Source organism: Micromys minutus (genome assembly GCF_963924665.1).
Source record: "Micromys minutus genome assembly, chromosome: 3".
Taxonomy (NCBI): Eukaryota; Metazoa; Chordata; class Mammalia; order Rodentia; family Muridae; genus Micromys; species Micromys minutus.
The window spans coordinates 22,068,122-22,210,787 of record NC_137972.1 but is presented as its reverse complement, the minus strand read 5'-3'; the positions used below and the strand labels follow the sequence as shown (position 1 = coordinate 22,210,787).

General features: G+C 47.6%; 5 protein-coding genes and 2 pseudogenes across 8 annotated transcripts in view; 3 read left to right on the top strand and 4 right to left on the bottom strand.

Annotated features, from left to right (window-relative positions):
* The window catches only part of PEX5 (peroxisomal biogenesis factor 5), a 17,635-nt gene extending 12,457 nt beyond the window's left edge, over positions 1-5,178 (bottom strand). For both annotated transcript variants that reach the window (XM_080914754.1, XM_080914755.1), the window contains exons 1-5: positions 5,087-5,178; positions 4,418-4,584; positions 4,117-4,152; positions 3,675-3,807; positions 3,402-3,533 (exon numbers count right to left, since the gene is read on the bottom strand). In XM_080914754.1, coding sequence (XP_080770880.1) covers positions 3,402-3,533; positions 3,675-3,807; positions 4,117-4,152; positions 4,418-4,564 — 448 coding nt within the window. In that variant the 5' untranslated portion in view covers positions 4,565-4,584; positions 5,087-5,178. The remainder of the gene's footprint in view (positions 1-3,401; positions 3,534-3,674; positions 3,808-4,116; positions 4,153-4,417; positions 4,585-5,086) is intronic.
* A 19,234-nt stretch (positions 5,179-24,412) lies between these two features.
* On the bottom strand, positions 24,413-54,065 carry CLSTN3 (calsyntenin 3; the record flags this gene model as incomplete). Its single annotated transcript, XM_080913945.1, has 18 exons — positions 24,413-25,220; positions 25,444-25,646; positions 31,068-31,203; positions 31,612-31,757; positions 32,540-32,710; positions 33,027-33,253; positions 40,234-40,382; positions 40,517-40,674; positions 41,411-41,467; positions 41,983-42,145; positions 46,821-46,933; positions 47,640-47,921; positions 48,311-48,496; positions 48,737-48,886; positions 49,381-49,589; positions 51,135-51,330; positions 51,726-51,848; positions 54,002-54,065. The coding sequence occupies 18 exons, from the start codon at positions 54,063-54,065 to the stop codon at positions 25,080-25,082; spliced, it is 2,874 nt and encodes a 957-aa protein (XP_080770071.1). The 3' UTR covers positions 24,413-25,079.
* A 25,876-nt stretch (positions 54,066-79,941) lies between these two features.
* Positions 79,942-98,559, top strand: C1RL (complement C1r subcomponent like). The gene is made up of 6 exons (XM_080914882.1): positions 79,942-80,043; positions 80,597-80,825; positions 93,564-93,753; positions 95,265-95,372; positions 95,468-95,530; positions 96,561-98,559. Exons 1-6 carry the CDS (start codon positions 80,033-80,035, stop codon positions 97,331-97,333), a joined length of 1,374 nt encoding a protein of 457 aa, XP_080771008.1. The 5' UTR covers positions 79,942-80,032; the 3' UTR covers positions 97,334-98,559.
* Positions 98,560-99,185: 626 nt separating this feature from the next.
* On the bottom strand, positions 99,186-99,719 carry LOC308418844 (U1 small nuclear ribonucleoprotein C-like; annotated as a pseudogene). The gene has a single exon. The product of its transcript is annotated as a U1 small nuclear ribonucleoprotein C-like (transcript).
* Positions 99,720-101,346: 1,627 nt separating this feature from the next.
* On the top strand, positions 101,347-111,466 carry C1R (complement C1r). The gene is made up of 11 exons (XM_080915055.1): positions 101,347-101,483; positions 102,092-102,320; positions 103,847-104,039; positions 104,711-104,857; positions 104,969-105,165; positions 105,480-105,627; positions 105,816-105,937; positions 107,763-107,841; positions 108,129-108,284; positions 110,022-110,096; positions 110,515-111,466. Coding segments are annotated over exons 1-11 (2,127 nt in total). The 5' UTR covers positions 101,347-101,481; the 3' UTR covers positions 111,294-111,466.
* Positions 111,467-117,348: 5,882 nt separating this feature from the next.
* C1S (complement C1s) lies at positions 117,349-129,502 on the bottom strand. The gene is made up of 12 exons (XM_080914287.1): positions 129,352-129,502; positions 128,477-128,589; positions 127,932-128,139; positions 127,458-127,635; positions 124,283-124,408; positions 123,435-123,634; positions 122,550-122,703; positions 121,608-121,723; positions 121,164-121,242; positions 120,506-120,634; positions 119,573-119,647; positions 117,349-118,683 (listed from the first exon to the last, which is right to left on the bottom strand). Exons 2-12 carry the CDS (start codon positions 128,497-128,499, stop codon positions 117,887-117,889), a joined length of 2,085 nt encoding a protein of 694 aa, XP_080770413.1. The 5' UTR covers positions 128,500-128,589; positions 129,352-129,502; the 3' UTR covers positions 117,349-117,886.
* Positions 129,503-132,191: 2,689 nt separating this feature from the next.
* Positions 132,192-132,879, top strand: LOC308418843 (peroxiredoxin-6-like; annotated as a pseudogene). The gene has a single exon. The product of its transcript is annotated as a peroxiredoxin-6-like (transcript).
* The last annotated feature ends 9,787 nt before the right edge of the window (positions 132,880-142,666 follow it).

Below are 142,666 nucleotides of genomic sequence, written 5' to 3'. Positions count from 1 at the left end.
CTCATCACCACTGGGAGAATCCGGGAGACACTAGCACAGAACTTCCCTGTATGTTTTCTTTTTATTTTTTTTTCACACTTACCATTAAGACTAAATTTTTCCATATAAAAAAATAACTAAAATAAAAAGATGAGCTTCAAGGCTCCTTTTGAATAATTCTAGAATATTAAACATGGGAATTTAAAAACTAAAGTCAGAAGAATCTACAAAGCATGCCTATAATCCCAGCAGTTGGGATACAGAGGCAGGACTGTGAGTTCAAAGCCAGTCCAGGCTACATCATAGTTAAGACCTTGTCCAAAAAAACAAAAACAAAAACAAAAAATAGGCATAAGGATTCATACCAGTAATCACGACATTCAGCAGAAACAGCCACAAACTCAAGTCAGCGTCATATACAAACAGAGGTGGAAATACACCAGGGCCACAGTGAGATTTTGTCTCACAAACACCAAAACTTAATTAATTAATAAGACCTTTAGAAGTGTATTTCGTCTCAAATCTATTTATCCATTTAAAAAGTTAACTTATATCACTGACATATCAGCCACAAACACTAAGAAAAAGCTATTTTAAAAACATGAATTCTGGGGCTCAGAGATGGTTCAGTGTTTAGGGACACTGGCTTATCTAAGAGTTCTTCCAGGAGTACTGGGTTCAGTTCCAAGACCCCATTTGGCAGCTATGGGGTCTCAACCTTGAGACCCTTTTCTTCTGCAAGTAATGCATACATATGATACACAGACACACATGCAAACAAAAGACCAATATAAATAAATCTTTTAAATAAATAAAACACAAATTCCTGGAAGATCTATTTCTTTTAGCTTTTTTTCTCAAAGTTCAATGCATTCTTTCATTCACTACCAAAGGCCTATTACAACAGAATAATTTTACAGAGCCTAGTTTCACACAACTCAGCCCTGGGTACCCACATCTAGGCCTTTGTGAAGCAGGCACAGCTGCAAACGCATGTACTTTCCAAAGACAACTCAACAGGTGAGGCAGGTCCAACATGTTTTTCTAAGGCTATATTTATTCATTTGTGAATTAGAGAAGGTTTCACCAGCTGGAAACAATTAATTATAATAAAATCTGGCTCTCACATTGTGCTTAGCTGCATAAATGACTTGGGGTTTTGTCTATTAGATTTAAATTATGGAAAATGACTAAAGCTCACCCATTCCAAAGCACCCAGAAGTATGTCTGTGCTTAGATGTGTCGCTTAAGCTTAAGGGTTGTGTGGAAACCTGGAAGGTTCTATCCAGCAGAGCGTCTTTGGATAACTCAGATCTGGGCATAAGGCAACTCCACTGAGAGAACTTGAGAGTTTAGAATAATAGTTTGAAAGCACCTGGGTACAAACAGGCGTTCTGGATAACACAGCTCCTACTGACACTCTGTAGAAGGCAGATAACCTTGAACAAAGCACAGCCTAGCAGAAAACTTGGCACTAATAGCAAACCCTAAAACATTGTCTGCCCATCTTACTTAAAGAAAGGGCATCTTTGTGAAATCACCTGTAAGGACTTGGATGGAGCTACTGGGTTCTAGGAGTTCCTCATTCAGGAGATTAAGAAATGTTGAGAGAAGAAACCAACAAAGTCATTATCTCAAAAGCTGGCCAGTGACAGCCTCGTGACAGCCTCGCTTAGAATTTTTGTAACTTTCTCCACTTATGTCTCCTCTCATACTTGGAGTTCTTACCACAGAAAAGGGCAAACAATGCTTCTCTCTGTGAGTAATCAGGAAGAGAAAGGCTGGCTTGGTCCTTGCCTTTTGCCCTAATCAGATAGGTGCACATGGAGGCAGTAGCCGAGGATGACCCCAAAGACACATGTTGGGCTAAGACTCTTGTGGCTAAGAGCGAGCATAAAGCACAGGCCTGGAGGAACAGAATAACCTCTCGGTCCAGAGTCAAATCCCAGCAGCACCTAGGGAGAGAGCTGGATAATACGCTGTCAGACTGTGCACTGTGCTGGTACCACAGATCAGCACTGCCCTCATCCCTGGCCAGAGAAGCTTCTCAGCACTGGTCAGCAGGTCAGGCCGAGACTCACACCTGGTCAGAGTGCTGAGATTAAGTAACTGTGGAGCAGTCAGCACTAAATGGGGTGTCTATTTCCCCCCTTACCAGGGGACTGTCTCAGGAGAGGAGGTGGAATGAATGTAGGAGCCAGAGGTTGGGATGAAGTGCTGTGAGATTTACTGTTAACATGTATGAAAATGCCTAAAAAAAATAAAAGATAGTCTACCTTTAAAAAGAAAAAAGGACTAAGTCACTCCCAATGCTACTTTATCTTAAGCAAGTCACTTTGCCTCAGTATTCTTAGCTATAAAATGGTCCTAAAAATAACAGCCAGAACTTGGGATCGCACAGAGACACAATACATTGAATGCACTTAACCCAGTTAGTACAGAGAAGCTGGTATTATTTCTATTGTCCCAGATGATCTTCACCCTCAAATATTTAGTCATTCCTCAATACCCATAAGGAAATTAGTTCCTAAAACGCAAACAGACACAAAGTTCTGAAGACTGTAATCTCTTACATGAAATGACACATTTGCATATAACCCACATACATCCTCCCATTATTTTGACATCTCTAGATGACTTATAAAACCAAATATAATGTAAATGTTATGTGTATAGTAATCATATCAATTAGGAAATAATAAACACACACACACATATACATACATATACACATATGCATACGCACACACGCACATGGCCAGGCACAGTGGCTCATACCTGCAGTCCCAGCACTCAGGAGGCTAAGGCAGGAAGTTACATGGGGATCTGGAGGACAGCCTAGACTACAGAGCCTCTGTCTAAAAACTCAGAAAGTATGGATACTTTTAGTACAGACAAAATTTTTCCGAACATTTTTCCAGCCACCGTTTGTTCGATCTACAGATGAGAAGCCCACACTTACACAGGTGGCCTAGCCAGAATTCAGGGTTCTGAACTCCAGACCCCAATTCTACTCCAAGATAGCTGAATGCCAGTCCTGGGTGCTGTGGTTAATATTTCTCTCTTCCTGGGCCAGCCATCCAATCTCTAGCTCCTCTCCACTAGACTTAAGCAGTCAAGTTACTGATAAACAGGCAGCACTAAGCTCTCATTCATTTTCTCTCTCTCCCTCTTTCTCTCTCTCTCTCCCCCTCTTCCCCTCTCTCTTTTTCTCCACCCAAACCCACTTTTCTCTTTATTATGTTTTAATTACCTACAACTGCTACAAGAAGTCACATCTAACATCCTACAGAAACAAATCAAGAAACTACAAAAGTCATTAGCAGCAAGAATCACCTTACATCCTTATGAGGAATTAGGACATCGGCACAGAACACTTAAACATTCGTAACAACTACGACAGATTTTCCCACAAGCCTCACCTGTAACTTCGGCGATGAATTCTTGGGACCAGTCAGTCTCGTTATAATCCTGAGCAACATCCACAGCATCTCCAGCTCCAAGAAACTCCTGGGCCCAATTCTCAGACAAGGCCAAGTCTGCCACACCAGGAGCTTGAATGAAAGAGACAAGAGAAGACTAAGGAAAAAAGAAAACAGGCGGCTATCGTTCCTTCACACTCACTCCCGGACAACACCTCTTTTGTCTCCGCTGCTTCAACGGATGGAAGCCCTCTGGCCAGGCCCTGAACCCACCTCTCTGAGGAGCCTGGCGGAAGTTTGACTGTTCAATCTCCTGCATCTCCGCCAGGAGGTCATCCATCTTGAAGGTCTGCGGGGCTCGGGATACAAGAGTTGCATTCTGGTCCTGCAGGAATTCTGCCACCAACTATTACAGAGAGATGGTCAGATAAACTATTAGGATCAGAGGGCCTCAGCCAGGGGCAGGGCCCACTAATGTGGGACAGACGGAAAAACAAAAACTGGAGGTAAATAAAAAAAAAAAAAATTCTATTTGTAAATTGGAAAACAGAAAAATACCCCAAAAAAGTAGACGAAAACATTGGCACATAGATCTCATTTGGTAAAGACAGTTCAAAGACGTTAAGTATGAGTGGACAGTTTAAAAGTTTAAAAAAAAAAAATCACCATGAACAAAAAAGAAGAAAAAGACAGAAAAGAAACTTGTTCTATTTACCTCATCTTCAGTGCCTACTCCCAAAGGCTTGGAAACCTAAAAGAGGCCGGAAAGAGGTGATAGACAGTGCGGAAGGCCGCAGGCTACAGCCCAACTTTAACTCTACTGCTCAGGTGACCCGAGGCAAGTCAAGAGTCTTCACAAAGCCTCAGCTTCTTTGTCTATAAAATAATAGCCCTCGTCTGTGTAAAGAGGCACAATGCTCAATGCAGTGTTGCTAAGTGGTGACTGCTCTTTTCTTCTAACAGAGAAAGCAGTTATCGGACTGAAGAAATGGGCTCTCCTGCTCCACAACACTCACCGTCTCTGCCGCCGAGGCTCCTGGAGGCCAGGGGCCAGGCCTCAGTCCCTCCTGCCGAAGGGCCTTGTCCTGGGTGAAGTGGGTGGCCAGCTTCATGAGCGGGTTGGCACCCCCACATTCGCCCTCCACCAGCTCCCGCATTGCCATGGTGACCACCAGCTAGCTCCCTGATGGACAAGAAGATTAGAACTGTGCTCCCAGAGCCAGACTTTCCCAAAGCACACCTCAGCCCCTCCCTATCTAGAGCAGGTGGGCCCACGACGGTTCCACGAACCAGGCCTCCAGAGCCACCCCCTAGCTGAGCCCAAGAGGGGGCTGCGTCCTCCTCCTGCCTTCCCCTCTCCAAGCCACGGTTGTGGGATCGGGCTTCCCCGGCAGCTGTCAGGACTGCAGCTCAGGCACCACCCGCCAACGGCAGCTCTCCAAATGGGCCCGGACCCCTGCGGAGCACGGGTATCGCATCCTAAACACAAGACTGGGACTCTAACCGGACAAGGGAGAGCGGGAACGCCTCCGACCGTACACCCGGAACCCGCACCCCCGGTCCGGCTGGCGCTGTGGGTCCTGATCCCGGCTCCTGTCACCTGAGCCCGGTCCCCCGCTGCGCCGGTCCCCGCCCAGAGCCCCCGACCCCGACCCCATGAGGCTACCGCAGCGGCGGGGACTTACGGGCCCGGACCTCCGCGCTTCTAGGCTCCAATGCTCACCGCCGCGGGCCGCACCGTCTGACGGCCCGGGACACACGGGATGGGCTGGAGGAGGGGAGGGGGCGGGAGCAAGGGGGAGGGACTCGGCCTTAAAGGGGCCTGGACAGCGGCGCCGCGGCCCAGCTCAACGGAAACGGGTGAAGGGGCGGAGCCTCAAGCTGCGCGGCGTGATGGGCGGAGCCGAGAGCCTTAAAGGGGAAGTCCTGGACAGTTGGTTTTGGGGAGCCCTCCCGTAGTCCCTAGAACGCCAGGATTTATTTAGTGGAAAACTCAAAGGAATGAAACTAGGAGAAACTTCTCTCTGGCTTTGTAAGAAAACCAAGGTCGCACGTTCCACGGTTCAGCTTTCTTTCCTGGGTCTCCTCCTCCTCTAAATAGCTCAAACTGAGCTCGGGAGATTTCGGAGGTCAAATCTATGACCTGCTTCGGCCTCCTAGACCCGACCTGATGCTCCTTCAGGACAGTGTCACAGCCTCCAAGGAGACAGGGGCCTGCCTCTACCATCTTTGTGTAATGAAGAAAATAGCGCCGGATGATGACAAATTCTAGTGACTAAAATAGGGTCCAACGTATTTTGAGACCTCGAGCCGGTAATGGATGGGGAGAGTGCAGTGAGTCACTCCTCTCTCCTCTTTTCTACTGGTCAAGGTCACGATGGCCTGATTACATGCAGCTCCAAGTTGGGGGAAAAAAACATGGCAAAAAAATACCTTTGATCAGGGAATATGAACCTAAGCCTCAGGCTCTACCATCTGCTAGAGAACTGGCTCTGGGGCCAAACCTGAAGGTCACTGGAAAACAAACCTTGATATATCACCTAGGTCCAAGATCAACCGACTCCTTGACATCCTGGGAAGGGAAGGGGTTCAGAGTGCTGGTAGGTGGGCTAGGAGGAAACTGGTTCTACTTTTCTAGAACCTTCCCCGCCTGGGATGCAGGAGAAGCAGGTAGTCTGTAGGTGGCGCCCTGGGGAGAGTTTGGTTCTTTGCTGCCCTAAAGATTTCAAAGGGAACACGGGCTGTGTAAATTCATCCCTGGGAAGATAGAAATTGCCCCCATATCTAATGGCAATTGAACGAGGCAGAATATTGTGCAACGTTTCTGTCTTTAGTAAGTACACTGTCAGTCTTTCAGACGCCCTAACACACACCCCCATTCTCTTTGACCACAAATTCCAGCCCTGGCCACTGTTTCCAGGCTGCCACTGTAAAAGAAAACACCTAGCAATGAATAAACGAAACCACACCCAGGAGGAAAGGATGCCTTCATGGAAGATGAACACTTTAAAGAGGAGAGTCTCTGGAGAAAGCAGTGTTTAAGAAAAGCATATGATGGTTTGGATTTCTGAACATCGGGGAAACAAGAGAGCATCTCTCAGAAGCACTCGAAGTCCGTTTAGTAACTGATTAGCCAGGATCTTGGGAGAATAATTGTGAGAATAACCGATGCTTATGAAATGCATGCTAGCCCCCAGGTGTTGCATTAAGCACTTGGTGAGCACTGGCACTTTTAATCATCATAATCTTCATAACACTCCTATGGGAAAGATACTGCTAACCTCCTTTTACAAATAAGACTTGCACAAAAATCAAATATCTAGGAAGTCAGAATCAATTCAAGCAGTTGGCAACATGGCTCAGCCAATAGAGGCCTAAAGGTTTTATCTCCCTGAGCCCACAAAGTAGCAGAGAAAATTGTTTCCCCTGAGAGTTGTGTACATTCTTGTGTACACACACATACACACCGCATACCATACACATACACTGTATACTGCACACACATTTTAATCAGTGCAAGCATAATTTCAGACATCTAACAGTCCTGTATCCCAGACTTGGAGAAGTCTTTCTTGTAGTGAAAGTCCCCCACAAAGGGGAGACCCTCACTCAAGTCTCAGGATAACACGACCCCCCAAGAACTCACAGGAGACCATTCTTGCTGCAATCACACAAGGTTTTTTAATGAACCAATGCACTGGGGTCAAAACTCATATCCCACGCAGCGGTAGAGGAGTCTGACCTGGAGTGGCTGGGAGAAGGGGTTTTTTAATGAAAAAACCACAACCAAGGGGGGAGGGAGTATGTCATTGGAGAATACCAAAAATACCAGTGAAGAATCATAAGGGAAATACCTGGTTTCTCAAGATTGCCTATAAGGTGAAAATTACCAGTGAAGAATCAGGAGGGGAACATCTGGCTTCTCAAGATTGTTTATGATGTGTTGTTTAACTTTTATGTTTTTATGGTCAGTCAGTTTCTGAAAAAGTCACCCTGACCTTAAGGCCATAAATTCTTTATGGTCATCCAGTTCCTGGAGTAGAAGGATAGTATTGCAGAACTGGCTAGCCTACATTTTTGACTCTACTTTACCTGCTAGGGGGTCAGGCTTTATCCTGGTCTTTCAGTAGACCCTAAAGACCTTTGATATAAGCCAAAGACTTCTTCACAGAGCCTGGCCCACAGGCTTGATTTAAACATTTTTCAAATACTGATTTATATAATCCACTTCTTAACTATTAGTGTCCAGCCACTCCTGTTTAACACATGAGGGAACTGAGACTCACATCATTAGATCTTGCCGGGGACTGTGACATGGGTTTTAAAAGCTGGGACTTGCACCTTGGCCAGTAGCATCAAGCTTTGTAAAGAGCCAAACAATGAACACATTTGCATCTACACAGTCTGTCCCTGCTTCTCTGTCATTTCACAACAGGACCAGGGAACAAGCGTGGCTGTGTTCCAGGCAAAGTTCTTGGGAGCGATGAAGATACTGTTTCACATCATTTCCATGGTGTACCATTCTTTTCACTTTACTTCAATCACTTTAAAAGAAAAAGAAAAAAACATGCTTAGCTTTTAGACTGTACAAAAACAGGGCATGCTTTGCTGACCTCCAACCTAGATAATCCAGGCTAGGATATACCTTACTTTCCTTTTTGGTTAGTTTTATTTTTGTTTATGTAACAGACTGTCACTGTGTAGCCCAAGCCGGTCTCAAACTTGCTGAAACCCTGTAGCCTCAGCATCCTGTGTGCTGGGATCATGGGCATGAGTTGCTATGTGTGGCTTTAGTGGAGAGGGGCATTAGAATGGTTCTCATGTAGTCTGGGCTAGCCTTGAATTCCCTGTCCTATTTCTCCCTTATGGGTGCTGAGATTACACACATGCTACACTGTGCCCCCTTGCCTTGATGAGCTCTGTCCCTGCCAGGATCCCTAGGCCAATTTCCTAACCAATAATGAGGTCCAGCTCATAGCTTACAATTTAACCAATTTTGTGTTGTTTTTAAGTGCCAATCGTTTACACAATTTCTCTTGAACATGTTTCTTTCTATGTTTTCAAGTCCACATTCTTTTCTCTTGGGGTGAGGGGGGGTGCTTTAGCTTTGTTGTTGTTGCTGCTGCTGCTGCTGCTGCTGTTAAGACCAGGATCCAGGAAGGCATAGTAAAGCACAACTTTAATCCCAGCACTTGGGAGGCAGAGCCAGGCAGATCTCTGAGTTCAAAGCCAGCCTGGTCTACAGAGTGAGTACCAGGACATCCAGGGCTACGTAGAGAGACCCTGTCCTAAAATAAATAAATAATAAATAAATAAATAATAAATAAATAAATAATAGGAGGATTGATCAACCCCCCTCCCTGTGGTTGCTATATAAGTACTATACTATACAGAAACTGCAAACCAAGGTCTAGTCTTCATACTGGCACAATTGGAAGGGTCTGTTGTTCACCACCCCATCAATCCTTCCAGCCTTAGTCGTCATCACTGACAGATGCAATGAACCATGGGAGAAGAATGCATGCATAGAGAGATGCAGCCATTACCAAGGCCGGGCCCCTCTGAACATACCTGGGCAAATCTCAGTCTGCTTTAATCGTTCAAAGTCGCAATGTGTAGAAATTCCCAGACATAACTAGCACTACACACTTAGATTTGGCCTCCACCCCCGTCAGTCCATCGGGGAATCCCCGCAGGAGAAGAGGGTAGTGCACACACCCTTTATCCCCGTGTCTTAGCCCGTCCCACCTGCTGTAACAAAGCGTCTAGACTGCGTGACTTGTGGAAAAAATCAAAGCTCCAGAAGATTCCGTGTCTGATGAGGTTCTTGCCCCTCATCTCACCTTGTCTCTGCATCCTACAAAAATAAGGGTCCAGCTGCCTGTGTGGGCTCTCTCAGAGGGTCCTAAGCCCACTCATGATGGAGAATCCTCAACCTCCCCACTTCTCAGACTGTCTTCTCGGTTGGTTGTTTGACTAGAGAAGACAGCTTTTAACTTGTGCTCTCCCCACTCCCCCTTTTAAAAATATTGCCCCTGTATGTTGGTTTTTCTGGGTTGGTAACTATTTTTGGCATCCATTTTGGGAAATATTAGGCAAAAAGAAATCACTATGCTGTTTACTGGGGTCCTATAGTCCTTGGTTTGCCTATTCACTTACACACACACACACACACACACACACACACACACACCTTGTCTATGCATGCTAAAGATATTTGGTGAAAACAATCTTGGAAAGGGTGTAAAACTACTTATTCTGGGGGAAACAGTCTCAAGCAAGAAACTCTCATTTCCTTTTTCCTTTCTCCTTTCTATTCACAGATCCATCCAGTTGGCTCCATTCTTAAAGCTTCTTTCTGTCAAAACTGCCATGCTGGGGACAAGCTGCCAACCCACGATCCATTGGGGGACACATTCAGCCACATCCAAGACATAGACTTTTGTGTCCTCCATAGTTTAGAAGCCAAAACCCAGCCCCAAGGCTGGTGTGTGTGTGTGTGTGTGTGTGTGTGTGTGTGTGTGTGTGTGTGTGTGTGTATCTGGAAATGAATGTTTGGAGGCTTCTGCTCCCGTGAAGAATGGAGTAAACATATTCTGCTCTGTTCCTTCCATTACATACAGCTGAAATCTTTGTACAAGTATAAAACAAATGTAAGAACCCTCTGGAAGGTGGCTAAGTGAATAGGCAAACCAAGGACCACAGGACCCAGCATAGTGATTTCTTTTTGCCTAATATTTCCCAAACTTGATGCTAAAGAAGTCACTAACACAGGAAAACCAACATACACGGGCAAAATTTTTAAAGGGGGGGTGGGGCACAAGTTAAAAGCTGTCTTCTCTACTCAAACAACAAACCTACAAGACGTATACTTCCAGATGGCCACTCTGGCAGGCCAAACATCAAATAAAAACTGTTGATTCTCGGGCGTTCAGAAGACATTCTAAAATTCCAACTGACCCTAGACTAGCACTAGAGAAAACAGAGCAGAGACCCAGGGCTTTCGTTGCCACCAGCCAGTAATGAGGCCCCCAGGCACCTCTTGGGCCTACCTGGCCCAAGAACAGTGAGAAGTCCCCATCCCTGTGGGTATCCTTGAAGAGCAAATTGGAAACTTATGCTTCTTTGCCATCTGGCATCAGTAGGACAAATATCTCTTTCCCTGTCCAAATGCTATCTTTTTTTAATTCAATTAAGGTCATAGTCTTACATAATATTCAGAGTTTCATATCACACTGCAAAAAAACATGTTCAATCAATCAAAATTCTCTCACCTACCAAGAACCCAGAGCATCTGAGACCGGACCCTATCAATATAAACACCTAGTTCCAGAAACAGAGGCATTAGTGTTATTTTAGGATACTTATCATTTAAGGGAAAGCTTCATGACCACAAAGTGGAGTTAGCTGAGTGGGGGAAAGAAATCAGCAGGAAGGGCAGAGTGGAGATGGGGAGACTGAAGCCAAATAAAAACAAAATATAGTCATATTTATACTAAATATCGCAATGACACCCATTTCTTTATATTCTAATCAAATAAGTTTAAAATGTCCCCTTGAGTAACTATAAACCCTCCTAAATCAAACAAACCACATGGAGCCAGCCTGGAAATACAGCTCAGTGGTAGGGCCCTTGCCGAGTGTATGGGAGGCCTGAAGTTCATTTCAAACACTAAAACTTACAGAGCCCCATCGAAGACATAGAAAATACATTTTTAAAATATTGCTACCAAACCATTTGTTACCTCACCACTCAAAATGGCCAACGACTCAAGTACAGGTTGTTGGACCAAGGAAAAAGATGTACTTGAATGCCATCAAAAGGAAAGATGGGCAGTACTACCAACAAAGACTGTCTGGGGAACTAGGGTGTCTTACCCCATCTTACAGGGGCAGGGTGGGAAGAAGGAGTTGGCACAATAGTCAAGAAAGAGCAGGTAACAGAGGCTTTGAGGCCAAGCTCTACTGGCCTGAAATAGGATGGTCTTAATTGCCTTTATATTGGTGGCATCAGCCCTGGAGGGGAACAGAGAGCTTAGGGGAGGTTTGAGTCAAATTAGTCTTATAGTTCCAGAGAAGGCATTTCTGAAGTGGCTGATAGGGCTATGAGCAGAGTCGAACAGAGATCCGATCCAGAGGTTAAGGTAGCCAAGGGGTACGCCGATCCAGTACAGAGGCAGCAATAACAAGCTTGATTCATCCCGTCTTTGTCAGCCCCTGGCCATTCGTATTCCCACGGGAAAAGGCAGTGCTTTCAGCAGAACTACTTCGGGTCCCCGAAGAGTCACCTAACAACTGCCATCATTACACCCAATGTGTCAGAGGTTGTGTACCACAAACCCAGTAAAAGGATGATATATCAGCCAGGCGTATAACCTTCAAATTTAGCTGACTAACTAAAAACAAGCAAGCTAAAGAGCCAACCACTTAGGTTTTCCCATGATTATGAAACCAAATAAATGGCTCCAGGTGCATATGCAGCAGAGGATATCATTCTCTGGCATCAGTGGGAGGAGAGGCCTTTGGTCCATCGAAGGCTTGTTTCCCCAGTGTAGGGGAACACCAAGGTGCTGAGAGGAGAGAGGGTGGTTGGGAGAGGGAGCACCTTCATGGAGGCGATGGAAGAAGAAGGGGGGATAGGATTGAAGGAACGTGGATAACATCTGAAATGTAAATACAGCGAATATCCAATAAAAAAAGAAACCAAATAAAAAAATTAGGACAGACATATACAATAATCAACATTAAAAGTTTCACCAGTAGAATTAATAGAACAGAGGAAAAAACCAAGCACCTGGCTGGGTGATGGGACATTAGAAATTATTCAAGTTAAATGACACAGGAGAAATAGACAGGGGAAAAAATCAAATAAGCAGACCCAGGGCCTGCAGAGCCCATAACAAAAGATCCAGCACCTGCATCTTCAGAGCGCTGAGGGAGGGAGAGAGGGGGCTGAGAGGTCTCCCTAAGTAGCAACCAAAATTGCCCTGAATTTGGCAAGAGCTCTAGATTACAGATGAAGGATGTTGATCAGACTCCAAACAGAATAAACCCGAAGAAATGCATACGAAGGCATATGTTATCCAAGTTTCAAAAACTAGAAACAAGAGACAAATTGAAAGCAGCCAGAGCAATAAGAGAGAACGTGAGGACATTCTCAATGAAAGAAAATAAAGATAATTTGTGCCCAGCAGATTTGTGCAGAGGAAGAGCTAAATAAAGCTCTATAAATGGAATGAAAACAAAGAGGGGACCTCAGAATAGAATGAGAAAAGAAAGAATGATGCAAGCAAAATATCACTAACGACAACAGCCTGACTGCTGAAGCAAAATCATGTCATTGGGTTTTTTTTTTTTTTTTTTTTTGGACTGAGCTTTAGTAAAAAGAATTTGATTCACAACCCTCCAACACGGTCATTATATTCACCACACATAAGTTGCAATAACTATTCTGACTCTCATCTAGTTTTCTCGTCTATAGCACAGGAGTAGGACCCTCACCTGATAATCAAGGGACAAATGCAGGAATATAAAGATGTTGGTCACCATATGCTTATGTAATTGTAAGCCAAGACAATGCTGAGAGGCCATTATACACCTATTAGGACTCCCAGCATCCTAAATCTGACTCTACCAAATGCTGGCACAGATGTGGGTCAAAAGGGACTATCAGTCAGTACTGGTAAGAATGCAAGATGGCATTGCCACTTTTGAGGAGTTTGGCTACCCTACAAAAAGCTAAACATATTCTTACGATACATAAGCATGCTCTTTTGTAGTTAACCAGATGAGCTGAAAAGTTATATACATTCAGAACACTACCTATCTCTAAAAAAGCATCCATGAGGCCAAAGATCAATAGACAGGGTCTGTTTCATTCATCGACTCGGTGGGAAAATATTCTACATGAAAAAGAAATGAGTTAACTTTGACACTAATCTACATGGTTCTAAATCTATGCCGTTCTGAAAAGGAAAAACTGGATATTGGAAAAGACCAGGAGTTGTCTGGGGTGGAGTCCAAAAGGAGGGATAAATACATGGTGAGGCACCCAAGACTGAGATAGCTCAACTGCACAGCACTGTAATAGAAGTGTGCGGCACTGTCTGCCCCTCAAGCCCCATAGAGTGGAGAAAACAAAGAGGAAAGCCTAGGGAAGTCTGTGGTCTTACTTGTGGGTGTTATCAATGGCAATGCGGTTCCATCATTTTAAACAAAGGTGCTCCTCTAATGAGTGAAGTAGAAAGCAGATGGGGCTGGGGTTGAGGCAGAAGGTCTGACTGAACTCTCTTCTTTAGCTCAGTTTTTCTGTGACCCTAAATTTCTCTAAAAATCATCTATGTTCAGAAGGACTATCAGATACCACCACCACCTCAGAAAAAAAAAATGGATTTCCTATTGTTCATGACAACATCTTTGACCAGCTCAGTCAGTACCCTTTCTCCAGTTGCAGGAGAAGGCACAACATTTCTGGCCATATACAGACTCTGGATGGTGAGAGTGATGGGCAAAATATGTCATGTATCTCAGGAGCAGCAACTGTTGACCTATAATACTAAAATAGGGTCTCGGCTCGAGCCCCATGTTGGGCGCCACTTGTAGGTGTAGATTTTTTTTTCCCAAAGCCTACTTTTAATAAGGGTTCTTAAATTCGTTAATGTCTTTTCCAGCTCACCACCCACCAGAGGTAGTGAAAAGGAGAGGATGATAGAGCAAAGTAGGATATGCACCCATTTAAATATCTCTTTGGAGCAAATCTAACCTGCATTGTCAGGATATTAGCAGTTGAGTTTACATGGAGCAGCAGCAGCAGCTCAATCCACTCACAAACACCATTTGCAAATCAGCAACAGCAGGACTTGCAAACACGGTTCATGAATTAACAAGACCTAAAAACTACAAGGCTCTGCCAGTTGGCCTGACGTCCATGGAAGCAAGAAACTGCAGGAACACCACCAGAAGTTTGTTGGTGCTTTTCTCTCTGTGAAGTCACAACAAATAATGACCAGCAAAGAGTGGTAAAGTAAACCAATACCACCCAGCATCAGCAAAGCCCAATAAAACCAGCAAAGAATGGCAAGGCATACCAATACCGTCCAGCATCATCCACCGTCTGTTGAGCTATATGTATATTTTTTCCAAACATCACGTGTTCTCTCCAGCATCCACTCTAGCAAAAACATCACATGCCCTTTTTCCAGGCTGCCTCCAGAAAAACATCACAGGCCTGTTCTTAGCAAAACATTCTCCTATGTGTTTGCTTCAGCAAAAACATCCTCTCATAAGACAGTTTCCAGAAAAACACCACATGACTCGACTGAGTCTCCAAAGAAACCAGAAATTCCCTCTTTACCTATAATACTAAAACATTCCTACAAAGATTACAGGAGGAGCACATTAGTAAATGGTACATCACAATGTATTTATATAACATCATAATTCCAGGTGTGAGTTTAGAAACATGAGGCTTCCTCCTAACTTCGTCTGCAGAGCAGGCACCCTGTTCTGCTGCAGTACTGAAGAAGGACAACAACTGTCATGACAGCAGCAAGAGCCTCTCATGTGGTGCTCCCTAAAGCCCTTTACACGGATTCTCAAATAGTCTTCATATGTAAGGGAGCCAGCAGGATTGTTTGGTGAGGGAGGTGGGACTCTTTCCAAGTAGCCTGGCAACAAGCTAGCTTGAAGGGCAGGACAACCACCCAAACACACCTTCTTCAACTGGACAGGCCACTCCAGGATTCAACTTCAAGCAACCACTTGGTTTTCACTCTTTCCTCAAATAAGGAAAGTTGTCCCTGGTCTCAAAATACCTCCCAATTCTCTGGATGCTTCTTTTTTTCCCTAAATATTGTTATAAACTATTAGAACCTAAATTACCTGTCAAGGACCTAAACCACAGGGCCACTCATACCTAACTCATAAAAGTCAAAGCTGTGGGAAGAGGGAATCCCTCTGCAACACACACACACACACACACACACACACACACACCACATACACACACATATACACATACATATATGCACACTCACACAGCATATACACACACAGACACCACATACATACACATATGCACACATACACAAATACCACATACACACATACATACACTACATGCATGCACACATATACACATGCCACATACACATACATGTACACACACATACACACATACCACATACATACACACATATATGTACACATAGATACACACACCACATACACACACACAAACACACACCACATACACACACACATACACATACCACATACACACACATACATATACACACACACCATATACACACACATATACACACACATACATACCACATACACACACATCACATACACACACGAGATACACATACACACACACACATACACACATGCACATGAATGATGTAGTCAGTTAATATCTGTAGGATAACAATAAAGGAATGGCTTTATTACTATTGTATTTTGAATGGAAATAACTATGTTTTGAGCTTAGAGGTAAAAAGCACAAAAGATGAGTTCAAGTTTCATTTTAAAGTTGTTAAAACCTAAGTCAGTGAACTTTTAGTTTTAGTCTGTGGGACAAGTTGCTGATACAATTTCACCTGTAAGGCCAGAGCTTAGCACAGCTCCCTGGGGGGAAACACTGAGGTCTCTGGAGCCAACACAGTCAGCCAGAACACGGCACCTGCTCTGCAAGGTGGGGGTGTAAGAAAGTTCTTCTCAAAGACTGATTTCACCTGATGTAACAGCCATGGCTTGCCGGATGTCAGCCTCAGCAGGTAGGTATCTGATGGCTTTCAGTCCGTGGGACGCAGAGGCCAGTCATGCCACACCTCCTAATAGAAAAAACAAGAGCAACCAGTCACCATCTTTTCCCGTTTATGCATTGATCCTGGACATCCATCAATTCTGTTGTCAACCAAGGGGATAGCCTCTTCCGTCCCTGGAACCCACATATGGAAGTAAAAAACACCAACTCCTGAAAGTCGTCCTCCAACCTCCATTTGAGTGACTGTGGAGGGCACATATATATGTGCACACACCAAAAACTAAAAATGTTCAAGCATATAATAATCTCAAAAGTAGAATCCAGCTTTATATCTATCTTATCAATCACTCCTCTGTTTTTTAATTTAGAATATTGATTGTACAAACAATGTATAACTACATTATTTTCATGTATATGATGTACTTTACATTCTCATACATGTGTATAATGTACTTCGATCATTCATCCCATCTGCTTCTCCTCCTTCTGGTCTCCTCCTCCCCTTCTCCCAGATTGTTTTCCTTTTCACTTCCAAATTAAATTAATTTAGATCAAAAATCAAAACCACTCTTTGCATTACGTACAAAATACACTTAAAAGAAACTCATTCTGAAATGCTGAAAGTAAGAATAGATAAAAAGAAAAGTGCAACCAAGGAGAGAAATTACAAGATAAACATCAAACAAAATGCATTCAGGTCTAAAAACACCACGAGGGAAAAAAACACCTCATAACACTAACATGTACAGTGAAGACAATAATTTTTACAAGTAGCCAAATACTCAAGCTGGGGCTCTCATACAGGAACAGTACTCAAGATATTCATTTTCTAGTGCAGTCTGAGTTAGGCAGATAAAGACTGAAGCTACAGCTAAAGTGTGGAACAACCTAGCTGTTCAACAGCAGGGAGAGACAGAGAAAATTCGGCAGAGGCACCATCAAACATTTTCAGCCACTAAGTAGTGCGAAGTTAGGCTGTGAGGCTGTTTGTAGGAGAATGGCTGCAACTGGAGACAGTCGTGGAAACTAAAGCAAATGAAGCCAGTCTCAGAAAGACTGCATGCTTTCTCCCATTTTATATAGTCACATAAAATCTTGTATGTGCATGTTTGTGTGCTTGTGTGTATGCTCGAATACATGAGTGAGTGTGTGAATGCATGGGTGTGTGAGTGTGTGCATGCATGGAAGACTGGAGGATGGAAGGAATATGGTAGACCGTCCTTAGTATATGTGAATTTTTCTTATTTCATATTGTATTTATTCGAGCTTACGAGTATAGGTGTTTCACCTACATATGTTTGTGTATGTCTGGTACCTGGAGATGCTAGAAGAGAACATTAGATCCCCTAGAAGGGGAGTTACAGATGGCTTTGAGCCTCCATATAGACACTAGGAATTGAACCTGGGTCTTCCAAGTGAACAACCAGTGCTCTTAAGCCCCAAGCTGTCTCTTCAGCCCCGGACTTCTTAAATGAATAAATACTCACCTGCAATCAGTTTGTAAGTGTTTGCCACGCAAGCATAAGTACTTGACTTTAGGTCAGCATCTCCCAGGCAGAAGAGCTGGGCCTGTCCCTGTCTACCTAGAGCCTCAGTACTGGGCAGGCAGAGACAGGAAGATTCCTAGTATTTATCGGTCAGCCAGAAGCCAGACTGGTGAGCTCTGGGTTCAGTGAGAGATTCTATCTTAAAAGATAAAATGGAAAGCCTAACACTATGGCCTCCACTCTGGCACACACATAGACATGCACCTAAATGTAATTGTACACATATACACAAAAATGTAAGCAAGCATACAACAACATTCCAACATAAATAAAGAAATTAGACCCTCATTTACAGAGGAAAAAGTAATAGATAAGGCTCATGGGTCATTCTGTAGTGCTAGAACTCAGAGGCTGAGGCAGGAGAATTTTTGAACCTCATAGCAAGGTTGGACTACATAGCAAGACCTTCTTTTGACTTTTTTAAAAGACCAAACCAAAAAAAAAAAAAAGTTAAGTGTGCTTGGTTTTGAAATTGGTGTCTAGAGAAACTACATAGATGCATCAAAAGCATTGTCCTTCGAAAAAAATAAGAAAATAATAAGCCATTAAGAAAAACTTAGAACAAAGAAATAATCATGGCATGACCATAGAAAAATGTTAAAGCCTTTTTTCTTAAATATGAGAGTATATACTTAGCACAACTCTATCGTCCCAACCTAGGAAATGTACTCTGACACTATTGGCAACTGTGTCAGGACCGACATCTGCCAGGAAGACAAGAAAAGGGCTGGGTAAAGAGAAGCTCAGCTACGAGGAAATAACAGCAAAGGTTACAGTGAGAGACAGCATCCGGATAACCTGTCTTTGGGCCATAGGTCACCAAACCATGCAGAGTCATAAGTTAGAACACCACACGCAGAAACACTGAAGGTTGAGCTGGGCACCATGCCTTCTTGAGGGCTGTGTCTATCCCTACAGCATGCAGACAGGGATGGATAAGTGCTGACTAAAGGGACTGGCTGTTATCACGACAGCTGGCTGATTGCTAAACACCCATGCTCCTCACCATGGTCAAGCAGCTGAACTACAGTTCCCAGCCTCCTTTGCTGTTAAAATGTCCATGGTATTAGTATTAGCTAGTGGACTTTAGGAATCGTAAATGCTATTCCCAGGCTTTCCTTTTGAAAGCCTCCTAGATGCCATCCTCTTACTCTGGTTCTTCCCAATGTGATGCGAGCATTCTTGCACATCTGGGCCTGTCACTGTCCAGATATCCACCGGTAACCCCAGCACCTGGCCGGCAGATACAGGAAGGTTCCTTGTACTTACTGGTCAGCCAAGAAACCAAACGGGTGATCTCTGAGTTCGGTGAGAGATCCTGCATCAAAAAGCCTTTGGAAGTCTTGTGTTGAGAACAGCAGAGGCGCCGGATGGAGATAACCTGGGTCTCTTAATTCAAAAATGATCGCCCCACACACAATAGTGTTACCAGAAGCTTGCCACTACCTTAACCTCCATTTCTTCGCATCCACAAGCCCTTACCTGAGACTCTTGGGACCAAGTATAATTTAGTATTCAGAAACAGGGGGGCTCCAACACAGTAGATGTAACATGTATGAGTGCGTATTAGTTACACACCATTCCCAGAGGGCTTTGGAGCAGCACCCTAAAACCAAACATGCTAGTAGTCCTTCAGCAACATTACTCTAGAGTCTCGCCAGGACAAACAACCTCAGCAGCGGATGAGGGAACACATTGCCACAGATGAATTTTGGAATCAAAATCAATCGCATGTTTAAGAAAGCATACATAGCTCTGGTTTCCAGAGCGGTGTTGGGACGTGCTGGTCACTGTGAAACTAAACTCTTCCAAGAGCATTCTCAGAGTCTGGTGTGGCTGGATGTTTAAAGCCCACTAGCTTATGAATGGCAGCAGAAGTGGGAAGAACTATCTCTGCTCTGTGCCAACATACACTGCAACTCTCCAGCAGTCTACCCTTCTGGTTCCTAGTGTCAGGCTCTACCACTTAGCATTTCCTCTTGAGTTGAAATGGTCCCTCCTGAAAGGAGGAGAGAATCCAGGGCCTCTTGACAGCATCTGGAAGCTCAGGCAGTTACAACATTCACAAGGCCAGGCCCCAGGTCTTATAAGCAGTACAACAGAGGGGAGTAGAGACTCTCATGCTGGCTGAAATGCCACCAAGTTCACAGGGTGTTTCAGGGGCAAAGTCTTCATGCTGGGGTGGGCCTTGGTAACAAAGCTGCCTTTGAATCACCCATCCTAATTGGGGTTCCTATTGGAGCCCCAGAAGTAACTCCAGTAAACTCACTGGTTCAAAGGTAGAGTCCGGTGGAGCTGTTTCTTCTGTCTGTGGCCAGTGCTCTGTCTGGGTGTGAGTGGACATTTGTTCACGTCTCCTCGGGAAAAGTCCAGTAATAGACAGGGATTATAGATTTAAACTCTAGTGAAAGGATTATCCCACCAAGAGCTTGGTGTAACTTTACAGTCTTCTGCCTTCTAAATTGCTATTTCTGGGGAGACGTAAAGGAAATGTCTATTTCACTCCAAATAAGGAGAAAATGAACACGTCAAAGAAAGATTGCCCCGAGCCCTGCCTGAGAACTAAATGACTTAAGTCACAGGAATATGAGTCACAAGGTCAGCTGTACTATTGAGAAGGTTCATCACGTCAATTTTGTACCTCTTGACACAGTTTGGAACATTACGTCTGGAAATGGCGATGGGATTTTACGGGAGCGCCTTCTGGCGCTCTCCCCTTTCCAATCGAAAACCTTAACAGCCGCATCAGCTAGGTAGGCGGTGCATGCCTGTGGTCCCAGGATTTAGGAGGTAAAAGCCAAAGGATCAAGAGTTCGTGGTCACTGAGGTGAGTTTATGAACCAGCCTGTGCTACATGAGAACCTATCTCAAGGCTAGGCTTTGCACACTGCTGGCATTCTGCTTGTCTACACTGGAGTCTATTGACATGTCAGCAGCCATTTTGTCAGCTCTCAATTGCCTTAGCAAATGCCTGAGATAATCTACTGAGGGAGAAAAGCCAGGAGCAAGGAGGCTTAGTCTGAAGTGTCACTGGGACAGGCAGTTTATGAAGGAACCAGCTCCGTGGGGACAGATGGCCTGAACAGCCCAGGTCTTCCTTGGTCCTGGTACTCTGTCTGGCCATGTAGTCCTGCCGTGGTCTGAAAGTTGTCACTGCTGTGCCTACACTTATTTCCCCTCCCCACAGTGGTATGGGAGGAGAGAAGATGCTTCAGGGTAACTTACCAACAAACAAAAGGTATCCTCTGACTGGCTATTGTCCCTATGAACAGCCTCTTCCTCCAGAGCCAGCCACATTGCAATTCTCAGAAAAAGGAGGAAAATACCAACTAATGATGGAGGTGGAAGAAGTCTCTCAGTCTCTCTCCCTCCTCCCCCGTCTCTGTCTCTGTCTCTCCCCCCCCCACCCCCCATGGAGCCAGCTCCAGTGTATCCCAGAGTCTTCATTCCCCCTCCTTCTACCCGCTGTGTCTAAATTTAGAACTTCGTCTGTCCTTTTCTTGTAGCGTGAGGGTATTTTAAGTGCTCTCGGGGTGATGCTGCAAGAGAGGCACCAGCACCAGAAGAGGCAGATAAAACAGCTCCCCCTGCTGATGCTAGGGGCTTACCGATCACCCTCGTGCCTGCCTCCCTTTCCATGCCTTCTTTGCTCTCAGGAAGCAACTGGGGAGACTTGGGAGCCTCTACAAGCTGCTGGGGGGGTGGATTCAGGAAATTGGTAACCACAGTGGAACGGCATGGGCATCTGTCCATCCTCAGGTGGTTTACTTACAGACATCCCCAGGAAACACCCAAGGGTTTGGAGAATCTAAGGGATCCTCACACAGCCTAAAAGAGCCCCATGTTGTGACCGGTCTTGAACTTTCAGTGAATCCACTTAGTGGAGAAAAGCTGAAATCTGAAAGAAACCTGAGATCTTCTATAGCTCCCCCAAAGAATAGGAGCAGACATGTTCTTGACCCTTGCCCAACAAAGCCCCTGAGGTGAGGACTGATGGGTTGATAATTCTGTTACAGAGAAGCCCAAAAGCTGCAAGGTGGATCTACACACACCTCACTGACCTTGCATCCAACCTCCCTGATGACACCAAGGCAGGGTTCCAGGGCTCTTGTTTGGTAACATGGAGAAAGACGCAGTGTGTTCTTGAACCAGCAGTTGACACATTTGCCTCCACAAGTGTGGCTTCCCAGGAACTCAGCACCCTCCCAGCCAAGAGTGGACTTAAGAGGGACAGAGCCCCCCCCCCCCACTGCTCTGTGTGAGGGAAAATGTGTTTGCTATGTCTAATTAAATTGAGACGAGTTGAACTTGAAACCCAGCCAAACCTGAGATCCTGGGGCTTTGCCAGATTCTCTAAGGGAGGTTAAGGAATGTTCTAGGAGATCTTGAGCAAGAAAATCATTTGGACTCTTGCCTGCTGCCCTTTCTCTAGATCACTGAAGTTGACACCCTGCCTAATTCTATCACCACCTCTCTCTCCCTCCTCCTCCTCCTCCTCCTCCTCCTCCTTCTTCTTCTTCTTCTCTCTCTCTCTCTCTCTCTGTGTGTGTGTGTGTGTGTGTGTGTGTGTGCATGCACAAGCATGTATACATGATGCTAGGGCAGAGACAGACAAGACATGGAAACAGAAACAGAGACTGAGAGAGGCCAGGCAAGAGGTCAGGAGCAGGAATGCAAGTCATGTGATGGTGCAGAAATTGCAAAGAATGAACTGAACAGTGAATGAAGGCTCCAAGGCCTCAGTCACAGCATAATAAAAGTAAAAATAATGGTAGGGCGTGGCTTCTGCTCTTATACATAAGAAGCCTCAGTCTCCGAGTTCCAGGGTGAGGACCAGAAGGTTGAAAAGAGGGAGGAGAGGAACTTTGGATGTACTGGAAGTCAGATCCACAAACTTCAAACTCTCTTATATTCTCTTGGGAGTTAAAGGTTTCCATTGTCCCAAGCCTCTGACCTCCACCTTGGGATTCTGGGGACTACAGGAACAGCTGGAAGGCTGTCACCTTTTTGGTGTTGTCACAGACAGGCAACAGCAGGAGATCCAAGTGGACAGCTACAGGAAGACACACTGCTGGGCACCTTCTGGAACACGCCTTCCACCCCCTGGCCTCCCAGGCCAATGGGTCACCAAGGCAGTTCTCCCGTATCTCACCAGTAAGTCTTCTCTGAGTCTGAGGATTACCCACAGCTTCATGCATCTGAGCCCCTGATATGTGTGTGCCTGTCCCTCCACGACTTGCAATGGATACAGAGAATCTATCTGATAGAGATAGGTACATGTGCTAGAGCTGTCATGGAGGTGTGACCATGGGGTACGTGAACACTGAAGTCTTCAATAATGAGGCATCCAAGAGGGAGAAAGCGTGAGAAACAGAAGGGACACAGTTCATGCAAAGACACAGAAGCAAAAAGAGCAGGGTGACACTGGAAAGTGCCAGTAGCTTTTGTTCCCTGCATTCAGGTATTCGAGGATAGTGGTGGCAAAGAAGCCACCTAAGGAAACTGAAGAAGCGGTGACAAGGTTTGGTCCCCACTCGAACATGGGGCTGGGTGAGAGAAAAGAATCCAGACCAACTGCCTGCTTCCTGGGTTAGGACAAGGCACAGGAAGCATGACCGCAGAGTTTGGGCAAAGGCTAAGTGTGAGGCATAGGTTGTCCAGGCATTTGCACCAGCAGACAGGTGGAAGGACCAGAAAGGAAGGGCCTGGGTGCAAGACAGACATGTGGAGCCATCAGCATACAGCTGAGAGCTGGTCCAGAACAGCTGATGGAGGATGGACAGAGGAGAATGGAGCATCGGCAGACTAGAAAGCCCCAGCTCCACCCCACGGTGCTATAAAGGACCACAGGGAACTAGGAAAAGCTGATGTTTTAATTCTCCTGAAGCGTGGTTCTCTGATGTGGCCTGGGACAGGGACAGTACAGGAAGAACAGGGTCTACAGCAGCAGCCCCCTCTCCACTAGCTCCATCTTGTTCTATCCTTTATTGCCTGGGGCCTAGAGACACAAAGGCCAGTGAACAAATGGCCCAAAGGTTGTGGACAGACCAAAAACCAAAACTCAGCCACGTCTGTCCGTGTGAGGAGAGCTAAGGCCGCTCAGAACTACCGTCAGGGTGTGTTGCAAAGCAGAGATCCCTTGGGCCTGAGCTACAGCAAAAAGAGCTCTTGATCTCTTAGTTGCAAAGACCAGGATTGCCAGTGTCCTCCCTTACCCTTTCCGACTAGAGATGCGCTCTGGTCGGGATTTTGACAGTGAGGGGGAGGGGCTGACAATGTCCGCTAGAGAGCGGTGGGCATCTGCGCATGCGTCTATGTCATTCTTTTCCAGGATGCAAGGGGAAGGCTATGTATTTACGTTCCCAGAGACCTGCCAACCTAGAGATTTGCACAGCCAGGGCCAGCCCTGCCCTGTCACCTCGACCTGCTCAGAGGCCTAAATGGCCCCTAAGATCAGAAAGCCCACAACCACACATTATCAGCCAGGTAGACAGCAAGCAAGAACTTTTTTTTCTGGTTGTTTTATTTGAAAACCCTAGGGTGCGGCCCTCCTTTACCACACCCATCCCCTACCCTCACCCCAGGACATGACAGTGCCACACACACACACACACACACACACACATACACACGCACACATACAAGGCTGTGAGCTGCACACAGAAACACAGGAGCTGCGCTCACGACAACATTGAAAAAATATACACTATATATAATACACCCCCAGGGTCCCGCTCCTCCTCCTTCCCCACAACCTAGGCAAAGCAGGCCGTGGAGAAAGGAGCAGAGACTGTAAGACCTTGGTACTGCTCAGGCAGGAGAGGAAAAGAGGACAAGAGAGGGAGGAGGCTGAGAAGAGGGAGGAGCGGGGATCCCCAGAGTAAAAAGGAAATAGAGGCAAGGGGATCCTAAGGGAAGCAGGAGGGGGCGGGGCAACAGAAGGACGGCCCCAAGGACTTAACAGAGTAGAGAAGGACACGGCAGCAGGTTTCCATCCATTCCATTCCCACCTCAACCACGGCTGTTGCTAACCCCATCCCTAATTCAGTGCATGGCTGGCGGGGCGTGCTGCCACAGGTGGGCTACAGGGCAGCCAAAGCCATCCAGCAATTATCCTAATGCCGCCAGCAGTGGCAGATGCCACAGGAGCACATCAGGGGAAGGGCAGCCCGAGGCAGGGGCAGGCTGAAGGAGGAGGGCAACCCCTGTGGGGCCTCCTGGGGTTCTGAGACTGAAAGAGGCTCCGAATGAAGAGCTTTCTCCCTCTTGGTCTCTCTTCTCTGAAAATGCCTTTCTTCCTTTTTTTCCTGGGTGCCTGTCTCCCCAGGGGCAGGCCTCTCTCTTGGCAGGGTTGGAGCCTCAGTAGCGGTGTGGGGGGTTCTCGATGATGCGTCTCTCGTCGCTGCTGGGGGAGTCGGCTGCTTCCGAGTCACTGCTGTCCTCTTCCTCTTGCTGGCCACCAGCAACCCCTGCCACACAGGTCTGCTGGTTCTGGTAGGTCTGGAGAAGACGAAAGCAGAGAACCAGAGCTCAACAGCCTAGCCACAACCAGAACCTCTCCTTGAGGACGTGCAAGCACGTACGGCATGCGCCATTGCAGTGTCCCTCCCCAGTCTCACCCTTCCCCCTCCGTGCTCTCGGCAGCTGCACTAAGTTTCCGCCTAGGGGCCTAGGGCGTGGGCCGGCATCACAGGTTTTTGCTTCATCCCTCCTGGCCACTCACCTCCATGGGATTCACGATAATGGTGAGAGCTGAGTCATCCCAGAAGAGGTCAGGGTCTTTCGGGTCAGCGGAAGCCCCTGAGGGTCCGCCAGTTCCTGAGACGCGGCGATGAAGGGAGTGGATCCGAACGAGGCCCAGGATGACCATAAGCACCAGAAAGCCCACACATACCACAATGATGAGAGTCGCAGCACTGGGGACCACTGCAGGGAGAGCAAGAAGTCAGGGACTCGGACCTGGGAAATTCTAGCTCAGGGGTTGTAGGGTGCTGATGGAAGGAACTGCTCAGTGGAGAAAGTCCAAGAGTAAGTAAATAAACCACAGCCCTCAAAGGTGATCTTGAGGAGGAGAATAACCTGAAGAATTGGAGGAGAAACAGACCCCACCAGGAAGTGTAAACAGGAAAGGAAGCAGTGGGAAGCTGCTCCAAGGGCCAAGGCACACAGATAAGGAGGCTGTAAAGAGAGGCTGGTGGTGTGGAGAAGGCCCCAGCCTAGTGCTACCTTGAGCAGCCATATTGCCTTTGGATAAATAGCAAACACTAGAAGCTGCCTGTGTCTTTCTGCCTGGATCTCCCCCAGGGACCACCAGCTCCCCAGAGGGGAAGACAGGGGAAGCTCCAGGAACTGACAGGGCTGAGAAGCAAAACAGCTCTAAGCCTAGCCTGCTGACCAGAGAGAGGAGCAGCTGTCCTCAAGGCTGAGGAGAGGTCCCTTCACTTACCCACCTGGTCTGGGCTCATTCCTGTTCCGTGACAGTGACACCTCCCTTCTCCTTGTAGGCCTGAGGTTCCTGGTCCTGCCGGGCTTCTGTTCCTTCCAAGTCTCCCCCTGAGGTGTTCCTACCTCCACGTCTGCACTCCCAGGCCTCCCGCCCTGTAGCCTCATTCTGATGCCCAGGTTCAGGGGTGCATGAACTCTTACAGGCAGTGAGAGACAGAAGGGCATATGCACTCTCACATGGACCTTGGAGCTGATAGAAGAAAGGCAGATGTGCAGCCACAGGCACATGCCAATGAAGAAAGAGTGGGCACACAGCTGGACAAACAGCGCCATGCCCCATACCCGAGCCAGGCCTCTAGTTACCCACACTCCTGCCTGTACCAACCACCTAGCAACCTGCTCACACAGTAGGATTAATGGAGTATATGTCAGCTCTAGCATGGCACCAAAGAGCCGTATGGGCAGGGTCACCCAGCTCCCTACCAGCTGGGCAAACCAAGAACCCCCCTGAAGGAAGACATACACACTGTAGACCTGGGCCCGAAGAGCCACAGAACGCGCGGCTGTAAACACAACCCAGGCCCCATTCTGTGCACACAGAATGAGCACTCGGAGAAGCATGAGGAGGCAAAGCAGAGGAGCCCCAACCCCCAGAGATAGCAAATGGAGAAAGAGACCCCACAGATACACTCCCAAGCAAAAAGCCCTCCTGGGCAGCTGGATCGCTACCTGCCACATGGGTTCGAGATGCCCCTCACACTCCAGGCAGTCCTATTCCTGAGAAATAGTCCGTGGGTGTGTGGCTCGGAAATGCACTAGCAGTTGCACACAAGCAAGCCCTACATAAAGGTCACATCGCAACCCAGCTTCAAATTTACCTCCATCCTAAAATTCACACCATCCAAAATCAACTGAGAATAGTGGGGATGACATCAAAACCCCCTCCCTGTACTCCCAGCTGGGTCCCCTCTCACCAGCAGCCAAGCACACACACACTGCCACCACTCCAGGAACAAGCAGGTAAGTGTCCCAACAGCCACACAGGGCCCCAAGGCCACACTGATGGCTCCCCAAGCTAGTTCACATGCTGCCGTGACCGATGGCCCATTTGGACTACTTGCCAAATAGAGCTAACCCTGTAGGGGCGGGGCCGGCAGGTTCTCTCTCTAGCTTCTGGCTCCAAGGCAAAGATCAGCCTGGATGGATCAGCGATTCTCAGCTGCCTGGTCATGGGGGAGGAAGGAGAAAGGGGACAGCGCATCTCCTTCTGTGTACTGTCCAAACAGCCCCTCTCAGATGCCCGAGTCAACGGGCAAGTCCAAGGAGTAATGACCCCGCCAGAAGACGGCCCTGAGGCTAAGCCCAAGCAAACCCACCTTCAGAGTGCAAGCCACAGCAGATGACCTTGTGACTTCAAAAAGGACAAAATGCAGACACCCCAGCTGTAGGCCAACAACTCTGATTCATTAGCATACGCCAGAAGGTTCGGAGAATTTTTAAATTAGCTACAGACAAAAATTGAGACCTCAAAAAGCCCACTAGATCTTGCTATATTAGATCTAACTGGCGAACTATGGCCTTGGGGAACCACTGTAGCCAACATTAAAGGATGTTTTAGCAAATGGTTCATGTGACCATAGGGACACTGTTGAAAGTGCCATCCATGGCCCAGCATAACCCCGCCCGTGATGAAGAAAGCCTCTGAGATGTCCTTGGGTGCCCATTCCCTACCCTGTGATTCCACAGTTGTTAGGGCTTCTCTTTGGCTACCAGCTAGCAGGGCTTAGCAGCCCCACAGCAGTTCACAGTAGGTGCTTTATATGAACTGACATCAGTCCCTGGCTTCATCTCCTTCTCCTCCCACTGCTGCCCCTCCCTCCCTCCTTCTTAATTCTTTTCTCTTTTAAGTATTTTGGGTTGAGTTCATTTGTCTTGTTTTATTTAGGTTTCATTAGAAGGCCTGTCACTTGTTGCCCAGGCTGGACTTGAACTCCTGGACTCAAGTAATCCTCCTTCCTCAGCCTCCTAAGTAGCTGAAAATACATTGCCAGGCTTCCTTTCTTCCTCCTTTTCTTTCTTTCAATCATGGGCCGTGACAGAATCAGTCATCTTTTTAGAAGGAATTCGCTTTTTGTTTGTTATTTCATTACACAAGGTCACACAAGGCCATTTTCATGAAAGAGCATAATGTGTTTTGGGTATAGTCACCCCGGATGCTCATCCCAGCTTCCCTGGTCACTAGAGTGAGCCCTTCTGTTTCCCAGACAACTTCCATTCTCCTTCCTTGCCGTCACCATTTTTTAATACTGTTTCTTTGCACATCTTCCTAAGGTGCTTCAGGTACTTGTAGAAATCAGTGTAGAGAAATGGTTTCCAAACTTTGCTATGACAGAGTTACATGAGGATCTTCAAATTTAAACACAGGTAGAGCTGACCAATGGCTCCACAGCTAAAGGCGCTTGCCTTGAAAGTCTAGTGGCCTGAGTTCAACCCCTGGGAAACATGGAAGAACTTGCTGATTCCACAAAGTTGTCTTCTGACCTCTGGCACATATGCCCACATATATACTTCACATATACACAAACACATAATAAAATTAATTAATTAATTAAAAATTTAAAAAAGCATCAATCCCCATTTCTCCTCACTTTGAGGTGTCAACCACCAAGAGGTTTCAAAGTTCCCCATGTGACAGATGTGAATTAAAGTTTGGGGTAAGAACATCTTAATGGTCTCATGACTTGTCTCTCTCCTTAACTACCCTCTCACATCCTCACTGACTGTCATGCTTCTGCCTGAGACCTCCTGCTCTCGAGGACCCAGTACAAAGTCCACATATGTCACCGAATCGTCCTTGACCATTCTTAGTCACCAGCTCCTCTTTTGCCTGGTTCTCAAGAAGCTGCACTGAAATTCGCCTCTGTCACTGGAGGAGATGTCAGCAATGACTTCTCCTGCAGTTCTTAGGGTAGTTTAGCTTCATGAAACCCTAATTCTGCCAGGCAGTGCCTAGACTCGGGAGATGAAGAAGAGGGAATACCTTGGAGTCCGACGCAATGTCTGGAACAGGTTTGATAGGTATGGTTGAAGTGTGTCATCGGCTAAGCTCAAGCCCTATCATACATAAATGGCCTCAGAGAAATGTGAACTCTGTACCTACTAGGGACAAAATAAGGAATGAGGGGAAGAGAGGGGGACTGCTCTCCACGGAAAATCATCTGGTTGGCCTGGATGTAAGTCACAAAAGGGTTTCACTGGAGGGAGAATGGAGGAGATCCCGTGGCAGTGCTAAGACAAACAGTGCCGTAGAGCCAGGACAAGGCAGCGGGACACCCAGGGAGGAATCTCTGAACACAACAAACACACCCCTCCTGGGAGCTCAAACCAAAGAGAGAAAGAACAGAACCGGACCATAACACCAAGATCTAGCTCGAGCCTGCTCACAGGAGCAGAGCGAACTCATGGGAGTGGAGTTCAGCATCCAGCCCCCAAAAAAATGAAGTATGAGGTGACTCGGTGGCCATGAGCTCCTCAGGGAGTTACCTAAAGAGCCTGTGACCTTTTGCTGCCTTTTCGAAAGAGTCAATCTGTGGCCTTCGGGGGTGGGCTTAGTGCTTAAAGCATTTCAGTGCTCTCCAGTGCCAGCTCTGACAAAATTGGGTAGTGAAGTTGGGTAACTTCACCAGGCCAAAGGCAAGGTGTGTCTCAAAAGTGACAAGAATAACTGCACCTCCAGATGGGCTCGGGGGACAATTCCAAAAAGGGCTCCCAAAAGTCACTCTCGGCAATGTATCACCATTGTTTGGATTTTAACAATTCAAGAAAAGACTTATTTTACTCTTCAGTATAAATATTTGGGCTACAAGATGGTTTGATGTCAACTTTATAAAAAAGGGAAGGAAGGAAGGTGGATGGACAAACGGACAGACAGATGGATGGATGGATGGACAGACAGACAGATATGATAAATTCATGAACCACAGTGGAATCATAGCATGCCCCATCAAGACAGCAGCCTCAATCTGCCAGAAGCAAGGTTAATTTTTTTCTTCTTTGTGCTCACATTTGCACCTTTTGTTTTGGTTTTGGTTTTGGTTTATTTTGTAATTAAGCAATTCTTAGTATTAGAAAAAAATGAGCCACTAGTATAGGACCATAACCGGGAAGCAAGACGGCCCCATCCTCATATAGCATTTAGCATCTGTTGATTTAGAAATATTTAGATTTAGAGAGCAAGTGTGTGTGTGTGTGTGTGTGTATGTGTGTGAATGCATAACCCATGGTACATGTGTGGAGGTCCAACTTGTGGGAATCAGTCTCTCTCTCAGATTCAATGCAGGTAGGTCCCAGGGGTCAAACTCAGGTTGTCAGGCTTGACAGCTGAGCCATTTTGCCACCCACCTGATTGTTCTTCTTTTCTTTCTTTTTTTTTTCTATTTTAACTGACAGATCTCACCACGTGGCCGAGTCAGGCTCCCCCCAACCCACAGTCTGTCTCTGCCTCTTGCGTGCTGACGTCATAATCATGCACCACTGAACACAACTCCTAAAAGCCCTTTGTCCCTAGCACATCTTCAGGCTGTGCTGGTATGAAAAGGAACTACATAAATAACTTCACTGCAGAAGCTCTCTAGAACCCAGCTAACTTTGGGGGGACGGGCAGGGACAGCAGCAATAATAATAAAGATGCCCACAGCCCACATTCCTTGTGGCTCCAGGCTTGAGCACCCTGCACTGGCCCAGGATTCACCTTCACAGTTGACAGCCCAGAAGGATGAAGAGATTGTCCCACTGCTGTCACTTGGGCTGGCACCATAGGAAACAGAATCCACTCCCTCACCTCCTCCCCTCCCAAGGACATAGCGACAGGTGTTGTACCCCACCTCCCCTCAGCTTACGCACTGGAGTTCCGGTGAGAGCTGGCCAGGCTGTGTCCAGCCATCTCAGGAGGAGGCTGGTGACCTCGGTGCAGGAACTGCTGTGAACTGAGCACGTGGCTGGGATGGGCCACCCGGTTCATGCTATGTAGGACGTTGACCTGGGGAAAGGCAGGACCCTGTGAGTACAACTGCTTCTCCCCAAGGCCCTCCCCTCCGCACCCCACTCCAAGCTGGCTCATTATAGCCCTCTCTCACTTGGGGTGAGACTCATAACACACAATGTGGGGGGCGGGGGGAGTCAGAAGACAACTTGCAGGAGACACTTCTCTCTATTGGCCAGGCAGTTTCTGAGGATCAAATTCAAATGCAGAAACACTGGGCTCAGCTGTGAGCCATCTCTCCCACACCATAATCACCCCACCATCTCCTCCTCCGCCATCTGTCATGGGTCTAGGAATCTTCAATGCAACAAAGTCCCTATGCATCAGCCATCTATCCTAGGCCAGTACATCCTGGCTCCTTGCCCAGAGCAGGTGACCAAGAAAGGAAACGGATGCTCCAGGTACCTCCACAATGAATTCGTTGCTGGAGTATCGGCCGTTCATCTCCGAGCAGGAAAGCCGGAATTTCCTGGCATACAGGGCAGCTCCATGCCGTAGCTGATAACGAGCCTGCCTCAGGATCTCTTCATACACTGTGATGGTCTCCACCCCTGGGGAACAAGGAGACAAGCTCAGTGAGTCTCAGGCTCCAGTTGACAACACAGTGGGAGGGGCGCTTAGCCTCCATCCCTCAACAGAGTTGTAAGCTGACAGCTCAGAGAAGAAATGCTCCCACACACTCCCGTCTACAGGAGTAGAGTAAGCAAAGCCTTATTTGCTTCTCTGCCCTTCTCACCTAGCCCTGTGGCTTCCGGGACACCCCAGGGATGGAAGAGCCTGGATAGTTATGGAAAGGAAGATAAAGGCATCTTTTGAGGGAAGGTAATGGAGGGGACACAGCTCTGGTGAGGGCTGGAATGGAAAGGGCTTGTCATTGTCATCTCCCATTCTCCTGGGGGCAGCTTCCCCTGGGAACCGTCACCTCCCACCCACCATTTAGTGAGGTGAGCTCTTAAAGGGGTGTGGGGTGCAGGGAAAGACAGAGAGGGTCATCAAAGAGCTGGATGCAGGGAAAGACAGAGAGGGTAGCCTCATCAAAGAGCTAGGAGACATGGAAGCTGGTTGAGGAAGACAGAAGCTGAAGAGAGATGGCAGAGACCAAAGAGGCCATGGAAGTAAAACCAGGAGAGTTGGTAAGTTGGTCTATGGAGAACAGAGAGAAAAGAAATATTCAGAGCCTCTGCCCGGGCACACTGCCCTCAATCTGAGAGCCAGAGGCTCTTCCAGCTAAGAAGAAACAAAATGGCGTCTGACTAGCATCCCAAGAAAGGAGGAGCCATGTTGGAAAGAAAGTCCCACACAACAAAGAAGTCAGACACTTGGCCGCACTGACCAGCAATGGTGAGGTAGGCGGACGTGTTGGTGAGCTCCAGGCCTCGCTGCTGCAGGGAAGCCATGTCCAACAGCAGGCTCTCTCGTTCAGGGTCCAGGTCATCCCCCACCAGAGAAATCTCACAGCCGTCCAAGTTGTGTACGATTTCATCTGACATGCGTGTGTCTGTCACTGTGGGCAAGAGTCAGGGTCAAGGTAAGAGCTGCAACCATTGAGGTTCTGAGACCCAGACATTGTTATCACATATGGCCAGTCCCCCCTGCCCCACGCAGGGTCATTCCTTAAGGAAGGTAAACATCATGAAATCAGCATGCAACATTTCCTTCTACTTGCAGGATTCTTTCCCACAGACTCTGGGTTTTAAGGGTAAGTTGTTCTCAGTCACACAGACACGAGGAAAGCCCTTCCAGCACTATAGTTGCTCTCTCAGTTGGGTTACAGACATCACCCTTCCCTGGACCAGGTCACTCTTCGGGGTCATCCTCACCTGTACCCTGCCAACTCTCATCCACTTTGGCCTCCACCTGGTGAGAAATGGAGCAGGTGATCTGTAGATCAGGGAACAAGGGGACTCCCTCCGGTCCCTCAAAGTCCACAGCAGGGCGAGCAAAATGAGCTGTGCCACTTAGGAGGATCTGGGGGGCATCGGGCTGAAGGACCACCACATAGCCTTCCACTTCCGGGATGGAGACACATGACTCTTCACTAAAGCATCTATAGGAGAAAAGAGGTAGCTTGTCACGCCAACACCCTCTCCCCCCCAAAATCCTAGAGTCTGCCCAAGCATGATGGCACCTGCCTCTAGTCCCAGCACTTGGGAGGCAGAGCAAGGTGGATCTCTGCGAGTTCAAGGCCAACCTGGCCTAACCAAAAGTTCCAGGCCAAATAGAAATATACAGTGAGACCCCGTCTCAAACCTAAGTCTGATGTCTGGTTCATACTTCTGAGCCCCCACCTCTACAGGACCTACAGAGGACCATCCCAGAGTGAGGGCAGGAGTGCTGGCAACAGCGGCTTCTCTAGGCCCCACCCCGAGAGCAAATCTGAATAGGTCACTAGTTCAGGAAAAGCAGAAGATAAGACAGGCTCAGCCTGTGGGGTAATCACAGCATTGAGGCTGTAAACCATGGAATGTCTGTCACGTTCTATTTTAGCGAAACAATGAAGGAAGGGAATCCAGTGAAAATGGACATACATTGAGACAGAGTCTTGCTATTTCTCACCAACTTTCTGCCCTTCCACAAAACATGGTAACACATGCCCATAATCCCGGCATTCAAGAGGGTTGAGACAGGAGGATTGCAAGTTCCAGTCAAGCCTACACTAAGACTCTCTCTCTCAAAAATAAAATAAAATAAAATAAAATAAAAGCATATACACACAGTTCTTTATCCAGTGAAATTTACATGGGTTCAGTAAAATATCAGCCAACTTTAGGCCCCAAAATATCCAACACTAAAACCGGGCTAGGGTTAGGTATCTGTAGATAATGTCCTGTTTTTTGGTGTGTCTTCTATCCTCTTTACTGGACATCGGCCCAGAAGACTCAACCAACCAGCCTGTCATACCCTAACTGTCCCAGCCCAGCCCCTGTGGGTCACCTCGACCTCTCCCAGTCTCAAGCTCTTGTTAGCCTAGGAAGTATTTTGTCACATCATTCCCTTACAGCAGTGTTTCTGCACTACAGAATAAGGATAAGAGACCAAAGCTCTATAACCATGCATGGCTGAGGCAGGAGGATTACTGACAGTTCAAGGCTGTCTTAAACTACACATTGGAGTAGCTCGACACCCTTGGCTAGATAGCAAGTCCCTGCATCTCAGAGGGGAAAGGAAGGAATATGACACACACAGTTTAATTGTCCTAGACTCCAATTACCGAAGAGAAGGTTGCTATGGTGACGTGGTGCTGTGCGGTACATGTTTAGAACAACACTATTCATCAGGAATTTACCAACAGGAGTGTCTTTAGTGCTACTTAAAATAGCTTAATATTAAATAAATAATCAACATTTTGGTATCACTGTAATTAATGGGTTAATTACAATACGTGTAACTACAGTATGTTTATTCACTACGTCAAACATATGATTCAACCTGTTTTTGTTTTTTTTTTTTTAAATTCCTTGGCTCTTCCAAGGTATTGCAGTTCAGACTCAGTACATCATGTTCTGATGGTTGAGTGGTAGGCACTTTACCTACTAAGCCATCTCTCCAGCAGGGAACTTCTCCAAGATGACTGAAGATATCACAATCAGGATTTTGCTAGAAATGTCCCTAAATGTTAGACCATTCTGCTGAGGTCTAACGAGGGGGTGGAAGAGCAACTGGAGTAAGGACCATCCTTGTACATACTGGCAAAGGTCTGACCAAGTCCGAGCACTTTGAAAGCAAAACTTAAAGTCAATGAACAGGAATAGCTCGTAGGGGCTGGAGAGATGGCTGAGCATTGAAGAGTGCCCTCTCTCTGCTCTTCCAAAGGACCTCAATGCTGTTCCCAGCATCTACTACAGCAATCCATAACTGCCTGTAAGCCCAGCTGCAGTAGGTCAGATGCCCTCTTCTGAATTCCACAGGCACTCAAAAAAATCACATGCACAAACACATGTGGTACATACATGTAGATACAACTTTTCTTGTAAAAGATAATTAGTGAAAGAAACTTAAGAAAAATATTGAAGGCGTTGTAGGAATGCCTTTAGTCGTGGGATTAAAATGAATAGAAGTGATTTAAAGGTGAAGTTCATAACTCAAAAGCAAACAGCTAATGGATATGAATGATTCACAGCCTCCCCAGCAAAGAAAGAGGAAGCAAACATGGTCCTTTGATAAAGGAATCAGTGTGGACAAAAGGAAGGTGGTACTTATCAGGACAACAGGACAATAAAGGCATTTCCAAGATTTTCAGGACAGCCCCAGAGTGTGGAGAGAGATCAACATTCCAAGCCTGGGTCAGCTCAGGTCTCTGCTCCCTACATTCTGACACTGAGTCCCATTTCCTCCCAGAATCATGGTTCAGCTATCCCAGACGCAGCTTGGATCACCCACAAGAACACACGCAGGCACTAGAGAAGAGGCCATGGTTCATTTCACCTAGATTTCAAACTCTGTCACAGACAGCCCCTTCCAGAACAGGTATGTCTAGCCTACACATGCTCCTTTCATTGTATTAGGGAAGCACTTGTTCCACTGCACAGATGGAGAGGAATTTGCCTCAGGGTACATCAGCCCCTACCTCTCACCTGGATCTAACCTGATGGCGCACAAGACTGCGGGGGTTTTGCCTGGATGCTGCAATGAGATGAGGCAGTCAGGATGGAATGAATGTAGTTTGTGTGTCAGAAGAACATAAATGGAGTGGGCCAAGGACAGATCTTACGGTTTAGCTGCGTCCCAAAAACGTGTGTTAGAAACACAGTGTAGCAGTGTTAGGAGGTAGGACCTAGTGGGAACCACTTAGCTCCTGTCTGATTCATCCCCATGGATTAGCACTGGGCAGAAGAGACCTGAGCTCCTTCTCTCTCCTGCCCACAGTTTGTTTCCTTTCAAGCCCTTCCCCTCCTCCTTCCCTCCCTCCTCCTTTCTCTCCTCCTTTCTCTTCTTTCCTTTCTCCTTCCCTCCTCCTCTCCCTTCTTCTCTCCCTTATATTCCTCCTCTCCCTCCTCCTCCCTGCTCCTCTTTCCTTCCTCCCACTCCTCTTCCACCTCTTCTTTCCCCTCCCTCTTCTTCTATCTTTCTTCCCCCTCCCACTCTCTCAGCTGGGCCACTAGATGATACATCAAGAGTCCCTAGTCAGATGTTGGTCACCAATCACCAGCCTCTAGAACTATAAAACAAACAAACCCTAAATCTCTGTTCTTTCTAAACCACCAAGCCTCAGGTATTCTATTACAGTAGCACAAAACACCGAAAGCCAGGCATGGTGGCACGGTGCCTGTGATTCTCAGCATTAGGGAAACTCTGTGAGTTTAAGGACTGCTCAGGCTATAGAGCAAGGAAGGCCCTGTCTCAGAACAACAAATAAGAAAAAAGGCTGACTCAACCAGTCTTGGCAAAAGGGTTGTAGTTCTGAAGGACTGAGAACTCTGGTGTCTGTGACTGTGCTAACGGAAATGATTTGGGTGACAGGACTGGGATCATCAGTGTCACCGAGCACACCCAGGTGACCGGTGCAGATAATAAAAAGATCTGTGCCCTCTGCAGGTGTGAAGGGCTGGGAGCCCTAAAGAGCCCAACATGACCTACAAATGACGCCAGCGGCCTGGGAGTGGAGCGGAAGCAGTGGCAGACCCGGGCCACAACAGTGCTCTAGGGGATTCAAACAGGAAGAGAAGGCTATACCGGAGTCAAAAGCCAAAGAAATGATTCTGCATGGCACACAAACCCCCCCCCCCCAGGATTTGGGCAGATACTGTCACCCCAGATTGAGCAGGAAAAAAAAAGGAGAAAAATAAAAGTGAGGAGTGAGAAGGAGGAGGAATTATTTCTGGACTGTATAGTAATGGAATGTTTGTTGTTTGCCTGTTGAAGGAAGGTGAGAAGATTTAGAAAAAGTTGTAATTAAGGCAGCTTTGAGAGGGTGGAGGACATTCCAGTCAGAAGTTAGATCGTACTCTACAGAGCGAGTGCCAATAACCATGGGATTCAAGGTGGGGCCTTGAATCAGTGACTGGAGTTAAGTTTGCAGTTTTATGGCACAGAGCTCACAGTATCTTTTTCATTAGAAAATGGTCTGGTTTGAGCTAGGCATGGCAGTATACACCTCTAACTCTAGCACACTGGAGCTGAAACAGAAGGATCTCAAGTTCAAGGCCAGCCTGTGCTATCTGGTAAAACCATTACTAAAATAAATAAATAAATAAGTCTGATTGAGCATCACTTGGCCAGTCTTGGTCGGGGGGCAGGGGGGTGAAGTAGAAGTAAATTAACTGCTTAGGAAAGTAAGACAATAGGGCAGGCTAGAGTCATGAGGGATTGAGTCAAGAGTTAAGCTCAAACTCAGGGACAAGTCCTGTGTGGCTTGACAGTGGATAGAGCTTGAAGGACAAAGGCAGTGAGGAGCCAAAGATGACTCAGGCCTGAGTGACCTCAAGGTCAGAGATGCCATTAGAGAAGTTCGGAGCACTGACCCATCTGAGTATGGGTTATTTAAAGCCAATTATTTCAGCATTGACTCATCCGGGTTGCAACCCTGAAAGAACTAAGTAGCGGCTACAGCGCACAGGTATAAAGTCAAGAACCATGGTCCAGGCGAAGCTGGGGAGAAGGATGGCTTTCTGTCTCTCCAAGGGTCCATATTGATTAGGCAGCTTTCCAAAAAATGCATCTTTTTAAAGTTTAAATCATTTAATTTTTGCAACAGTGGCGGTACAGACCTTTAATTTCAGCCCCTAGAGGGCTGGTGTAGGAGGATCACAAGTTCAAGGCCTGCCTGAAATTCAGATGGTCATAAACATCTTTGTCAACTTATGAAGACCCTATGTCTCAAAAAAAAATGTAAAAATAGAGCCAGGGATACAGCTCAGTGATGGAGTGCACAAGGCCCTAGTACCAAGAGAAGGGGTGGGGCCAACCTGCATTTAAACATTGACCGGATAGTTGCATAAAGCTGGCTTTAAATGACCAGAAATCCGAACACTGGAAACTGGAAGCCATGAAAGCCACACAGGCTAAGAGAATAGATGTTAATAGGCTTCTGTTTCTTCTGTGAGTGAGACACACACACACACACACACACACACACACACACACACACCTACCTCACATCTCCAAATGTCTTTCTATGATTTCAGGAAACCAAGGCAGACCAACAACATAGTAGCCCATAGAAAAGTCAGAACTGGGGCTTATTGGCTTGAGTTGGAAAGATGTTTGCTAAGCATGTACAACAGCCTGGTTTGAGCCCCAACACCACACAGAACTGGTGTGTGTATGTATCTGTGCCTGGAATCTCAGCACCCAGAAAGTAAAAGCAACAGGATACACAGTCCAAGATCACCCTCAGTTAGACAGTGAATGTGAGGTCAGCATGGACTACGTGAGACCCTAAAAAGAGAGAAGAGACCTCATAAAAAAAAAATGTCAAGGTCCCTTCCCTCTTCTGGCAAGACCAAAGTCAGTTTCCAGCTTCTGTTAATACACCTCTAGTGTAGGCCTGAACAAGGTAGGAGAAATTCAGATGAACCAGTGAGCAAAGACATCGACACAGTCCTTTACTGGATGCCCCTGCCAGAGTTCCACCCTTGGCCAAAACACAGTTCTCCCCTCTAATGTAGTTCCTAAGGAAATGGAAGGGATAGAAGCACCTTAGGAATTCTGACTATAGGACTAGAGAGATGGCTCGGCAGTTAAAAGCACTGGCTGCTTTTCCATAGGCCCCAGGTTCAATTCCCAGCATCCACATGGTGCCTCAGTACAAGGTATAATTCCCAATCCTAGAGCTCCGATGGCTTTTGCCAGCACTGAACAAATATGGTTTGTAGAAATATACATAATACACCCATAGAGATATAAATAAATGTTTTACGGGAGACATTTTGGCTAGTAAATAGTGGGGTGCATCCAGCTCTGTTCAGTGTCCACAGTCTGTGACCTTTAATGCCACAGTGAAACCACGTGACTGCCCAGCAGCTCCATTCCACGGGTCTGACAGAAGCCTGGAAATTGTGCCCGGTTACAACAGGGCTCAGAGCGTTCCAAGACATCTGAAGTCACATGCTTCAGGGAATATATGGAGAAATTGAGGCAGAGAGGAGAGAACACAGGAACTCCTGATTCCTGATTTGTGTGGTTCACCCACTAGATGGCGGTATGTCCTAAAACTGCCCTCCAGACCATAACTAGGGGTGAAACTGCCTTCCCAGAGGACCCAGCAACACCTACAGAAAGAGCACTGTAACAAGCATTAGCCCTGAATTGTAGCATTTAACTCATAACAATTCCACCGGTCAGGTTCTATTATCCCTCTAATATCTAATAATCGAATCCAATAAATATCTAATAAAATGCCAATCTATATCTAATAAATACTTCTACCTTAAACTTACCCACAATTTTTCGGCTGAAGAACTCAAAACTCATCCCATTACAATACAAAGCTTAGCAAAGTTTTCCTCTAATCTACCAGCTAGGAAATAATCTCTCTCTTTTGGAAAGTCGCAATCTCTGTCTCAACTATTCTCCTGCCCAACCCCTATAAAAGCAGCCTTGAGCATTAGGGAAAACAAACCGGCAGGACACTGTTCCACTGAAACGTTCCAGAATAAACGGCAAGCCAGAGTTGGCCTGGGACCACTGGTGGCTTAGGTTTGTCATATTTATCTTGCAAGAACATGGTAAAGTCGGATAAGTAGGAAAAATGAACAGAGCTCGCCATTGGTCCAGGGTCATCCAAATAGAATTGAGTCAGGATTAATGTCAGGTGCCCCAGCTTCCAGTCGTCTCTGCCCACTCTATAGATCAGCATAAAAAAGGTCAACACCCCCAAATCCTGGCATCACATCTTCACAGAGTGTAACAGAATGGGAAACCTGAGCTTCTCTACCAGCATGACCTTCAACAGGTCGGCTGTCCTCCCTCACTTGGGACTCTGAGAGGACCGTGAAATGAGAAAGGTACGGCTAGCTCTAGTGATGTCTTAAGACAAAGAGCGACACTGACTCTGTTCTATGATGAGCCCGCCTACCCAACACTCACTTGACAGCGGTGGTGAGGCGCAGGGGCCTGACGCCGGGTGTGGCAAAGCGCAGAGTGTTCATGTAAGCCACATGCTGCAGGGCATGGTTGAAGGTCTCCACATCATCCCCCTCCAGGGTGAGCAGGGACTGCGAGGGGTTCACGTGGACCTGGGTCCCAGACACAGACATAGCTGAGAGCAAGACCAGGAGGCAGGAGAGGGAAGGAGCAGAAGTGTAGAGGGGTCGAGGGGGGTCGGGGCCAGGGGCATGCCGGGAAAGAGAGGGAGTGGAAAGGGCTATACCTTCATGCCTTTGCCCAGGCTCTCGAAATCCCTATAGTCCAGCCCCTCCCGACATGCATAGAGGCACTCGATGACCTCTCGGCTCTCCAGGCGACCTGAGCGAACGCTGAAACCAGCTAGGTAGCCATGGAAGTAGTGGTGGATCAGCAAGGGGTCTCCTAGGGCAGGAACACAGGAGCAGGGCAGGTAGTGAGAGGACAAAAGAGGAGCAGAGGAAAGGTGGGCCGAGGATGGGGCTGAGAGAAAAGAGAAAGGAAGACGGAGCTTGAAAAAGAAAAAGAAAATAAGAGATGAGAGGTGAGGGAGACGTGGGAATGAGGGGTGGGACGGAGGAGATGGAGGAGACAGAATTCTTGCCTACGCTCTGGGTTCTATCCCCTAGCACACACCAGAAGAAGAAAAGTGAGGGGGGGGGAACACAGTGAGGAGGGAGAGGAGGAGGAGAGAAAAGAGTGGACTTGTAAAAAAGCTTCTAAGAGGAGAAGGAGGAGGAGGAAACCACAGGAGGAGCATTAGAAACCAACAGGAAATGGGGGGACTGAAAGAGAGGGCATCTTTCCAGGGACATGCGGGGGACCAGGATGAATGTGTGTGAGCTTCATGGATGCCTAGACTGGCCCCTCCTGCTACCTGCTTTCTGCTATGTGGCAAGTCAGCAAGAGAAATGGTACCACATTCTATGGGCAGGGAGAAAAAACACGCAGAATCCGGCCAAGCTGTGTACCCAGCCTTCCTGCTCCAAGGAGAACCCTGCCTTGATCTGGCTTAGAGACCTGTGAAGGTGGCGTGTGAAGGAGAAACTAGAAAAGGCTGGATTGGGATAGGTAGAGAGAGAAGCACACATAAACCAGTTGAGATTAGAACTCTGGCCTCCAGATCTCACCCACGGTGTACCTGAGGTTGTGTCTGTACTGTTTTCTCCCCGCTTCTCCTTCTCTTTGTTCTTCTCTTCTGCAAATCAGGGGGGGGGGGGAGGCAGTAGTAAGCTGGGGACTGTGACAAGAAGTTCTATAATTCTAAGTCCTCTCATGCGATGCAGTGCTTGCAGGCTCTCAGCAGAGTCCTGACCCCTCTTGCAGGCATAAATGGGAGGACTCTGGTAAGCAGTCTGCAAACGGAAGACTAACAGTCCTCTGGAAGATATCCCTGTCCTCCTGCAAGGGAGAAGCTGTTGAAATCAACTCCTTGAGGGGACAAAGTGAGAACTGGCTGGAGTTACGCTGTCGATCTGTGGATGGAAATGCCACCCAGTTTCAGCTGCTGACCCACACAACGGGGACCCGGGTATCAGAAGCAGAGGTCTCCTCCAGCAGAGATCATTGAGAGTAGACTCAGCCTGCCTAGCTGTACAGAGAAGCAGGAGGCAGCCTCTGCAGAGGGGCAGGCCACCCTTGCTCCTCACCTGACCTCCTCCCCTTACAGCCCTAAGCCACCCGAGTCTTTACTGAGAGGGTCGGGGGACCCACCAGTCCAGCAGGCCCCAATCATGAGTGCAGGTTCCCTCCTGGGTGGGTGGATGAGACCGTTGTCGTGGATGAGAGCCGGGTCGAAGGAGATGCCATCAGTATAGAGCGTGACTGTGGGGAACTCGAGGTTTAGGGCATAGTGGTGCCACTCGTCGTCACAGACCTGGGGGTGCAAAGTGAGGGCAACAGCCCCCCAGTTACTTGCTCTCCGAGGAACTAGCCCCAGCCCTCCCTCCATGTCCTGGAAACAAGACAGTCCTACACATCCCCAGGCCTAGCAGCAGGGCTGCCTACCCAGTTCAAGGAATAGCACCTTTGTCCAAGATCTATAGGGCAGGCAACTTAGTATAGAAAACTCCTAGTATAGAAAACATGTAAAACTATAAACAGAACTAGCCGCAAGGAGTGCATCCCTAAAGTCCAGCAATTCTGGAGGATGAGACAGGGTGATCACTTGCATGGGGGGCATGAGGAGGTGCTTGAAGGTCAGCTTGGGCAACACAACAAACTCGTCTCCGAAGTAAAATAACAACAACAAAAAATATGTAGTAAATGAATTTTCCCAGCGACATTTATGAATGGAGAGATGAATGACATCGTGATTTCCAGGGTGGATTCCAACCCAACAGGACCCTCTAGGACACCAACTGTTTCCTTCTGCTGCTTCTGAAGTCACCAGAATGAGGGACAAATGGACAGAGGAAGGAGTGGAGCTCTCTATCTTACCAGCTTCCCAGTGGTGGGAGCCCTGAAGGCTCAGCACAGACCCTCTCCCTTTTCTCTCCTCTACACTCTCTTCCTAGGAGTATCCTGGTCTGCTCATAGGGGCTCAGACTCCACAATCACACTGGTGAAACCGCCATGACCATGATCAAACCAGAGTTCTCCCCGATTCTATGTTTTCTGTTCATATGTCTCAAGGCCACCTCACATTCAACACCCCTAAGATGGAAGCCAGGACGCTTCCCAGCTGCCCACACATTCCCACCCTCCACACCCAAACCAGCAGGTGTGTTCATCTCAGGGGCAAACAAACCTAACAGCTGTGGGTCTCTAGGACTCTCTAGCTCCATAGTGACATCCCTTTTGTGTGAACAGTCACCACAATTCCATCCGCTGACTTACACTCTTCTTTTTGTCTTCTTTCTCCTGGAGATAGAACCTAAAGCTTTGAGCTTCTGGCAAGCTCAAACCTCTAAGCACATCCCAGAATAGTCTTTTCCTGACTTTTTTTTATTTCTGCTTTGGTTGGGGTTGGGTTGTTTGTTTCTTTGTTTGTTTGAGGCTGTTCTAAAACTTGCTTCATAGACCTGGATAGCCTCAAACACAGAGATCCACCTGCTTCTGCTTCTGCCTCTCTACCCCTCTGCCTCTAAAGGTGGGTGCCATGAACTATCTTGCCTTATGGTTTGTTTGTTTGTTTGTTTGTTTGAGGGAAGTCTCTCATTGCCTGAGCCAGCCTCTATCTCACCATGACCTTGAACTTCTGATCCTCCTGCTTCAGGCATGCACCATGACACCTGGTTTTATGTGATGCTGGACACTGAACCTAGAACCTAGAACCCCCAGTTTCCCCTCACAGCCCCATCATTCATATCCAAACCACCAGCAGGTGCTTTCTTCTCAGGGTTTCCTTCTGGAACTCTCCATCTCTGGACCACCATCAGCAGGCAGGTAGTCTGCCAACTGAGCTATATCTCCAGACTGGTGATGATGACGGTGATGATGATGATGATGATAATGATGATGATGGTGATGATGATGGTGGTGCTGTTACGGTTGCTGTTTAGAAGCAAAAATAAGCCAGACAAGCAGTGGTGGTGCACACTTTAAATCCTAGTTCTCAGGAGGCAGAGGCGGGTGTATCTCTGATAGTTTGAGTCCAGCCTGGTCTACAGAATTCCAGGACAGCATGAGTTACACAAAGAAACCCTGTCTCAAAAAGAAACAACAACCCCAACAAAAAGCAGAGTCTCACTAAATTGCCAGGCTGGTCTTGAACTTTCAGTACTCCTGCCTCAGCCTCCAAGGTAGCTGGAATCACTGGACTATAGCACTAAGCTTGGCTTACTTCCACTCCTGTGCCTCTTCAGTAATGCCTCTTACAACTGCCCATGTGACAGATTATATATATATGTATGTATATATATACACACATATATATGACAGATGATAAATATAACATACATATATGACATATATACATATATATATATATATATATATATATATATGTATATATATGATCAAGTTGTATTCCTGTCTGCTGGCCCTGGCTCCACTGAACTCTTCCTTGCCTCAGAGATTATTTTTTTATCTGCTGATCCTACTTAGATATTTAGATTTTTTTTAAACTCCACCTCCACTAGAGGCTGGCTTAGGGTTCAAAGGTTGACTTGGCACATACAAGGTCCTGGGCTAAATCTCCAACACTGCTAAAAAGGGGACATGGAGAGAGAAGTGGAAGCATGGGAGGAGGGAAAAAAATAAGGAAGTTTATCTACCCAACTAAAATAAAAGCTAAAAGCTAAATGAAATTAAATATTTTGTTTCATATTATTAAACTCCTTCGTACCCCTAGAATCTATCTGTGGAAAGGGCAGACATTTCAATGGTGTCTAATAGATGTTTTAAATAAAAGAAGATAATGAAAATTTTAACGAGAAAGACTAGGGGTATGGCTCAGTGATAAAGCACTTACCTAACATATGTAAGACCCTGTAGTCAATCCCCAACACCTCCCTCTCTCTCCCTCTCTCTCTCTCTCTCTCTCTCTCTCTCTCTCTCTCTCTCTCTCTCTCTCTCTCCCTCTCAGCCTGGCATGGTGAACATTCTATAATCCTTAAGAGGCTAGGACAAGAGGATCACAAGTTCAAGGATAGCCTTGGCTATAGAGTGAGTTTAAGGCCAACCTGGACAACTTAGTGAAACCTTGTCTCAAAATAAAAAGTAGAAATCTGGTCAAATATTAGGCAGGGTTTGGGGCTTGGGAATTCCTGTGGAGGAGGTGGAGTAAGGATTGGAGGAGTCAGAGGGACCAAGAATCAACTAACTGGAACTCAAGTTGGCTCACAGAGATTGGGGAGCAGTATAGTCTGAGCTAGGTCCTCGGCATATGTTATAGTTGGGTGGCTTCATGTTCTTGGGGGATTCCTACCATTGGGAGCCAGGGCTGTCGCTAACTCTTTTGCTTGCCTGGGGGACCCATTTCCTCTTACTGGGTTGCCTCATCCAATCTGGATGTGAGAATATGTACCTCGTGGTATTGTAGCTTGTTCTGCTATATTTGGTTAATGTCCTTAGATGGCCTGCTCTTTTCTGAGAGGGGGTGAATGGGGAGTAGGTCAGGGGGGCAAAGAAGGGGTTACTGGGGGAGGGGAGGGAGAGGAACTGCAGTCAGAATGTAATACATGAAAGAATAAAGAAAAAGAAAAGAAAATCAATCAACAACAAAAAGAGGGCTGGGGACAAAGCTCAGTGGCAGAGCCAGGCCCTAAGCTCAATCTTCGGCATCTCAGGGAAAAGACAGAGAGGAAGAGACGAAGAGAGGGAAGAATCAGGGGAAAGACCCAGAAGCAGCAAATGGCAAATCTTCTCTCTTAAAATGTGCCACCAATAGCAATGATTTCATAAACAGGCCTCACTGGTCACCGAAAGTTGTCCAGGCCCTTCCCCTTCTCCTGTTTCCTGCACTTCCCTCCCCTTGTAAATCTCTCTACCAGGGTGTACATGAAAGGTAGAAGATGGAAACTCAAGTTGGCCCTCACTGGTCTTTGTAGTCAACTTGAAGAAGGAACAGGCAGGATGTGCTGGCCATGGTATCATGAACCCACAATCCCAGTACCCAGGAGGTAGAGGCAGGGGGACCTCAAGTGCAGTGTCAGCGTGCACTGTACTGTAAAGACAAACTCAATAAACAGACTACAGTGTGGAAGTGTGGGCGTAAGAGAGGATTTAATTCCTTTCTCTATCTTTACGTATCTTTCATAAGCAGAACAAAATAGGGGCGATTAACATGTGTAGAGTGGTTTTAAGTCTATAAAGCCCTATTATATAATCTCATCATACGACAACCTCAGGATGTAGAATTCCTTTTCTCCTTCTTAAAGGGCTGAAATTTAGCTAGGCATGGTGGTACACACCTGTGATCCAGGTACCTGAGAAATGGAGGCAGAAGGATCAGGAGTTCAAGGTCACCCTCTGTCATATAGCAAGTTCAAGGTCAGCTTGGGCTACCAAGAGGCCCTGTCTCAGAAATTATTAATAATCAAATACTATAAAGTGAAAACTTCCAAAGTTTAAAAATATTAGCAGGATGGTGTTGAGCATGCCTTTAATCCCAGCATATGGGAGGCAGAAGCAGATAAATCTCTGTGAGTTCCAAGACACCCAGGGCTAACTAGAAAGACCTTGTCTCAAAACAAAAACAAACAAACAAATTTAAAAAAAAAGAAAACTAACCTTATGGAAAACCATCAGGCTTCCCAATGAACACTGAACCCTAGCTGTGAGCCTTACCCTAGCATCATCTGGTTTCCAGGTTACAAAGTAAAAATCAAGGACACATACTGTTACATGGGTTATGTATAATGAAATAAAGATATCTGAGATGAAATAAAACAAGGGCCAAGATGGGTGGCCATGTTTAGTAGAGCGTTGCCCTTACAGCCTTTCAATCCACGAATGCTTCTCTGAGCAGCAAGCCCTGAGAACAACACAACCTGGAGTAGACTAACCAGGGACCGAGGTTAGAGAAGGGGCCATCAAAACAACAACCCCAGAGGCTTGGAATCCCCTAAAAGTTAGTCCCATCCATCTCAGCAGAGCCCCTGTCTCACCTGCTCCAGCTTCCAGAGGAACTTGACTGGACGGGCGCTCTCGAGCAACGGCCAGTAGAGAAAGGCGATTCTGCAGCCATGGACAGTCAGTGAGTAGTGGGAGTAGCCATCCTCTAAGGGGCAGGGAGAGGACAGAAGTCAAATCAGGCCTGAGGCAAGAAAGGGTTCGAAGGTTCCTGCTCTCAGGCCATTGAGAGGGGCAGGTGGAGACAGAGCCAATCAGCTCCCAGAGTGGGATAGAAGAGGGAGCGGAAGGATGGGCAAGCCATCGCTGTGTGCAATGGTGGGGCTCGTATGGGAGAAGAGATAAGACAGGGATGCAGGAAGACTAACTTGGCAACTGTCAATAAGAACAATGTCATTTGGGAGTCAGTCCTGCTGCATCCAACTCAGAAGCCTCTCAACAATCACAGAATTACGGGGTGGAGAAACCAGCCCGTGACCTGGGCATAATGGTGTCTGTCGTAGTTACGGCCACTAAGCAAAGTGAGGCATTAGGACCTCATGAGCACAGGAGTTCAGGGTCAGCCTACAAAACACGCAACACTCCATCTCTTCTTTGTTAAGATGTTGGGGGAATACAATGAGACATTCCTGTAATCTTAGCTTTCGGGATGCTGATACTCTTCAAGTTGAAGGTCAACCTGGGACAACCTGGGCTACACAGCAATTGTCTTTAAAAAAAAAAAAAACCTGCCAACTTGCAAATTAAAATTAAAAGAGGGGACGAGACGAGACCCATCAACAGTCCTTATTGGGTAATGACAAGTGGCAAATGCAGCATGAGGAGCCAGTGTCCCACCTCAGGTTAGGACTCACCATTCTGGACTGTGTTACACACGATGGTCTCCTCTTCCTTCTTCCCCTTGCTGGGAGTCACGCTATGCTTCATCCAGAAAGACAGGGTAAAGTGGTCACTGAAGCCATCCTGAGGCCCAGAGCCCAGCCCTGCTGGACCACCCAGGGGAACTTGCACGGCTTGTGTGCCATTGAACCAGTAGATGAGGCTGCTGTCCTGACTGTAGTGCACCGAGAGCCCAGCTGTCCAGTTGGCATTGGGGCCGGGCATGGGCAACAGGTCCACCTCCCCAGTAGCAGCACCTGCAGACGCCCCAAAAGGGACACGTGTCAGAGCTGAGAAGCAGCAGATGAGGAGATGGGAAGGAAACAGAAAAGGAAATAATTCACCTCCTCTTGGAGGCTTTCTAAAACCAGAGGGGGAGAGCTGTCTTTCTCTTCTAGAAATGACTCTCACTAACTGAGCCCATTCGCCATCTTCATTGCTCCCAGATGTTGTTCTGTGATGCGCTGGCAGGCCCAACAATGACACATCTTTACCAGAGCCTTATCTGCCTACCCTTTGGAACACAAAAGCTACCCACACACCTCAATACCTGCAGTGTCCAGAGGAGTCAAGTTTCAGAAAAGGGACAGAGAAGGTGAGAGATGGTTGGGAAGGGAGAGTCCTGGGGGAAGTGAGACACACGTACCACAGAGCTTCCTCAGAGCCCTCTCTGAGTAGTTGTCTCGGTCACAGCCCTTGGCCACATGGCTGGTCTGCAGCTCTATGGTGGCCTGAATGTTCCACAGTGGCTCGTCACAGGTCTCCAGGCGGATGCCAGGGAACAGAGCCAAGCTCCCGGCTCCTGGGGCATATTCGATCCTTTTGTTCCAGCCTGTACAGGTGAGACAGAGAGAAAGGCAGATGGCAAAGACAGTCCATCCTGCCGTGTGTGTGTTGACTGTCTGCGGCTCCTAGGAAAAATGGCCAGGGTAGAAGTCTATCTGGAAATGTGCTTCCGGCATCTGGTCTACCTTCCATGGTCATCAGAGAGGACAAGAGAAAAAATAAAGTAAATAAATAAACAATGTGACAGATGATTTACCAACAGGTCCCCACGGAATGCCTCTCTCACCTTGCCAGCTGGGTTTGCAGGTGGGCTTCACCTGGATTTCCACCTCGGCATCATCTGCCGCACGCTTCTTCCCACAGTCGTACGCTGTTACCGTGAACTTATAGAGCTTCTCACCACTGTACTGTAGCTTCTCTGTGTTCTCAATGTTGCCTAAGGTGGGGAACGGGAAGACAGACAGGTCAGGCACACTAGAGCAGTCAACCTCCTAATGCTGTGAACCTTTACTACAGTTCTTCATGTCATAGTGATCCCTCTCCCTCCTCTCCAAAAAAAACTATAAAATCATTATGTTGATACTTCTTAACTGTAATTTGCTACTCTTATAATGTAAGTATCTGATATTCAAGATTCTGATATGTGACCCCGGTGAAAGGGTCATTTGAGACCCCAAAGAGACCACAGCTCACAGGTTGAGAAGCTGCACTAAAGGAAGCCTAGGAAGGCCTGGGAATAGTAGGCAAGCCAAGTATCATCAACACATACAGTTACAGCCTAAAGTATCTGAGGGGGAAGGGACTTCACATAGAGGCAAAGAGGAGAAAGGGGGTCTGAAGGAAAGGACAGGAATAGAGGGGATGATGCCCTGGACCAGATATCCAGAGAGCAGAGGGTACTGAGCCACAAGGGACAAAGAAAAGACTCACCATCATTGTCAATGAGGAAAGGGGTGTTGGGTGTAAGGATCTCATAGTAGCAGATTTGGCTGTACTGAGGGGAGCAGTCACCATCAATGGCTTCCACACGTAGGATCCGATCATACAGTTTCCCCTCAGTCACGGCAGCACGGTACAGACGCTCCACAAAGACTGGGGCGAACTCATTCACATCGTTGACCCGAACGTGCACAGTTGCCCTGCACGCATAGGAGCAGAAACGAGATATGGAAGCCTTAGCCAGCTCCAAGTGCTGAGAAAACCCTGATCAGGAATCCGATTGGGAATGAGGACAGGACGGGGCCAGTGTGCCCTTGAGACTGCTCATCCCCACTCCACAGATCACTGGGCTGTACACAACAGATATAAAACCATACAAAGGAAAGGTCCAATGGTGTGGGGGAGAAGAAACAAGCCCTAGAGAACATCAGAAGCCATGTTAGTGATTTTTGTCCAGAAGGCTATATATAGAGCAAGGAAGAAGAGGAGGAAGATGTTCAGCGCACCTCTAATCCCTTTCAACTACCCTCTCTGTCTATCCACATGGTCTATAACATGCTCTCAGTGTATCTGGGAACCCTCATTAGGATGCCAAGGTAAGGGAAAAAGCAACAAGCTAAAACTTTTTTTTTTTAATTCCAAGGGTCCCTGACTTAACAAAAGTCTAATCTTACCAAAGAAATGAAAAGATACAGCCTTAAAAACCAACGAAAAACAGCCCTCAGGGAAGTGGCGTTTTACTGGAAGTCCTTTGTCTAAACTGAGTAGTTCACCTGCCTAAACTGTACACATCAGCCACGGCCCTTCCCAGGCCAACAGAGCTGGGTCTAGGAATATCCAAGGCCCAGAGGCAAAGGTCTTCTGTCTAAGTGGGAAACTAAGTCACAAACACCCTTCTGATCTCTGATGCCTGTCAGTGATCCAGGATTACTTATTACTGATCTTTTTCCCACTCTCAAGTGAGAAGTTAGCTGGTAACAGTATAAATATCTGAAGCCCAATCCTCCTCCATGGTATAACCATCCCCTGCACTCCCTGGCCCCCACAAGCCATGTGCATATCAGAAGCCCAATGTATGTATGCTGTGTGCTGCAAATGGGTCAGAGGGAGCACTTGCAGTAGGTCTTGGCTGCATGTGGAATTTGCTTCTCTCCATCACCACAATTCCCCTGTGCAAAGGTACGTGCTTTTTATATAAATCATCTTCTGTAACATGCCAAGCAACATTTTTACCTCATCGACAAGGAGAATCAAGTTCAGAAGGCTAAGTACTTTGCTCAAGGTTGTAAAAGGCAAAGTGGGGTGAGATGTCACTGAACTCTCCTGCCTGCTTGTGGCCTTGAGCAGAGATCCCTAAACTCTCTGAATAGCAGGGGTGGGGGTGACATTCAGTTAGTGTGGTCAGAGACTAGGATAGCACTATTTTTATGCTAGAACAAGCAATAATCAGTCGGCATGGGAGAAAGGATACAATGGGTGTTATTACTCACGATTAGCAGCAAATTTGCAATGGTAAATTTGGGGCTGGAGATATCACCCACCCTTTGAGTGTTTCCCAGGCAAAAGTGGGTCATGGGTTCCACCCCCAGGTTTGGGTTGGTCTGTCCTCAGCTAACAAGTAGCTGAAATGACTGAACTTGCTCAGGTGGGCATCACAGTCTTAGCTAGCTAAGGAGAGACCCGTCTCTGAGGGAGCTCTGTTGAAGGGGGGAGAAGGGTCCCATAACAGATACAGCCTTCCTCACTTGTGAGACTTCTTGGTATTGGTGCCATCGGGCCCGTCGCCACAGTCATAAGCCTGGATGGTAAAGGTGTGTTCTTTCTGGGCCTCACAGTCCACGGGCTCCTTGGCCCGGATCAGCCCTTCACCTGTTGCCTTGTCCAGGATCACAGCCTCAAAGGGTACCCCAGATCCATGGAGCCGGAAGCCGCAGATTTCACCTGGCAAGGCAGGAAAAGTAGTGAGGCTCCACATGAGCTGCCCTCAGACTCCTTGGCTAGGCTGTGCCCAGCTACACAGCTCATCTCAAACTCCAGACCCTTCTCTTGATGACATTAAATATCCATGACCTCCAGCTTCCCTGATTCGCAAACTCAAAACCAGCAGGTCTAAGGTCTGCAAAAATCTAATAATGTGCTCAATTCCTGGCTGCTCAACCCTGACATCCTCCATTACATCTTAAGTTCTTCAGGGCAGCCCATTTCCCTTCTGACGTTCCTTTCCTCTGATGCTTTTCCCGGGCTGTGCCCGCCTTCCCATTGCTTGCACTAGCAGGTCCTCCCACCCCTTCCTTGTCTCCTGCCTTCCCTCCCACCTTCTCAATCCTGCCAGTTACCTGCATAGCGCAGAGGAGCATCTTTATCCAAGGCAAAGAGTGGTGGATTCAGCAGGACCGTGTTGTCATTCTCCATGACAATGCCCTGGTACTCTGCCTCGATCCATGGCTTATGCTTGTTGGCTGGCCCCACCCCAGGGAGAAGAGAGAAAGTGAGCGGAACCTCTGTTCCAGGGGATGCAGTCCTTGTTAACCCTCCACTCAGTAGCAACACCCTTTCCATGCCTGGTCACCTTGCCAGAGGGAGAAGGATGAGCTACAGAAGGAACCAGAAACTCTGCAGGGGGCCACAGCCTGGAGAGACTGTTTTATGGCACTACCTTCCTGTGGGGAAGGAACCACTGTCTCTCCCTGGGGATCGTGGTTAGAAATAGAGTCTCCTATAAGGGTTTTTTGGGTTTTTTTGTTTGTTTGTTTGTTGCCTTAGCAAATGTGATGGGGGACTAAGGAAACAATGGTAAGCCCTCAAAAGGTCCTGAGAAAGGACAGGGAGAATGAAGGGAGAGTTAAGACTGGGGGCAAGAGTAGCCCAATTTGCTGAAATCTCAGTGGCTTACCCTCCTCCTCCCCAACCCTTCAGCTGATTTTCAACCCCTTCACCCTAAACTTCTCCAGGTCGGGCCCAGACATCAGGCCACTCTCCCAGAAAAGGAGAGAGGAAAGAAGACAATTATATAGGACAGCAGGAGGGGGCAGAGGGGAAGGAAGAGAACAGAGAAATCAGCACTGTGACTGGACCCAGCAGAGCCCACGTCCTAAGGGATTATGGATCTGGCCTAGAAACACAGCAAATCCCCCACTTCCCATCCCCACACCCAAGAGAATACAGTCATAGCCAGTGCATTCTAGGTCCTCTCAAGACTCCACACTCCACACTCCCTCAGCTCCTTCACAGCCCTGTCTGAAGCCTAATTTTGTCTATCCTACATCACACTTTCTCCTACCAAACTCCTCTTAAGTAGGGTCTTTTCCTCAGGACCAACTTCCTTCGAGCTCTGGAGAGGTTATAGGGGAAGTATATATGTCTCTTCTTTCTCATTCCTATAACCTGCTCCACGTAATTCTATCGTGCCCATCCATGCTCCCAAAGCTAGACATGGAGAGGGGAGAATAGATCATCATAGGGAAACTGAGTCACCAGTGGGCTCTCACCCAATATCTCACGATGAGTGAGAAATTCTGATTTCTGTTCACATCTGTAACCACAGCCCAACCAACATCCTGGTATCTGCAGGCCTCGCCATTTCATGGTGATAACCACCATAACCCTCTCCCCTAATGGCCAAAGAGAAAGCCTCAAGATGGTGTATGGGAGGCCAAACAGGAAGTGAGAAGAGGCTGGAGAGCCAGGAGGACTATCCTGAGGTAGGAGCTCCATCCAGACATAGGAGAGAGAGGACAGACAGAAGAGCGGGGGGTACGAAGGGCAGAGCCAGGCACCCTACAACCCTGTCTTTTTGCCCTCAGCAAATGAGCCCTTCCCCCTGCCCTCATCTTATGTCTGCTGTTCTGTATTCATCCTTCATCCCTTCTTTGCTCCCTGGCTCTTCCTCAGTTCCCTCCTCCCTCACTTCTCTCCTCTCCTCCTTCTGCCTCTACCGTTCTCCTTTCAGATCTGCTTCGTATTCCACTCCTCACCTGCCCTTCCCTCCTCTGATCTCCACCTCCTTCCTGGAGCACCCCAACATCCCTTTCTGCCCTTTTCAGCCTTTCTCTGTCCCCTCTTCCTAACTGAACCCTCTGCCCCCGGCCCCACCCTCCCCTTTCCTCTGCCAGTCTCGCCCAGCTGAATTTATCCGCTGTCTGCCAGAGAGGGCAGCTGTGGTAACCCACAACCCAGCGGATGCAGGCAGAGGGTATGGATGCAGAGAGGCACGGAAAAAACAGACGTGCTCGGAATCGCTGAGCTGCGGTGCAATTTCTCCCCAGGAAGGGATGAAGACAGCCAGCTGAATCTGCCACACACCCTTAGTGTGCACAAACACCCAGTGAAACGGACCCTGGGGGAGCAAGCCCCTTTGAGAGAGGAGGTATCTACCAGCATGGAGGAGTTGGGGGAGGGGGCGGAGAGACCCCAGGTGGATCCTGGGCAAGCACAGGTAGAAATGGACCAGAGAGGAGGAGCTGCGTCTGAGGAAAGGATGGAAAGGGGGTGGTCAGAAAGGAAAAGACACCTGTCTCGGGCACCAGAGAACCTCAACATCTTCTTACCTCCGCACCCCCACATTGCTCAGCCCGACGCCCCAATTCAGAGAACCCATCCCTGTCTATCTCACCTTTGTTGCCAGAACTGATCTGAAGCAGAGAGGCCAGCAAGAGGGACACCAGCAGGAGGGTCATGGTGCTGTGTTAAGCACACCAGGCCAGGCGGTCCTATCCCCTGGGAGCCTCAAGCCTGCTAATGCCACCTTGGGGGAGCGATGCAGAGACACTACGATGAGAGGGCAGGGGAGACAAGATCAGAAAGGAGTCTGCTGATCACGCTAGTCCATATAAGGGATGCGTGCAGACCCGCTGGGTGGCTGAGACGAGAGACTTGCAGTAGCTTCTCTTCAGTCTCCAGCCCAACGTCCTCACTCTCTCTGGCTCTCTCTCTCTCTCTCTCTCTCTCTCTCACTCCCACCCCATCCCCGCTACTGCAGGATGACGTCAGCAGAGCCAGGCAAGGATTGATGGGTCTGCTGGCCAATTAGAAGACTGGGGGCGCCAGGTGCTGCAAGGGGGGACAGGGAACCAATGCGACTGGGGAGCAGGGGCGGGAGAATGTGTTAGGGCTTTTTCCCCTGGCTGCAGTTTGGGGGAGTAGAGGAACTGCGGGGGCTAGAGAGGAAGCAGGAAAGCCATGGAGGGGGTAGAAGATACGAAGGACATCGGAAGACCTAGCTGAGAGCCAGGAGGTGGGGTGAGACAGAGACGTCAACAGACTTGAGGGTGGCCGAGAGAGGCAGTATCCACGTCACCCACCCCCAATTATGCATTAACCTCTTTCAGTAGCCCGTTCCCATTAGCTAGTCCTTGCTGCGTGCTTTCTGGAAACCTGGTGGCAAAACCTTGAGGATGAAATGCCAGCATTTCAGTTCCAACTCAGGGCCCTGTGGGAGACAGAGGAGGGCCAGAAAACAAACAAACATTGGGGAAAAAACGCGATGACAAGGGTCCTGAGATGAGGAAGGACTCACCGCAGCCCTTTTCACACACGTTCCTGTAAGGGCAGTTCACCTGCATTTGGGCCATTAACCCCTCTTTTTCGTACTGCTTACAGTCCCTGGTTACCCCACCTTAAACTGTGATGGAGCTACCCCACATCTTGTGAAGCCAAAGACAGGAATGCTGGCCAGTTTGGGAGACATGTGGGCAGCTGTAGACAGGGAATACAATGATTTCAATATCCCCCAAGCCATTTTGATATTCCTTGGTTAGGGCTGAGGGGTGATGGCAATCCAGGACTCACTCAGAACTGAGAGGAAAACCCTGGGTATAAAGGTTTACAAAGCATATAAAACTCTCAGCCCTCCCTTGCCTTGTCTTGAACTCAACCCTCGATAAGCATCATTTCCTCTGCCTCCCCATACGTGCTCCAGAAGACAGAGAACACCTGTTTAAGGACCATATTCAGCCAATGGTGAGGGAGAAAGCTGTGAAAGCCTGGGGTCCAGGCCTTTCTTAAATGTGGCTCCTGTCTCCGGGCTGTACTCACCTCCTGCCTCACACCTCTGAGGACCCCTCCCTCCCCCTTCTAGTCTAAGAATAAAGTCAGAACTCACAGCTTTCTCACACTGTCACACCAGCCACAGCCGCCTCCAGTGGGAGCCCATCCCTCCCTCGGGGTTCCCAAACCTGCCAGAAATGGCACGGAAGGCCAACAAGGACACTCAGAAAGTTCAGGTTTTGAATGACTGACAGACAAGCTCCAAGGTCATTCCACAGGAAAAGCTGAGGTGAGGCTTGACTTTGTCAAGTCCCTGTGGCTTTTTCTTCTTCGCTTTTTCACTCCTTCCTCCAGGGCTGCAGACACCAGACCAGAACTCATCCTTGGGGCGGGGCAAGGGTGGGGGAGCTGGCACTTCTTAATACAGCAAGGGCCCAGCCCTTTGAAATCCCTAGTTAGCCTGCCCTTCCCACACTGTGTGGGGCCTCACTCGGGGCCTGTGAGCCTCCTCCTCCAGCAGACCCCTGACTCCTCAGTCTCCTCCTGACTACATTGGGAACGATGTTTCCCTCCCCCACCAAAAGTTCACCAAACTTGGAACACTGCCTAGATGTCCTAAGTAATGACCTCACCCTTCCAGAACCTTCTTCCCACTCTCTTTCTCTTCTAGGTCCCACTAAGAAGCCATGCTGGATTAGGACAACATGGAAGGTTCAGACACCCAACACCCCACCTGAGGGCTTGGCATCCATTCCCCCTGCCTTTCACTTACAGCCTTGACAGAGCTACACCTGACTGGCCGGGAGAGCTCTTACTAAACCTGAGCCCCCACAGACATCAGTGATCTGATGAAGATAGTGCTGTTGGGGATGGAAAGGGGGGGGAAGGGGGATCAGCTACCAGCAGAACCACATAGTGATGACTCTTAGCTCCTTCTGGAACTACCTTATGGAGCCAGAGTTGGGAATGGAGTTTGAGGAGGACCTCAGTTTAGTGGGTGAATGAAAATGGCAGGTACTTTCCCCTGCATTGATAGGGCACAGGGCAGATGACCCAGCACAGTGACTCCTCCAGCCCAGCCCAGTGACAATGATCACCAAAGGAGAACATGGGTTCCCCAAATAACAGTCTCTGCAACAACAAACTCCTGTGCTCCCCCAAGTCCTTCCTTCTTCTTCCTAGCCCATTCTATGTCTTTGATAGAATAACTTACTTGGTTTATTTTATCTTCTTTTAAATGTTTATACGTGGATGAATATTTTGCCTGCATGAATCTGTGCCCCCACTGGCTCCCCTGGAACTGGCGTTACAGACCAGTTATGAGCCACCATGTAGGTGCTGGGGGTTGACCACACATCCTCTGGAAGAGCAGACAGTGCACTTAACCGCTGAGCCATCTCCCCAGTCTCTTTCTTGCCCCTTTGCATCATGAGTCACAGGAACACCAAGTACAGGTCAACACCTGTTCATCCTGGAGCCTGTGGCACTGGCTCTGAATCTCTCTCACTCTGTCTCCTTAGCCACACCCACACCCCCCACTTCTGCCTCTTAGATGGTCCTGCTCAGTCTCCTTTGCAGAGTCCCTTGCTAATTAACCCTGACACCAGGGCTCCCTCGGAATTTTTGTTCCTGGCTTTCTTTCTCTTGCCTGTACACTGTGAGCTAAGTCAACTGCCCCCATGCTTCCTGCTGCCACCTGTAAACTGTCTGTGACATTTGTTCTTCAGCAGCAGCTAATGCCTGAGCCCCCAGAGTGATGTTCTGTCTATAAGACATGTCTATTTGTGTGCTCAAGGTCAAACTTGAATTCATTATTTCCTGGGGTCCAAAGCACCTTCACTTTCGTCACACTAATTGATGTCCCTGTTTCCTTACTCATGCCCCCTATACACACACACACACACACACACACACACACACACACACACCACATTTAGAATAACTTTCTGCACTAGCCAAAATAGTAGCTATCTGGCATGTAATTAGTCCAAATGGAAATGTGCTAAGTTTAAAATACATACCACACTGTAAAATAACATCAAAAAAAGTGTCTGATTTTCTTATTGATCACATGCTGAAATTACAATATTTTGAATAGTTTATGTTAAACAAAAATTATATCCCTAAAATTAAATGGACTCGTTTCTCTTTGGTCTTCTAGTGGGTCTTCTAGAATGGCTTGCACATGTGGCTAGCATTTATAACTTATTTCTATTTTATGGCATTCTGCTAAGTGTCTGCTGTTTCTTCCCAAATAAGGTCTTTGTTTCTCACCTGCCCCAAATTGGTCTCCAATCTTAATCCTCCTCTAACCCAAATGCCCATGTCACTCCCTGGCTTAGGTCACGCAGTGATGACTCATTACACTCCAGACAAAGGCCACTTAGGAGTGCGTACCAGCTCCTCACTGTCTCTCTATAGCCTCTCAGGAACATCAGCCTTCATTCTGACTTCCGTACCTTTTCTTTCCTTCCTTGACATTCTCAATTATGAGCCATGCCTAGTGACACAGGCCTGTAATATCTATAGGCTGAGGCAGGAAGATGGCAAGTTCAAGGCCCAACTAGACTAGAGAGTTCAGGGTATGAACAACTTAGGCAGATTCACAATAACAAGAGAGCTGCGGGGCTCGGAGGATGTCTCAGTCAGTAGAACACTGACTTTGTTAGTGCGGGTCCTGAGTTTGATTCCCAGAACCCACATAAAAATGCCCAGATGAAGGTGCGGGCTTGCAATCCCAGCCCCGGGGAAGGTGAGACAGGAAATTCTTAAAGATCATTAGCCAACCTGCCTGTTTGTTAGAATTGATGAGCTCCAGGACAATGGCAGACCCTGTTTCAAAGGAAGTGAACAGCAACCATACACGTGCCTGCTCAGACATGCAAATACTCACATTTTAAAGAAGGAAAGGGAAAGGGGGTACAGCTCAGCGGTAGAGCACTTGCACAATGTCCTAAGTTCAAACTCTAAGAGAGAGGGGGGAGAGAGGGGAGGGGAGGGGAGGGAAGGAGAGAAGAGGAGAGGAGAGAAGAGAAGAGGAGGGGAGAGGAAGAGGGGAGGAGGGGAGAGGAAGAGGGGAGGAGGGGAGGGGAAGGGAAGGGAGAAAAGGGGAGGGGAAGAGAGGAGGGGAGGGGAAGGGAGAAGAAATGAGGTACATTCCCAACTTCTTATCTCTCTAACTTAATTCTTAACTTCCTTGACCGGGTTCCTCCCTCCATACTTCCATTCTTAACACTCCTGCCAGATGCTAGATGCTATGCACTGATTGTCCACCAGTCCAAGACTGAGAGCAAGCCTGCCCTCCGGGAGACATCCATTAAGGCCTACTGGAATCCCAAGCTGGGAGGTAGGGGGATTATCCTGTCCTTTCCGGAGGCCTGTCAACTGGCACTGAAGCTCAGAAGGCAAGGAAAGCCCAGGCATCCACTCCAAAACTGACTCAGGACTCCCCAGTTCTGATCTCAGTACCCTGCTTCTCCTCTGCCCACCCCATCAGTCACTGGAGATAACTCAGCACCCAAACCTTGGGCCTTTAGGGGAGTCCTGCATCACGGCATCTCTCAGAAGAAAAGGGGCTGCAGAAGACAGAGCAGGCTGGGCATCATTTGGGGTGTCCTGCCTCCAGTTTCTCTTTCATCCTGCCTTCCCTTGTAGACCATAGTAACCTGGGAGGAGGAGTAATGGGTGTGTGTGCAGAAAGGAGCAATCCCTAACTGGGGCTGGGGACACTGGTAACAGATTAGAGCTGAGAAAGAAGACACAAACATGCATGTCTGGGAAGGATCCTGCTGGTGAGGGTGCATGTGTCCCCTTGGCCACGCCAAGGAAGTTCACTTCCCACCCCTCTCTAGCCTGTCCAAGAAGGTGGCTAAGGAAGAAAAACTAAAGCACTTAGAATGTGTATAGAGAGTAAGAAATAGAGAGAGACAGGGGGCCTTGGCTACACTTTGGATGACCATCTAAAAATCACAACTGGAGAGCTAGAAACAGCCTTTCCACTTCCCTGACCCAGAACCTTTCATTTTTCCAGGAAAAGATGAGGATCTGCAGCAATGATGCAACCCTATACCCTTCCGGTGCCCTATACCCTTCCGGTGCCCCATACCCTTCCGGTGCCCTATACCCTTCCGGTGCCCCATACCCTTCCGGTGCCCTATACACTTCCGGTGCCCTAGCTGCCGCATCCTGGAGGATTAAATGGGAGTTGAGGCCTTTGAAAGGGGGGTGAGCTTTCACTGGCTAGAACCCTTCTCTGTCTTTATTCCTCCTCATCTATCCCCAGGATCTGACTGTGAAGGTTCAGTGTACAAGCAGGTATTCAAGAAGGTCCAGTAGCCAAAGAGGAGCCAACGGCGCCTCAGTCCGGACTTCAATTCAGTCCATGAAGTCAGAGGGCAACTTACAGAATGTTTCTTTCTTCCCACCATGTGTGTCCCAGAGGGATCCAACCTGGTCATCAGACCCACTGAGCAATCTTCTTGGGCAAGTCTCATTTGTCTTCGCTGTTCAGAAAACCTTATGCTTTTACCAGAATGAACTCCAAGGCCCCACCCACAGAGGACCACAGACTCCAACTCACCCACAGTTGAGGACTTGTCTTTTCCCTACGCTAGAGCAAAGGATTAGTCTGAGCAAGACTCATACTGCCCTGGAGGAAGATTTACGCTTCCAAATAACGGCCAGTCCTCCATGACTCTGTCAGATACCATGGGCAGCTAAAGGGCTGAGGAGCGAGGGAGGAGATAGCAGACAGGACCAGGGGATGGAAGGATAAGTTACATTTGGTGTCTTAGTTGGGGTTTCACTGCTGTGAACAGACACCATGGCCAAGGCAAGTCTTATAAGGACAACATTTAATTGGGGCTGGCTCACAGGCTTAGAGGTTCAGTCCATTATCATCAAGGTGGGAACATGGCAGCATCCAGGCAGGCATGGTGCAGAAGGAGCTGATGATTCTACATCTTCCTTCTAAAGTCACAACAGTAAATCAAAGTATTTCCCACTGAAGTCACCCTGAGGAACTGATGAGTTGGTTGGCCTTGCTTGGGGTATGGACGATCCCAGCCACCCACACTGAAAACTGCACACCCAGCTTGAGCGATGGCTTTCTCAGAGCTGCATAGATGGGGCTCTCCTCCCTCCCAGCCCACATACCCTAGCTGCTCCCTGAGACCTTGAAGACCAAACACAATTGGGGCACAGTTACATACAGCTACTTGGAAGGAGTGTTTGGATACTCGGGTAAGTGTCCAGTGACTGGCTCCACCCCTTCCTCCATGAGGGAATGTCCACAGTCAATAAGCCCAGCTGTGGCAATCTGGTCCGAGCAGACGCAACTGATCTTATGAAGATGGGGGCTTTTGGGCTCAGAGAAGAGTGCTGTGTGACAGTTATTCAAAACGCCAGCTTTGGGGGAGCCTTGGGAGGAGAAAGACATGTCTGAGGCTCAATCAAAGCCATCTAGTGAAATCTGGGCTTTGAAATGGGAGGGGTAGAAAGTCCCTGTTGTTACCAAGCGAGTGTTCCCGCTTTCTCTTCCTGAAATAGTTAGGGACATCACCCATAAAAGACAGTAACTAGGGCCCTGCCCAGGAGCTAGGGTTGACCTTACATTGATTCCAGAATGAATCTTAAATAGAACTCAGTTAGACTGGACACTTTATCATCTCCCCAGCCTTTCTAAATGTCTTCTTCTCAGAAAAATACTCCATGAACTGCTGGTTCCTACCATGCTCCTCTTCACAGCAGAGAAAGAGTTTCCCTGCGTAGCCAGCCATTACCCAAGGAGCTGGAAGGCTCGCTCTGTGGTGGGTGTCATATAAGCTAAAACGTTGAACTTGATCCTTCAAATCACACTATAACTCAGGGGTCCACACCAGCAACACCACAAGCCCCCACTCTCTACCCCAGCAAGATCAAGGATCCTCTAAATCACCCAAAGGTACACAAACACTGCAGAATTGAGCAGCTCCAGAAGCAACTTCAAGGAGTTAAGAGCCTCAAGCCACCTAGACTTTAGACAAATAGAGTGCTGTTCCCATTGTGGCCGGCAGGTGGCGCTCCTCTACAACTGCTGCCCAATTCAACTCTATTTCATACAACACCTAGGCTATACCATAGCCCACACATACACACACTCCCACTTCCACATTAACAGCCTCACGAGACTGTGTTCCTCATTCAAATCAACCTCCATTCATCCTTACAAGGAAGAGATGGTTGTCAAGGGGACCAACATTTGAGTAAAGAAAAGGCAAGAAAAGGTCAAGGGGTCACAGCTAGGGTTAAGTCCCGCCCCTAATGCTCCCTACAGCATGTGGAACTTCCTGCAGCAGTTGGCTTTGGTCACTAAAGACTTAGCACCCAGGAGTATGGCCAGGATTTCTAAATGCTTATTTCCATAGTCTATGGAGTGGCTACCCTGACAAGTAAGCCTCTGCTCCCCAGACCCTAAGACCAAGAGCCAAAACAGAAAGCCCCTTGTCCCCACCCTTGGGTCTCAGCCAAGGGATGGCCAAGACCAACTTTGTGGTCATATGTGCTCCTCAACGAATACTCACCAGGGACTACCTAGATCTCAAGGGGACAAAATGGGCTAATGGGGGAGGGGGTGCTTGGCAGATAATTGTGTGTGCAGTCATCAGAGGGAATGCCAAGAATACCTCCTTCTCCGAGAACTCTGGACTTTCCATGTACCGCCCCTCAGCAGTGTGGGAACAGAATGTACACAGGAAAACACTGGCTATTGCTATTTGAAACTGTAATAATTAGAGCTCTCCTAAATGGAAGCAGGGCATTGCATTGTACAGCTATGACAGAGCATCAAACGCCAACACCGATGAGATGTCGCTAAGGAGGTAATCATGCCAGAGTCTAAACGACTGATCTCCAGAGACGTGGAGTTAGTCAGCAGAGCTCCCTCCCCGGGCTGTCCAGACAGGAAACTTACGTAGTCTGGTGAAGGAGAACTGTGGTTCCCCAGCCTGAACCCCAAGACCATGATCCCCAATAGACTCTACCCCCTCATGCCCAAGAGAGATACTATGTCAGCATGGAGTGGGGCATGCATACTTCTGAGTGTGTTTGCCACTCTTACCTTCCTGACAACTAAGGGGGGAGGAGACCCTTATAGGCATGCAGAGGGACAGTCCTGCTGTGTCCAGACAGACCTGCAGCCAAGACCACATCTGGGCCTTGGGCTTCTGTAATCCCCTGGTGTAAACGCAGCCAGTGTCCCCCTGTGCTCCTGGTTAAGCTCAGCCACTGTCCTCCTAACCTCCTGGTTCCCCGCCTCTCGTGCTGAGGTGCAGAGCCAGTACCATCCCCTTGCCCTGGAGTTCTCGTGCTTTCCCCTTTGCTGAGGCTTCCCTCCACAGCTGCAGATTCCCCCAGGATAACAGCTTCCAGCTCTCCATCTGTCCAGGCCTGGGTTAGCAGTTTCTTGGCCTTTAAGCTTTGGTTGCCTTCCTGTAGTTTCAAGCAGAGGGTCCAGGACACTTCCCTCCCACAAACAACCACATGGGCTGCAGGATTCCTTCTGCCATGCCTGTCTTCTGCGTGGAGAGGGGAGAAAAGCCTGCCTGTGTGTAAGCCAGAGTGGATGTGTGTGGTTGACAAGGGCCTGGCCGTATCAAGAACTCCGGTGCCTTGGACCCACAGGAAATGACGAACCCTTCCTTCAGGGTCCTACCACAAATGTTGACAGTGTGTGCAGAAAATACCCACTGTAGTTTCCCCTCCCAGATGATTTTGGCCTGAAGTTTGAGCCCCTACAGCAATGATTCCCAACCTTCCTAATGCTGCAACTCTTTAATACAGTTCCTCAGCCGTAAAATTAGTTCTGTTGCTACTTCATAACTGTAATGTTGCTACTGCTATGAATTGTAATGTACATATCTAATGTGTAGATATTTGATATGTAATCACTTAATTAAGTGAAAAGCTCACTTAATCCCCAAAGGGGTGGCAAAACACAGGTTGAGAACTGCTCCCAGCAGAGCCCCTGTGGAGATCAGCTAAACCTGTATCCTTGACTAGGCTGTATACCATAAGCCCTGTCCCCTTGATTCACCTGTCTGCAACACCCTCACCTCCCTACCCAACTGTGTGAATAGCACCCTGAGCTTCCCCGATGCTGAGGCTTCTCTGAGAGCCTAAATCACCCGGCCCCAGCTTCCTGCTCGTCTGTGTGACTGTTCGTTCTCCCACCTCACCAATCTCTGGAGCTTTGCTAGGACATAGCTCTTCTGTTTGTGGTGTGTGTGGACATGTCTCCGTTAGCGTGTTCTAAAGCCTCCCTGACAGCCAACACCTTTCCCCCTTCCTTTGTGTTCATAGCAGTAACTATGGCTTCTTCATTGGCCTAGGCAAGTGGTCTACAGCAGAGCTAAAAGCATCCTTGGACAAGTCACTGTTGAGATCCCACCAGATGATCCCAGGCAAGTCCCTTCACCTCTGAGCTTTGTCCTCTTCTGTCCTGCTACTCACAGCTGATCTGCTCCTGTACTTTCTATCCCTGTACCCGCCCCAGTTGGGTTCCTCTCTCTCTCCCTCTTCCTGACTAATTTAGGAAAACGCTCATTCCATCCCCTTGACACAGCTGCAAGGAAACCGTCGTCATCTTCAGTGTAATAAAAAACGTATTCTCTGGGTCTCCGGTGCCACGAGAACACACGGAAAGAGGCAGCTAGATGCCAGCGCTCCTCTCCGGGAAGTTGATCCCCACTCACTCGGTGGTAGCCACTGAACAGCACACGTGGGTCAGGGTGGACTGTCGGCAGATGACTTTACCAATGTTAGAACAAGAGGGGTGGGAAGTGGAACAGAGACATATACAACTCAATGACTGGACACAAACACAGCTTCACCCGTGGACTCGTCTTTGGATGCAGGGTATAATAGATCCCCCTCCAGCTGACAATCCACCCACACAGCCAGTAGGTTAAGGAGCCTTTACCGAAGATCTTCACTGCAAGATGGAGTCCACACACAGCTGTTAGGTTGTGGGTGGCTTAGGCAATCTCTTTCTCGAAGACTCTCAGGACACACACTGGTTGGTCTCCGAGAGGCTAGAAGGGCCATTCTGCCTGCACTTTCTCTAGGCTGCTCTGCCTCAAGCCTCTTCATCAGCTCCTTGGGTCTTTTCCATCTTTGCCGTAACTAAGCCCCACCTCCTCCTGATCTTGCTCTCCTAAGGGTGGGGTTGATCTGTCCGATCCCAATACTATGGAGCTGGAAGTGGAGAGCACCTCAGACTCTAGAGATGATTCCTGAAATTCTTTGAAGGTCTATCACAGGCCATCTTCTTACACAGAGCATCAGCTGGGGTCCCCTGAGGGACCGAGAAGATAGAAAAGAAGTGAAACTATCACTTCCAAGGCTACTCTGGAAAGTCCCCCACCAGCTCCTGTCCAGGGCTTGCTCCCCAGCTAATGGCCTGTCCTGGAGGTTCTCAATATGTGGATCTGTCTTAGTTAGGTGTGAACAGACACCATGACCAAGGCAAGTCTCATAAAGGACAACATTTAACTGGGGCTGGTTTACAGGTTCAGTCCATTATCATCAAGGTAGTAACATGGCAGCATCCAGGCAGACATGGTGCAGGCAGAGCTGAGAGTTCTACATCTTCATCTGAAGGCTGCTAGTGGAAGACTGGCTTCCAGGCAGCTGGGATGAGGGTCTTAAGCTCATATTCACAGTGACACACCTACTTCAGCAAAGCCACACCTCCTAATAGTGCCACTCCCTGGGCCAAGCATATAGAAGCTATCGAGGGGTCTTGACCCTGTGGGGGTTGAATGACCCTTTCCTAGGGGTTGCCTAAAACCCTAGGAAAACATTACATTTCACAACAGTAGCAAAATCACAGTTATAAAGTAGCCATGAAAAAAAAAAATTATGGTTGGGGTCACTACAACCCAAGGAGCTGTACTAAAGGGTCACGGCGTTAGGAAGGTTGAGAACCACTGTTATAAATAAGTCTTTAGGAGGCAGTGTGTGGCGGGCAGAAGCTTTCGGAGGTTATGCCCACTGCTGTCCTCAGGCCGGCTTTACTCTGCCCTCCCCAGTGCTTCCTGTTCCTACTGCCTCGGGCCAAACCACACCTCTGCACTTTCCCCACCAGAGTGGGCTGAATCCCTCGGTAACTAAAGCCAAAGAAACATTTTTTTTTCCTCTGCTAAGTTGTTTCTGCCTAGCATTTTATCTCCATGGTGATAAGAGTAGCAAACGCAGTTGAAAAGGAGCTGTGGCCTCTGACTGCTGTTTCTCCAATCTTGCATAACTCAGACTCCCAGATGTCTTATGGAGAGGGCCGTGGGGCAAGGATCAGAGACTACATCTTAGAAACAGACCTCCTGCCCAGTCAAGTTTTCAAGGACCTAAAGCCCTGAGCAGTTATAGCCTGTTAGGACCCTGAGGTTAGACCACCCTTCTAACTGCTCCTGACCCCTGACTCCAGCAACTGTGTAAAATGGTGCATACCACACACTTTAAGCCAAGAGAAGGGACAATTCATTACGCAACAGATAACTAGTATTTGAACTCCATCACACGTGGTTCATTCCCTGCATCAATATTTACCAAACCGGAAAAAGAATGGGGGAGGGGTGACTTGGGATGAAAAAACATATCCAACCACAAAAGGCCACAGCCCTCTCTCTCTCTCACTGGAACCCCAAACACCAGCCTCTTCACAAGCCCAAGGAGACTTTACCCTCTCGAGGCTTTTGAGAAAAGTAGTTTTCCCCCCTTCCCTCCTTCTGCAAGCTCCGTCTGCCCCAGTGATGCTAGAGGTCCCAGGCCCCCACCCTAGGTAATGGTAAAAGGAGCGTTCAGCGTTTCAGGTGGCTCCCCATCTCTCTCATGCACGTCCGCTCTTGCTCTCTGGCACTGACCAGACTCAATGAGCATCAGGGTTATCGGAGAGAGGGTGATGCAGAGACAAGGAGGCCACCTCAGATGGCAGCCGGTCAGAAATCCCACAAGGGGTAGAGCAGCTGACTAAGAAATGGTAGCGCCCTAACAAAGGCCCGTGGAGCCAGACTGGATGTCGGGAAGGAGAAAAATGTTACAAGTGCTCGACTTTGTAGCACTTGCCTCAGCACCACAAGCAGAGTCCCAGCCTGGCAACTAGGAATAGGAACCTTTCACTGCCAAACAGCGGGTACATAGCGCCCACCGTGTCTGCCATCTTTCAGGACCCTGTTATCAAATGATAGACCCTCCGTGAGGACCAGCTGGGTTGACTACTCGTCCACTCAGAGGGCTCCTCCTTCCAACAAAAGGTGAGGTTCCCATCAAGGAAGAGTGTTGGTTGTGTCCAGTCAGTAGAACAATGCCTGATACGGCAGGGAGAATATATTTTGGCTTGTGGTTCGGGGGACATCAGTCTGTTGTGGTAAGGAAGGCATGGGAGCAAGGAAGTCTTGGTCTGTGGCAGCGGGAGCTTGTAGCATGGCTTGTTCACATCTTGGGAGATCTCAAAGCAGATCTAATCTTCAAGCCTCCAGCCTTACCCAACCCTCTTCTGCTAGCTAATCTATATCACACATCCTAAAGGATTCCAAGTCTCCCCAAGCTGTATCATCACAGGGCAGGGGGAAACCATGTTTTCAAACACATGAAACTGTGGGGAACATTTACACCCTAACTATAAGAGCACCCGGCAATGGGTAGGCATGGATTGCTGCTTAGAACTTGTACTATCAAGGAACAGATGGAACATGGTTATTCCTACGTCGCTGGCCTCTGCTCCCACCCTCAGATCCTGGACCTGCCCACCTACCGCCTTCTCTACCTCCCAGAGCAACCAGGTCGGTGCTCCGTACCTCGCTCTAGCCCACACCCACCCAAAGACATTAAGTCATGTCTGATATGCCAGGGTCTGCACTCAGTCCTGAATATGCCAAAACCTATAGGATGAAGTCCTTCCCTCAAGGGTCTCCCAGTCCTGGGGGAAAGACAGGCAAGTGCACAGATGGATGTCATACATTTAGATATGCTCGAGTGTCCAACAAACACAGGGGAAGTAAGGAGAGAAGTGATGTCAGTGACTGGCCTTGAACGCTACTTGCCAGGTATTTACTCCCTAGGAACCGTGTCGCAGGGGTTAGGACGGTGGCTCGGTGGTTAAGAGCCCCTGCTGCTCCTGTTGTCCTTCCAGAGAACCCGCGTTCAGTCCCCAGCACCCGTGTCCAATTATTTACAACTCCCTGTAACTGCAGCTCCAGGAGGTCCTGCCTTGTCCCCACCACCACCACACACACATGAATAAAAGGATGTCTTTTAAAAAGAGCCGTGTCACAGCTAGGCCTAAGGGTGAATATCTGAAAGACAGGGTAAGGGGGTGCCACAAGTCAGGATCGTTCTCTGATGCATAATGAGCTTGGGCTGTCCCAAATATGTTAGAACCAGACCTATGAATGGGGTCAGGGAAAGACGTGTGTGTGTGTGTGTGTGTGTGTGTGTGTGTGTGTGTGTGTGTTGTATGTGTGTGTGTGTTGTGTTGTGTAATTGCCTTTCTTTGTCTCCATTTTACAGTTGAGGAAACTAAGGAGCAAGCTTCAGTCATTTACTAAGGTTATATATAAAATAAAAAGGAACTGACTACCTAGTACCCCAATTTCTGAACGATTACCAAAGACACAAATGTAGAGCACATCGCTTGTCTCTACCACTAGGTGGCAGTAGTATTCCGCCTCCTTTTTTTTTTTTTTTTTTTTTTTTTTTTTTTAATCTCTAGAGATTGTCAAATATCTCTACAGGGCAGAGTTGCTCCTGGTTGGGAACCGCTGAGCTAACCATTCTTCTCTCTTATCTCCATAAACGAAGTTTACTGTTCACCAAGGATCAGCCATCCTCCTAAATAATTTAGGTTATTAACTCATTTAAGCCTCACAACAGCTCTTCAGTGCGAGCTCCTTTGCTCTGTGTTCTGCGGAGGAGGACATCGGTGTTACGGAGATATTACACGCATTAGACACGGTCCCAGAGCTTCTGGGTAGCGGTACCTTGCTCTGAGCCTGTTGAATGTGGCCTGAAGCCACGGCCTTTACAACTGTAGTGGGCTGCTTTTGACCTGTTGTGACTGAAACACATGGCGATGGGGGTTGGTGGGGGGGGACAAGTGTGAGAAATTGGGACGGCATAAGATTATTAGTGAGAGTGTACACATGAGCGCAGCCAAACTGAGCAGAAAGAGGCTGAAGAAAGAAAATGAGAACACAGTTCCTGAGGAGGAACCTGCCATTCGTACACTGAAAGGGTTTCAGATGGGAAGGATGCGATTAGCTTTTAGGTGGATGATGGCGGGGGGGGGGGGGGGGGGTCGGGAGGGGCTGGAGCGCTAACACTCACGGCTGCATTTGAGGCGGGGAGGGGGGGGTGATTTGGAGAGGGTGGGGGAGGGGTGATTTGGACAGAGCTCTGAGCGTCCATGATTTAAGCCAATGGCTGGAGACAGCATTCAGAAGGAGTCATCGGAGACACCGGGTCTCCTGAACCCTGGCCTGCTCACATTCCTAATGCCCATCCAAAACAGAAGCCCCGGCTCAACTGGGGCCCTCACAGCCCCTGAAGCTATTCTAGATCTCCCTTCAGGCCTAGTCCTGGACCCAAAAACCCCAACGGGTCCTGGCCCCGGGGCAAGTCTTGGAAAGTAAAGCCAGACTGAGCTGGTGAGATGGCTCTGCCTTCGCCGCCAAGCCTGAGGCTTGAGAACGGTATCAGGACCCACATGGTAGAAGGAAAGAAGCTACTGCCTCAAGTTGTCTTCCGACTTCCACACATATGCTGTGTGGCATGAGTCACAGGCACACGCACATGCACACGCACACACACATAAATGCTTCCAAAAAAATCAAAGGTAGGGGTGTAGTGGTGCGGTCAGTACTGCCCCAGGCCCCTCCACCAGGACCCTCCTTTGGCCGTTTGAACTGGACAGAGCTAACCTCTCCCAAAGAAACCTACAGGAAGGCCCAGGCCCTTTCCCCGGTGCCATCCCCTCATAGAACAGCAGGTGGCAGCACCAACATGGCTTTTCAAAGTAAAATCCAAGCTGAAGGTAAAATGTGTTCATGCCCTTCCTGGACTTACACCCACGCATCCTCTCTGCTTTCACTCCATCCCCCTCTCCCTGCCCCTGCCCTTTGCTCTCCTTGGTTAATGAGAAACCAAGCCAATAGAGTCAGATACAAACTTAGAAGGTGAGAGGAATCATCGGAGGTAGAGAAGTTATCAGTTTGTTTTCAGACGTGTCCCTGGTCTCTGGAGCCCACTGTCCTGACTCCCTGCGTTCCCCAGGCTTATATCTAAGGCGGAAACGTTCCTTGTGACCAGAGATCTGACTCACCGGTTAAGAGCATTTTCTGCTTTTGCATTTCATTTCCAACTGCTACACGATAGTTCATAATAACTCCAGCTCCCTCGTGTCTGACACCCTCTTTTGACCACCCTAAGTAACGGACACATAATGTACATGCTGTATATTATAAATGTATAGACAAAACATTTTTATAATGAATGCATAAACAAAACAGTCATGCATATAAAATAACTTCTTAATATTTAAGCCCCTCACTAGTGGCCTCAGCACCTGCTGAGGCAAGAGGATTACCGTGAATTTGAAGCTAACTTGGGCTACCAAATAAAGGAAAAAGAAATTCCTGACTTCCTCCTGGTCTCGCTTAGACAGGATCATTATCCAGGCACAGTGATATATGACGTTCTGTTTTTCTCCCGTGGGATTTTAAATATATTCATATGTTTGGGGTGGGGTGCTAATATGCCTCAGTATGGGCATGGGACCATAGTGGGTCCTCCCCCTCCACCTTGTCGCAGCAGGCCCCCTTGCTGCTTTGGCTGCTGTGTGCGTGCTCCAGGCTAGCCTGCCCATGAGTTCCATCTGTCTGCTCAGTGTAGAAACACTGTGATTACAGACATGTGCCACATGGGTTCTGGAGGACTCACGTGTGTTGTCGGGCTTTTGTGGCTAGCTGGTGCTTTTACTCACCATCTTCCCACCCCCACCCCCACCCTTTTTTTTTTTTTTTTTTTTTTTTTGGTTTTTTGAGCCAGAGTCTCCCTGTGTAACCCAGGCTAGCCTCAAACTCACAATCCTGCTGCTATGGCCTCCCGTGCGCTAAGGTCACAGACATTTGTTCTGACGCCTTGTTTACAGTTATAACTTTAAATATTTACATATATATTTAAATAGAGCTTTAAACTTACTTTACTCAGTGAGTCAGCATTACAGAAATTTCACCTTAAAAGTGTCCTCCGTATATAAACTCTACCACGACACACATACTTTAGTTTGTGAACATAATGCGTTTACAATTTTATACTTCACAGGCCCGAAACGCCATCCCCTCCCCATGCCTGGCTTGCTTCCTCTTTGCCAAGAACCTGTGTGAGCACGTCAGGAGCATCTTGCGATCTTTAGTGGCTGACATTTGCGTCAGAGAAACACAACAGAGTTGTTACACAGGCTTGCTCTCTAACACATCAGGGGGTGTGTTCCAATGAGATGACCCCTCCCATTTCCTGAGGCTGAGACCATTGGAAAGCTTCAGTCCCAGGAGACCCCGGTCCCCAGCAAGTTAGGGTGACCCAGTGGGTGGGACAATTCATCTTCCTTGTGAACCTTACTGGATTTAGAATCAATGTGGGAGAATGACTTCCTGCTACTGTGACTAACCTCCCAACAGAACCAACCTAAAGAGTTATCCTGACGCACGGTCCATCAAAGCGGGGAGGCTGAGGCAGCAGGGGCTGGAAACAGCTGTTGTTAGCACATCTGCAGTCAGGATGCAGAAAGACAAAGTTCCACACAAGCCGGTCTCCTTCATATACAGCCCAGAACCGACCAGGGGACAGTCCTGCCCACAGTCAAGACGGGCAGCACATGCCTTTAACCCCTGCACTCAAATGCTGGATCTCTGTGAGTTCAAGGCCAACCTGATCTACACCGTGAGTTCTAGGAGAGCCAGGGATTAGCAGGGAGACCCTAGTCTATAAAGAAAGAAAGAAAGAAAGAAAGAAAGAAAGAAAGAAAGAAAGAAAGAAAGAAAGAAAGAAAGAAAGATGGGTCTTCCCACATCGATTAATATAATCAAAAAAATTCCTCATGGGATTTTCCTTCACCCAAAAGAACTCAGACTTCATGTTGTATATAATTTACCAAACTGGAGAGGCAGCCAAGATTAAAAATTCATTGAACATGCTGAACATCTCCAAGGAAAATGGCCCAGCAGGTTAACCATGCATTCACCCGATCACAGACTTAACAGAAATTCAGTTTCTCTCGTTCCTCCATGGGCTTGAAGTTCCTGGTCAGGGTCTCAATCTAATCTCGAGTTCTAGTGAGGACCTGGTCTTGGGCTGACAACAGCTGCCCCTTGCAGGCATTCTTAGACACTAGATCAAGATAATCCCTTACAGACGTGCCCAGTGCCCAGAGGTTCGTCTCTTAAGTGACTCTGATGCAGATGTGTCTCTGGGTGTAATGAATTGGAAAGACCCACCCTGGACATGGGAGGCACTTCCTGAGGACTGTGGGGTCTGGACAGAGTAAAAGGCATAAAGGTAAAAACCACTGAGTCCTCAAACTCCCCTGTCATCTTTCTGGTGGACACCACAGACCGAGCCACCGTGCCTCCATGCCTGCTCTGCTCTTCCTGTAAACGGAACCTTCCTACCTCGAGTTCACTTGTGCCAGGCATTCCTCACAGAGCAGAGGAACATGATATGTCCTCTCTGTCAGAAACAAGTCCCTCAGACTAAACAAGGTTGGGGTTCAGAAGTCCTCTTTGACCTGTGTATCATCCTTTTAACTTTATGTCTTTCCCTCCCTGTCCCTACCTCTGGTCCCCTGCTGGTGTTATGCAGCTAATTTCAGATTCACACCTTAAACATTATTGAGAACAGCAAAAAGCTTTTGCTTATGTAAGTCCTACGTATTCATAGCTATTGGGCTGGAAATTCCAGTGGAAGATTTTAAGATTAATATATATGTGTGTGTGTGTGTGTGTGTGTGTGTGTGTGTGTGTGTGTGTGTGCAACGTGCATCCTCTTGGTTATTAGGGATGAGTCACCACACGTCCTGTGGCCTTGGATACACTCCACTGCATGCTTAGGAGAACGTAAGAGAAGCAAATAACATCTTGAGTTTCTTGTGGAAGCCATTTTGACCCAGAGAAAGGTTCTAAAGGGCCCCCAAGGATTCTCCAACTACACATGGAAAGGCATGGTTCTTTGGGGAACCACTGAGCAAGGATTACAGTATAGTCCCTAAACCCCTACTCTTCAACGATTATGTCCGCTTAGTCATAAGCCACACAGCATAGTGACAAAGCTTTGCTCTGTGCAGTTATATGCATTTTAAAGACAGTAAGAAGGAAAGGATGGGTGCTGGAGAGATGGATCAGCGGTTAAGATGCTCTTCCAGAGGTCCTGAGTTCAATTCCCAGCAACCACATGGTGGCTCACAGTCATCTGTAATGAGATCTGATGTCCTCTTCTGGTGTGTCTGAAGACAGCACCAGTGTATTCATAATAAATAAATCTAAAAGAAGAAGAAAAGGAGGAGGTTGGAGAGGGCTGAAGAGGTGGTTAAGAATGCTTGCTGCATTCAGAGGGTCCTGTTCCCCTGTTCCTGTCCCTTCCTCTTCCACCACCACCACCCCCCACCCCACCCCAGGCACTCGCACCAAGTGGCCCACAACAGCCTGGAACTCTGATTTTACCTACAAACCCACGACTTCCTTTTGCTCTTTGGCCAACCTCATTGTCCTTTGTCCCTGGGGACATCTCTTCAATGCTTCTGTCTCATGGTGCAGGTCTGCTAGTGACAACATTGTCCTATGTTCATCTGAGTCCTGGGAGATTCTTTTTCCTTTTTCAGAAAGTCTCAGTATTAACCCAGGCTGGCCTCTCACCCAAGGCTGCCACACCTCCCAAGGGCTTAGATTACAGGTGCTTTTTTACACCACTAGCTCTTTCTATAGCATCATAAAGATGATGTTTCTGCTCTAGATTTTTCTGAGAAGAAAAAAATTGACATTGAAAATGTCCTTTGTGTGCAGTACATCATTTTCCTCTGGCCGATTTGTTTGTTCACTCACTCATTCATTCTTCATTCATTCATTCACTCATTTCTGGTCCCAGTAATAAGTGAACTGAGGCAGGAGAATCATGAAGTACATAGTGAGACATTGTCTCAAAAATCAAAAGCAATAAAAGTGGTCTTGGTGGAATAATTCCATGACTATAATTCCAACACTTAGGCTGCGAATGCCAGAAGATTAAGAATTCAAGGCCTCAAGCCTGAACTATATAAGACCTGCCTAAAAAAAAATATTAAAAACAACAACAACAACAACAACCAGGCAAGCTGACAGTCAGGCAGATCTCTGAGCTTCAGATTAACCTGATCTACACAATGAGTTCTAGGCCAGCCAGAGCTAATTTGTGAGACGGTGTGTGGTGTTTTGAATAGGAATGACTCCCACAGACGCATGTGTTTGGATGCTTGGCTATAGGGAGTGGCATCATTAGGAGGTGTGGCCTTGTTGGAGGAAGTGTGTCACTGTGTGGGTGGGCTCTGAGCTTTCCTGTGTTCAAGCTACATCCACTGACAGTCTCCTTCGGGGGTCTGCTAATCAAGATGTAGAACTCTCACCTCCAGCCCCAATGAAATGTTGTCCTTTATAAGATTTGCCTAGAATGTAGACAAGGGTAGAGAGCCTGCTTAGCATGTGGCACTTATCTGATTCTCACACTTCATGTATTTCATTCTTTAGTACTAGAATTCAAATGGGGTTTTCTTTTTCAGAGTATAAACATACATTTCACGGCATAATTTCTCACGTTTCTTTATATTTTATGGGTGGGTATAAACATATATTTCACGGCATAATTTCTCACGTTTCTTTACATTTTATGGGTGGGGGGAGTTGACACATACAGATTTTTCTATTAATATACATCCCATATGCCAGCCAACTCCCAAATAGACACATTGTCATTTGTTTAGATTCTGAAGGTTTAATAGAAAAAAAAAATCAGAGGAGGAAAAGGAGTAAGCTTGTGTAACATAACTGAAGGAAAAATAAATTCAAGAGACCATTTAGTATATTCTCATGTGACCTGAAGGATATGATTTATTTACTGTGAGCCCCTCCCCCTTCCAAATGATCTCCTTTGGAACATCTATAACAGCCAAATCATCAGCCATGTCTGACAGGGAGCAGCCAATCTCCTTATCTTGATAGGCAGGTCTTTTAGAAAACAGCTGTGCCTTGGCATTGTGGTTTTTACCTGTAATTGCAACATTTGGTGAGGCAGGAGGATTGTCCTCCTGGGCTATTGTGATAGTTACTCTCAATTGTCAACTTGCTGAGCTCTGAAGTCACCCAGGAGACAAGCCTCTAGGCATACTTATGGTTGATATTTAGCCTCTGGCCATGCCTGTGAGGAATTATGTTATTTGGGTGTATTAAGGTGGGGAGATCTTGTGGTGCTTTGAATGAGAATGACCTCTATCGACATAAATTTGAATACTTGGTCCCAGTCGATGGAACTGTTTGGGAAGGACTGGGAGGTGTGGTCTTGTTGGAAGAGATATGTTACTGGGGACAGGCTTGGAGATTTCAAAAGCTTGTGCTATTCCTAGTTATCTCCCTTTGCCTTGAGGCTATGTCTCAGAACAAGAGCTCTCAGCTACTGCTACAACACCATGCCTGCCCGCCTGCTGCCATGTTCATGCCATGATGGTCATGGACCCAGACCCCCTGATACTGTAAGCCCCAGCTTTATTCTGTAAGTTGCCTTGGTTATGGTATCTTTTCACAATAAAATTAACTAACACAGACCCATCCTAAAAATGGACTCTGATCCTAGACTGTATAAAAAGGAGAAAGCGGGAGCTGGAGAGATGGCTCAGCGGTTAAGAGTACTGACTGCTCTTCCAGAGGACCTGGGTTCAATTCCCAGGAACCACATGGTGGCTCACAACCATCTATAATGGGTTCTGATGCCCTCTTCTGGTGTGTCTAAAGACAGCTACAGTGTACTCATATAAATATAATAATAAATAAATCTTTAAAAAAATGAAAAGGAGAAAGTTAGCGGAACACTAGCATTCAATACTGTCTCCTTCCCAAGTGAGTATGTGATGTGACCCGCTGCTGCCTTGGGCTCTTGTCTTGACTTTCTTATCATGAGGGTCTGTTTCCTTGAGCTAAAGTAAAGTAAACCCTTTCTTCCAAAAAATGCTTTTGTTGGGGGTATTTTAAAAACAGGAAAAATAACTAAGACAGCTATATAGCCAAAGTTCTATGAGAGCCTGTCTCAAAAACAAACCAAATACACAAACAACTGCAAAATTGAACTGTATGCCATTCTTTACAGTATCTACGGAGACTTTACTTACCAAACAAGTCAGTTCTTCTAAGCTAGATACATCAAAGTATCCCTGGTTGGTGTGCGTCCTCTGGAGAGACCATCCCTTTGGTCATGGTGAAGGTTATTGATGATGAAGACCCACAGCAGCAGCAAACATGCCTTCCGATCTAGTTTTGGTCACTGTTAAAGTTTTAAATTCCATGTATACTATTCCCACTAGGTCTCCTTATTGTAAATGTATTTTTTTTCTTGCATCCTTATAAACTAAAATTGTTGTTTACTGTTTCCAACATCTGTGTCATTTTGAAGGACTCGCTCTGTGTTTCTATTGCTGTGAGCAAACACTGACCAGAAGCAACTTAGAGATGAAAGGTTTTATTTTGTTTAGGCTTCCATACGGCAGTCCATCATTGAAGAAAATCAGGGTAGAAAATCAGAGGCAGAATCTGATGCAGAGGCCATGGAGGAATGCTGCTTACTGGCTGGCTCAGTCTGATGTTTACAGCACCCAGGACCTCCCACCCTTTAGTGGCACTCTGAAGCAGTGATAGAAACAGGCCATGTTTCCTCTGTCCCCCCATGCCTCCTCTGTCCCCCCATGTTTCCTCTGTCCCCCCATGTCTCCTCTTTTCCCCATGTCTCCTCTTCCCCCCATGTCTCCTCTTTCCCCCCATGTCTCCTCTGTCCCCCCATGCCTCCTCTTCCCCCCATGCCTCCTCTTCCCCCCATGTCTCCTCTGTCCCCCCATGTCTTCTCTGTCCCCCCATGCCTCCTCTTCCCCCCATGTCTCCTCTGTCCCCCCATGCCTCCTCTTCCCCCCATGTCTCCTCTGTCCCCCCATGTTTCCTCTGTCCCCCCATGTCTCCTCTGTCCCCCCATGTCTCCTCTGTCCCCCCATGTCTCCTCTGTCCCCCCATGTCTCCTCTGTCCCCCCATGTCTCCTCTTTTCCCCATGTCTCCTCTGTCCCCCCATGCCTCCTCTGTCCCCCATGTCTCCTCTGTCCCCCCATGTCTCCTCTGTCCCCCCATGTCTCCTCTGTCCCCCCATGTCTCCTCTGTCCCCCCATGTCTCCTTTTTCCCCCCATGTCTCCTCTGTCCCCCCATGTCTCCTCTGTCCCCCCATGTCTCCTCTGTCCCCCATGTCTCCTCTGTCCCCCCATGTTTCCTCTGTCCCCCCATGTCTCCTCTGTCCCCCATGTCTCCTCTGTCCCCCATGTCTCCTCTGTCCCCCCATGTCTCCTCTGTCCCCCATGTCTCCTCTTCCCCCATGTCTCCTCTTTTCCCCCATGTCTCCTCTTCCCCCCATGTCTCCTCTGTCCCCCCATGTCTTTTCAGTCAGCTTCCGCCCAGTGTTTAGCTCCTGGCCATGCAGGATGAGCATCCATTCTGATTTGTCCAGGACTTCTTCTATTTTAAAACTGAAAGCCCTAAATCAGGCATGGTGGTGCACACCTTTAGTCTCAGCACTTAGGAGACAGAGGTGGAAGCCAGCCTGGTCTACAGAATGGACTCCAGGACAGCCAGGGCTACACAGAAAAACCCTGCCTCAAAAAACAAAACAAAACAAAACAAAACAAAAACAAAAAACCAAGCAAACAAAAACCAGAATCAAAAGCTCTCTGTCTCAGGACACCTGTCAGTTCTGTTTAAACCAGAAAAGCGTGTCCCAAATACCCACTAGTCCCGTTCAAGACAGAGCTGTGGTCCTGGCTTCTACTTAGGAGTCTCCTTTTTAAAGTCTCTCCCTTTCTCTTCTCCAGAAGATCTCCAGGGACAGTTTGTCAGAGGGGCTAACCTGGGCACTGAGATTCAGGTTCCTGCCTCTCCTAATGAATAACCAGAGCTCAGAAACAGACCGGCCCCTGCAACTGTCACAGATAAAAGGAGAAGGCCAGCTATTACAAGAGTCCTCACCTTAGCTGAGTCATAGCTGCTTCCTTCCTGACACGTTGGTCATGGGCTAAAATGACTGCTCACCCTGTAGATATAAGTGTCCCCTGGCTTCCCAGGAACTCTGTGTGACCCTAGTAGTTAGAGGAGGAAACAGGTTTCAGTGGTCTCTGGGAGCCCAGCCAGAGGGGTCCACTCCTCCCTAGATTGCCACACACCAGGTGCACACTTATAATCCCAGCACTCGTGAGGCTAAAAGGCTACAGCTAGCCTGGGCTACAAATCAAGACTATCTCAAAACAAACAGAGAAAGCTTGGTGATACAATTCAATAGCAGGGCCTTTGCTTAGAAACTTCAAAGCCTTAGATTCTACTCCAGTCAGGGGGGAAAGGAGGAGGGGGGATCATCCCCAGGGGTGAGTGGGGTTAGGACGTGCCACAAGGGGTAGATTGTGTCTCAAAACTGTGACTTGGAAAATTTTATGTGCCCTGATTCTCACTCTCCGTTATTTCCTCAAAGGCATGAACCAGGACTCTTCTCATTTTGTCCTTTTGTTTTGTTTTGTTTTTAAAACAGAGTTTCACTGTATAGCCCTGGTTTTCTTGAACTCACTCTGCAAACCAGGCTGGCCTCGAACTCAGAGAGATCCATCTGCCTCCGCCTCCCAAGAGCTGGAATTAAAGGTGTGCACCACCACTGCCCGGCTTTCCTAATCTTTTTAAGTCTGCAGAAACAAAGACCCCCAGTGTATTTGTCTTCGCCGCAGGTCTACTGCTGTGAAGACGCCATCGAAAGGCGACTTATAGAAGAGACTGTTGACCGGGGCTGGCTTACAGTCTCAGGGGGTCAGTCCACCATCATGGAGGGGAACATGGTGGCATCCGGACAGGCATGGCGCTGGAGTAGCACGTGAGATCTCACATGTGCACCACAAGTGCCAGGCAGAGAGAAATGGAGAATGGGTCTGACGTGGGCTTTTGAAACCTCACAGTTCACTCCCAGTGACACACCTCCTCCAACAAGGCCAAATCTTTCATTAAGAAGGGACTGTCCTCATTCAAGCCACCATAGTACTCTGTGTGCTTGTAATGTGTTGCTTCCATGCAACATGGAAGAAGCGACCAACTCTTCTCAGATTGGTGTGTGAGTCTAGAAGGAAAATCCTTCTGCACACCTGCCTCCTAAGAACTGGACAGCCCACCTCTGCTTGTGCTCCCTACCTTTTCCACTCTCACCTCTGCATGTGCTCCCTAACCCTCCACACTCACCTCTGCATGTGCTCCCTACCTTTTCCACTCTCACCTCTGCATGTAATTTCTGTTCCTCCCTCAGTCACCAAGCCATGGGTGTGTGTCTTCTCTTGGTGAGTTCATGGAGAAATCCTCCCACTCTCGCTGTGGCTCCTCGTTTTAGCCTTCCAGCTTGGGTTGACAGCTGAGGTGAGTCCCGAGGAATTCAGAGATACCTGAGCTGGACCACAGCCCCAACCCTGAGACATGAGGAGCCTCCAGCTGTTATAGCAGGGACTCAATGGCTACGTGCATGAACTCACCTGTTCTTGACCAAGAAGGAGAGGAAAGGAAGGCTCGGATTCTTGGATCACAAACTTCAAATTCTCCAAGAGGCAGACTGGTGATGTAAATGAGGGAGAAGATTAGCTCATTAAAGGCAGCAGTACAGTCGTAGGAAGCATCATACAAGCCATCACACACACACACACACACACACACACACACACACACACACACACACACCACGGTAAATAATACTCCAGAAGAGCTAAGTATGCAAGTCCCTGTAGTCCCAGCCCTCTGGAGGCTAAGGTGGCAGGATAGCCATGTTCTGAGCCTCAGTCTGGACTGCAGAGTGAGCTCTAGGACAGCCTGGGCTACAAAGTGAGACGATATTTCAAAAACACAACCAAGATCTAGGTGTGGTGGCACACACCTGTAATCCTAACGCTGGGGAGGAGGCAGAAACCTCCACTAATATTGAGTTCGAAGACAGTCCAGGTTTCATAAGACTGTAACTTTTTTTTAAAAGCACAAGAGTCAAAGGTCGTGTGTACATATGTGTGCATGTGTAAGTACTCTACTCTCTCAAGCCCCCCCCCCCCCCCCCGTCGTGATTTTGAAAGTCTTTCAATTACGGTGAGAGCTATTCCTGGGTCTACCAGCAGGTGGCAGACCTGAACCCAGAGTCATTTCCAGTAACTTCTGCCTTTTCCCCAAAGGGCCTCCTCTAGCCCCACCTCCTGTTCCCTGGCCTGGGCTACGCACTCCAGCCAGGTCCAGATGTCAGGGTCCAGAGGCCTGGTCCCAGAGCTGGAAAACAATCCATGAAGTTCTCCCACCACACGCTGCATGAGCAAGATGTGAGTTTATACCAAAGAGGGTCCTGGAGAAAGAAAGGGGCTGGGAGAGAGAAAGGCAGAACATCGAGTTACATAAGTGCACACACACACACACACACACACACACACACACGCACGCACGCACGCACGCACGCACGCACGCATGCACGCATGGGTGTAGGGGAAGGGTAGACAGATGACCCAGAGAGGACTAAATTTGCCTTCACATGGTCTGTTCAGTGCTCTGAGCCAGGAATCGTATTTAAATGCCCCTAACTTGTACTCCAGGGTGGGGTTAGGAATGGTCTGAGGCAGGAGGCTACCTGGCTTAGACTCACAAGGGAAAAAGAGCCTTAGCGATGTCTTCATAGGAGTCTTGAGGATCAGGCTACAGAGGAATCTAGATAGGAACCCTCACAGACTCACGTGAAGAAAGTGGTATCCGGAAGTGCCCAACACTCGAGCCACGGAAACAACTGTTGGGCTCTAAGCCTCCATCACTAGCCTCAGCACAGCACGCGCACCGCGTCTGATGGCGGTCTGACCTCACCTTGTCTCCCCGGCTCACTCACAGGTGCTGGTTGCTCCTTTGGGGAATCCTCCATACTTGCCCCACACAGTCCTCTGTGCTTTTGGCCCAGCAGTTACCACAGCAACTGACATCCCCCGGATACCCAGAGCCATATCTCAAAGGCCAGGAGAGCCACGCTGACATCGAGGCTCCAGAGGGGTTTGCTGTGAGGCTGATCTTCCAGGACTTTGATCTGGAGCCCTCCCCAGACTGTGAAGGCGACTCTGTCACAGTGAGCTGGACAAGGGGGTGGAGAGATAAAGGGGAGCTGGGGAAGGAACCTCCCATGGGCAGTGGGCGATAGCTCTGCTCTGAATCACCCATCTAGAGAAGAGATAAAGTGTCCAAGTCGGAAATCCTGGGGCCTAGCTACGGCCTGTTGTTGGCTGAGTATTCAGCATCCTACCGGTCCCTGGCAATCAACCGGGACCTACCAAGCTCTGAGAGAAGGCTGCTGGTCAGAGCCTGAGTTCTGAGAGCTTACAAAGAGGTACATAAATATTGCTGCTCTACAATCTTGTCAAAGGCCCAGGAACTTGCCCTCTCTGGATCTTGTTGAGTGTCTGCCCTACTGAGTTAGGAAACTGCATGTAATTCATAACAAATGATCACCCTCAAAAGTATCAAGTGAAAACCGAGTTCACCTGGGAAGAGAGGCCACAAAACTATAGCAAGGGCATTATTCAAAATAAGAGTACTTTTAAATCATAGTTTATGTTGCCTTCTGAGTTAAATTTTATTTACATCAAAGTAAGATTTGTGTATATATATATATATATATATTTAAATTGGAATCTTAGCCAGATGTGGTTGTTTAAACCTGTTATCCTAAAACATAAAAGGCTAGGGAGGGAAAATCAGAAGTTCAAGGCTAGCCTGGGCTACATAGAACAAGTTCAAGGTCAGCTTGGGCTACATTGTCTCAAAAACAAAGAGTAAGTTATCTTTGATCTCACAATCCTCCTGCCTCAACCTTCTGAGTGCTTGGGTCATAAATCTCTTTTTTTAAAAAAGATTTATTTATTTATATGAGTACACTGTAGCCGTCTTCAGACACACCAGAAAAGGGCATCAGATCCCATTACAGATGGTTGTGAGCCACCATGTGGTTGCTGGGAATTAAACTCAGGACCTCTGGAAAAGCAGTCGGTGCTCTCAACCACTGAGCCATCTCACCAGCCCCAATAAATCTTATACAACTTAAAGACTTAAAAAAAATTTTTTTCAAAAAGGGTAGGGATACAGTTCATTAGTAAAGTACTTACCAAGACCCCAGATCCAATTCCTTTTATGGAGGGAGGTGGGGAAGAAAGATGAATTTAAAAAACAAAGGAACAAATAATCAAAGAGTCCTCCAAAGCTCTGCCGACTCCAAGGGCAATCATTTACAGCTTAGCTATCTCCACTGGTATTTATTTACCTTTGTATGTACAAACAATATGCTTATTCTACTTGTTTTTATTCTACTATGCAGTTTTAAATAATTGTCTCATTTTCCTCTAAACTTCCAACATAGAGAGTGGGTACAGACTCTAGCTATAAGACCTTCACCATCCATAGTCCCCCTCATTCCCCCATTAACTCCCATTACTAATTTTTTAAGTGTTTATTGTTTACAGTTAGGACTTGAAAACATTCACATCTGTGCACATGGTATACGTTAATTGCATTTCAATAACTTCAGCTTGTTAGCTTGCCAGGAGTCATTCTCCAATAATGACTCCTTAGAAGGGATATGTTAAATTCTAGACAGCCTAGGTGTTAGACCCTCACTGCCAGTGGACAGTTTATCTGGGTATAACAATCCAGTTTTGAAGCCATTTTATTCTAGAATGTTGATGACATTGTTGTCTATCTTTAGTATTGTTTAAAAGTCTGATGCTACTAACATTCTCATCCTTCCATTTGCCTATCTAGGATTTTGTAAATATTTTCCTTATTCCGGTGTTCTGAACTTTCATTTGATGTGCCATGATACTGATGGCTCTTTATTCGTTGGTGTGGGGAGTCTTTAAATCAAGATGTTTTTAACCTAGTCCTTTAATTCTGGGAATGCTCGTGTGTGTGTGTGTGTGTGTGTGTGTGTGTGTGTGTGTGTGTGTGTGTGCTGGGAAGGGCCAATAGAAGCCAAAAGAGGATACTGGTCTCCTGAAGCTGTAGTTACATGTGGCTGTGAGCCACCATCCCTCCTGTGCTTTGACCATCGTATGGACTGGACTGGTTCTGTTCAGTTCTCTGTTCTGTTCTATTTTTCCACTCCTTGTCTCTTTGCTCCATTTTCTAGAATATTGCTTTGTCTTTCTTTTTTGTGAAGCTGGGAATTGACCCAGAGCCTCACACATGCTGACACACATTCTTCACTGAACTACACTTCCAGCCCCAGTACCCTCACATTTATATTCAAAATTTTTGGATGATGATTTCTTCATGGGAACTCATTGTTTCTAAACATGTGGTTCTTACCGTACATGTGCAACATCTACTTGTTCCCCTCTTTCGGGGATTAGTCGTGAATGTTTCTTCTGCTTTCTCCATTATCGCTGTATTATCCAAGTCTCTTTCTTGTTTGCCTGTCTCCACCCCTGATTTTTGTCTGAGAGACTTTCTTGCAACGTCTAATAATACTTGCCTGAACATTTATATTTAAGATTGGAACACAAAGCTGCTGATTTAAATTTCTACATGAATAGCTAAAATCTGACCAATGGTGGGTTTGAAAACAATAACTCAGTTCCTTTCCTTCTGCTGTAACAAAATGCCATAGGTCGGGTAATTTACAAACAATGGGACTTTATTTTGCTCATGATCAGGAGACTGGGACGTCCCAGAGGATGGTGCTGGTGAGGAGAGAGCGGACTTTGCTGTCATACATGTTGGGATGGCAAGCAAACACAGAAGAGCAATGAAAAAATAGGCCTAGGTCATCCTTTCTTTAGGAACTGACTTCTGCAGTAACTAGCCCACTCTGACAATAAAGGCAGAAATAAATCAATTACCTCCCAAGAAATCCACCTCCTAGTACTGTCACACTCCCAGTGCACCGGAAACAAGCTGGGACCAGGGATCAGGAAGCAGGATGGCTCTCAGTGTTCAGACATTCACTTTATTCCTTTGGTTTGGGTGCTGGACTTTACCACCTCTGTCAGATGTAGCTAAGGACCTCAGTCCAGGGTTTCTGGTTTAAGTTCACATCTTCTACCAAAGTATGTCGGCAAGAGCTGCCTGCTCGTATAGGGTGGAGACCCAGGATGAAGAATCCTGGGGTCTTCCTACCCAGACTTCCAGTCTGTTGACCTCTTGTCAGCCTTTTGCCCTGAAAGGTTCTTGGTTCTGAAACTTGCCTGGATCAGAGGTGAGAAGCCGCTGGCTGTGTGTTGGGTTTCCACCTTTTCAAATTCAAATCTTCTCCTTGCCACCTGCACCCTGGCTCCATCTCCTCTCTCTCTTTCTGTCCTTGGCTGCTCATCTAAACGGGGTTTGAAGTGTCTACCACTGAGCAAATCCTCATCCACCAAAAACGTGGACTGATGGTTTCCAACTTAACTGGCCATAGCCGTGTTCAATTGACCTGTGTCTATTGAGCACCTGCTATGAGCTCACTTCCTCTTTAGCCTTGGACAAGTTCAATCCTAAATGAACTCTTCCCCCACCCCTTCAGTTTTGTTTTGTCTTGTTTTTCAAGACGGGATTCCTCTGTTTAGCCCTGGCTGTCCTGGAACTGGCTTTGTAGGCCAGGCAGGCCTCAAACTCACAGAGATTTGCCTGCTTCTGCCTCCTGAGTTCTGGGACTAAAGATGTGTGCCCCGTGACCAGAGAAAGTCTCTCTCTCTCTCTCTCTCTCTCTCTCTCTCTCTCTCTCTCTCTCTTTCTCTCTCTCTCTCTCTCTCCACACACACACACACACACACACACACACACACACGAAAGAAAAGGAAGTCCCACGTCCCACCAGTAATTGATTAAGTAATCGGTTACATTGCTCGGAAGCCTGAGTGATCTCATTTATCAGAAAGTTCATGAAGTTCACGAGAACACATAAAAAGGAAACCAGAGGGTTAACCAGACATGATGGTGCCTGCCTATCTTCCCAGCACTTAGAAGGTAAAAACAAGAAGATGGAAATTCAAGGCCAGCCTCAGCTATACAGCAAGATTAACCTCAGCTACATAGACATTGACTCAAAACTAACGAGAAAAAGTAAAAATGGCAGGAGATGGCTCAGAGGGTGAAGTGCTTGCTTCCCAAGCAAGGTGACCTGAATTCAAACCCCTGAGACCCCAGCAAAAGCCAGGCGTGGCGTCGCATTCTTGCAGCCCCAGTACTCGAGGGCTGTGGCAGGGAAACTCGTGGGGCTCAAGGCTCCTGAATTTTGAAACAAAAAAATAAAGTGGGGAGAAATAAAGGCCATCAGTGCTGACCTCTGTGCCCAACGCATGTACTCAAGAGTGGCTACACCTTCCGTACACCTACAGGCACACACGCATGCAGAGAGAGAGAGAACAGAAAAATCAGGAAGAGGAAGGGAAGGGCGAGTAGATAGGGAGGGAAGCTAAGGAAAGGAGTGAGGAGGGCGGGAAAGGGAAGAGAGAGTTTAAACTCAGTCAATCAGGATGCTTTCTGTCTCTTAAACGTGAGGAGTTCCATTTGTTGACGCTGAAAGACCAGTGTTGGGCATGTCTGAGTAAGAAATTTGCAGTAACTGAGAGATGTTTTCCTGCCAGCTTCTCACTGAATGACTGTAGAGAGTCAGACTGGATAACGTTGTATGGAAACTTGAACTCTGTAGAAAATGGGAGAGTGGAGAACTGGCAAGATGCCAGAATAAGCCCAGTGTGGTAGCTCGTCTGAGGGAGCGATTGTCATAAATTCAGTGTTAACCTGGGCTACATACTGAATTCCAAGCCAGCCTGGGCTACATTTCGAAACTCTGCCTAAAATAAAACAGCCAAAACGAAACCAGACGTGGTAGTATGCATCTGTAATCCCAGCCCTCAGAAGGCAGAGGCGAGAGGACCACAAATCTGAGGCCAGTCTTACAGTGTCAAAGAAATAGAAGAGGAGGAAGGGAGGAGGAGGAAGTGGAAGGGGACAGACAGAAGTGGCCGGAGCAGAAGCACCATTTAAGAAATGTGGGTTAGCAAAAAGTTTGAGGCTAACCCAGGCTGTGTAGGGAGGTCCTATCTCCAAAACCCAAGGGCTGGAGTATAACACTTGCCTGGAATCCACAAGGCTGTGGGTTTCATCATAAGCCCTGTCTGCACAGGGAAAATCTCACTGAGTTATGCACAAACATCCAGGCTCCGGTATAGCCACATGTGTGTGTTTTGTCCTTGGATTCCCACACGCTGAGGATTTCCTGTGAAGTGAACAGAGCAAGGGGAAGGGTACCGTGAGGAAACTAGAAAGGGCATGAGGCCCAGGCTGTCTGCACAGCGGGTCTTGTTACTCCACACGCGTCAGCTGTAGAAAGTTACTCAGGGAACCAGAAGGTGAGAGCGAGGTACTTACTGTGTGCATGCTGAGACGCTGTGCTGAGCACGGGTGTGGGGTCTCCACCAGAGAAGACTACTGAGACACGGGTTTAAGCACATAGAAGCGTTCTTAGCCAGCTGGCTACTACACTGGGTGTTCGGGATTCCAGCGCAGCCCCGAGCCTTTCTCAGGATGAGCTTTTAAGCACAATATATCTTAGGTCAACATAGCTCGATTAACAAGAGCAGTTAGCCAGAAGCAGAACTACAGCAGCCAAAAGACTTCCCAGAACTATGCTCTTGGATAGATTGGGTCTTTGCTTTTGTTGGGGTGGGGCTGCTCTCTACCTGCTGTTTACGCCTGAATGGTCCTTCCATCCTGAGTCATGCTAAGGTCTGGGGACCTGTTACATTCCCCACTGGTTTTTGTGAATGAGTCAAACCGTGAACTCACCCTGCTCTCAAGAGTTTAGTTGCTCCTAAGGACCACTGATTTTACCAAACTGATACATAGTTGCCTGTACAGCTTAAAATGCAACTGGCCCTCCTGTTAATCCAATCAGAGTAAGAATTAAAGCCCCCCCCCCCCCCAGCCAGTACAGGTAACAGAGTAGTTAGCCAGAAGGACCAAGAAAACAGAGACTGGTACTATTATTTTATTATATCTTTGTTGCTTTTTCTTTTCCAAGTTTTCCCCTTTAAAAGGTACTTTTTTAAAAATTACTCCTAACCAATTAGCATAAACACACAGCTTTCTCTCAAAGCCGAACATAATCCACCTCATCTCATGAGGCGTAAGTGTAAGCCTCTGTTTTTGTAGGAGGACCACTTCTTCCAGGGAATCTACTGTTGTTTTAATCAGGAATAGAAGCATTTAATACCTTTAGGCCCTGATCAGCCTGTGTACTTAGTTTTGTTTTGTTCTGGTTTTTTTTTTTTTTTTTTTTTTTTTTTTTTTAATTTCCCATGATAAAGGCTGATGTTTCTATGCCAGCTCCAACTAGGAGTACAGTGAGGACAGGCACAACTCTCTCTCTCTCTCTCTCTCTCTCTCTCTCTCTCTCTCTCTCTCCCTCCCTCCCTCCCTCCCTCCCTCCCTCCTTCCCTCCCTTCCTCCCTCCCTCCCTCCCTCCCTCCCTCCTCCCTCTCACTCACCCCCCCCACTTGTATGGAGTCCATATCAAAATGTGGGGTTTTTCCCCTTTTTTATTATACGGATAAAATGGAGACAGCATGTGTACTAAGATGCATAAAAGGGTTTTCTCGGTTTGTAAAGCATTAGAAGAGGCACAAAGCATTAGTACACTCCAACAAAGTCGTTTCAGACCATAGTTACATCTCTGTTGTCCAGATGAGTAAACCCCAAGGCAGAACAGACATCAGAGTGAGGGCAGGTACCTAGGTAGAAGGTTTCAGAACCTGGTAGGGGCTCTGACATCATTGTGAGCTGCCCCCAGTCACCGTTTTGTCAGTCAATGGGCTGATGGCAGTCTGGTTAGTTCCTGTCTTTATTAGCATACAGGGGCTAGGGGGCCTAAGTATAACCAGCAATCCTGGCCAATTTCTGTCTGGGAGTGATTAAGGGGTGGACCTTATCAAGAGTGGCAAATAAAGATGGAGATCCCTCAGCTTCCAGGACAGTGGTGGGGAGCTCGGGGTGGGGGTTGGCTGAAACCTTGACATGTGTGGGATTGAAGGGTCTGGGACCCTTGAGGGGCAGTTTAGATCTGTGCCTAACATCCACTCCATTGGCATTCAAGTCCAATTCCCCAGGTTTTCCCTGTTTCCCAAAGAACCAGAATCTTAAGGAATTTTCCAGGAAGCTTGTGTTTCACAACCTCAGTTTTTACAATGGAAACTCCCTTGCTCTTGGCAACTAGGGGGTCCACCCTCAGGGCGTGAATAAAATTGTAAACTCTGGATTCCTATCTCAAAAGGTAAACACCCACATCTTTTTCTTTTTCCCAATACAACCAAACCTTTAAAGCGGGCATCGATGAGCAAATGTCAAGATGAATGTGAGAAGCTGGTTTGTAGTCACATTCTAATGCGTCCCAGTATCTGTCTTCCTCAGTTCCCAAGGCCAGGCTGAGGGCACTGGGAATTGGAGCACAACCCTGTCTATACTCATAAGACTCAAGAGGAGGTAAAATGGGCAGGGAGTGGAAGGGCCCCAGACCTGATGAAAATTTAATTTTAATGGCTCCATAATCCTCTGGTGTCCTCCATCAATAGCCTGTGGGTTCCAGCTAACTTTTTTTTTTCATCCTCTCTCTTGGTTATATACCATGGAGTCAGAACTGGGTAGGGGTGTGTCCTATGTCATCAGAATATCAAGAGGCCCCACTTGTTTAGAGCTACTTGCCTGACAGGCAGCTAGATCAACAACTCAGTTTCTCTTGCCTCCGGGAAGTTATCTTTTTAATGTCCTTGGCCGTGGAGGACAGGGACTCATAGGGGAAGCCAAATAGCCTCCAGGAGAGCCAAGATTTTCTCATCATGTTAATGTCCTTCTCCAGATCATACCGTGGACAGGAATGGTGGTAAAAGCATAGCAGCTGTCCACGTATACAGTGGTGACCTTTCCTTTTCCCCATCTGAGAGCCTGGGTCAGATGGATCAATCAGTTCTGCTCTCTGGCCAGAGGCACCTGAGACCCATGTCATTTCAGTTAAAGCTTACTACAGCTCCCAGGTTCCGGGTTTCCTTTTTCATCCTATGGCAGTAGGTCGACATCAGGAAGAAGGTAGCAGGATGGGTTGCGGTGGGTTTCTCAAACCGGACTGGAAAGCGGTCCAGGGGTAGGCCTGGTACTGGGTCACACGGGCATTAGACAGCCAGCATTCTGGTGTTCCTCGGAGGAACATCTCAACTGTGTGGGGCACTGTGAATATAAGATCCTGACCCAGAGCTAACTTGTTTGTCTGTTTATTGGCATTAGCCTCGCAGTAGCCATCACGGCTCTTAGACAGGTGGGCCATCCTGTGAATACAGGGTGCATTTGTTTGAACGGATATGTTGTTATGATAGATGAAAGTGGGGGAGAGAGAAAAGAAGGGGCGAAGGTCAGGAAGGGACTACTTTTTATTTATACTCTGATGTAACCGCTCGCAGGTAAGGGTGGGAGGTAAACCAAATGGATGCTGGGAGTGTATGGCCATTGCCATGGCAACAGATGAGTGGGTCCATGTCGCCTATGGGTGATGTCACCTCTGGGTGCAGAAGCGACAGCCCATTCCTGATACCAACATACGTCACAGAGCATTTCCATGGTCCCAGAGTTTGGGTTAAAACTGTCTTGTACTGTGTTCATGGACAAACAGATGAAAAGGTTTAGAGGCATCTGGAAGTGCTAGGACTGCAGTGGAAATCGGTGATTTTTAAAGCCTCAAATGTCTTTTGTTTAGCCTCACTTCAGTTTAAGGATTCAGTGCCCTCACCCACTCCTGTGTAATGGTACACAGAGGCCTTGCTCTGTCTGCAAACTCTGGTATCCAGAGGTAGCAATACCTAATTGCACCTAGGATCTCTTGAACCTGACGTTTAGTCTTTGGAGTTGGGACCTGAAGGATGGCAGTAATCTACCCTGAGACAGGCTCCTTTCGCCTTCTGTCTCAGTCAGGGTTTCTATTCCTGCGCAAAACATCATGACCAAGAAGCAAGTTGGGGAGGAAAGGGTTTATTCAGCTTACACTTCCATATCGCTGTTCATCACCAAAGTCAGGACTGGAACTCAAGCAGGTCAGGAAGCAGGATCCAATGCAGAAGCCATGGAGGGATGTTACTTACTGGTTTGCTTCCCCTGGCTTGCTCAGCCTGCTTTCTTATAGAACCCAGTTCTACCAGCCCAGGGATGGCACCACACACAGTGGGTTGGACCCTTCCCCCTTGATGACTAGTTGAGAAAATGCCTTACAGCTGGATCTCATGGAGGCATTTCCTTAACTGAGGCTCCTTTCTCTGTGATAACTCCAGCTTGTGTCAAGTTGACACAAAACTAGCCAGTACATCTTCTCAGCTGGTAGCCAAGAAAGGCAGGCAGCCTCTGATGTACAAAGTTGGGTGTTCCTAGCTGACATTGTGTAGCCCAAGGTCTGTAATCCTTGTTCCATGGTTTATTTAGTTTTAGAAACTAGAAGGAGGTCATTTACATGTTCTAAAAATACAGTCCCAGGATCCCTCTGATGGAAGGGCAAGAAGAGAGCACTTAGTGTCTCATCAAACAGGGGTGGAGAATTTTTAAATCTTTGGGGCAACCTGGTCTAGATCAGTTGCCCACTGTAACCTCCCTCTGGGCCTGTCCATCATAGAACAAAGATGGGTTGACTCACCTCTACCAAGGGGAGGCTAGAGAATGCTTCTTTCAGGTCTAAGCCAGTATATACCTGTTTCTCTGCAAAAAGGCAAAAACCAGACTCATGAGAATCAGAGGCCCTGGGTTTCTACACAGGCAGGAGAGATGCGTTCCAGGCTGAGTGGCAGGGCACCAAATGCCTGCTTCTCCCAGCCAGGCAACATAGACTGCAATTTTCCTCCATATTGACTCCCCCACCCCTGCCCTGGTCAGGTCTCTGAATATTGTTTAATCTGATGGCAGGGGCCAGGGTAAGTTGGTGTTGGGCCAGTTTGGGGGAGGGGTGATTTCTACCTGCCCATACCCTCAGGAATTCTTATTGTAAACCCAGGCAATAGTCCAACTGCATCTTTTGATTAGGGGAAAAACTTGCAGCTAGGAGATATTCTTCTGACAGGGTAAGACACCAAGATTTTGCTGTGTATCTGTAAGTCTAACACATCTCACCATCAGAGGTGATGGTGGCTTTCAGTTTATGTGGAAGGTCTAGTCTCTCCACCAGTTTTTTTTTGTTGTTGTTGTTAAACACTGTCTTAGTTAGGGTGTCCATGGCTATGAAAATATATCACGACCAAGGTAATTCTTATAAAGACAAAACATTTCACTGGGGCTGGTTTTCAGGTTCAGTGGTCTAGTGCACCGTCATCAGGATGGGAAGCGTGGCAGTGTGCAGGCAGCCTTGGTGCAGGAGTAGCTGAGAGTTCTACATCTTGTTCCAAAGGCAAACAGGAGAAAAGTATCCTCTGGGCAGCAAGGAGGAGGGTCTCAAAGCCCACCCCCACAGTGACACACTTCCTTCAACAAGACCACACCCACTCTGACAAGGCCACACCTCCTAATGTGTCATTCCCAGGGCCAAGTATATTCAAATCGCCACAGACACCTTTTGAACTACATCCAGCAACTTATCAATTTATCACTTTATTTGTTTTATCTTTTCGTTTTACTAATGTCTGGAGATGACGAAGTGACAAAGGAAATCTTTTTAGCTGCTGTCTTTAATCCTTCTAAAAAAGGACCTGGCCAAGATTGTATAAAGTCTCCTTGGTCTGTGTTGAACAGAAAGGAGAATACGACCTATACAAACTGCATCATCTGGCAGTTACTCACCTTGCCTGATGCGGGGCAGTCTTTCTAATTTTCAGAGAATGGTAGGTTTCGAGTTTTCCAATTATATGGATTATTGGTTGAGAATGAGGCATAAATCATGGACAAAGGAGTAGACTTTCTTTGTTCCCATTCCATGTACTGCATAGAACAGGCAGAGGCCTGAGGAAAAGCACATCTGGGGTTGAGGGGAAGGGGTATTTCTCCTTCTGTGTCTGCATTCTGTTTAAATGGCAGGGAGCCCTGGATGAGAGAGGTCAGGTCCTCCCCACCTCCACTCGGGGACCAAACGGACCTAGACCACAAGCAGGAGACAAGCAACAAAGCAAACATTACTCTGGGACTGAGGCAGGTGTGGGGGGGTGGTTTTGGGCCCTCTGGATGATCTGACAGAGACAAAAGGATTTGAGTCCCCAACAACAAGAGGCATAGTTCTTAAGCTGTGGGTGGAGAGTGAGTATGAAGAGTCTTATGTCACAGAAAGCCACTGGTCAATACAGAGAAACAGAACTGGAAGAAACATATAGGAACACACACACACACACACACACACACACACACACACACATTCACAACGCACAGAGAGAGACACAGAGACAGACAGAGAGAACCAGCAAGAGACAGCGACAGACAGAGGGAGACAGAAAGAGACCTCCACGGGGAGGGAGCGGCACACATTTATACACCTGAACAGACAGAAGGATCCAGTGACATCTCTCTGGATCAGGAGCAATATCCAACCTCTCCTATGTGTCCAAAGAGAAGGTGCCTTAGCCACACTCACCTCTGGAAGTGATAGACCAGATGACTTCCTGATTTGTTTCCTTTGGGAGTGGAGGTATCAGGCCCCTCAAAGTGTCCTTAGACAGCCATTGATCAAAGGGGTTCCTGGGGACCTAGGACATCTTAGGCTGCACAGCCCCTAGGAGCCCTTTGACTATTGCACTCTTCCCTGCTTTAAGGGGACCTGAGTGAGACCCCTGGGGTCTTGAGATCTGGTCTCTGGGGATCTCTGTGGAACCTCCAGAAATGTTGTAGGATATCCACTGTCTCAGTCAGGGTTTCACTGCTATGAGCAGACACCAGGACTGAGGCAACTCTTAGAAGGACAACATTTAATAGGGTCTGGCTCACAGGCTCAGAGGTTCAGGCCATTATCATCAAGGAAGGAACATGGCAGCATCCAGGCAGGCATGGTGCAAGAGGAACAGAGAGTTTTACATCTTATCTGAAGGCTGCTAGGAGAAGACATACACTTCCTGTAACAAGGCCATACCTACTTCAACAAGTCCATACTTCCTAATAGTGCCACTCCTGGGCCAAGCCAATAGAAAGTCTTAATTAGTCAACCAGTGACTATCCTGGGTATCCAGAACCACGGTGTAGCCCTAAGTCTTTACCTGAGTGAGTTTTTAAGCACAAAAAAACAAACAAACAAAAACAAACAGCGTATCCTGGGTTGACATCAGTTAACAAGAACAGTTAGCCGGAAGCAAAACTATAGAAACCAAAGAGCAAGGATAGTACTTTGAGAGACTTTCATAGCACAATGGACTTAGATGGACTAGGCTTTTGTTTTTATTTGGCTGGTGGTGCTGTCTACATGCTGAATTTTATGGCTTCTGTCACGGACTCAGTTCTGCTAAGGTCTGGGGTCTATCTAGGTCTAGGGGTCTATTGCAAGCATCAGGGACTCACTTTGGGACAAAGCAGATATAGTCTTAGAATTTACAATCGAGTGAGAAGGACAGAGAGCCCATGGTTCCCAAGGAATCTTCTGGAAGGAGGGACGCAGAGTAAGGTTTACCAGGTAATTATAGCATAGGGAACGTCAAATACATGGTCACTCTGGAAGAAACTTGGGGGTCAATAATGAGACAAAAATTAATCCAGAGGACCCTAACACGGACAACTTCTGAGCGCCAGGCAGTGCCTCACTTCCTGGCCAAGCTGGAGCGAGGACAGACATGAATGACCTGCACCCTGTGGTAAGTGGTACAGATTTGCCCCACACTTCCTGTCCCCGTTCCTCTTTCAGATTTCAACCAGAGGAACAAATGCAACCCGGTTGTGTGGACAGCAAGGTTCCTCTCTGGGGAGCCCTCCTGATCACAAGGAGTTTGTATCCTCCGGGAGGAGCCTGCGGCTGACCTTCCGGGCACACTCCTCCCCCAAGGACAAAACCATACACCTCCACAAAGGCTTCCTGGCTCTCTACCAAGCCATAGGTGAGGTTCCCTCTGTGAGGAAGGTCTGTGACCCACATTCCTGGTCCCTGACCCCTTGAAGGGCCAAGTGGAAGCATGAGGGACAAATGGGGACGGGATATACCTGACCTGACTCTGTCCTTGTCCCAGCGGTGATCTTGATAGTGAGGAGCCCACTTAGGAGAGAGCCACTGCTCAGCTCCAGCCATTCATTCCTGGAAAGTTCACAGGCCCTGCAAAGTTTGCAGAGTGTGAAGGAGAAATCAGAAAGCCAGATTAATAAGTGCAATTCTACGTTTTGAAACAGTGAATCACTTTGTGTGTGTGTGTGTGTGTGTGTGTGTGTGTGTGTGTGTGTGTGTACACTGTTGCTGTCTTCAGAGACACCAGAAGAGGGCATCAGATCCCATTACAGATAGTTGTGAGCCACCATGTGGTTGCTGGGATTTGAACTCAGGACCTCTGGAAGAGCAGTCAGTGCTCTTAACCACTGAGCCACCTCTCCAGCCCTGTGAGTCACTTTTTGAGAAAATAGTATTTGCACATGATAAATATCTTTTAAACTAAGATATGGAAAGAAAGTAAGACTTTCTCTGTTGTCTGGCCTTCATTGCTGACCACACTTCTCAGAAGCAGCCCTGCTTTCTGTCTGCTAGACAGTCTCCCAGAGACATTTCACACCCTTGAAGCTCCGTGGCATCTGTGTGTTGTACCATGTATAGAATGTTCTGACGTTGCCATTTTTTAAGAATGTCTTTTTTTCAGACTTACTTATTTTTTTTAGATTTTTTTTTATTGTCTGTATATGAGTATTTTGCTTGCATGTATTTCTGTTTAGTGTGTGTGTGTGTGTGTGTGTGTGTGTGTGTGTGTGTGTGTGTGTGTCGCATACCTACAGAGGCCAGAAGGCATCAGATCACCTAGGCTAGAGTTCTAAGCTGCCATGTGGATGCTGGGAACTGAACCTGGATCCTCTGGAAGAGTAGCAAGTGGTCTTCACCGCTAAGCCACCTCTCCAGCCCCAAATTCAGTATGTTGTAAATCATACATATGGTGAGCATCGACTCGCTGTGTCTTTAATGACACAGAATATTCCCTTGATGGTTGTAATGTATATTTAGTGAGCTGGCAAAGTGGCTGTGTATATCCCTATCACATCTCTGAGCACAGGTGTGAGAATTTCTTTAGGGTAAACTCTTAGAAACGCAAATGCTAGGTCATAACACATTGCGTTTTTAAATTTTGAAGTTGTTTAACTTCTCTCCAAAGAGGTTTTGCTAATTGACGCTCCCACCAGCTATGTCTGGAAAGGCCAGCTTCTCCACAGTTCGCTTCTCACAGTTGCTTTCAAGCTCTTGGAGTCTTAAAAAAAAAAAAAAAAAAAAAAAAAAAAAAAAAAAAAACCATCATCAGTGGAGAAACAGTTTGGATTTTGCTAAGTCTTGTGCATTGGCCATAGAGTCACAGCCAGGATCACCCCCTGAGTCACCACCAGCTTCTGCGAAGCCCTAAGAACTGCTTTTTCCCTTCAGCTGTCAGCCAACCCAGTGGGAACACTGGGGCTGTCACCACACCTGGAACCGACCCCTCCAAGATTGAGAACCACTGCCAAGATCCCTATTATAAGTCAGAAAAGACAGGTGAGCCCCCACCTGCTGAGTCCTTCTGAGCACCCATCCTATCGGGGGTACTGAACACCCCCCAATCCTTTGCTGTCCCCCACTCTGATCTGCAGGGACACTTAGCTACCCATCCATGCAGATGAGGAAGGACAGAGGGATGGAGAAGTGCGTGCCAGGTGAGTAGCTTCCTGCCTGGTGCTGTGGCAGCAGCCAGGTGCCAGCAGGTCTCGTCTGTCACGGGGCGGGGGGGGGGGGGGGGACACGGGATGAAAGGAAAGCACTGGGACAGGAAAGGGGGCTGAAGGCAGAAGGCTCCATGTCAGAGGGCCCAGAAACTGAGAGGCAAGGAGCTCAGCCGTCATTCTCCGGTCTCAGAGAGATGGGTGGGGGAAGCAGACCACCTAGCTGCCTGAGATTCGTAAGGTCTTGAGTTCAATCCCCAGCAACACACACACACACACACACACACACACACACACACACACACACCTCCCCACTCCCCCATGACATTTCCACCACTAATCTACTTTCTACCATTCTGGACATTTCATACAAATGGAATCATACATTATAGGACTTTCTGTGCCTGACTCTTCCCCTTAGCTTAATGCTTTCTGGGTTATCTACGTTACAACAGCACTTCCTTCCTTTGGTGTGTTTGTTTAGTTTAAGACACTCACATATACCCCAGGACACCCTCACACTCCCTATGTAGCCAAAGATGATCTTCAACTCCTGATCTTTGATCCAGTTTCCCAGATTCTGGAATTACAGCCACACACCAACATGCCTGTCAAAATCCCTATTTTCAAATAAAAGCACTGCCCCGCCCCCCCCCAACAAAATCTGATCCATGAAACACTGAAAGGTAGCCTGGGTTTGGGGCCTGGGAGATGTTACAACGGAGGGAGTGACATAGAAAACAGAGACAAAAAGCACTTGGGACATACCGAGGACCAGAGGTAGCGCCATCAGCATTAGGAAATGGCTCAAAAATGTCTGAAGCAGCAGGAGAAAAGGACTCAGCGTCCTGTCCCTTGCAGTATTTTCCCCCTTAGTGCCAGGGTTGATTCGCTGCTCACATCAGTACTTGTGATATACACACTCTGCAGGGTAACGCCTCGGAGCCTCCTCACCTGAGTCACAACACCTCACAGGTCTTAGCCTAACCTCCCACAGTTGTTGATAGCCCCTCCTCTCTTGCAGTCTGCGGAAGACCAGTCGTCCCCATTGCTGAGAACCCAAACACTTTTGGGTCTTCCCGAGCTAAGCTGGGCAACTTCCCCTGGCAAGCCTTCACCAGCATCTATGGTCGTGGGGGCGGAGCCCTGCTGGGTGACAGATGGATCCTGACGGCTGCCCATACCATCTACCCCAAGGACAGCATCTATCTCAGAAAGAACCGGAGTGTGGAAGTGTTTCTGGGTCACACAGACATAGACGAGCTGCTGAAACTGGGGAACCATCCTGTCCGTAGGGTCGTGGTTCACCCAGACTACCGCCAGCACGAGTCCCACAACTTCAATGGGGATCTCGCCCTCCTGGAGCTTGAGCACGGAGTCTCTCTGGGGCCCAATCTCCTCCCGGTCTGTCTGCCGGACAACGAGACGCTCTACCGCAGCGGCCTGTGGGGTTACGTCAGTGGGTTTGGTGTGGAGATGGGCTGGCTAACGACGAAGTTGAAGTACTCAAAGCTGCCCGTGGCTCCCCGGGAGGCCTGTGAAGCCTGGCTCCGCCAGAGGCAGCGAACCGAGGTGTTTTCTGACAATATGTTCTGTGTCGGGGAAGAGACGCGGATCAACACCGTCTGCCAGGGAGACAGTGGCAGCGTCTACGTGGTGTGGGACGATCGTGCTCTTCGCTGGGTGGCTACGGGCATCGTATCCTGGGGCATCGGGTGTGGCAAGGGATACGGTTTCTACACCAAAGTACTCGGCTACGTGGATTGGATTAAGAGGGTGATTGAAAGCAAAGACTGATGTCACGGGGTCTGAGTGGTGGGCAGCCAGCAAGCACTCAGGAGGTCCCAGCTAAGTACGGGCAGGAGAGAGGGTTCCCTTGAAGCCAGGGGGCCCTTTTCAGCAACCCACTGCCAAGGGAAAGCCTAGCCTACCCGAGCCTACCGCATCCCAAATCAGAAGCAGTACCCCCTTCTCACCTCTGCTGTCCTGGGTTTTATATCAGGGGATCCCTATAAATCTAAGCAACTTTTGCTTAGGACATCTTTTTGTTTGTTCAAGGCAGGATTTCACTCTGTAGCCAGACTGGCCTCAAACTCAGGGCAATGCTCCTGCTTCGGCCTCCCAAACTCTGGGGATGACAGGCATGGACACCTGGCATCATCAATATGTGTGCCCTTTATTTAATTCCCTGACCCCAGCTACGGACCGTTTCTTCTGTATTTACTCGCGGAACTGTGTTTCTGAAATATTCCGGAGACCCCTTCAAATATGCAAAGCAACCTGCTTCTACCGGAAATATTAGCAATACTCCCTTTTCGTTTTACATCTCCCTCAAGCCAGGAGCACCGCCTGTTGTCTCTGTGCTGACTGAGGGTGTGTTAGCTGCCATTCAAGTCTCACCAGGAGGAAACGGAAGCTTCCCGGTGGCTGGCGGAAGTCCCACATCTGGTTCTTGGTGGCGGCTTCACTCCATCCAGCACGCTCTCGGGATTTTTCTCAGTTGCCCTCAAGACCTATGTTAGCATCTACTTCCCCTTTCCGGCTCCACAGTTTTACAGACCCGGTCCCTGGGAAGCCAGTGTCAGTGAGTGAAGATTGTTACATTAGCTCATACTTTCCCGCTGGCCCAGGGCATTGCAAGCCTGAGAAGATGAACTCTTTGACTTGTAGGAAAGATGAGGAGTGATTTACACTAAAGGACAAAAATAAAATGCAAGAGTTCAGTGACAATAGGCTAGGAATACCACAAAAGGAGGGGGGGGAGGAAGTACATTAGTGTGCTCTATAGTCAAAAGTTAATTTTATCTTTGAAAAAACAGCAGCATCCCAGCTAAGCGTGTAATGCACACTAAAGCCACAGCCACGTGGGAGGCTGAGGCAGAAGGATCATAAATTCAAGGTCAGCTTTGACCTCATCTCAAAGTTAACAAAAAATAAAAAGTAAATGCCAGGGTGGTGGTGGCTCATGCCTTTAATCCTAGCACTGGGGTGGGGGGAGCCTCAAGGCCAGCCTGGTCTACAGAGTCGGTTTCAGGACAACCAAGGCTACTTAGAGAACCTCTGTCTTGAAAACCAATAAATAAATAGTTGGTAAGATATAAATATGGTTGATTAAATTTTTTTAAACCCTATGCACAATTTAAAAAATTATTTAAAAAAAATAATCTAGGGGTTGGGAGAGATGGCTCAGAGGTTAAGAGGTCCCTGGAATGGAGCCACAAAAAAAAAAAAAAAAAAAAAAAAAAATTGGCAGCTCACAAATGTCTGTAACTCCAGTTCTGGAGTTTCCAACACCCTCTCGGCCTCCGCAGACACTTCATGCACAGTTACACACACATACATGTAGACAAAACACTTACACACATAAAATACAAATAAATAATTTCTTTAAAAGTAATAGGTTTAAAGTTAAAGTATTCTTTAAAAATGCTGAACAGAAGTTATTTTAGGTGGAGTGATTTTGACTTTTTTTTTCTTTTATTTTCTACTGGCTAAATTTTTTTAATGTGTAAAAGAGCTGATGGTTTTATTTCCACATTTCACAATATAAGTGAAAACCGTGCTTTTTTTTTGTATCACTTCTCTCTCCAGAAGCATTCTCTCTGTGAGGAAGGAAGTTCCTTGTCCTGCATCTGGTAAACACTCAGACTCAGCACCAAGGTCTCCTGGTGAAACGAGAACAACAAAACGAAAAAGAGCGAGCTTCTGCTCTTATCTGTGGCAGGGTCATGCCAGGCCATGTGGCCTCCATCATAGGGCGGGCAGGAGGTCTCATCACTGGAGGCCCAGGCATCATGGGCATGTGACCTTCCATGGGTGATCTCATCCCAAGAGCTGGTCCTACAGGCATCATCCCAGGAGAAGGAGGAGGGCCCATCAGTGACATCATGGGACAGTCTTCCATGTGGGGTGCAGAAATCATGCCAGGCCGAGGAGGACCCGGGACACTGGGGGAGGTGGGATCATGGTTCATGCAGGCAGAGGAGCAGAGTGAAGCTGGGAGGGATCTTTGTTGAAACAGAGCCCCATTTTGACAATCGGGCTCTGGACCTGCTGCTCTTCCATCCACTTCTGGTAACAGTCTTTCACATTCTCTTTGTGTTTCCGACCTCTGCGTCTTCCTCACAGACGGAGAACCGTAGGTAAGATACGGATCACAGGAATCGCAATAAAACTTAGGCATGTTGCTCCACGGGCCGTCGGCTACCGGGATCCCCGCCTCCCCCGGGAACCGCCACACACAGGCTGCGCCGAGGCGGGCGGAGAATCTACTGGTTAAATCTTAAGTAATTAGTGTATATCACTCTTATTGAAATTTTTATTTTTATAAAAAATTATATATTTTCATGTTGACAGAGCACAATACATATATCTGTCCAGATCTGTGTAATTATTTCTATCTCCAGATGCAGATTTAAATTTTATTTGCATGTTTAAACAGAGTGGAAGTGTGGCTGGACCTGAGGTGGTAAGGTTCAGTGTTCCTCTTCCTTCTGTCTTCTGACCTAATCATTTCCCACCACTCACCATCTGTCTTTCCTGACCTGTGACCAGGCCATGGATCTTACTGTGATAAAATCTTGGACCAGCCCTGCCACACTACCTCCAAGCATCTGCTCCAGTGTACAGGTCTGCTGGGAAAACCTTCCAAACCTTGGTGGCTTTTGCATCTTGTGTGTTGCCTGCTCTCCAGCCTCATTCCAAGATAACCGGTCACTGTGGGGGGGGGGGGGGGAGAGTGCGGTTATCTTTGTGGATCTTTAAATTTCACTGTCTGACCCCTAATACAAATAATCCCACATGTAAACAATGAGGGAGGGGCCTGTTAGAGGGATGGAAGGTTCTCCTAATAAGGAACAAGTTACAGGAACTGGGAGGCCTGCTCTGCAGCCCAAGCCTCCACAGAACAGTGTCATGGATTTTATTTATTTATTTATTTATTTACTTACTTACTTACTTACTTACTTACTTACTTACTTACTTACTTACTTACTTATTGGTGCTGTGGACACAAGAGCAAACTTTTAAACCAGGACACTATGTCCCTGTGGACAGTACAGCTGTCTCGGGAACCTGGTTTTCCTTCTAAAAAGATAGAGTCACCGTCCCTCTTCAGCCACACCCTTCGCTTGAAGCACTACGTAATTGTATCCCTGAGGACTGGCGCTGACCAGATATCCAGGGCAAGATGTTAGCTGTCCTATCTTCCAATAAGATCTAAGTTCACTGGCAAGCCAGAGTTAAGGGATGGAGGTGGGGGCTCAAAGCCTAGCCTTTAGGATCCCGAGATCCTGAGACAGAGCAACTCACCCACGGCCACAATTATACACCCCGTCTTCCTGCTCCAGTGCCCTCCTCAACCCAATAACCCGATTCTTCTGTCACCTCACCCTGCGCGTTTAAACCCCGGCCGTTCATTCTTGCACCGCGGCTTCCAGGTGAACGATTGCAAGACGGGGCCAATAGGAAAGCATAGTCCTTAAATGCTTTTAAGGGCCTCCTCAGCCTGTGATGCCTGTGACGATAAACCTCGACTAAACTGCGACTAGAAGCCCCCGGAAAAGTCTCCCCGAAAATATTAATCCGACTTAGAGACCCCAGAGTCTGGCCCTCCAAACCAAATGTTTCCCGTCCCTACAAGTTCCGAGCTCGTCTCCTCAGCCATTCCCCAAGTACACCACCAGATGGCACCAGCAAGCAACAGGGATTTCAAAACCAAAACTAAACTGGGGAACTCAGATTTTTTTTTTTTTTTTTTTTTTTTTTTTTTTTTTTTTTTTTGTTTATGCAAATGGTTCGTTCCCTGCAACATTCCTCCGGGAATGGTCACCCCCTCCACTGCCACAGTCCTTCCCTCCTCTGCGTGCCCACTCCCTCCTTCAATTTACAGTGCCTGAAGACTCTGTCAGGAGAGCTGAGGACCCAAAACAAACTGGCTTTGAGACATGTGAGTAAGGCTGATGGGCGCTAAGGGAGGAAGGAGGAGTTGGGCACAGGAGGCAAAAATGCTCCCACATTAAAAGAAGAAGAAGAAGAAGGAAGGGAAAGGAAAGGAAAAGGAAAAAAGAACAGGAACACAATACCCCTCCTTCCTATAGTTCATCCCCAGAGCACAAACTTCCCAGGGACACTCCTCAGACCTCCTTCCAGGGACCAGACCCTTAGACATGTGCTGAAGCAGCCTCTCCTTTCTTGACTCATAGCAGGGTAGCAGTGAGGGGTGGGAGCTCCCTGAAGGTGAAGAGAATCCCTCCAACATGTGTTCTCAGGCGCCATGAAGTATTTTCTCCCAGGGGCCTTTGCTGAAGCTGTGGGAACCTTTGCAGAGCCATCGCTGGAAAACTTCACCCTCAGATAGATAGCTGGTCCCAGGCCAGTCCTACTGCAGAAAGAAAAGGAAATAAAAGACAAGGGCAGAGGAGGCAGCTTTGGGGCGGGGGCGGGGGTGCGGTGGAACCCAGTGACCGCTGGACTGGTCACTGCTTACAGCAGCCCGAATGGCAAGGGTGCTGCACCCCTCCAGCCCCACAAACACTCCCCCTCTCTCTTTGACAGGTGGGTCCTCGCCCTCCTCCCGGTGACCCTGTTCTGTGGGGTGGAGGGCTCCATCTACCTCCCTCGAAAGCTCTATGGAGAGGTGACCTCCCCTCTGTATCCCAAGCCTTACCCCAGTGACTTGGAGACAACCACTGTGATCACTGTCCCCACGGGGTACAGGGTGAAGCTGGTCTTCTGGCAGTTTGATGTGGAGCCTTCTGAGGGCTGTTTCTATGACTATGTCAAGGTAGGTGTCAGACTGGGATGGAGGGGAGACAAAGCTGGAAGTTTGTGCCCTGGATACAATATGCCTCTACCCCAACATTGTGTGGCTCTGTAGAAATGCAGGTCTTGAGTTTCTGATGCCACAGAGGAGGTATTTATGGACTTTTGAGGCCCTTAGTGAGACTTATGGGGAAAGGGGAGGTGTTTATTCCAGGAGATTTCACTGTGTATTAGTGTTAGGAGATGGCTAGCCATAAGACCTTAAGAAACAGCTGTGCCTCCGTTTCCCTGTATGGCAACCTAACCACGAGGAAATGAAGCACATGACAGGTGTCACACGTCCTTCAGGGAGGACAAGGACCTTGGTCACCCCTAGTCCGTACCCTTCAAAGGGTTTCTTCCTTGGCCTCCATCTTTCTATGTCCAGTAAAAATAAAAAGCTGGATCTGAGCAGAGCCTGTGCCCGTCCACACACTATCACACTTCGGCAGCAGCCTGGCAGTTAAAAGAATAATGTGAAAGCCACACACGTCCCCAACAAAGAGGACTTGTCTGCAGCGCTGAGGGTGGGGTGCATTCTGTGGCAAAGCTAGAGAGGAGTATGTCTTCTGTTTGGGAGAAACTGAGGAATCTGTGAGACAAAGAGTGAAGAGACCAGGTGATCCTGGCCAGCGCCGAGGCTGCTGGGCGCCACTGGTACTATCGTGTTCGGCTGGGTCTGTCAGGAAGCTGAACTGAGTGTGGCTCTTAAAACAATGAAGTAGAAAGCAAAACGGAATAAAAGGCCTGATTAAGGTAGCACAGTCCTGTGACGTCAGAGAATCAGTCGACTTAGAAGGTTCTAGACCAGCCTGGGCGCTACACCAAGTTCAAGGCAAGCGTGGCCTACTTAGTAAAGCACACTGTCAAAGACACCAAGGAGGAAGATGAGAAGAGGTGGGAGGGGAAGAGGAGGAAGACAGTGGAGACCAGGATTCCTGGGGGAGGGTTACAGGAAGTGGAAAGGAAGAAATGAGATTGGATGGGGGCAGAAGACAGGGAAGAGATGAGGTCCCAGGCACAGGATGACAGGGGAAGGATTAGCCAATGGTTGGCAGAAGTAATGTGGGTTTAGTCGCAGTCCAGAGCTGGTTAGATGGCTAAGTGTGTAAAGGCCCTTGCCTCCAAGTCTGACGACCTCGAGTTCTATCTCAGGAATGTCCATGATGGAGGGAAAGACCTAACTCCTGCAAGTTGTCCTCTGTGCTTTATACGTATGCTCCTGCAACATGCCCCTCAACACACACACAGAGAAAGAAAGAGACAGATACAGAGAAAATAATAAATGTCATCAAGGCTAGCCTAGGCTACATAGAAAGATCCTACCTTAAGAAAATAAAATCAATGAAAGGCTGAGATAGGCCAATAAGCATCCCTTGGGAGTGTGCATAGCATCTGACAGGAAGTAACATTAGGTCATGATTCAATCCAGGGAGTACCTTCGATGGCCTGCCATATGGGACCAGGCTCCTTAACAGGGCTTTCTCTCCATTGTCTTCCCTCCAACAGATTTCTGCTGATAAGAAAACTCTTGGGAGGTTCTGTGGGCAGCTGGATTCTCCCCTGGGGAACCCCCCAGGAAAGAAGGAATTCATATCCCAGGGAAACAAAATGCTGCTGACCTTTCACACAGATTTCTCCAACGAGGAGAATGGGACCATCATGTTCTACAAGGGCTTCCTAGCCTACTACCAGGCTGTGGGTGAGTGCTCCCAGCAGCCAGCCCTTCCTTCTGGCCTCAGCCACGGGAGTATATGGGGGGCAAGTTTGAGCCCTGTTGTAGTAATTTCTTAATCTCAATGGGGGGGGGTTCTACCCTTTGATCATTCAGTTCCCAGATAAAAGACACAAAACTTTTATATATTTTATAATAAGCCTTAATCAATGCTACAGCTGGGCAGATATCTACCCTCTATGCTATTCTATACTTCTCTATCAATAACCCAGGAAACCAAAACCCTGCCTACCTTTCTTCTGCCCAGCTACAGGCCATCAGTATCTTTATTGTTACATAGCATCACTTCATGCATGTGAGGATTCTCTTGTCCCTGGGGGCAACCAGATGTTGGGGGCAAGTACTTAGCATTACAATGAATAGCAACAAACCAAACCCTAACAGAACCCAAAGAAGCCAGAAGCCTCCCCTTTCTTATTTCTCTCCTCAAGATGTGTTCTGACAATCTGGGCTCTGCTGCCAGAGAACTTTAGAGAGGAATAGGGGCCAGAAGTGGACTTTGTCTCCAGGCTTCTGGTACATGACTCTCTGAGACCACACAAAAGTCTCTGGATAGAGGACCAGATAGCACAATAGTACACCTGAGCCCGGAATTCTGTGGACAGGAACGTAACCCTTCCTTCTGGAATCCTTTCCAGACCTTGATGAATGCGCACCCCAGCCCGGCTCAGTGGAAGAGGGTTTGCAGCCCCGATGCCAACACCTGTGTCACAACTATGTTGGAGGCTACTTCTGTTCCTGCCGTCCTGGCTACGAGCTTCAGAAAGATAGGCAATCCTGCCAGGGTGAGGCGGAGTGATGATGGGGCGGGGGGGGGGGGGGTAGGCAAAGGCAGAGCAGAGGCTTGCTGGGCCAGCCTAAGAGCCCTAATGGCCCCTCTGGATTTGTTTGTATAGCTGAATGCAGCAGTGAGCTCTACACAGAGCCCTCGGGCTATGTCTCCAGCCTCGAATACCCTCAGCCCTATCCACCGGATCTACGCTGCAACTATAGCATCCGGGTTGAGAGGGGCCTCACCGTGCACCTCAAGTTCCTGGATCCTTTTGAAATTGATGACCACCAGCAAGTACACTGTCCCTATGACCAGCTCCAGGTACAACTATACTTTACCTTTTCCTTCATTTACCCACATGGTTCCCTGGGCCCCTGCTCCTTCCTGGGACCTCTGACTGAGTGGGACAGGGACACATTGCTGACCAGAATTATATAGGTCTAGAATAGCTCCCTACAACAGCCAGTGGATCCCGGGGTGGGGGTGGGGTCCCTTTTCACTTGCAGTTGAAAACATACCTCAGGTAGGATTCCATCTCTACCGTTACCCTTGGCCACCCAAGTAGATTTATGTAAAGAAAAAAAAAATGTCCCCACTGGAGAAATAACCACAATCTCCACCCCTCTTTCCATCAGATCTATGCTAATGGGAAGAACTTGGGTGAATTCTGTGGAAATCAAAGACCTCCAGACCTTGACACCAGCAGCAACGCAGTGGATCTGGTGTTCTTCACGGATGAGTCCGGGGACAGCCGAGGCTGGAAGCTACACTACACCACTGAAAGTGAGAGGGAGGGGTGTGGCTTCCTGGGAAACGTGTGTCTAACATGCACGAGACCCTGAGTTCTATCTCTAGCCCCCTAAACTAAACTAAGATAGATATCACCTCCCTTGCCTGCTAGTAATGAGGGAAGTGGAAGGGAAGGGGACCAATGGCTCTGACAAGAGTATGCCCTTTGGCCTCACCAACAGTCATCAAGTGCCCCCAACCCAAGACCCTGGATGAGTTCACCATCATCCAGGATCTGCAGCCTGAGTACCAGTTCCGGGATTATTTCATTGTCACCTGCAAACAAGGCTATCAGCTCATGGAGGTAAGAGGCCAGGGCTGATGGGAGAGATCCTTGGGTGTCCCAGGAAGAAGTGATGGGCAGGTCTCAAATAGAGCCATGGAGGGTGGATCTGAAAGAAGCAAAATCTGCCTGCTCTCAGATCTGGGTAAACATCAAAGGGGCTGAAGTTCAAGATCCACTCAGGCTACAGAGCAAGTTCAAGGCCAACCAGGGTGACTCAGTGAGATCTCGTCTCAAAGTGAAAAAGAGGGCTGGCTGGCTGAGGATATAGCTCAGCAGTAGAGGGCTTGCCTAGGATGCATGTGGCCCCAGGTTCAATGCCAGGTACTTCGAAGGAGAAGGAAGAAGAGGAAGAGGAGGAGAAGGAGGAGGAGAAGGCGGAGGAGGAAGAGCATCTACTTTGTCTGCATACAGGAAACACTCAAAGGGTTTTTTAAGAACCTGATGTCTTAGCCAGGCGGTGGTGGCTCACAACTTTAATCCTAGCACTTAAGGACACAGAGGCAATTAGAGGCAGGTAGATCTCTGGGAGTTCAGGGCCAGCCTGGTCTACAGAGAGTTCTAGAATGGCCAGGGTTTTACAGAGACACTCTGTATCAAAAGAAAAAGAAAAAAAAAAGAAGAGAGAGAAGGGAGAAAGAAGGAGAGAAAAAGAGAAAGAAAAGGAGAAAGAGAGAGAAGGAAAAAAATGAGAAGATTGATCTCTGGGCTCTCTGCTTAAGACTCTAATTCCATCTGTCTGTATCTGTACAACCTGGGCCCCCTGACTATTTAAAACCACCGATTGGAGTTTTGAGGGGCAGCCAAGTTTAAACACTACTGGATCACTTTAATTACTCACTGTAGTAGTAAAAACGGAACATGTTCCTGACATGTTCAGCATCACACAATGGTTTCTTACAACCCCCCCCCCGGGCTCCTTGATACACATTGTGGTCTCACCGCAGGCCCACTGCCCTGTACCCAGCTTTGCCGGTTGATGAAGATGTATAGTTAAGTCGATGGGGAAGAAGGAATGGTTGGCTGATAGGTTGGTGACAGTTTGTCTCACTGTAGAGCCCAGGCTAGATTTAAGCTTTTTGTCCTCCTGCCTCTCCTCCTGAGTGCTGGGATTACAAGTCCCCTTAGACCCACCTGATCCTTGCTCGTAATGAGTTATTCATAACCAGGTGCAGTGCCACCAGCACCTGTAACATGAACTCATGAGGAAGCTCATGCAAGAAAACCATGTATGTGAGACCAGCCCGGGATACACAGCTAGTTTGAAGACAGCCCAGGCTCTTTAACAAGGCCCTGTCTCAAAAAAATCTTATTTTTCAGTATTAGCAAGTGAGTGCCACTCTTTGATCTTGTGCCAACTGCCCATCACCTGCCATGGCACCATGTTGACCACCTATGAAAGGGACCAGGGGCCACTAGTAGCTTAGGGAAAGCCCTGGGCTTGAAGAAAACCACAGTGCGGGACGGAGTGTGACAGAGACCTCAGCTGGTAGACGGTTTCAGAAAGAGGGAAAAGCCTGGGTCTGCTCTAGAAAATGGTCTTCGTTTTGATATAAAAGTACAATCCTGACTTGTCCTTTGTATACTTTAGGGTCTTCGGGCCATCTAGTAGAAACAGGCAAGAATCTAAAAGGATTACTGAATCTACCAATTAGCCTCACTTTGACTTTCTGCTTTGGAAGCTCGGCATCCCGTCTGCAGCCCTGTACTGAGAGCACTAGCTAGGGAGAACGGGAAGGAGGGAGGAGGAGGCACAGCTTGTCTTCCCATTCCCACACTCAGTGTGAGGCACGGGAGTGGGGGGGGGTGGGCTGTGTGCTGACGGCATCTACCTTCTCCTGAACAGGGAAACCAGGCGCTGCTTTCCTTCACAGCTGTTTGTCAACATGACGGCACCTGGCACCGAGCCATGCCCAGGTGCAAGAGTAAGTCACAAACTGGATACCTGCCGTTCCTCAGTCTTGAGACATGAGCTGGGAGGGGGGAAAGACCCCTCGTCTCCGAGGGTCCTGCCTCTGTTTGCTCCTTGGAGCTCACAGCCCATCTCAGAAGCCGTTCTGGGCTCTGCCAGAACTGAATGTCACTCCATCTATTCCAAGTGTCCACGCTACTGACCCCACATCTCCGAGGCGCTCCAAGTCCCCTAACCGCCCCTCCCCCAGTTTCCGAGCAGGTGTCCTCCCCTCCCTCACAACCCTGTGCTCTCTCGAAGTCAAGAACTGCGGGCAGCCCCGAAGCCTGACTAATGGGAACTTCCGCTACGTCACCACAAACGGTGTGAACACCTATAAAGCCAGCATCCAATATTACTGCCATGAACCCTATTACAAGATGATGACCAGAGCTGGCAGCAGCGAGTCTGTACGAGGTAGGAGCTGACGCCCATCACGGTCCTTATCCCTCTTTCACCTCTGAGGGACATCTGACATTTCTTCAATAGAATCCTTGGTACTAGCCGAAGGATTCTACATTAAGATGACATTTTTTAAAAAATGTCTAATTATTTGAAGAAAAGGGCACCAAGCCAACGAAAAGCAAAGACTCGAATTTCTTATGCCACCGGTTCCCTCTCACCACGTTACCAAGACTACCACTGCCAGTAACCACGCATTAACCACCAATAGCACCCAGGCTGGCACAGTGCCTTCTTAACCACCACTGACATGCTACCAATACCGCCATCACCATCGCCACTTCCAACACCAACAACTGCCACCACCGTTCCAACACCAGCACCATCAAAGCCATAGGCAGCACCAGCATCACCGAAATTACCTCCACCAACATCGACAATCTCCAGTACACATTCTCTTCACCAACACCACCATCACCAAAATCGGTATCACCATCACCGCCATCGAGGTTACCGATGAACACGGTCTCCACCATATTCACTCGCTAATGATACCCGCTACTACCCACTCTACCATCACTAAGAACACTGAACCACCATCCCCATCCCCACACATACAGTGTCATCCCCCCACTATACCCCCTCTCTCAGGCTGCCATGTTGTGATCTTTGCATTCAGGTTTACTTAATGATTCTCAAACCCATCTGTGGGTTGGTTGGTCCGTTTATTGTAGTCATGGAGATTGAGCCTGGGGGCGCTTTCTCAAGAATTTTTATCATGAACCATCTTACTATCCCAGCATGCCCCATTGGTATCTTTAATATTCCGTTCTTCTCTCCTCACTTCCCCCTTCCTCTCTTTCTCTGTCTCTCTGTCTCTCACTCTCTGTGTGTGTCTGTTTGTGTCTCTCTGTCTTCAAACCGTAAGCCGAGGATGACTTAAAATACCTAATCTTCCTACCTCTATATCCCAAGGATTACACGTACATGCCACCACATCTAAAATTTCTCTTTAAATTTTAAGAAAAAAAAAAATCAAGATGGAGGATACTTCTCAGTGATAATGCACATGCCTACCGTGTGAGAGTCCCTAGGTTACACATTCAACACTGGAAAGAAGGAAGGAAGGGCTTAATCTTAGTTTCCTCATTTTAAAAATGAAGATGATACGTGCTGGACAGCATCTCCATATTTAAATGAGATAATTTAAATGAGCATACTCAGTAACCAACATGGTAGTGTGTAAACAATCAGAAGGTGTAGCTATTGCTGGGTGTGGTCCTGCACTCCTGGGGTACCAGCATTTGGGTGACTACAGCTGAGGATGGAGAATTCTGGGCCAGCTTGGGCTATGTAGCAAATTCAACGTCAGCCAGTTCTTAACAATAAGTTCTGGAAGGAGAAACACAGGAAGGAAGACTCGGCCTTGTTATCTGTAATCCTGATACCTACACGCTGGTAAGCTCAGGTGGCTTCCTTCCAGGATATCTACTTTCACAAGTGGGCATCCCTCAAACATATATAGCTAAGTATTCTGGTTCTTTTCACTCAACAATAAGACAAAATGCATGTATGGAGTCTTTTAACCTTTCTATGTATCTATATAGATATGAACCAGTTAATTTCGATCCCTGACTGTGGTGGCTCCTTTTTCCAACTCCCTATATAACACCCTCAGTGCCCAATGGCCTCTGCTGCCTGCGTTTCTGGCCCACCACCTCTAGCGTCAACACTAACTCTTTTGATCTGCAGGGATGTACACCTGCACAGCCCAAGGCATTTGGAAGAACGAAGAGGAAGGAGAGAAAATGCCCCGGTGTCTGCCAGGTAAAGGGTGGATGGGCCAGGGGCCATTTGCAGGATCTTGGGAAGGAGCGTGGTGAAGGTGATACCTTAGCTCCAAGTGAAATGCAGGTGAACAGGTGAGGAGTAAGGGAAAAGGAGCAAGAGTGAGCATCCCAGGAGAAAAGAGAGAGGTACAGAAAATCTAAACTGGTCCTGATGGTTTAGTGCTCACACAGACAAGGAATTGGAGGATAAAGTCAAGAGAAATTCCCGGTAGAGTTAGCCAAGAATGGCCAAAGAATGGACTATGGGAACAGGACAGAGAGGTACAGGGGGAGGGAGGGAGGGGAAGGGGAGGAGAGTCAAGAGCAGCAGAGATTGGTAGGGTGGGGGTGCTAAGCAAGAGGGAGGAAGGGGCGGGACCTGGAGCGGACCCTGTTCTCGTCCTGTCTCTCTGCAGTATGTGGGAAGCCTGTCCACCCCGTGACACAGAAGCAGCGCATCATCGGAGGACAGCAGGCCATGCCAGGCAACTTCCCCTGGCAGGCATTCACCAATATCCACGGGCGAGGGGGCGGGGCCCTGCTTGGAGACCGCTGGATCCTCACGGCAGCGCACACCATCTACCCCAAGGGACAGAACATAGAAAACATCAACATCAACGCCAGTAAAGATGTTTTCCTGGGCCACACAAGCGTGGAAGAGATCAAAAAACTGGGACATCACCCAGTTCGCAGGGTCATCATCCACCCAGACTACCGCCAAGATGAACCTAACAATTTCGAAGGAGACATTGCCCTGCTGGAGCTGGAAAACCCTGTCACACTGGGCCCCAACCTCCTCCCCATCTGTCTCCCAGACAATGAGACCTTCTATGACAAAGGCCTCATGGGTTATGTCAGCGGCTTCGGGATAACAGAAGATAAAATAGCTTTTGACCTCAGGTTTGTCCGTCTGCCTGTAGCCGACCGAGACGCATGCCACAGGTGGCTCCAGACGAAAAAGAGTAATGATGTATTTTCTCAAAATATGTTCTGTTCCGGGGACCCAACTCTGAAGCACGACGCCTGCCAGGGGGACAGCGGGGGTGTTTTTGCAGTCAGGGACCGCAATCGTAATATCTGGGTGGCCACGGGTATCGTATCCTGGGGCATTGGGTGTGGCGAGGGGTACGGCTTTTACACCAAGTTACTCAGTTATGTTGACTGGATCAAGAAAGAGATGGGAGACGAAAACTGAACCCAGCGTTCACTAGGTCAGAATCCAAGGTGTAGTGTATTTAAAAAAAAAAAAAAAAAAAAAAAAAAAAAAAGGCAACCTGTCCGATTGTTGATAACCACTATGATTCTCATAATAAAATCACAGATGCAGACAGTGTATAGAATAAACTCTCTTTTCTATAATCCCATCAACACCCTGGTGTTTTGTCTTTGTTTTTCAACATAGGTTGACTATGAGTGGCCCAGGCTGCCCTAAAAGTCTAAAAGTCCTCCTGCTTGAGGCTCAGAGTTAGAGCTAACAAGGTTGGGTTGGAGGATGGCTCCTCAGTTAAGAGTATGGACTGTTGGCTGGGCAGTGCTGGCACACCCAGAAAGCAGAGAGGCAGGTGGGTCTCTGCAAGTTCGAGGCCAGCCTGGTCTACAGAGTGAGTTCCAGGACAGCCAGAACTACACAGAAAAACCTTGTCTCAAAAACCATAAATAAATAAATACATACATACATACATACATACATACATAAACACTGTTCTTGCAGACAACATGGTTTGATTTCCAGCACCCATGTCCCGTGACTCACAACTGAGCCTTTAAACACCTGCACATACCCACACACACATACACAATCAAGATACTATCCTATGTTTTGTCTTGATTGTGCAACATGAAGAAAGTCGTGGTCCTCCTTCTTAACACTTTTTAAATGCATCACCTTCTCATCATCAGCTCTTTCATAGGGGAAGAATGGTGTGAATTTGTGTCTCTGTGTTCAGCCACTAGTCACTTGAGACAAGTTCTTACTGTTAGGACCTAGGTAACGTATTAGGGCCTAGATGGAATGTTAAGGCCTCGGTAACAGTTACCTACCAGCCTGCCGTTATAGGGAAACCTTCTCATATGTTTCTGCTGCCACTAGGAAATTTCCTTATGCCAAGATTGACTACATATTCTGTTATGTTCTGTGCCCTTGGAAAACAGTCACATAAAAGTGAGTAAAACTCTTTTGTATAATTACCCACGATGAGCTTGGACCAGAACGAACTCCCCCAAGAGCACTTCCGGCAGCTGTGTATAAGCTTTTATGGTTTTAGCTGCATCTGGGATGGACCCCAGTATAGGAGAAACACCTGCACCAATATAAGAAACTATTTGGAATAAGGTTTCCATTTTTAGTAGTGGCTGGGTAAAGTTTAAGTTCCCAAGACCTCCCTGGGAACTGATGTTCTACTTGGCAGAAAGAGACATGTGTGTGGGTAACTAATCCTAGTTGACAAGTTAAGACATGAATGTTAGATGGGGCAAGTCCCCTGCCACAGTTGAATACCCCAACCAATGGGAGCAGGATACATGTACAGCAAAAACATGTTCCTAAGGAATCCCCTATCCCTAAGTCCTGATTGGTGAAATACTTCCACACAGATGCTTGTGGATTTGGGGCTTTAAAACCCTTTAGGATCTTAACTCAGGGTCATGGCTCAGTTCCCGAATCTGGACCACGGACCTGAACAAGCAGTCCTGGGCAGATGCTCAATAAACTCTCTCTCTGTCTGACTGAGCTCAGTGTCTGTGTGGTTTGTGAGGTGATTCCTGGACCCCAATAACTTACTATGTTCTCCAGGCTGATCTCAAATTTATTCTCCAAGAAGTTCTTCCTCCTCAGCACCTTGAGAGCTGAGACTACAGCTGTGTGTCAGCCTGGCCAGTTTACCAACAATGTTTTTAAAGAAAAGAAAAAAAAAACAGTATTCTTCCTTTTAAATTTTTAGTCTTATTTAACATGTATGGGTTTTTACCAGCCTGTACATGTATACTGCGTTCATGTATTTCCCCCAAGAAACCAGAAAAGAATACTGAATCCTGTGAGACTGAGGTTACACGTGGTAGTGAGCTATGTAGATTCTTGGAACTAGTTCTGGTCCTCTGCAAGAGAAGCCAGTGCCCCTGACCACTGAGCCACCTCTCCAGCCTAGTCATGCTGGCTATGGAGCTAGTTCAAGGCCAGCCCAAGCCACATAAAGCCTGTTTCGAGGAGGAGACAAAAGGAACAAGTTCTAAAGAAAGGCTCAGTATTTAAAAGCACTTATTATTCTTGCCTAGGACCTGGGTTCAGGTCTCAACACCCATAAGGTGGCTCACAACCATCTGTAACTCCAGTTCCAGAGCATCTGATGTCTTCTTGCCTCTGTAGGCACCAGGCATGCATGTGGTGCACAGACATACACTGAAATATCAATACACATAAAACAAAAATAAATAAAACTTTTCCAAAAAACATAACTGTAAAAAGAACAGTATATAGGTGGCTTCTTTTTTACATTTATTTTATTTAGCATGTGTGTGTGTGTGTGTGTGTGTTCATTCACTGCGGCACATGTGTAGAAGTCAAAGCAAAGCCTTCAGAAGTCAGCTGCATGCTTCCATTGTGCGGCGACCAGGATTCAAACTCAGGTCTCCAGGTGCGACAGCAGGTGCATTTTACCCATGAGCTATCTCACTGGCCCAAACTTGTTTCCTTTTATCCTCTTGTTTTGCATATAAAATAAGTTACTTCAATTATTTCATAATAAGGGAGACATTTTTAAGACATTTTTAATTTTTCTTTTAAATTGTTGTTTTACATGTATGGGTGTTTTGCCTGTGTGTCTGTCTGTGTACCATGTGTGCCCGGTGCCCAAGGAAGCCAGAAGAGAGCTTTGGGTCCCAAGTCTAGACTTGAAAGTGGTTGTGAGCTGCCATGTGGGTGCTGGGCATCAAAACCAGGTCTTCTACAAAAGCCAGTGTTCCCAACCACAGGGCCATTTCTCCAGCCCCTAAACCACCATTTTTTAAAATTGTGTTTTTATGTTTTTGTTTGCTTGTTTGGTTGGTTTGTTGTTGCTGCTTTTGAAACACTGTCTCACTATGTAGCCTTGGTTGGCCTAGAACTCACTACAGAGATTTGCCTGCCTCTGTTTCCCACGTGTTGAAATGAAAGGAACCTGGAGCTCATGGGGAAAAATGCTCAGCACTGGCAGGGCCTAGAGCAGCCCCATCTCTGCACCATCCCCAAGGCTCCCCTTTCTGTTGGCTAACGACTCTCGGAGGGGCAAAAGGGCACTTTTTTTCTTTTTACATTACGTGCGTGCGTGCGTGTGTGTGTGCGTGCGTGCGTGCGTGCGTGCGTGCATGTGTGTGTGTGTGTGTGTGTGTGTGTGTGTGTGTGTGTGCCAGGGGAGTGTGTCTGTGCCATGGCATGGGTGTGACAGACAGAGATCAATTTACAGGACTAAATGATGCTCTACTAGGTTGGCCTTGAACTTATGTCGTAGCCCAGGCTAGCCTTGAATTTAGGATTCTTCTACTCCAGCCTCCTGAGCATCTGGGATGAAAAGCCTGTACCACCACCCTTGTCAGCAAGGAGGGAATTTCCTTGCAGGCATCTGAGCTCATGAGCAGGCGCTAAAAGCCCAAGCAGACTGGAAACATGTCAACTTTTTCTAGAAACTTGTCAGTCTTAAAGCCAGACACGGTGACACACACGCCACCAAGCCCAGCACCTGAGATACAGAGGTAAGAAGACCAGAAGCTCAGATTCTTATCTAAGCAGGAAGGTGGAGGCTATCCTGGACTACGTGAGACCCTGTCCCAGACAAAAAAAAAAAAAAAGGAGGTGTTAAGCGTTTTAGCTCACTTTTCACTTTTTACTATTATCTCAAATATCGAAAGAAAGGAAATGCTCTATCACGGGTCACAATTCTTGGTGGGTTTCTTTCTTTTTTTTTAATGGAATGGAATTCAGCGTTTTTTATATTTCTATTTATTTTATGCATATGGGTATTTCGTTTGCATGTATGTCTGTGCATCCTGTGTGTCTGAGGAGGACAGAAGAGGTAGTCAGATCCCCTGCGACTGAAGTTACAGACAGTTGTGAGCCGCCATGCAGGTGCTGGGAATTCAACTCTGTGAAAGAGCAGCCTAACTGCTGAGCCATCTCTCCAGCCCTGTTTCTCTAGAATTGTTGTTGTTGATGATTATATTGACATTGTTTGATGTGTTGTGTTTTGTTCTGCACTGTCAGACAGGGTCTAGAGTCAACTCTGTAATCCAAACTGGCTTCGAACTCACTCTGTAAACCTGCCTGGATTTGCATGCAAAATCCTCCTGCTTCTGCTCCCTAAGCAGCTGGTGTCAGCAGGCTGGGGGCGGGGCGGGGGTGGGGGTCAGCAGGATGGTTTCCCATTCTGGTTACCAGATGATGTGTTTACCCTGCAGTCTAAGTGAACTTTTGAACTGAACTATTTATCTTTGTGCAAGATCAGAGTCCTTTCCTGATAAGCTCCAAACACACTCCTGTTAGCTCTGGCAAAAGCTGTCCTGAAAGCTGCCTCTCAGAGCAGAAGCCAGAGCCCCGCCCTCAACCCAAAGCCCCACCCCCTACCCCAGATTCTTAATCTGGTTTTTTGTTTTTTTGGGTTTGTGTGTGTGTGTGTGTGTGTGTGTGTGTGTGTGTGTGTGACGCTGGGGATTGAACTCAGAGCCTTGTGCACGCTAGACGAACACCGTACCTCTGAGCTAAACCTCCATCCCTATTATTATTTTAATACGTGTATGTGTGTGTGTGTGTGTGTGTGTGCATGCATGTCTGCTTCCATGCACGTTCACATCATAGCTCACATGTGGAAGTCAGAGGACAGCTTTTGGTAATTGGTCTTCTCCTCCCCTGTGAAGCTTGGGGATCAAACCCCGGTTGCCAGACACCTTTACCCACCTAGCCATCCCACAGGTTCTTCCTTTTTAAAAATGTATTATTATTTCTATTTTGTTTTGAGACAAGGTCTAACTATGTAGCTCTGACTGGCTTAGAATTTGCTGTGGATCAGACTGGCCTCAAACTCCCAGAGACCCTCCTGCCTCTGCCTCCCTAAGTGATGGAATATAAGGTACGCACTACAACATCCAGCTCCTCCCCATTTATAATTATTATCATAGTCGTCATTATTAGTGCATGTATATGTGTGTGTGTGTCAAATTGGTCACACACATGCCAAGGCACACTTCGTGGTAGTCAGAGTATACCTGTGAGAAGTCTGTTCTTTCCTTCCACAGATTGGGGGATGGGACTTATGGATTTGTGCAGCTTGCACTTGCTAGCCCTAGACCCTTTTTCTCAGTCCTTAACGCTCATGAAAACAGGATGGATCTCCTGTTTTCAGCGTCAAAAACGCTGTATTTCTGGTGGTTTGTAGCTCAGTAGGCAGGGTTTCTGCCTAGTATTCACGGAAGCCTTTGAGCTCAGCATGCATAAACCAGGCATGACAGCGTTCACCGGCAATCCCAGCACTCAGAAAGTGGAGGCAGGAAGATCAGAAGTTCAAGGTCATCCTTTGCTATATAGCTCATTTAAGGCCAACCTGGGCTATAGACAGGGTTCTAACACCGGTTCTCGACCTATAGGTCTCAACCATCGGAAGACACATATTTCTGATGGTCTTAGCAAATGAGACTCAGCTCAGTAGCAAAATTCCAGTTATGAAGTAGCAACAAAAATAATTTTATGGTTAGAGGTTCCTAAGACCACTGGAAACACACCTTTTCTGATGGTTGTGACCCACAGGTTGAGAACCACGGCTCTATTTTTTTTTTAACTTATGTTTCAGAGCTATGATATATCTCATATCTCAGCAGTAGAGCACTTGCTTAACATGTGTAAGGCCTTCGGATCCTCTGCTCAGCATAGCCAATAAACACCTATGTACAGACCAGAATGTGTTGGCATAGACCTGTAATCCCAGCACTTAGGACGACTGAAACAAGGAAACAGTAAATTCCAGGCCGCAGTGTGAGTTCCAAGCCAATGCAGACTACATGGTGAGATCATGTCACACACAAGATGGCTGTGGTCCTTCGGCATTCTTGGGGAGGAGATTTTGTTTCCTTTTTGGGTGTTTTGTTTTCCGAGTTCTTTCCTAAGAGTCAGGAAAGTATCTCTCAGTTTTTGGCTGACACATTTTGTTACAGAGTTCAGTCTGTTTGCCGACTTATTGACAGAGTAACCAAAACTATCAAAAAAGAAGACCAACAACATTCAATTTCTCTTTTACTAAGTCATTATATAGTATGATACAAAGGAGGATTACAAGAAAATTAATTATTGAAATAATTCACAAGGGGAAATTAAGGTCGTCAATTCTAACGTCCTGGTACTCAGTAAATCTCACCTAGAAAGGAAAAGGCTGTGTTCCCTGTCTGCTTAGCATTACACGTGAGCTGTTGATGCCTGAATTCCATGACATGATGCCCTCAAATTTCCCTCCCCTTCTGTGGCTCTTGAGCTAGCCAGAACCAGATTGAAACATGCTTTATTGTAAGTAAATAAGAAATCTTCAAGCAGGCTAAATGAGGGGGAAACTGGTTAAGATATCCCTGTGGGCTAGAGCAAGACAGAAGGGCTTCTGCCATGTCGTTAGCAAAAACAACAGAATAACCAACAGGACTCAGTGATCAGCCCTGCCTCCGTGCAGGCTTCTTGACACTCAAGTTCAATGTTAACCATACTCCCGAGCCTTCTCTTCATCACTGCCATCGGATCTGAGAACAATGAGTTGCCATGCCCTAGAGGGGTGTTGTCACCTACGGTTAGTCCTGCCTGGGCCCACTATTCTCCTGCATAGTTCTCAGGATCCAGTCAATGTAGTTCTTGACCTTCGTGTAGATCCCGTAGGTCCCACACTTTTTCCCCCAGGACACCACTCCAGCCACATAGAATTTGGAGTCCTTGACATTGGGGACCGGCAGAGCAAAAGCGCCACCGCTGTCCCCCTCACAGCTGTCAACACCTTTTTCTCCAGCACAGATCATGTTGTCAGTGAAAACATAGTCACCTGGCCTTGCCTTGGGGTTCTCCTCTTTCACCTGTTGGCACTTTTCTAAAGAGGTGACGGGTAACTTTGCCCCTCTGAGGTGCATAACATTGTATCTCTTCTCTGTCCGGCCCCACCCTGAGATCAGCCCCAGGTCACCCTCTGAGGGGTCGTACTCTGAGGAGGTTCCTGGCAGGCAGATGGGGGAAACAGTGGGTCCCATCTTCACAGGGTCTTTCAGCCGCACCAGGGCAATGTCATTGTCAAAATTTGTCCTCGTGTTCAGGTCATCCTTCAGTTTCCAGCCAGGGTGAATAATCACGCGTTCGGTGACGAGCCTCTGAGCATTTCCCAGTTGATCCATTCTCAAAGACGTGGACCCGACATACATCGATGGGTCAGAGTTTTCCTCCACAACGTGAGCGGCCGTCAGCACCCAGTACTCATCAATAAGGGCTCCGCCAGCTCGGGGGTACTCAAAGAAGACTTGCCAGGGAAAGCTTTGAATCTTTGTAGGGTATCCTCCAAATATCCTCTGCTGCATTTTAAAGGGCTCGGTGGGGATTCCACAGACTAGGAAGGAATAAGAAGAAAGAGAGAAGCCGGGAATGATGCTAGCCTCTGGAAAAAGATCAGCCACACAAATGTTCTACCCAGTGGGTAGCAGAGTTCTTAATATCAATATCTTAATATCAATTTTAATATATATTAAATATTAACATATATTTAATATATTAAATCAATACATTGAATCAATATATGAATATCTTAATCAATTTTAGTCAACTCCCTCCATATCTGACTTTTCCTAGTCTCGCCTAAACACCTCCTTTGCCAATGCCAAGCAGACTTATGGTGGAGATTGGCTAAACAGGGTTGGGGATGGGGGGGATCTATGAATGACTAAATCCAAATAAGCTAGTCTTTTACAGTTCGCAGCTTGACTCACAACCCTTCATGCTCAGCCCATAAGGCCAAAGACCTGACTAGAAGGCAATGCTGAGAAACTCTTCAGCTCACACAGATAATGGCAGTAGGTTTTCTACCTTCAACTGATACTCAGAGGAAGTCTTTATCTGGTATGCGTGTGGTGCAGGGGCAGGGATCTCCCTACGTAGTGCAGATTGGTCTCCCAGCTCACAATCCTTTCTCAGCATCCAGAGTGCTAGAATTACAAGTGTGCACCACCAGACCCAGCTCTGTTGGTGTGGTTTGATCTGCACTTCCCTAATGACTAACGTGACACCAACTGTTGATGCTGGCAGACTTTTCTATCTCCCTTCAAGTCTGCCTGAGTTGGTGCCTTTGAAGAAATCCCACGGCCCAGAGTTACTTTCACTGCTGAGCTCTGGGAGACGGGGCTAACTAAGCCCTTTCCAGGGAAGGTTACAGCTAACTTCATGTGGTACTTACTCCCTACATGAATAGCTATAGTTTCTACCCACACCACAGCCCAGATTACCTGGAATACATTTTGGAAGCTCGATACCCAGCTGGTCATTCACCCAGCTCCCGTTAGCGGTGCAGCGATACTCCCCTGGAATAGCACAAGGAACATGTTACATTCAGCTCATCTCTCCTGCCTCCCACTTCATTCAAAGCTCCAGCTCTTCTGGATGTTGAACAGGGAAGCAGAGTGAATGAGTTAGAAAAGAACCTTCAGCCGGGAGGGATGCCACAGACCTGTTATCTCAACACTTAGGAGATGGAAGCAGAAAGATCCAGGCCAGCCTCTGCTACATAGAAAAGGCCTCCCTAAACCATGTGTCTCCATCTCAAAAAGATTAGAGAGAAATGGGAAGGGAAGAAGGGGAAAGAGGGAGGGGAAATATCCCAGGCTGACTTTGAACAACTCCTACCCTACCTTCCAAGGGCCTAGGATTACAAACCTCCATCACCACTGCCTGCCTTCCTGTGGATTTTATCTGAAACAGCTGCTATGGAGTCAGAGAGCCGCATGAAATCAATGTTGTAAAGGGATTCCTGTTACTGTTACTGTGACAATAAGGTGGTAGTCTCTATGACACCTCACGAATGGTCCTGAGTACAGACCATGTCCCACGAGACAACTGTGTCCTTAGTCTATTAGTCTAAACCAAAAGAATGACGATGTCTTCTCTGCCATGTGCCCACTCTCATTCTTACACTCCCTCCCTCCCTCCTCTGTCTCTGTCTCCCTCTGTCTCTCTGTCTCCCTGTCTCTGTCTCTCTCTGTCTCCCTGTCTCTCTGTCTCTGTCTGTCTCTCTCTCTCTCTCACACACACACACATACACACACACACACACACACACACACACACACACCTCTACAAATTCTCTCCAACAGAGAGAGCAGTGATCACCCTCCGGGTCACCCACACTCCTTCCCTCTCTCTTCTCTAGTAGAAGAACCTACCGCCTTCTTCATGTTCCATGTAGTAATGCGGCTCTTCACACCTGTAGTGAATGACAGAGCCAAATACGGTGTCTTCTGAATCTTCAACTTTGCCGTTCTCAATGGGTTCTGGGATGCCACAGTCCACAGCTACAAGAAGAAGCAGGGGGATGGACAGTCACTCCCTCCCAGGAAGAGTTAGGGACCCATTCCATCCCCACTCTTTCCTTAGTCACATCCATAATCACCCCCAGGATAAATCTTTCAGAGTCAGCCTTTTTTTCCCCCCCCCCCCCCGGCATCTTCTCTAACCCAATCCTCTGTCCCCTGATACCTGACAATACAGATAGCTGCCAATGCAGACAGAAGCATCTTGAGAGAGGCCAGGAGGAACCTAGTTCTCTGGTTGCCAGAGGCTCCTGTGTGAGCCCAGAATATACTCCCTTAGAGCTATGAACCACATATCCTTTCGTCCCTTCTTTTAAAGAAACACGGTAGTCTAATTGGCCTAGGACTAGGAGAGGGCCAGACAATCTTCTATGACAGACTCCTTCAAAACCACAAGCCATTTCCTTCTCTCACTAGCCTAGAAGGAAACATGCATTTGAATTTTGGTGTGTGGATTATTTCATCCCCTCCGGGAGGGGAAAGAAGAGTTCCTCTTTGAAGAGACACCTACGTTGACATTCTAGTCTGGAATTGCTCCACTGTCCGTTGCTTTGACAAGTGGAATAAAATGATGTTGAGCCAACACTTCCCTGGAGGAAAACAGACATCAACATTAATTTAAAAAAAAAAAAAACATAGAGAAAAACCAAATCCAATAACGAAATTGAATCTCTGGCCTAGGATCAATGAGAAGCCCTTATCAAAAGAGACTTGGAACATCTTAAGAAGAATAACCCAAAGTACCCAGGAGCTACAGTGAGAAGACAGCTCTGTCCCAGCATTTCAGCTCCCGTCCACAGGAAGACTGAGGGCAGAGAGGGTAAGCTGGACCAGGAGCTCCAGACCTCAAAGGAAGGACTGACAACCTTGAGCCGTCCCATCTCTGGCAGCGCCAGCCACACGTGCTCACTGATCTAGAGCCCGAGGTTAGAAAGCTCCCTGAATGGCACTTTACCTCCACAACTTCGAACCCATCCACACAGGTTATCTTCACCACGTCGTTAAACACGTATTTCACCTTTTCAGGCTCCCAAATAGAGTTAGCGGTGATTTCTCTGGGGCAGGGGATGGCTGAGAGGACAGAAATGAGATTTTACTAAATAGTTGGGAACGGTGTGCTGTTTTACATAATCCCACCTCCACCACCAGCACCACCTCCAACACCATCACCTACACTACCACCTCTACCACCACCATCTCCACCAGCACTACCACCACCACCCCTTTTATTGAGACAGGATTTCTTTGTGTGTGCCCTAGGGTAGACTGGAGCTCTTACTATGTAACCCAGGCTAGTCTGACCTGCAGTAATTCCCCTGCCTCTACTTCTCCAGTACTGAAAATATAGCTGTGTAATAGCATCTTCAGACATTCTCACATTTTCTGTGCATGGGAGAGAGATACTAGTGTATCTACACACAGGCTGGAGGAGGACACTGGGTGCCTGCTCTGTCACTCTCTGCCTTAGACAGGATATCTCACTGCACCTGGAGCTTGCTGTGTTTGCCTAGGCTAGCTGATCACCAAGACCCCGTGATTCCCCTTTCTCTGCCCACTGCTCCGAGACACAGGAGTTACAAACCTACTCGGCTGTGGCTGGATTTGTGTCACATACAAAGATCCAAACTCGGATTCTCATGCTTGACCAGCAAATGCTCTTACACACTGGCCCTGTCCCCACGTACTTTCCAGAATTTCCCCTTGACCTCAGTTCGAATGTCTAACATTCCAGTGAGTAAGGCTACGATGCCACCCATTACCTGCCCCTCCTCCCTGTTGTCTGCGCTGGGAGACTAGTTTAAAAATTTGTGAACCAAAGAACAGTCCATCTGGTCTGACTCTGTGTGTCCAAAGAATTTTGTATCCCCAGCCAAAGAGGCGCTTTTAGGGTACTCACGATCTCCATGGTAACGAAGCTTCCAGCCCTTTTTTTGCCCCGTTAGGTCAGTTTGAAAGACAATATCGAGAGTATTGCTCTGGGTTTTAATAGTTAGCGGTCCAGGGAACCCATTGCCACAGTAAGGACCAAACTGTTGGTTTTTTGCAGCAAACTGGAAGGAAACAGTGTTATAAAATCACAAGAGAGAAAAATGTAAAGGAAGGAAATGGAGGGTGAGATATGAAAATGAGAGGGTTTTAGTGGGAAAGAGAGAGGAGGAGGGCGGGAGGAAGGGAGAGAGGAAGAGAGAGAGAGAGAGAGAGAGAGAGAGAGAAAGAGAGAGAGAGACTAAAAGAGGAAAGAAGACTCTCACCATGAGTGGAGGCTAACATTTGTAATCCTAGGACTCTAAGAGGCTGGAGTTTTGAGGCCGGCCTAAGCTACAAGCAAACCCCTGGCTTAAGGGAGGAGCAGGATAAGAAAAAAAGGGAAAGAAGGGGAGGGGAAGGGGAGGGGAAGGAGAGAGGAGGGGAGGGGAAGGGGAGGGGAAGGAGAGAGGAGGGGAGGGGAAGGGGAGGGGAAGGAGAGAGGAGGGGAGGGGAAGAGAGGAGGGGGAGGGGAAAGAGGAGGGGGAGGGGAGAGAGGAGGGGGAGGGGAGAGAGGAGGGAGAGGGAAGGAGAGGGGAGAGAGGAGGGGAGGGGAGAGAGGAGGGGGAGGGGAGGGGAGGGGGGGGAAGAGAGGGGAGAGAGGAGGGGGAGGAGAGGAGAGGGGAGGCGAGGGGAGAGGATGGGGAAGAAGGAAAATTAGTCTCTGAGATGTAGCTATGCAGTGGAGTGTTTGCCCAGAACCAACCACATCTAAATGAGTTGGGGCTCAGAACCAAATTCATCATCTACGACGCACAATTAAACTGTCATGGCAGTTCCCCTCCGAGTCAGCAGGTTCTACATCAAAATCTTCTCTCCGGATAGTCACCACTATTCGGAAGCCCTCCTGCAACCGAATCTGGTATTCACACCTTGAGTTCTCCGGGTATGAATTGGGATAATTGGGACTTGCGATCTCACCAACCAGGGCAGTGAATACATCACCACTACAGTTGACTATAGGAGATAAAACGAGAGAGGACCAATCAGATACAGAGACAAGAAGTCCCCGCCCTCTCTCCTTTTCGTCATAACCAGAGTCCTCCATTCAGATTAGCCCAGATCGGTTCCCTAAATGAAGCCTTCCTGAAGCAATTACCCACAGTGCTACTAAGGCGAGCTAGCCAAGCCTAGGCAGTGTCTCTCTGGTTGCTATGGTTATATATGGACGTCTCCATGTAGAACTTTCCATAGTTGTGAGCAGCATCGGGCACTCTCTTCACAGACATCTATCTCTTCCAATTAACCAACTTTACCCTGAAGCCTCATGTTATGGTTTGGATCTTAAGCATCCTCAGGGCTTGGTCACTGGCCTGTGACACTATTAGTTGGATGACGAACTCTTCACCTAGTCTAACAGGTGGAAGTTAGGTCATTGCAGTATGACTTGAAAGGGACTTTGGTACCCCCGGCCCTTTCAAGCTATGTAAAGCTAATATACCTATTCTTCCTGCCCTCCTGAGGCTCTCATTCCATTTGTGAATAGCTAAAACCAGGAGGCGCCATTTGAAGGGAGAGCCTAATCAAAATTGGAATGATAGGCTAAGTCCTCACTCTGTCCCAAATTCTAAGGAACATGAAGACCTCTCTCGATGCTAAGCTTACCTCCACAGTTCCTCATGTCATCATGGAGGAAGTATTCTGGGGGGCAGGAGCAGAAGTACCCACCAATGAAGTTATTGCAGAAGTGGCTGCAAGGGACATCTTCAAAGTCTGTGCATTCATTCACATCTGCCAAAAGCAAAGAAAATTCAAGGTCAAGAACAAAGACCTAGAAGGAAGAAAGATGTAAGCCAAATCTATAAGGATAAAAAACAAACAAGCAAACCAGAAAAGGCTTGTTGCTTAAATACTCTCAAAGCCAGGCATGGTGGCTCATTCCAGTAATCCCACTATTCAGGTGGCCAAAGCAGAAGGGTTGACATGAGTTCAAGACCAGCCTGGGCTTCAGTGCAAAACCCTTTCTCAAAAGAAAAAAGGACGAGAGACATAGAGATTCAGAGACAGAGAGAGACAGACAAGACAGAGAGATAGAGACAATGAGACAGACAGAGATACAGAAGTAGGAGGAAGGAAGAAGGAAGGGAGGGAGGATGGGTAGGAGACTGGGAGGGAGGGAGGGAGGAAGGAAGACTCTAAAGGCCCCCAAGAACATCATGAAAGAGCCAGAGGAAGAGTCAGGAGCGTTGAGGAATGCTGTCTTCCAGGCATGACAGGCCACAGCATTCTTAGACTCACTGCAGCTGTTGTTGCATGCACAAGTCTGTGCCTGTCAACATCCTGTCATGGTGTGGGGAAGGACTCATGAGGCCCCACCCCTCCCTGAGGATCTATAGGCAACTGATTTATTGCTGGAGGAAGGAGAGACGTCTTTGTCGGTACAGCCACTGGTAAGGTGCCCATGTGCTTATAAATAACCCCTTGACAAGCTCTTACACAAATCCTAACCAAATCCATCAACACATAAAAGTTACAGAAGCAGAAGACAGAAGAAGAGTGGAAGAAGTAGGAAGGGACAGGGAAGGGTCCTGAGGGCAAGCTTGGACAAATGCACCATGTATGGGCAGGAGAATATCATAATGAAACTGTTATTATAGCTAAAACCTGTTAATAAAGAAATTGGGAGGGGCAGAGATTTGGCTCAGTAGTTAAGAGTACTTGCTACTCTTCCAGAGGTCTAGATTCAATTCCCACCACCCACAAAGCAGTTTACAACTCTCTAATTCCAGTCCAGTTCCAGGAACTCCAATGCCTTCTCTAGATTCTTCAGACACTCCACGTGTGTCATGTGTATACATGCAAGCCAGTAAGACATCTATACACACGAAATAAAATATTTAAAGTAATAAATCTCAAAACATTTTAATTCTTAAATATTTATTTATTGTATTGATATTTTATGCAGCATGCATGTCTGGTGCCCTTTGAGATCAGAAAAGAGTATTAGATGCTCTTGAACTGAACAATAGTTGTGAGCTGCCATGTGGATGCTGGGAACTAAACCCTGGTCCTCTATGAGAACAGCAAGTTCCCTGAATTTCTGGCTCATCTCTCTCTAGCCCCATATTTTAAAATCTACAGCTACAATAAGGATTTTAAATCACTTTTCGGAAGTTCGATTCAGAGCTGTGCCCTGCCACTGTAGAGCTGTAAGGGACCTTGCACCATGAGAAAGATGATCTACTGGGGGCTGGAGAGATGGCTCAGTGGTTAAGAGCACTGATAACTCTTCCAGAGGTCCTGAGTTCAATTCCCAGCAACCACATGGTGGCTCACAACCATCTGTAATGGGATTCGATGCCCTCTTCTGGGGTGTCTGAAGACAGCTACAGTGTACTCATATACATAAAATAAATAAAATAATCCTTGGAGAAAGACAATCTATGACTTTTCTTGCATACAAAATATACCACACAAGGCCAGTCTGAGCTACATAGAGACACTTTGTCTGGAAAAGAGAAAAACATCTGTGCCAGACACAACACCGAAAGTAAAGGTGGCGGTGACGTCACCTGGAGAAACATTAGTACCTCCTTTCTAGGATGTTGGTCTTTCTATAAAACTAGGCGGCATTTGGACTTTAGGAGCAATCCTAACTTCATTTTAACCTGGAGACTGATGCAGAGGGACCTAACCACGTACTCCTTCTGACCCACTCTAGGTAAATTATTAACGCTTTCAGTTTCCACTTTTTCTCTAGTCCTGAGGTTTCCGGGAGCCTTGCAGACATAAAGGAAGCACTCTGTCACTAAGCTTGAGTGATTCTTTTTTAATACAGAATATTTTGTAATCCAGGCTGTCCTTGAGTTCCTGATTCTCCTGCCTCAACCTCCTTAGTACTAGGATTACATCATGCCAGAATTCCCAGCCCTCTCTTTACATTTTTTTTAAAATTTTTCTTGAGACAGGATCTCTATTTGTTTACCCCTGACTGTCCCAGAACTTACTTTATAGACCAGGCTGGCCCCTCACCTTTGCCTATGCCTCTGCCCCTCTGCCTCTGCCCCTCTGCCCCCCTGCCTCTGCTTCTGCCCCTCTGCCTCTGCCCCTCTGCCTCTGCCCCTCTGCCCCTGCCTCTGCCTCCTGAGTGCTGGGATTAAATTTGTATTTATTATTATTATTGTCCATGCATTTGTGTGTGTGCATAATGGGCGCATGCCAAGGCATAATCATAAAAGCCAGAGGGCAAGCATATAGTGTTCTTTACTCCTAAGTTTTCATGGGCCCTGAACTCTTATGAGTGGTTGCATAGCAACCATTTCACAGACTGAACTGTCTCACCAGCCCTCTTTATGCTTCTAATATGGGAGACAGGGCCAACTGCCTGTGTTGACCTTGAGTTCACGATTCTTGTGCCTCGGCCTTCAGAGTGTATGGGATTACAGGCTTGCCGGATCTTTATCTTTATAGAAAGACAATGGTACCCACGCTGTAGGGCTGAACTAAAGGTTGCATTCCTGTAAGTTAGCCTTCTGATAGAGTACCATTTCTCCATGATTCTCATGCCCACCATCGGCTTTGACATCACCAATGTGTGGTAAAGTCACACAAAGGCAATTCATAAGCAGATCCAGGACAAGTCAACATTCGTTAAAGATATAAACAGCCCTGGAGTGGTGGCACACACGTGGAGACTTGGGGAGTCCAGCTGAGGCTGCATATCAAGACCATGGCTCAAAGCGAGAGAGAACAGAGTCCTCGTCTGATGTGTTGTGTGGTGCTTTGCCTGCCTCTCGTCCTTTAGTCGGATCCAGATGTCACTCACAGAGGGAAGCCTTACCTATGGCAGTGTAATACGCTGCAAAGCCAGTGAAGCGTTCTTCGTTGGAGAAGTCAGACGTAAAGACCACCTGCAGTTTATTGTTTGGAAATTGAAACTCCTCCACAATGGGGGAGTTGGGACTCTTACTGGTCCTCTGGCCACAGAGTCTCCCTTCCTCGTTGCCTCCTGAGATTATCTAAGGGAAGAATCAAATGTAAAACTAAGAATGGGCAAAGAGAGCAGAAGCTTTACTCCCGGATCTCCAGGTCTGTTTGTCTGTCCTGTCTGTCTGTCCCATCCTCACCTCAAGTGCTCCCAGGGCTGGGGATCAAATACAAGGGACTTGTCCTTTCATGGCAAGTACTCTACCACTGAGCCATTACCCGTGTCCCCCCACCATTGACAGCTTGACAACACAGAGCCCCACAAATCCTCTCCCTCCTCCATCCCTCCCCACCTTCCATCTCTCTCCCCCCTGTGTTCGCAAGATACCTGCACTGAGTCGTAGGCACAGTTCTCTGACAGCTCTACATCCAGATGGGTGAAGTAAAGGTGGATCCCAAACCCCTCGGGGACTTCTATGTCCCAAGTTTTCACGACCTCATTGGGGTACGCCTGGGGATAATTAGGGGACAGGATCTCCCCGTACATAGTCGGCTCAGCAGAAAATGATGCCAAAAGAGAAAACAAGACAAAGCACCTGAAAGGAAGGGGGGAAGTCACAGAGGGGTAAAAAACCAGAACCAATGGCTTCATGCAGAACTCTGACCGTTAGGCCGCCAGCATGCCGTGGAATAGACAAAGCTTGGAATAAATATTTTAAAAAATTAAAAACCAAGGTTCAGATCTGAGCTCTTTCTGGAGAAAACAAGAAGTCACATATAACAGGCCTATGTATATAAGCCCAGCAGTCTGGGGACAGAAGAAGGTTAGTAAGTGTCATGACAGCTTAGACTACATAGTGAGACACTGTCTCAAAACTGTGAGAGAGTGGGGACGGAGTTCAGGCACATTTCTGTAGAAACCTGATCACTTACCACATCTCTGGCGATTTGCCCATGGCTCTCTGGACCTCTGGACTGACTGTCTTTATCTGACAAATACAGGCGTCTGCTTTGGTAGTGAGGGGCCACCCAGAGCTCAGTGTCACCTTTCAAGAATACCATAGAGATAGGTTCCTATCAGGAAAGGCCATTACATGATACCTGGCCTCTCACACCCTCCCGGTGAGATTTCCACTAACTTCCCAGACCAGCACTGAGTTACCCTGCCCCAGCCATCTTTCAGTTTTTCCGCAAAGGCGTGAGGAGTTTCTCCCGGCCTTTCATGTCTCTCCGCATTTCCACGCAGGACTGAACATCCTGATCACCCGTCTGAGACTGGATCGATCCCCTCCCACTCAAGACAGCCCTCTCTGACTGCTACTGCAGGTGCTTCTGCTAGTGGCCCAATGGCCACTGATGGAGGAATGAGTTTCCTTCAGTAGGGACAGGAAGGGATCTTGGGAGAAGCTAATCAGGAAGAAAGTATGCCTCCACTGTGGCAAGGCACAGAGGATGACGGGGAAAGAGAAAGCAAACTGAAAACCGTCAGGACACGCCTTCCTTTGCTTTTCTGGAGTTGGTTGGTTTTGTCCTTTGCCTCAAAAGCAATGTATCTTCCCATAGTTCCCAGAAAAGTCTTTCGCAAATTGCCTTTACCCTTGAAACACTGCTATATGAGAAAAGATGAGGCTGGGGTGGGGTGGGGGTGGGGGTCCAGCATATGAGACCCCCCATATCTGCCCTCATTCTGAGCTCCTTCCAACCCTCCATCTTTGCTCCAAACCTTACTCTACATGGTCTCCTGATTTTCCCTGTTCCTCCATCAAAGCTTCCCTCTTTCTTTAAGGCTTCCTGTTTAAAGTTGTTACCTTCAGGAGCTGATGGGAACAAGTGGGTCAGCCTCCTCTCCTGCCTCTGGTCATGCTTGTGAAGCCCCTGCGGCTCCAGAGGGAGTCAGTCTCTGCAGGAACCTCCGCCCAACCTCCCTGTTCTGTCTGCTCTAGGATTCCCTACCGGAGTGTGTTGTGCTTGTCCGAAATTCCCTGCTGCAAACAGAGGGGGCTGGGAGACCACAACTTGGGAAAGGCCTTGATCTTAGAGCTCCCTCTGCTTTCAAAACAAGAACTGCATCAGTTTCCCTGGGCTGAGAGATCCGGAGAAAAAGAGGGGAATGGGGAATTTTGAGATTGCCCAATTCTCTCTTTCAGCCAAAGGGTGTGTTTCCGACTTTTCGGGGAAATCAGGTGGTTTATTTTTAAAGGAGGGAGGGGTTAATAAGACGGTGGGGGGAGGGGGGAGAGCTAAACTCAGAAAATCCATCCCTGGAGCTGTGTGAGTCACAAATCAAAGGAAGAGAATCATCAGAAGTAGAAGTCGTTGTCAGAAAGCTATAGGAGGCGAGAAGGCTTAAGTAACCACCAGGCAGAAAAACTTGACATTCTACAGGCTCTGGGACCCACATCATGGAGGGGGGGGGGGAGAAGCTCCTGCAAACTGTCCTTAGAGACAATATAAATGCAATTGTTTTTTTATTAAAAAATAAATGCGACTCATCCTGCCTCGGAGACAAATTCAGTGGCTGGGTGACAACTTGCACCTAGACTGCAGACAGCACATGCGCTCTCTTGTTTTCTTCATCCTAAAAGCCCCTTCTCAAGGCTGGGCAATGCCTGTAATTCCCGAAGAATTTCTGAGGCTCTGAGTCTAGCCTGGGCTACCTAGAGAGTATGGGGCCAGCTAGTTCTGTATAATACATTTGTTTCTTGTTTAATTGGGTGCCATCCCAGTACTTAGGAAGTGAAGCCAGGAGCTATGAGAAGTTCAAAGTTAGTGTTTCCTTATAGAGTCAGTTGGAGGGCAACCTGGGCTATCTGAGATCAAAACAGAGATGGAGGAAAGAAAGGAGGAGGGGAGGGAGGGAGAAAAGGGGAAAAAATCCATTGCATCACTAAGCCATGAGGCTCAGGTCAGATGCATCATTTTTACAATGGCTACCGGGATCTATAATTGGGACCTACCCCCATCTCGGGACCGAGACAACAGCCCACTGTTTAATCATTCTGCACATTGGTCTCCACTCCTTTCAGAGGCAGTAAGATGTAGAAAGGATGAGGCATGGCAAGGCAAGCTCTAGTTTCGTGTTACCAGGTCTTGCCCCAAGCAGGGTCCTTTTTCCTTCTATCATAGGACAAAAGACAAGACCAAGGATCAACTGAGCAAGTGAAGGGGAAACTGACTACAGGGAGAACCCAACAGTGGCAAGGCACAAGCAAGAGGGTCACCAGCTCAAACCGGTCTGCTCTACACAGAGTGTCAGTCCAGTCAGGGCTGCACACGGTGACCCTGTCTCCTGAACAAGCAAAAACTGGTGTGGGAGGACAGAGACATCCCCACGTTCAGTGTTTGCTGCTCTTGCAGAGAACCAACATTCAATCCCCAGCACCTCACTGTGGCTCAGAACCGTCTGTAACCCCAGTTCCAGGAGATCTGATCCAATATTTCTGTGGCACCCACACACTTGTGCACACACACAGAAATGAACGTGAAAGAGTGCACTGCTCTTCCAGAAGACCCCACCACTTATGTCAGGCAGCTCACAGCTTCAGAACGACTGGAAGCCTGGCCGACGCTGGGCTTCATGTAACTCACAGAGCATTCGTAAGAAAAGCCAACGGGCTATTTTATGAGTCAGCACACTTCATGGCCAAACGCTTTATAAAAACAAAACAACAACCAACAGGCTTGGGTTATGTAGTGGAATTTTTGTTTTGTTTTGTTTTCTGGACTTCCTCCACGGCTCACTAGACAACACCCATCCTTGGGAGCGTCTTTCCCTTTGTTCATAAACTATCTTTTCCCATGATCCTCTGTTTAGTCTCACTTTCTCTAAAGACTCCTGTCTTAGCTACTTTTCCGTGACATACGCCAACTTATAGAAGACAGGTTTTATGTGGGGCTTAAAGGTTCATAGGCTTAGACTCCATGAAGCTCGTGGTGGAGAACATGGCTGCCGGCAGTCGGGCGCGGCACTGGAGCCATAGCTGAGAGAGAGCTCAGGTCTCAAGGCACAACCACAAGGTAGAAAGAGCTAACTGGGGGTGCTGTATGAAAGCTCAAAGCCCACCCCCAGAGACACACCTACTCCAGCGAGACCACAGATCCTAATTCTTCCCAGACCGTTCTACCATGACAACCAAGAATTCAAATATGTGAACATATGGGTCGATCCTCATTCAAAGTACCACAGCCCCTCTCCTGACATGCAGCTGCTTACTAACCTCCATTACACAGCCTGCCAGCTTTTCTGGACCCTAACTCACAAGTTCTGACGTGTTTCCACTTATCTATTTTTTTCCCTCCCGACAACTGCCAGGATTTTGGCTTGTCTAACGCTGTTTCTCAAACTCTAATAGATTTGCCCTTAAGCCTCATTCTGGGTCCTTTTCTAAATTATTTATTAACAAGGACATGAACAGACTGCTCAGAGATTAAGAGCACTGGCTGTTCTTCCAGAGGACCCAGGTTCAAATCCCAGTACCTACATGGTGGCTTACAACCTTCAGTGGAATTCTGGTCAGGGGAACTGACACCTTCTGCCCTCTATGGGCACCAGGCATGCATGTAGAACTCATACATATAAAACAAAATAAGTAAATCTGGCTCACTGCTGCGGCTGCACCACCTTGTTCTCAGGGTCACCACGGCCGCCATGCCCGGAGGGCTGCTTCTTGGGGACAAAGCCCCCAACGTTGAGACCCATACCATCATCAGCTGCATCTGCTTCCACGACTTCCTGGGATATTCATGGGGAATTCTCTTTTCCCACCCACGGGATTTTACACCAGTGTGTACCACAGAACTTGGCAGAGCCGCCAAACTGGCACCAGAGTTTGCCAAGAGGGAGGTTAAGTTGATTGCTCTTTCAGTAGACAATGTTGAGAACCGTCTTGCCTGGAGCAAGGACATCGACGCAGCACCCACAGAAAGGTTGCCATTTCCCATCACCAATGATAAGGACAAGGGACCTTGCCATCCTGTTGGGTATGTTGGATTCAGCAGAGATGGATGATAAAAACATGCCTGTGATGACCCGTGTGGTGTTCATTTTTGACCCTGACAAAAAACTAAAGCTGTCTATCCTCTACCCAACCACCACAGGCAGGAACTTTGATGAGATGCTCAGAGTGATTGGCTCTCTCCAGCAGACAGCCGCAAAGCCGGTTGTCACCCCAGTTGATTGGAAGGTGAAACTGCCCAAGAACCAGATGCCCAGCTTGTCGGAAATATCCAAAGGACAGTCTCTGGTGGTCACCTTCAGGATCTGGGTTTCTTGGGGCTTTTTCTATTGTCCCAGTACCAGGGATTTGTTTAAGAGATCATTCACATTGTTTATATAAAACACACATACACACGTAAATCTGAAAGAAATTTTCTGAATAGCAATGAACCATGCTCCTCTTCCTCTCCCTTCTCTTCTTCCTCCTCCTCCTCCTTCTCTCATTCTTCTTCCTTGCAACTGGGTCTGACTGTGTAGCCCTGGCTGACTTGGAACTTTCTGTGTAGTCCAGAGAAACCTTGAACTCACAGGGAATGCCTGTCTCTACCTCCCAAGTGCTGTGTGCCACCATGCCAGGCAACGGAACATGCTTTTTAGGAACATGCTTTTTAGGTCTGAGCCTGTATGAGCTAAAACAGGGCCTCATTTCTCCCCCCAGATATATCTCTGGGAACCTCAAAGCAACACCAACCCTTTGTTTACAGTAAAAACACCCTTAGGGCTGGAGAGATGGCTCAGTGGCTAAGACCAATGACTGTTCTTCCTGAGGACCAGAGTTCAGATCCCAGCACAAACATAAGAGTTTCACAATCTCCTGTAACTGGTAGTTCAGTGGATCTAATGCCTTCCTCTGGCCTCGAAGGGCTCCTTTATACACATGATACACATAAACTCATAAATGGACACACACACACGCACAACACACACATCTACACCACTAATAAGTAAATTAAGTAGTTTTTTAAAAAACAGTTTAAGCAGAAAATGGCCCACATGTTTACTCTGGGAATCTGAGGCCACTCTGGTTTACATAGCAAGTTTCAGACTAGCCAGAGCTTCATAGTGAGACCCTAGATAGATGAATAGATAGATAGATAGATAGATAGATAGATAGATAGATAGATAAAAAACAAAAACCTTGAGCAATGGTGGCACAGGCCTTTGATCCCAGAGCTTAGGTGGCAGAGACAGGTGGATCGCTTCAAATTTGGAGCCAGCCTGATCTACAGAATGAGTTCCAGGACAGCCAGGGCTAAACAGAGAAACCCTGTCTCAAGAAATGCACACACACACACACACACACACACAAAGAGAGAGAGAGAGAGAGAAAGAGAGAGAGAGAGAGAGAGAGAGAGAGAGAGAGAGAGAGAGAGAGAGAGAGAGAGAGAGAGGGGAATACTTTAGTTCCATCCAGAAATGGGATCATCATTCCATTAGCACATTCTCCTTCAGCTACTGGACACCATTCCTTAAAAGAAGGGCATTCCTGTGGCAAACAGGGAGGGTTCTGTATCTCTAAGCCTGCAGTGGGGCCCACTCTCGCTAAGTCCAAGTGTGGGACAGGGTAGGGCTCATGAATCTGCCAAGTTAAGGGGCTCAAAAGTGAAGAACTGAAATGTTCCAGGTGGTGGCCAAGAACTAAGACCAAGCCACAGATGAGAACTACTTAGAGGTCTTCACACAGGAAGAGGGGACCAGCTGGTCAAGTGATAAGCAGGAAGCTCCCACGGTGAGAAGCACCCTGGGAGGGATGCCGATGTTAGCAATGAAGACTCCTCTTGCAGATCATAGGCAATGGCTGTTTCAACTGTGAGACCTTCCTAAGCTTCTGAGCGCCGCAGGCAGGCCCTTCAGCCACCCCATCTCCACCCGCTTGAGACTCTGAGATCTAGAAGAACAGGGAAGCCCGTTTTCCCCATCCAGTCGTGTAGAAGAGCCAGAGCTTGCACACTTTCATTTCTCCTCCACAAATGCAGTAGAGGAGAATTCGCGCAGCCGCCCCCGCCCCCGCCCCCGCCCCTGCCCCTAGCTGGAAACATGTTCCTGCCACGAGGCAGCCATCTAGTGTTGAAAATTAAAACATGGCTTTAAAAAAAAATGTTTAAAGAGCATCTTAACTTTCCCCTGCATCTCTTGTAACTTAGGGTTTTACTGTGTCAGCCCTAACCCTATCCAGTGCTGGGAACTGCTTTGTGGCCTCACTTGGGGTCCACATCCACCAAAACCAGTACACAACAGCCTCGGCAGACACTCAAAGACGCTTCTTTGAGAAACCCACACCCTTGTTTTTGGTGTGTCCTATTTTCCTCACTGCCTCTTGTACCCAAAATGTATGTTGTTAATAAACTTTTTGCTGTTTTTCTTGTTTGTTTATTTGTTTGCTTGTTTTCAAGACAAGATTTCTCTGTGTAGCCCCGGGTACCCTTGGAACTCACTCTGTAGACCAGGCTGGCCTCAAACCTGTGTCTGCTTCCCACAGGCTGGGTTAAAGGCATGCATCACCACCACCAAGGTTTGTTGGTTGGTTTTGTTTTGTCTTTGTTTTTCAAGACAAAGATTCTCTGTGTAACCCTAAGTGTTCTGGAACTAACTTCCCCTTCCCCTTCAGACCAGGCTAGCCCCAAACGCAGAGATTCTCCCTGCCTCTGCCTCCCAAATCTGGCATTAGCCACCAACACAGGCTAGAAAAAGAAAAAGAAAAAGACTTTTCAAAAGAACTCCAGCTCTGTTTCATGCTGTCTTGTAATTCTGTTCCTCCTGGGGTTGTAATGCCTTCCCCATCTCCACTGACACTCTTGTGTGAAAATTTTTAGTTTCTATTTTTCCCTGGAGCCCAAGCCTCAGAACCCCAGTACTGAGGTGGCTGGTGAGCTCCATCTCTAGAACATCCTTCTCAGAAGAATACTCACTTTTTTTTAAGCCTTTATTTTTTATTTGGGTATGAGCCTTACTATGTTACCATATGCATGCAATGCCCAAAAATGTCAGAAGAGGGCGGCAGATGCCCCGGGACTGGAGTTACAGGGGGTTGTGAGCCTTTTTGTAGATTGGGAGTGGGGTGGGGAATTGAACCTGTTGGGGGAGGGGACTTAACAGCTGAGCCATCTTTCTCCAGCCTCCTGAACAGGCATTCTTCGAATCTTTCCAGGTATTTCCAGATATGCATCTCTTTTATGACTCCTACCACCGACTTTCATGAAATCGCTCTACTTCAAAGCATTTTCCTCCTGGGGCAGGCTTTCTCTTTGACCTCACGCTTGTTTGAGTACAAAAAGTCACCAAACAGGTAAGTTTGGCTTTGCTCTGAGACGAATTCACATGTATTCCAGTATTTTCAAAACTCACTTGTAGCAAAGGCTTGAAAATCCTCGAAATTCCGATTCCCCTGCCTCATCCTCCGGGTGCTGGGATTACAGGTCTCACCACACTGGACTCTCTCCTACTTTTTCAATCACTAACTATAACGACCTTAAGCTACTTGACTTGCAACACCAGCAAACTCATCAACCTTGAAATGCATCCAGGAAGCTGGAGAATTTCCCACGCTCAAGCTTACGAACGAGTCACTCGAATCCAAGGTCAGACTTTCTCCTGTTTCTTCCGTGATCCTCTGTGGAGGGTGGAATTCGCCAACCCAGCACACCATACCTGTACCTGACAAATAAGAGCCGGACTGCTCTTGCTCATGTGACACCTGCAGGAGGGAAGTTCTAGAATGGAACATTATCAGTAAGAAAAACAGTCAGACCTGTTCCAGGCTTGGTGGCAAACCCACGGCACTACTGGGGGATTCAAAAGCAGTGGCGCTCAACTTTCCAAATGCTACGACCCTCTAATACAGTTCCCCATGTGATGGTGACCCACCCCATTCCCCCAAGCCACAAAATCACGTTCATTGTTAGTTCATAACTGTAATTTTGCTACTGATACAAATCACAATGTAAATAGTCTTGGAGCTAGAGGTTTGCAGGGGGTTGCGACCCACAGGTTGAGAACCGCTACACTAGACCCTTTAGACACCGATTCTTGTAAGAGAAAGTTGGATTGTGGGGGACGTGCTCTTCTGCTCTTTGATCCAAGTGGGGCAGGCAGCCTCTACCACCACACTGTAGCCATTGTGTGCTGGGTTGTCACAGGTCCAAAACAACAGGAAGAAGCGACTGTAGACTGAAATCCATGAGACCAGGAGCCAAAATCAACCCTTCCTTATAAATTGCTTATCTTGGGTATTTGATTTTTTTTTCCCCCTTACCCTAAAGAACTGAAGCTTGAACGGGGACTTGGAACGGCCAGCATTGCCTCTGTGGGCTAACCGCCGGTCTCCCTTTCTCTGCTAACTCTTCCCAGATCCACGCTAACCCCTGTTCCCCTCTTGTCGTCCGTGGGTTTACCCCACACCAGGTGAGAAGAGCGTCTTTCCTGACGACTGTTCTACTCGTTTCTGAAACTATGGTGCTTATCAAAGTCACATCGCAGGTGGCGGTTTCTCCAAGTGTCTTATCACTCACAGAGAGCCTTTCTCTAGCAACTGCTTATTGTGGCCTCCAGGATGGGGAACATAGCCTGATGGGTAGAGTGCTTTCCCCGGAATGCCCCGGGGCCGAGGGCACTCCCTAGTACCACAGAGAAAGGAAAACAGAAACTTTTAATATGTCACCGTGATTCATTTATTTAACAAATAAGGTTCATATTGATTTGTAGTATGTTAGACTGAACCAAGCACCAGACTACTGAGCACCTCCCTGCCCCCCCCCCTCTTTTAGCACTTTGGGGTTTTGTTTTGTTTTGTTTTAAGATTTGTTTTTATAGGGCTGGTGAGATAGCCCAGAGTGTGAAGGTGCCCACCACCAAGCCTGATGACCCGAGTTACCCCAGGACCCACATGATAGGAGAGAACTGACTCACATGGATATCGTCTGCCCTACACACACACACACACACACACACACACACACACACACACACACACACACACGCACGCACGTGCACATACACACACTAAAAATTTTTAATTAATTTAAAAGGTATTTCTTTACATTTACGTGTTATCTTTGTGTGTGTGTGTGTGTGTGTGTGTGTGTGTGTGTGTGTGTGTGTGTGCCATATGTGTACAGCTGCCCACAGAAGCCAGAAGAGGTTATCAGATACCCTGCAGCTGAAGTTACAGGTGGTTGTGAGCTGCCCAACCTGAATGCCGGGAACTGGATTCAGGTCTTTTGCAAGAATACAAGTATTTCTTAACTTCGGAACCATCTCTTCAGCCGCCCCCTCCCACATTCCTACTGCCCATCCCCACCCCATCAACGTTGTTGTTGTTGTTGTTTAGACAATTTTTTTTCTTGAGCTGCCAGGCTGTCCTTGAATTTATAATCTCATGTCCTGACCTCCTCAGAAGCTAGGATTATAGGGCTGACACACAGAGTGTTTACTCTGTTCTAAGAATACAAATGTGAACAAGGATCTTCGTGTGTGTCCCACCCTGTGTGCCCCCATCCTTCCCCACCCCCATCCTCTGAAGGAACTTGCTTTTCAAGCCAGATTAATGGTGCATCCCAGTGACCCAGCACTGAGAAGGGCCAAGTCGAGGAAGAGCACCAAGCCACCAGGACTACATAGTGAGACCCTGTCTCAAAACACTAAATACATTTAAAAAAGAAAGAAAGAAAGAAAGAAAGGAAGGAAGAAAGAAAGAAAGAAAGAAAGAAAGAAACTTGCATTCTAGTGGAAGAAAAGACCAAAAAAAAAAAAAAAAAAAAAAAAGTGAGTGGAAGTTTAATGATAACACAGTGGGTTGATTTTTCTGTGTATATGTGATTAGCTTTGCAATTTATTATCTTCTGGAGAAGTAACCATCTGGCTTGCTTCCAAAATTGAACATATTAGTCTTTTTTTGTTTTGTTTTGTTTTGTTTTGTGCTAGCAACTTTTTTTTTTGAATGCACAAAACAAAATTACATATATAGTTGTTGGGAGAGGGGGGTTGGAAAGATGGCTCTGTGGTTAAGAGCACTAACTGATCTTCCAGAGGACTTGAGTTTAATTCCCAGCAACCACAGGGTGGCTCACAACCATCTATAGTGGGATCCAATGCCTTCTTCTGGTGTGTCTGAAAACAGCTACAGTGTAGTCATATAAATAAATAAATCTTTAAAACAGACACTTTTTGCTAGGTGGAAGTTTATTTTTGATGGGTGGTATTGTTTTGAGACAACATCTCATTTTGTAGCCCAGGCTAGCCTCCAGTTCCATGCCAATTTTCCCATCAGCCTCTTGAACACTGGGATACAGGTGTCTCCCTCCACACCCAGCTGGGGTTTTTTTTGTTTTTTGTTTTTTGTTTTTTTTTTTTTTTTTTTTTTTTTATTTTGTTTTGGGGGGATTGATTTTGGGGGCTTGTAGTTTCTTTCTTTGTTTTTGAGACAGGGTTTCTCTGTGACTCTGGATGTCCTGGAACTTGCTCTATAGACCAGGCTGGCCTCGAACTCACAGTGATCTGCCTATGTCTGCCTTCTGAGTGCTGAGATTAAAAGCCACCATGCCTTTCTTTTTCTTGAGACCATGTCACACTACATGGCCCAAGTTGGTCTTGAACTCACACTCAGCTTACTGTTGTTAGCTTACTGTTGTTGCTGCTGCTTTATTGGTTTTATATATATATATATATATATATATATATATATAAATATTATATATATATATATATATATATATATATATATATAGAGAGAGAGAGAGAGAGAGAGAGAGAGTACACTGTAGCTGTTTGCAAACAGACCAGAGAAGAGGGCGGCACTGGATCCCATTACAGATGGTTGTGAGCCACCATGTGGTTGCTGGGAATTGAACTCAGGACCTTTGGAAGAGCAGTCAGTGCTCTTAACCCCTGAGCCACCTCTCCAGCCCGTTTTATATTTTACTGTGGTGGTGAGTATGTAACCGACAGGCCACACCTGTGCGGTGGGTATGTGGAAGTCTGGAAACACCTCGACGTAGTCTGTGTTCTCTTCTGTGTCTACACCAGATCTGGGATGGAGCTCTGGTTCAGTCTTGTGGGGTGAGTGGTTTGTCCTCGGAACTATCTCTGTTCCGTCCAGGTCTCTGTACCTGTTTCTATTTCCAGACAGTGTCCTGCTAAGGTTCCTGGGTAGGTCTTGATTTTGTAATACTCCTGCTTCCACTTACTAAGTAGCTGTGATTACAGGCCCAGCTACAGGAGAGAGGTGGGGGCGTAGGGGGAGACTGGTCCTGACATGGTGACCCTGTGGCAGTCTTTCAGAAATAGGTTCTCTCCTTCTGCAGTGAGTTTCAGGGATCAAAGTCAGGCCATCAAGCTTGTGAAGCAAGAGCTTTAATCTGCTAAGCCACCTGGCCTTAAATGTGCCTTAAACTCCTCCTTGGGTGGCATGGAATTCATGTCCTCTCTACCCTTGAATATGGCTGGGCTCTGATCCTCACAACCAGTATACAGTCCAGTGGGCTCTGTAAATTCCAAAGCCAGGTGGGAAAGGGCTATCCTGCACTCCACACCCCTGAACTCTACAAACAACGTCTCCAAGTGCTCTGAAGGGCACTCCAGTCTTATAGCTGCAGGCTCCCTCTTGTTTACCTCTAGTTCCATCCTGTGATTGGCTAAGTTACAACACGCTTGAACTTCGGTATCCTAATGTCTGTTCTGAAACTGAAGGACTTGACTGGGAAGAGACAGGATTCCATTCTTTATGACGAGGCCACATGGGAAGTCCTTGATGACAGGGAGATACTAAACCCCTAAATTCTGATGAAACATCTCACCTGTGAAAGGGGCCACACCCATCTTCGGGGGAGCTACAAACTCTTCATTTTATTCATTCGATTTTCCAGATGGGTCGCTCTAGATAGCCTTGACTGTCCTTGAATTCACTCTGTAGACCAGGCTGGCCTAGAACTCAGAGATCCACCTGCTGAGTGCTGGGATTAAATTCATGTTTTATCACCACCAACAATCAGGTCCTCATCATCTGTTCACTCCTATGTGTGGTTGTGTGTGTGTGTGTGTGTGTGTGTGTGTGTAAGTCAGAGGACAACTTGCAGGAATGGTCTCTCTCCTTTTGCCATGTGGATACCAGAGAATGAACTCCAATAGTCAGGTTTTGCAAACGAAACCTTTATCTGTGAAGCCAAGGCACAGGCCCAGGGGCTGCTCCGCCCCAGGGTTCTATCATCCATCTAAAGGATGACCCTGCTGTTGGATCAGGCTGTAATTCCCGGCGTTGTATAAGACAGGGGCTTTCCAGGTTGGCTCTAGGGACAGGAGACGACACATTGTACACTCGGATAACTCTGTTCCTGGCTGTGCATGAGGACATCACCACCTGCCCAGCACCACCCATGAGACACAGACTGACAAATTCATTCCTCAGAGTTAAAAGGGCATGGCTCTGTAAGCTTATTGAAGTCAACGGGATAACATATGATATCAAGAAAAACAGACTAGAGAATTGATCAAACACACCAGACCTAAAAGGAGTGCCACACCCTCATCTGTCACCGTAAGAAAAGGATGCCCGATCTTTCCCGGGCAATGGCCCTAAAGAGCCTGTCATCTGACCAGCTGGGGACCAACAGGCAGAGAACCAACTACCGCACTGGCTTCAGCTCAGTTGTGCCCACTGTTAACATGACCTAATCAAATTGCCATCCGTCCATTTGACCATCTGCCCAGTTGTTTGTCCTTCTGGACTGGTCCCATGCTTTGTCTCTGCAGCATGATTCAGCCCTAGTGCTCAGCTTAGCTATAAACCGCAGGCTGGAGATATGGCTCTTTCGCAACCCAACAATTTGTCATCGAATGGCCAACCATTGAAATTATTGTCATATTACCAGAGTAGGTATAATGGGGGGGGGCTTGTACAAGTGCTAAGGCATGCATTTGCACATGCATTTCAAAGCTGGAAGTCAATGTTAGGTGTTTTTCTCTATCGATTTCTACCTTTTTTTGTTTGTTTGTTTGCTCATTGGTTGGTTGGTTGGGTTTTAGTTTTGGTGGTGGTGGTGGTGGTAGTGGTGATTTTGGTGGTGGTAGTGATGGTGATGATGATGGTGGTGGTGATGATGGTGATGATGATGTTGGTGATGATGGTGATGATGATGTTGGTGATGATGGTGGTGGTGATGGTGGTAGTTATAGTGGCCATGGTTTGCTTTTGAGACAGGAGCTCTCAGTGAGCCTAGAGCTCACTGATTTGGCCAACCTGGCTGTCCAGCTCCCAGGATCTTCCTGTCTCCATCTCAGCAGTACTAGGATTAAAGAGAGGCACACCACAGCATAGTGAGGCACGCCTTTAATCCTAGGACAATGGAAGCAAAGGCCGCTGGATCTCTGTGAGTTCTAGTCTAGCCTGGCCCATAGAGCTATTTCTAGGACAGGCAGGGTTACACAGAGAAACCCCGTCTCAAACAAACAAACAGAAAGATGTGCACCGCCTCCCTAGTTTTTTACATGGCTGCTGGAGATCCAAACTCAGGGCCTCACACTTGTGCAACAAGCATTTTGCTGACTGAACCATCTCCCCAGCCCTCTCGAACATATTTGTATCCTTATCAAAATAAATTGGAACCATATGAGCATATTAAAACCGTATCAAGAAAACCAGGCCAGAGAATTGATCAAACATACTATACCTAATTACAGTGTCATGCCTTCATTTGCATCCCATAAAGTAAAGGCCCTCAACATTGTGATGGCAAATGACCCACCCCATGAACCTGTCATCTTCCCTCCTTCCTTCCCTCCTTCTTCCCTCCCCTCCTTCCTCCCCTCCTACCTTTATACAGGGTCTTGTATATCCTGAGACTCTCTATGCAGGAGCAGATGATGTTAAACTTCTAATCCTAGCCTCTCCCTTTCAAATGCTGGGATTACAGGCATACGCAGGGAAATCAGGCCCAAGGTTTCTCAGATGCTCACGAAACACTGTACCAACTGAACTACACCCCCCAGACCCACTTTTTGGAGTCATTCCATAATTTACATATATCTACATATATATATATACATATACATATGTACATATACATCTGCAATGACCATCTGGTATGTCCTGTGTGGTTGTAAAGTTAATGTTAGTAATTAAGATTGAGTTCAGGTGT

Excerpts from the sequence above, each read along its gene's own strand:
- C1RL (XM_080914882.1), top strand. Across the intron at positions 95,373-95,467 it reads TTATAAGTCAGAAAAGACAG|GGACACTTAGCTACCCATCC; the intron begins GTGAGCCCCCAC and ends TCTGATCTGCAG. Across the intron at positions 95,531-96,560 it reads GATGGAGAAGTGCGTGCCAG|TCTGCGGAAGACCAGTCGTC; the intron begins GTGAGTAGCTTC and ends CCTCTCTTGCAG.
- C1R (XM_080915055.1), top strand. Across the intron at positions 104,040-104,710 it reads AGCCTACTACCAGGCTGTGG|ACCTTGATGAATGCGCACCC; the intron begins GTGAGTGCTCCC and ends AATCCTTTCCAG. Across the intron at positions 110,097-110,514 it reads AATGCCCCGGTGTCTGCCAG|TATGTGGGAAGCCTGTCCAC; the intron begins GTAAAGGGTGGA and ends GTCTCTCTGCAG.
- C1S (XM_080914287.1), bottom strand. The coding sequence starts at position 128,499 with ATGGGCAAATCGCCAGAGATGTG. Across the intron at positions 121,243-121,607 it reads ATGGGTTCGAAGTTGTGGAG|GGAAGTGTTGGCTCAACATC; the intron begins GTAAAGTGCCAT and ends GTTTTCCTCCAG. Across the intron at positions 118,684-119,572 it reads GCTTCCAAAATGTATTCCAG|TCTGTGGAATCCCCACCGAG; the intron begins GTAATCTGGGCT and ends ATTCCTTCCTAG.